This window comes from Trachypithecus francoisi, unplaced genomic scaffold (genome assembly GCF_009764315.1).
Source record: "Trachypithecus francoisi isolate TF-2019V2 unplaced genomic scaffold, Tfra_2.0 Lachesis_group8, whole genome shotgun sequence".
Classification (NCBI taxonomy): domain Eukaryota; kingdom Metazoa; phylum Chordata; class Mammalia; order Primates; family Cercopithecidae; genus Trachypithecus; species Trachypithecus francoisi.
The window spans coordinates 13391079-13535257 of record NW_022681473.1 but is presented as its reverse complement, the minus strand read 5'-3'; the positions used below and the strand labels follow the sequence as shown (position 1 = coordinate 13535257).

Below are 144179 nucleotides of genomic sequence, written 5' to 3'. Positions count from 1 at the left end.
TGTCCCTGTTAGTTTGCTAAGGGTGATGGCCTCTCAATGATGAGAACATATGGACACGTAGAAGGGGACAATGCGCACTGGGGCTTTTCGGGGGTGGATGATGGGAAGAGGGAGAGGATCAGGAAAAATAACTAATGGTACTAGGCTTAATACCTGGGTGATGAAAGAATCTGTACAACAAACCCCCATGGCGCAAGTTTACTTATGTCACAAACCTGCACTTTTACCCTTGAACTTAAAATAAAAGTAAAAAATGAAAGAGCTTCCAGAACTTCAGCTTTTGGTTTATGAACTGCAGTTTCCAAGGAGGTGACCAGAGGGGCAAACTCCATGTCCAGTGGAGTCTGGGAGATGAGGGGAGGGACTTCTGCACCGTCAATCCTCCAGAGAAAGTGAGGGCTTCCAGATGCCCCCTGTTCTCAGAGAGGTAGAAAGAGAGTTACTAGTCATGGACTCAGAAGTCCTGAGAGATGGGAAAACAAATCCCAGCACTTGCTGTGAGCTGGAAGCAGGAGCCGTGAGCACACCAGGGCCTGAGAGGCAGAAATGCAGAAGCCTTCCTGAGCACCTGCCAGACACCTGAGACTGTGGCTTCTGTGGCAGAGCCGCACACCCTCCAGAGTGTCTTTTCTTGTTTCTCACTGCAGAGTTTCCACAGGGTTTGTATCCTCACTGGGATCTTGCACAAGGTGATAATGCTTTAGCGCCATGGGAGAGGCAAAAAAATCCTGTTTTGTTTGTTTGTTTTTCACACGGAGTCTCACTCTGTCACCCAGTCTGGAGTGCAATGCCACAATCTCAGCTCACTGCAACCTCCATCTCCTGGTTCAAGCGATTCTCCTGTCTCAGCCTCCAGAGTAGCTGAGATTATAGGTGCACACCGCCACGCCCGGCTGATTTTTGTATTTTTAGTAGAGATGGGGTTTCACTGTGTTGGCCAGGCTGGTCTCGAACTCCTGACCTCAGGTGATCCACCCACCTTGGCCTCCCAAAGTGCTGGGATTACAGGCATGAGCCACCGTGCCCAGCCTGGCCATGTCTTTACAAATGCTGGTTTTAATCCTCAATCTTCCTTTCTCTTCCCACAGATTATTCAGATCTTATGTGGTGTGAAGGTATTGAGCTTGGGAATCATTTTGGCATCTGCTTCCTTCTCTCCAAATTTTACCCAAGTGATTTCTATGCTGTTGAAGTCTGCTTACCCATTCATAGGACCCTTGTTGGTGAGTAGTTTCTGAGGAGGGAAGCATGGGGCGAAGAGGGGAGGGAGATGTCAATAGCTTAAACACTACACCTGCCACCTTGCTATGTTTGATCTGCTGGGAGCAAGGAGTCAATGGTGAAACTCTTGTGTGTGTAGTTCAGGGAGGATGGCAGGGGGTTCCTGATTTTAGATCAATTTCTCATCAGACTCAAATACGCATTTCTTTTGAAGATCATCTTATTTTTCACCTTATCATCTTGAGCTATGATGAAGTTGGTGACTTCTCTCTGGGTTTAGGCAAAACATTCATGAATTAGGATAAAGTTGGGAAGGAACTTTTTGTATTAAAAAACAAAGCATCAGTGGAAAACATCATACACTCACAGAGAAACCACACAGATAGATGCTTGTGGGACCATGGAGGAAGGGGAACTTACACCTCTGAGCATTTTGAAAATGCTTTTACTGCATTGACGGATTCCCAGGGAAGGCTGAGCAGATGTCTGTGTTCCAGTGGTGGGCTGGAAATCCCTCTGAAATAGCTGCAGCTCTGGGGTTTCAAAAGGACTTAGTAGTCCTTTTCTCAAAGAACTGCTTTCTCTTAGATTGAGGCTTTCTCATAATTAAGCTTCTCCTTAATAGATGTTTTTTCCTTCAACTGCCTGCACCTCAGTACCTGTTATTAGCTCTTGTTTTACATTTGTTTATTCGATGCATCAGGAAGTTCACCTGTTTATCTATCATATCCATTTGTCTTCTTTTATTAACAGAAGTTTCATTTGGATTTGGATCTCACCAGTTTTCCACAAATGATATTTTTCTATGTCAAGATCCATGCAAGGCTACTACATTACACTGCATTACATTTGGTCATGATGTCTCAGGCTCCTCTAGACTTTCTCAGATTTTCCTTTTGCTTGAGGACTTTGGTAGTTTGAAGTAGTACTGGCTGAGATTTTTACAGAATGTTCCTAAATTGGGGTTTGTCTGATATTTTTCTGATGTTCAGAAAATGGTGCTTTACCTCTGCTATCATCAGCCAAAAATACACCCAAGTCTAAACATCAGAAAAATATCAGCATGTTGTCACTGACACAATTTACCTTGATCATGGAGCTTACTGAAGCCAAAATGGGGAAAAAAGGAAGGTCGTGGGAGGAAAGACAGTCAACAGACCACTGTTGGTTTCTCCTCTGTAAAGGTTTCTCCTCTGTAAAGTTACTACTACTAACTACTAAAGTTACTATTGCTTTCTCCTCTGTAAAGTTACTACTTTTTTCCCTCCTCTTTCTATAACCTATTCTTTAAGAGCAAGTCACTAAGCACAGTCCACCTTTGAAGAGGCATCTAGTCCATATTTTATAGACTTGGCATTTGTCTATATAGACAAGTAACTAAATGCCTGGGTTACAGGAATCACAATATTACTTTGGTGTTTGTCCCCCTTTCTTCTGTTCCTTAATGGCTCTAAATCTGTAGATCATGAATACTCTAGAGGATGAAAAAAAATTTCTTTCATTTTGTAAACACAACCTTGAAAGTTTCTGCCATCCATTCTTGTCTTCCCTTCTGTTCTCCTTGACCATTTTACCTCAGCCTGGGGAGCCAGCAATGTAAGATCCATGTCTCTGACCTATATCTGTTAGCTTTTCCCATCTTTTATTTTCTTTTAAAGAAGACTAGTAACAACACTTTTCTGCTCTTCCAAAAAATTGAAGAGGAGGGAATGTTTCCAAACTCATTTTATAAGGCCAGCATTATCTTGATATCAAAGCCAGACAAAAACATTACAAGAAATCTGCAGGTTAATATCCCTAATGAACATTGATGCAAAAATCTTCAACAAGATCCTAGCAAACTGAATTCAACCACATATTAAAAGGATCATTCACCATGATCAAGTCAGATTTATTTCAGAAATACAAGCATGGTTCAACATATATAATCAAATGTGATGCATCACATCAATATAACGATGGACATAAACTACATGATTCTCTCCAATTCTTTTCTCTTTCCATACCATTGTTTTCATGTCCTTCTCTAAAGAACATCTTAAACCAAAATTTTCTCATTTCATTAAGAAAACGAATATTATTTCCTGGCTGTTAAGATACTCACTTTGTGTATTTGGATATATTTCTGCTATCTTTTGTTTTCTGTTGCTATCTGAAAACTATAGGGGCAAACAGGATAAATCTATGTCTTTAAATGGATATTACCTCATCGATCAACTTGTTCCCCAGGGTCTTTCCCATGAGAGTTTTCTATAAATATTGTGGTAGTAACATCGCAATTACTCTCTACATGGAAACTGACCTCATCATTTTCTCTTTTATCTTAGTTTGTCATCTCTGGCTTTCTATCAATTATCACAGAGAAAAGGTTAACTAACCAAGCTTTTGGTGAGTATAATAACTATAACCCACAACCCAATGGATCGAAATGAAACTTAGACAGAACTCGTTAAGGTCAGTCTTTCTACTTTGAAAAGTTGAAAACTCAGTTCCAGAGCAGTCAGTTGCTAGAGTTAGGAGCCAGGCCTGGAACCTCTGTATCCTTGTTCAGAGCACATTTCTCCAATTATTGCACCCTACATCAAAGTCTGCATTCAAGGAATTATAATATCCTTTTAGCCAGTATCCAAGAATCTATCACAGAAAAATTGTGCTTATTTATGATGCTCTTTTGGTGACAACTGGCCTTCAAATTTAGGTTTTCAATGGCAAGGGAGCTGACAGTGTTACAAAGAGGCCTATTTGTTGGGGTTCACTGTTTAAGCCCAAGTGTTACCACCCTTGAAAAAAATGAGTCAATATGCTGTTTATGTGCAGTACTATCTCTCATTGTTTCATCTATCTCACTAGAAAGATAATACTTTTATTTTGTTTGAGTATAAATTCTTGCACCCTAAAAGTTGTCCTTAGTCATTTGTATTGGCTAAGAAAAAAAAATGCTTTACCTGCCTTTATCCCTTATTCCAGCAAAAACTAGAGTTGGAACTGGCAGGGAGAGAAAAGCTGGATTATAACAAGAAGTGTTTCTTGTCTGTAAAGTTTCATTAAGTCTTCACTTAATCCTATATCCCTCAAAGGATTGATGTTGGAGATTATATGAGTGAATGTCCTATCATTTAATTGCACAGAAACTCAATTTGGAAGCTCTGGCTACAAAAATCTCCCAAAGCCAACGAGGAAGTCAGAGAGAACGCCCAGAAAAATGCCAGTTCTTTCTTTCCCTCATTGGTATTTAATTATTATTTGGAACCCGCAGTTACAATCCAGACCACTAGATCTGTGCTGTGCAATATAACTGTCTATGATGGAAATGAAATGTAACTTTCTATGATGATGGAAATGCACTACAGCTGTACTGTACAACGTGGCAGTCACATGTGGCTATCGATGATGTGAAATATGGATAGTGCAACTGAATTTTAAATTTTAATTAATTTTACTTCAAATATAGGTTGCCCATGTGGCTACTGGCAACCATACTGAGTAGCCTCGTACCAGAGTAATGTTTTCAAACTTTTAGGGGGAAATATATGGGCCTCTTACTACAGAGAACAATCCCACAATGAACACGCAGGAAGCTCAAGGATGCAGGATGTAGTCTTGGGGTGGGCTCACACTCACCAGAAACATCGAGGCTTTAGTGAGTTCTACTCTTGTCACACATTGTACCAGCCCTTTTTGAGACTGAAGAGGAGTGCCATCTCAAGACAAATCTAGCTTATTCTAAGAAATATCTACTCTAGGCATCAAGACTACTACTGGCTACCAGGAGGCCCAGGAGTATAGAGTCAGTCATTATGTTGGGAAATTGGGGTCCCAGAGCATCAACTGGTGAGTTCCTAAAAGAAGTGCCTATATGGGATTAAATAACTCTCTACTGTACGGCTGTGGGGTGTGCCCTGGAGCCTGCCTACCTATAACTATAGCTTTCAGAATGCTCTTAGCTCAATTCTCTTTTCTGTGTGAGTTGGAGTCAAGGAAGTCACTTCTGACGTCAGTTTATTTACTCCCTTTGTTTCATAAACGTAGAAATGAGAACCAGAGTGGGAACTAAAACCAAGAAACTGAGTACCCAAGGGAACAAGCTGGGTCAGGTCTATACTGTGACCTCAATTTTCTGACATGCAATCTAGACCTTTTTCCTGTACTTCCCACTGCCTCCCACACATTACACCATCCTTGGGCCTGCACCTAGACCTCTGCCCACAGCCACCCCATACTGCACTCAATGTGGCCAATCATATGCCTGCCCAGGTTCCAGGGTCTGCCTGAGACTCAGAACCATCCCCTCACTCATCTTTAAGAGGTGTGCTTTTGAGAGAGGCAATGGGCACTCAAGAGTGAGCTATTAGGTTGGTGCAAATATAATTGCAGTTTTGCCATTGAAAGTAGTGGTGAAAACCGAAATTACTTTTGCACCATGCTAATACACCATCTACCTTTTCTGTATGGTTGATGCTCGCATGAGGGATTTCTGAGTTGGCCAAGAGAGAAACTGCATCTGGTACATTGTCATCTTTGCTTTTGGTCACACTCATAGTAATTTTCCAGGCAAGCCTAGTGGAGGCCCTGCTATCTGTGCCAGGGAAAGAGTTTAGGAGAGTAACATTCTCTACCACACCACTGAGGTCCTGTTTAAGGGGAACCAGTTCATATATTCATTCATTCAGCCAAGTTTTACGTTGCAGATTCTGAGATTTTTGCTGGACAATGGAGAGGCATACAGCAAAAAATGATCCTTCCCAGCCTTCCTGAGGGAGACACATAAGGAAATAACTTGCAATGTAATGGCAAAAAGGGGTAAGAGAAATTCGCAGCTCATTGGGAATGATCTTTACCCAGCATGTCTCTTTCAGGTGCATAGCAGCCTGGCTGGAAGCATTCTGAGTGCTCTGTCTGCCCTGGTGGGTTTCATTCTCCTGTCTGTCAACCTGGCTGCATTAAATCCTGCCTCACTGCAGTGTGAGTTGGACAAAAGGAATATACCAACCAGACTTCTTTCTTATGATGACTATAATTCGCCTTACACCACGGACTGCTATAAAGCCAAAGCCAGTCTGGCTGTAAGCATTTTTTAGATGGGGTGTTCTAATTTTATGAGGTTTCTGAAAGTCTTGATTTCTTATTATTCCTTCCTTTGAAAATCTCTCTGTTGATTCTGGTTTGGGCATATGGAGGAAGGCCAAGGTTATGTAAATCAAAGGGGGACTGTATGGATGAGATTAAGGGGATTACATACTAATAGAGTGGAATTGAAAATGTCAAATAAGGTTGATGATGAAAAACTAAAACTTATTGTTTGTAGAATTTCTTAAACTAATCTAATTTTGGAGGCATAAATTACAAGTTTGTCAAACTGAGAATGTTGGTACATAGAGTGGTGAATTCAGATTGGCAAACAGAGCAGAAAGACCCGGGTGATCAGAAAATGCCAACAAGGAAACGTGGTATGTGTGTGCGGTAGGGGGTCAGTTTGGTCTAAAAAGACATCAGACTAAAAACAAAGAAACAGAATAGGAAATAGGGAGGTTAGATGGTAAGGGCTTCTCCTTCTAATGATTACAATAATGAATAACAGTGATCAGGTGAGACGGTAACATTATTATTGCTTTTTGTTATAGCTGAAAGAAGTGTGATACATTAAATCAGGAGATAAGAAATACAGGGAGTCAAGGGGTCAGGAGATGCAGACCATCCTGGCTAACACGGTGAAACCCCGTCTCTACTAAAAATACAAAAAATTAGCAGGGCGAAGTGGCGGGCACCTGTGGTCCCAGCTACTCGGGAGGCTGAGGCAGGAGAATGGCGTGAACTCGGGAGGCGGAGCTTGCAGTGAGCCGAGATCGCGCCACCACACTCCTGCCTGGGCGACAGAGCGAGACTCCATTTCAAAAAAAAAAAAAAAAGAAATACAGGGAGATGGAGAATGTAACTGATAATTATTGCAGGAAAATTCTCTGTTTGGAAGAAGAAAAATAATTAAGTTTGGCTAACAGAAATAGTATGTCTGAAGTTGAAAGATTAAGGGGTATGTGCATGGTCAGCAACATACTGAGAGGAAAACAGGCAACATAAAAGTAAAAAAGTTGCAGAATATTTATTGTCCTGCAATCATAAAAATGAGATCAGCCAAGAATTCAGCTGGAAGATGGACGCATAGAAAGGTCTGGTCAAAGTCATGCTTGTACAGCACCCATTATAAAGTAGGCCTTCCTCCCAAGGTAATGGTATAATGAGGAAAAAGCGCATGCAAATGAGGCTGACAGTAATCGGCACAAATTAACACCGGGCACAGCCAATTCCACCTTGGGAAAAATTCTGGAGAGAAATTTGAGAGAAATTTGGTAGTGATAAAGATGATGGGATGATTTTACATTGGAAATAAGAGAGCTTCTGTTGAGCTTGCTTGCTGGAACTATTTCTAAGGTAATGGACACAAGGTGTACCTTCTCTTTAACTGTGTGTAAATACCACAAAACAAAAGTTCATGTGATCAAATTATCTCCCTTTATTATCAGATGGCCAGTTCTACACAAAGAATGTCTCAGGACAGAAATGGTAGAACCCATCCTTGTGAGCTGATGTTGGTGATTAGCAACTCTGACAGTTTACTACCTTCACGGTTTCCAAGTCTTAAAGCCACCAAATAAATAAATAAACAACAATAAAAATAAAAAACATCCAAACGGGTTCAGAGACATAGACAGGGATGTCAATACTGAATTTTACAAAGGGCTTACACAGTCAAAACCTCCTTGATCCTCACAAATCTCTGAGAAATAAATGTTAGTATGCATGTCTGATACATGAGAAAACAGGAGCCAGAGAAAGAGAGAGACTTGCCCAGGCTTACACAGCTACTCAGCAGTAAAGGTGAGACTAGAACGGAGCTGCTGATTCTCAGTCCTGGTAGTTATCACACCACTCTGCTCTCTTACTGAGTGAATAATGTCATCAGAACTATCTACATCTCAAAGAAGTAAGAAACAAGAGGATGAAGTGGATTAGTTGATTTAGTTACTACTCATCTTCCCTTCTCAAGAAAATGAATGAGTGAAGGAGTTGAATTAAGACATTTGTGAGGAGGAGCAGTTTTGTTTTCCTGATGGTGTCGTTACTTCATTCTCTAACGGTTGAGGTGGTCTTCTTCTCTGTGGTCACCTCTCAACTAGGCATGAAAGCTTTGGCTGACCCAAGCGCCACCAATATTTTATTTCTTGACTTTCAGGGAACTCTGTCTCTGATGCTGATTTGCACTCTGCTGGAATTCTGCCTAGCTGTGCTCATTGCGGTGCTGCGGTGGAAACAGACTCTGTCTGACTTCCCTGGGTGAGTGCGCTGGCCAGCCTCGTTTAGTCTTGCCTAGTGTATCTTATCTCTGCACTGTGTTGAGTAGGTCACCAAGAGTGGCCGAAGGAACAATCAGTCAGTCATGAGATACACATGGGAGGTCGTTTAAATGGTGATGGAAGACAGAGAAGAAAAGCAGATGGCAATTGAGTAGCTGACAAGCTGAGAGTTCACTGGATATGAAAATAGTTAATCATGAGAAATCAACTGGTTCAATCTTCCCATTTTGTCAATGAAGGGAATGAGACTCTGGGAAGTTAAATGACTTGCCTGGCATTATGCTATGAGTTTGTGCCTGTGCTGAGGACACTAGAACCGGGCTTGCCTCCCTTCTAAGCAGAAACAGTTTCTGCCACAACCACTGATCTCTCTAATAGTATTGACTTGGTAAAGGGCCTTTACACATGTGACTGGATCCAGTGAATGTCTTATGCTCTGCTTTTCCTCCTGGTGATTTTAAAATTCTTTTTCCTTTTAAAAGACGTATTAAAAATGTACTGTTGAATCAAATTCCAAGGGATACCACCCCTACGGACTTACAGCTTTTTTTAACTGAATTTGAAAGCCTTGATTTATCCAGAATTTTATTACAGAGAATAGAATGAATACTAGACTGATAAATTGCAATTATTTGAAGAACCTAGTGATCTATTCTACTTATCTTGGATTAGCTAAGAATTCTATGTATACAGTTGGAAAAATGGCATATATACATCTATCTTGAACCTGAGTAAAGCCTGAAGACCTAACATACTTTGTTTCTTCTAGAGTGTGCTTTTCCTGCCTCACAGTTACTCCTGTCCCCAAAGATGACTCATGATGCTGGATATGAAGAGCTATTGACTTCTTGGGAAAAAAAGGGAGAAATATTAATTGGAAAGTTGATTTTTATGATAATATGGAAAACCTAACCATTATAAAAAAGTGAACTTGAGTTTCCTAAATGTAAGCATTTAAAGTAATGAATATTTGTTTTTTCTTTTTTTTTTTTTTTGAGACGGAGTCTCACTCTGTCGCCCAGGCTAGAGTGCAGTGGCCGGATCTCAGCTCACTGCAAGCTCCGCCTCCCGGGTTCACGCCATTCTCCTGCCTCAGCCTCCCGAGTAACTGGGACTACAGGCGCCCGCCACCTCGTCCAGCTAATTTTTTGTATTTTTTAGTAGAGACGGGGTTTCATCATGTTAGCCAGGATGGTCTCGATCTCCTGACCTCGTGATCTGCCCGTCTCGGCCTCCCAAAGTGCTGGAATTACAGGCTTGAGCCACCGTGCCCGGCCATGAATATTTGTTTTAAAAAAAGCATTTCACTGTCATTTATGATATGTGTTCATTGGGGATCTCTTGGTTTGCCTGATACTGACTTCAGCAAAAGCACGGGGCTGTAAATTACCATTTACTAGACTAGCCAAATAGTCTTAGACATGTCCCAGAAAACTAGACAGAATGATGACTCAATGGATCATGGTGAAGCAAAGGATACAGCTTTTTCTTATACCCCTCAATTGTCAACAGGAGTTCACTAATCTGCTCTGGTGCGCAGACTCTTTTGTCACAGGTGCTACTGATTTATCCCATGTATTTTACTCATTAGTGCATAAAGGCAAACCCCATAATGAAGTCTCAGGGTGTATGAAGGTAGCTGGCTTCAAAATAAAATCTTTGAGTGCATATTTTATTTTAATACTTATTTTGTTGTTTTTTCCTTTAAACACGGAATAAATCAACAATGACAGACATAAACCCAAATTTTAACTCAATGTTCTCCTCACCAATATTCAAACAAAACTAGTGAGTGAACAAATGCTAACCAGGAATACTTATCTGTTATGAAGAGACAACCAGTTCATACTTATTTCCTTATTTCAAAATAAGAAAGACTAATTGTTTGAGTATAAATGTTAAGCCTCACCTTGCTCATGCACGCACACACACACGTGTAAAAAAGTATTTCAGTTTTACATGAGCTCCATTTCTTTGAAAGATGTTGTCATATTTCCCTTGCTCTGACCCTCTGTAGCAGGGGTCATACTTCATGCTCACTATATCAGATATCCTGATACTCAGAGAGTTTCTCTGCTCTTTTTTTCCAGTCTCAAATGGAACTGTCAGTTTCTTTGATTTTAGCTTTATCTTTAAATTCTGTTTCATTATGTCTTCTCCCTGTCCTTTGCACCCCCTACTGACACACACCATTTCTTTCATTTATTTGCCTATTGTGGACATTCAAATTTTATTGATACTTATTGGATACCAGACACTATGCTTGATGCCAGGGCTACCAAAGTGAATAAGATACATGATTTGGCTTCAAGATATTTATAGGCAAATAAGGAAAACAGAGATGACAATGAAATTAAGGATATATACAGGACACTAACTGTTATATAAGCACAGAATGAAGAATATCATCTTCTGCCTAAAAGAATGTAAACAGGTGTGTGTGAGAGAGAGAAAGAGAGAGGGAGAGAAAGATAGAAAAGACAGAATGTCCTTCCTTTGAAAATCCACCTCCCCACTATTAATCACATGGTGCCATCTTCAGCCAAGGAGAGGACCACTGAAGCACTGTCATTTGTCTGGGATAATACCAGAGGTTCATTGTCTCATGCCAAGAAAATTGAAGACATGGACACACAAGGAGTGAGTTAAGAGCAGAAGTTTAATGGCTAAAAGAAAGAAGAGAGCTTCCTCTTGCAGAGGAAGGGGTCCTGAATGGGTTTCTGGGTTTGGGGCAAGATGAGGTTGGTTTTACAGATGAGTTTGAGGAAGTTGTGTCTGATTTACATCAGACAAAGTAGATTGGTTGGACCAGGTGTGCCATTTACATAGCATGGGAAGTGCTGGCCATCCCACCCTAATATTTTATTATGCAGATGGGGTCTCCACCTGGCCAGCATCATATTGCCTGCTTTTTTGTTGCACACATGGTAACAAAGAAAAGGAAAGAGGGAACCTCCATGTTTAATATACCTGGCTTCCAAGTATCCCCTTTCTATTGGCACAGCTGCTGGCATTCACCTTTGCAAGCTTCCAGCTTGCTTATCTATTCTTACAGCTTGATTTTTTAGGCTGCTTTTGCTAGACAAGAAATGATTTGGGAGCTGCTTTTTAATAGAAGGAAAATCTTACTGAGAACTCCCTTACCCTCACTAGGTGCTTAAATAATTTCTTTTTAGCTCCTGTATTATTTCTCCCCTCAGGAGTAGTAACCCTAATTGCTGTTAGAGGGTGTTGGATAATGGCTCTTTCTGGCTACTTCCTGCTGAAAAGGGGCATCGAGTGGGAACAGCAGCTAGGGCTCTTCCTGAGTTCAATCTAAGTGTCCTCAGAAGAAAGGCGTGTCCATGTATGGTTCTGCCTGCAGCACCATTTAAAGTTTGATTGCTTCTAGGCCAGAAGAGACAAATTTTACAAGAAGGTTTAGAATACAGGGTTTGAATATGAGTGTTAAGATTACCATTATTAGTAGGGGTACTATAGGCCATAACCATGCCAGTAGAGTTTGATACCTGTTAGCCATTTTAATGGATTATAATACTAGTCTGCCTCCACCAGGTATTGCTTACTTTACCAGAAGTGTTAATATAAAAGCAACATTTTTCTTTGCATAAATGTCATTGAATGGGTGGCTACAGTAACTTTAGTGTTAACTTTGGCAAAAGTTTTCCAGAAATTATTAATTCTATTATAAAGATGATAATTAGGTGGAATATTACAGCAATTGGAATTTTCTAACCGGAATTCCACATTGCAGGTGCCACAATGCATAGCTGTATTGCAAACAGTAGAGTGCATATAACAATTCCCGCAAAGGGGGTGTAGTAGATAATTGGCAAAAGTTTTCCAGTAACTATTAATTCTATTATAAAGATGATAATTAGGCAGAATATTAGAGTAATTGGAATTTTCCAACCGGAATTCCACATTGCAGGTGCCACAATGCATAGTTGTATTGCAAATAGTAGAGTGCGTATAACGATTCCCGCAAAGGTGGTATAGTAGAGAATTTCCATCTAAAACTTTTACTCGCCAAGACATAGAATTTCTCCTTGGGGTTCTATGAAGTTACAAATGTAATCCCATGCATAATTAAAATCTCCCTGCAAATGTGTGTTAAATAGAAGTTCTAATATCTGGTGGCGAATCTCGAAAGGAAATGTTGAAATGACAACAAGTATCTGGTGAGGTAAAGGTGGGAGTGAGTAAGATGGGTAGCCCTTGCTTGTTTACTTATCTTTTATGATTTTCAGCTTAAGACCTCTTATATTTTGTCATTGATATCCAGGCCGTTCCTCTGGGCTGTCGAGGATTGCTCTCTCCGCTTTCTAGGCTTTGACTGGAGTGTGATGTGTCCAGGAATTAATACCTGTAACTTTTGCTCCTGAGGGAGTTGAAAGAACAGTGTAGGGCCCTTCTCAGCTTGGGGTCAGGAAGAGAGAGAAGGGAGAGCTTTCACCAATACCAAATCTTCTGGGTTAAAGAAAGGTAATCCTATTTCTTGGAGTTGGACTTTTGCTAACTGTGTCAATTCCTGCTCAAAGGGAGCCAGAGATGTTACATGCTCAACCAACTCAGAGATTTCCTAATTTAATAGAAAATCATTGGTAAGGAAAGACCATCCATACAGCATCTTAAAAGGGCTCAGACCTAATTTTGAAGGTGTATTTCTTACCCACAGTAAGGCTATGGGGAGAGGAGTAACCCAAGGAAGGAGAGTTTCTTGGGACAGTTTTCTGAGGTGTCTTTTGATAATATCATTTGTTTTCTTTACCTTTCCTGAGGTCTGGGATCTCCAAGCACAATGCAGATGATACTGTATGCCTAGTGCCTTTGAGAATCCCTGTGTGACAGCTGCCTTAAACAAGGGGCCATTGTCACTTGGGAGGTACTTAGGTAGACCAAAGTGGGAAGTTATTTCATGAACTAACACTTTTATTACCTCAGATGCCTTTTCTGTTTGGCATGAAAATGCTTCTCCCCAGTTGGTGAAAGTATCTCCCCATACCAGGAGGTATTGGGTGCCCTTCATCTTTGGCATGTGGGTGAAGTCTGTCTGCCAGTCCTCCCCTGGATAGCTTCCTATTCTTTGGGTTTGAGGAGGAAGGAGCCACCTGTTGAAGGGATTATTTTTAAGACAGACTTCACAAGCATTAACAACCTGTTTGGCTGTTTTGGGTAAGTTATCTCCTGAAAACAATCTCTCGGCACACTGATAAGTTTTATCCTTTCCCAAGTGAAAAGCTTGATGAAAGATTTTAAGGACTTTCCATTGACTGGAGGCTGGCAACTGGAGTTTGCCATCCTGACTGTAGCCATCCCGAGGGCTGGAAAGTATACACTCGAGAAGTGGCCCATTCTATTTCTGCAGGGAAGTACTGAGGTTTAACTTCTCTGTGGAGCCTTCCCAGATTAGAGGGGCTTGAAGTCCATAGTTGTCTTGAGGCTTCCTTGCTGCTGACTTAGCTGCCTGATCAGCCAACCTATTTCCTTTGGCTACTTCATCTTTTCTCTTTTGATGTCCCTTACAATGCATCACTGTTATCTTTCATGGAAGGAAAACTGAGAATAAGAACCCGCTGATTTCCTGGTGGTATTTTATAGGAGATCCATTAGCAGCAAGAAAGTCTCTTTCCTTCCAAATGGCAACATGAGCATGGAGAACTAAGAAAGTATACTTGGAGCCAGTGTAAATGTTACCTACCTTTATTTTGCTTAATTCAAGAGCTATCAGTTCAGCTAATTGAGTGCTTGTGGCTGGAGAGAGACACACACTTTCAAAGACGTCATTTACAGTGACTACTGCATATCCTGCCTTGTGGATTCCTTGCTCTACAAAAGGACTCCCATCCGTGAAGAGGGTCTGGTCGGGATTTTCTAGGAGAGTTTCCCTGAGATACTCTCTGGCTGCATAGGTTTGTATTATAACTTGTTCACAGTCATGTTCAGTTTCCCCAGCTTCCTCTGGAAGGAAAGTGGATGGGTTTAGGTGAGAACAAGTGTTTAACTCAACCGTGGAAATCTCTAACAGCAGAAGCTGATAGTTAAGGAGCCAGCTGTCTGTTAGCCAAAGGCTCCCCCTAGAGGACAGTAATTCTGCCAACGTTATGTGGGGTGTGAATCATTCCCCAGGGTTCCTCTTTCCCAGGGACTTCCATATCTTAACTGTTTCTCTTGCAGTACTCTTGGAGCTTTTCTCCACCAACCACTTGGTTTTTTTTTATTTTGTTTTGTTTTTTGTTTTCTTGGGTTTTTTTTTTTTTTTTTTTTTTGCATTTCAAGACACATCACTTTTTGTTTATTTCATTATGCAAATTATTTGCTTTCAAATACATTTTTTTCATGCATAAATGCATGGCCATGTCTATTTCTTTTAGTTAAATTGTCTGGTCATGCACTTCATCCATTCATATTTTTTTCTGTATTTCTTTCTCTTGTGGCTTGTTATAGATGCTACATTTATCCCTTGTTATAATTTGGCTTTGCCCTTTGAATTATCAGATTTTTATGTTAATTAAAAAATGCTGAAATTTTTGGATAATTAAACTATTTTATATGTGTAGCAATTGCTTCCAAACTCTAAGTGACAAGGAAACAGACACTTTTCTTTTTTTTTTTTTAAATCATTTGGCATTTTATTATTTATTCCAACTCTTATCTTTTATGTATTTGGGGTTATAGTATAAGTAATATGAGGCAGGACCTATGTATATATTTTAAGCCAGAAATAAAATTCTAAGTTCCCCAATCAAGTGATGGACTCTCTTCTTGGCCAAGGGCATTCCAAAATTAACCTGAAAAACTAGTTCAGGCCATGATGGAAAGTGGGGGTTAGACATGCCTCTTTATACCATCCTTTCGTTGGAATTCAGGCACAGCTGACCAGTATTAACATTAAAACAGAGACCTCAAGACTGATGGAACGGTCTCTTTAAGTCCAATAGGAAACATTTACAATCTGTTTACTCTGAAGCCTGCTACCAGGAGTCTTCAATAAGAACTTTGGTCTCCACAATTCCTTATCTTAAGCCAGACACCCTCTTCTATTGATTCCAGGTCTTTAGATAAACTCTTTCAGTCAATTGCCAGCCAGAAAATGTTTCAATCTACCTATGACCTGGAACCCCTATCTCCAGCCCCCACTTTGGGGCATAGCTTGGTTTTATACATTTTAGAAAGACATGAGACATTAATCAATATGTGTAAGATGTACATTGATTCTGCCCAGAAAGGCAGGACAACTCAAAGCCCGAGAAGTCTTCCTGGTTATAGGTAGGTAAGAGACAAATGGCTGCATTATTTTGCGTTTCTGATTAGACTTTCCATAGGAGGCAGTCACTTCTGCATTTATCTCAGTGAGCAGAGGCATGACTTTGAATTCTGTCTGCCCTTGTCCACAAGGAAATTGCTTGTGAGGGAGGTATGTAGCTTATCTTAGTAGGTATTTTTATTTTAGGAATAGAATGGGAGGAAGGTTTGCCATAAGAAATTCCCTGCTTGACTTTTCTTTTTGGCTTAGTGACTTGGGGGTACCAATATATTTTCCTTTCACATTTCTCTCAGATACTTTTGAGTTTACAATACACACACACACACACACACACACATTTAACCACTTGTTGGATTACTTATTAACTGTATTTCTGTCTATGATTTAAAATATATTTTAAAAAATACACTCAACATTTATTTACATTGGTTGTAGTACTATATTTGTATATAGACATAATTATTTTCTGGGCTTTCTAGTCTCATTTTCTTGTCATTCAGTCTATTTCAACACAAGTAACACATCACTTGTATTAGTACACTGCATTTTAATTTCACACAGTACTATCCTTACTTCAACACTACTCTTTATTAAAATGGTTTTGGGCCTGGTGTGGTGGCTCATGCATGTAATTCCAGCACTTTGGGAGGCCAAGGTGGGCAGATCACCTGAGATCAGGAGTTCAAGACCAGCCTGGGCAACACGGTGAAACCCCATCTCTGATAAAAATACAAACGTTAGTTGGGCATGGTGGTGCATGTCTGTAATCCCAGCTAATTGGGAGGCTGAGGCAAGAGAATCACTTGAATCTGGGAGGTGGAGCTGAGATCACACCACTGCACTCTAGCCCGGGTGGCAGAGTGAGATGCCATCTCAAAAAAATCAATAAATAAAATAAAATAAAATGCTTTTGGCTAGTTAAGACTCATTCCGTATGAACATAAAAATCATTAAGTCAAGTTCCACAAGGGATTTATTTGGAAGTACATTATATTACATCTGAAAAAAATTTGGAATAACCCACAACCAGAAATATGTCAGTTCAATCAAGTGTCCATTGATGTTCCTAAATAAAAAATGTGTACATTTTATCATATAAATTCTTCATGTTTTCAGTTAGGTGAATTACCAAATATTTTATATTTTCATTTTAATATGAACAAAATATATTCACTTTAGATGTTTAACCTGGTTATTAACAGTTAAAAATCTATAAGTATTCATTGGGCTTGAAATTAATCTTATTTTGGTTACAAATATTTGTATTATTTACTTCTAGTTTTATTGCAATTGACTAGTTAACACGGCCTGTATTTTTTGTTTTAATTATTTGGGATGGATACATGGCCAATTGTTGCCAATGTACCAAGGATTCTTAAAAAGCATGCTTTCTTTAGTGTTGATTCATTCAAGTATTTTATAATTCAAATCATCTTTTTTGGCTTACATTCCTCAAAACTTACATTTGTTAAAAATTTTCATGATTACTATGTTTTTGTTAGTTTCTCATACTCTTAGGCAAATTTTTTATTAGTAGTATATCATTTGATCATAAGATTTTAAACAACATGTTATTATAAATGAATTCCTTTGTCATATTTAAGAATTTTCCTTAGACATTTTATTTGCCTAATAGTCCATCCTTTGTCTTATTATTTTGCATTTTCTGACCTTTATTTGCCTTTCCTTATCCTTACATTCACCACTATAATAGGAACCTTTGGAACAGAAATGGGATTTTGTCACTGTGCTGCTTAAATCCTTCTCTGGCTACACATTGTCTCTATGACAAAGCCCAGTGTCTCCAGGAAGCATTCAAAGCCCTGTAGATCTCTCGTTTTGCACATCCAGGATCTTATCTCTCTCCCAACTGAATCTCTCCCTCTGTGATAGAATAACAACAAAGTGTTTCCAGGTCTGCTAGTAAGCCAAACCGTTTCAGAACTCTAGTCTCTGCACACTGATCTCCCTACCTAGAATGCATATGGCTACAAGCACCTGCTCTTCTTTGAAAGCATGATTTCAATGTTAATTTTCAATGGAGCCTCCTCTTCCGAGAGAATTTTAACCACCGTGTCTTACCTTTGTGCTCCCATGATGCTCCCTGTGTACCGTGTTCAAGGGCAGGGACATTATCTTCCGCAGGTATTGCTAGTCTCTAGCATAGTGCTGCATGCGCCAGATACTTAATAAATACTGACTGAATAAAATAATTCTGAATGGCAGCTCATTTGGAATAGAAACCCAGGATAACTCTAGAAAGGTGGGACAAAAACGGCAGCCTTGTTCACATATACAGTGGCTGTCACTTAGGAGTCCCTCCTGTGTGAAGCAGAGAATTGTTGCAAATCTGTTTTCAAACACATCTTCATGGAAAGACAGTCATAGCAACACGGAAAAATACGTGAGTTTGGAACAAGAGCAAAATAAGATGACAGAGTAATTACTTGATATCAATGCTACGCAGTGTATTAACATATTTCTTTTGCACAATCAGTTGCACAATAGCAGCATTAAATGCCACAGCAAGATTCCGCAACTCAGTATCAATTTCCTACAGCCTAGAAAAACTCTTTGTCTAAGTATTCATTAGGAAGAGCCAAAATTCTTAGTGGGAGGTGAGCTAAACTTTTTACTTGGTTGTGTCAGTGTTTTTCATATATTAGTCCAGATAAAGAGTTTTATTGCCCCTCTCCAAATCATTTTTCCATTATTTTTCCAAAGAACAGCCTGCTTTCTTAATTTTTCCCTTCTCATTTTCCATCCTTCATTTCCAGAGCCAAGAGTAAAGGATTTTGATCGTTTACTGATATTGTTTGTCTGTGTCCCCACCCAAATCTCATCTCAAATTGTAACTGCCACAATTCCCGAGTTTCATGGGAGGAAGCCAGTGGGAGGTGATTGAATTATGGGGGTGGGTCTTTCCTGCACTGTTCTCCTGGTAGTGAATGAGTCTCATGAGATCTGATGGTTTTAAAAATGGGAGTTTCCCTGCACAAGCTCTCTTCTTTTATCTGACTCCTTGTGAGATGTGCCTTCCACCTTCTGCCATGTTTGTGAGGCCTCTCCAGACACGTGGAACTGTAAGTCCAATAAACTTTTTTCTTTTGTAAATTACCAGTCTCAGGTATGTTTTTAACAGCAGTGTAAAAATGGACTAATACATTTACCTATCTAAATTGCAATCTGAACTGGAGAAACAGTGGTCTTTGTGACGTTAAATAAATTTTTTGTGTGTGTTTCTAAATGCAAATAAATGGAGGAAGAAAAGGGAGAAGTATATTATCATACAAAGAAAATCTAAACAGAATATGTAGGCTAATGTATCTGAATACTACAGAGTTGAAGCAAACTTCAAAAAGATAGGAACTACTGGTTTAGATGTTTAGACATCATGGAGACTCCAGCCCACACTCTTGTGTACACTTGTGCAGTGTATTAGCTCTACCCTCTACTGTGTGTTGGCTTCATGCTTAGGCCCATTTCCTACCTCTTAGCAAAAATGTCCACATCAAGTAATGGGCCTTACATCCATTTATCATCCTGCAGTTTGGAAGAATAGTGTTTTTGTCTGAAGTTTCAAAACAAGACTATTGAGAATCATTCTGATGAGACTATATAAGGTTATATGTCCACACTGGTTCAATCATTGCAGTGGAAATGGGAGTGAAAAACAGTGATTGACTTAGCCTAGAGCCAGAGCACAGTGGATGGAGGAACGGAGTCAGTCCTCCGAATTACACAGATCCCCAGTCAGAATTCACACACCATTGGAAAGAGGAAAGTGGAAGATGGATTCTGGGCAGGCAACAAGTGCATGCTACAGGTCATTCCTTTGTCTGCCCTATGCCCAAGGACACTTTCTTCTGATCCATACTTCCAACAATGAGAACAGCTACATGATAGGCATTCAGCTTTTCCCAAGAGGACGTCAAGCCAAAAATCTCATGTACTTAACACTGCACTGGAATATAAAGGGAGCTCTGTCTAAACAGGGAACTCTGTCTAAATAGTAACATGTGTTTCTTGGCCAGACAGTTGAGCCACCTCCAGGTCTGTTCTCCAGGAAGATTGCCTTTGTGCATTGTTCTCTACAACCACATCCAGCATGAGAACTAAACAATTGCAGCTTCTAGGAGCCCACTTAATATTTAGTACTAATTTGAGCGCCTAGATGCCAATCGTCTATAATTGTTGAATCCATAGGGCAATTCTTGGGTCTTCCACCAACGAATAAGAAGGAAATTAAACAAAATTTTGTCAGTCTAATAGAATAAAAGATATTAGAAAAAATTAAAAAATTAAAGCATGGTGAGTAGAAAGAAAAATATACCATAAAACATTTAAACTTTGATATGTTAGTAATCAAAATAAAATTGAATACAGAATACTTACTATTTAAAATAAATATTAAATATATTAATAATTAGAAGAAATATTTAAAATATACATATAAAATTAAATAATGACTAAATAAATAAAACACTATGCCCTGAGAAGTGAGTTATGTGATACTAATAGACAATTGAAATATTCAAAATATTCAGAAGATTGTTTAAAAAAGGGAATGTTCACAAATTTATTTTAAAAGATTTTGATCTAAACCAAACCAGAGCAATAAGAAATGGGAAATTTTTCAGATATTCTTCGGTCTCCGAAAAATCATATTTAAAACACAAGGAAATATGATCTCACAGTATAACATATATCATTACCAAGGTGTAATTATACTGAGAATGTATGGGTGTTTTAATAATATTTCACTGCAGACTTCAGAGGTAAGCATGATAAAGAAGGCAATCCTGTAGAACTTAGTGAGAGAGAGGGGCACCACATGGCCACATTACTGCAGACCCTGTCCCTCACAGTGACCTGAGAATAGCCACCACCAATACAGCAGAGCACACGCACAGGCAAAGCCACCTAAGCTCCCAGCTGTCTGCCATGCAGAGATGGGCCTGGTTTACAGACAGTCCCACTACTGAAGAGAGCTCTGTCCTTCTGCTATATTGATGGTATCTTGGTGGGCTCAGACAGAGGCACTGCCCAACAAGGACTAGATACCCTGTTGATCCACATGCAGCAACACAGCTAGGCCTTTAACACAGGCCAAATACAAGGACCTAATGATACCCAAGCGAAACTAACAAAACTCCTGGGCATAATTCAGAAAGGAGCAAAGCCTCTCATTACAAAGATGATTGTCTAGATTTTAACCTTTTCTTTTCTCTCTCCACTCCCTCAAAAAAAAACACACAAAAAAGCAGCAATTTGTAGACCTATTTGGCTACTGGCAGCAGTCACAAATACCCCATGTAGATATCCTGAAAGTATTCATCTACTGGCTTACCATAAAGACCACTACTGTACAGTTGGACCTCAACCAACAGGTCATTCTGGAGGACCTCACTGCAGCATCCACATTCTGGGTTAAAGCAATTCTCCTGCCTCAGCCTCCCGAGTAGCTGCAACTACAGGTGCACGCCATCACACCTGGCTAATTTTCAGTAGAGACAGGGTTTCACCGTGTTGGCCAGGCTATGGCCATTGTTTCTTCCAATGGACTCACTAGGTTGGTCCTGCTGCTGCTTCCTGTTGCATGGGGTGGCTGTCCTGCACTGGCAAAGGGGAGCAGGCCACAGTGTTACAGCCTTAGTACTCACATTAAATGGGTCCTGAGTTATTGTCCCACGTTCAAGAAGAATGAGGTTATGTTGACAATTGAAGGGCGAGGAGGGTGGAGAAGAATTTTATTAAGCGACAGAACAGCTCTCAGCATAGAGGGGGTTACAAGGATGGTCCCCCACCCAAAGTCAGGTGGTCTCTCTCACCCAGAGGTGGGCAGTTCCTATGTGGCTGAGTCCCTGCCTTTTATGGGCTCAGAATGGAGGAGTACAGGCTGATTAGTTTGTGAGTATGGGGAAAAGGCTACAACAAAGACACCACTCAAAAGTGGGCATGACAACGTAAAAGGCCAATTATGGAAGTGTAGGTACATGTAAAATAGGTGAAGGGTGGGGACCAATCAGAGGAAAGCATGCCAAATGGGAAGAGAGGTTCTCAATCCAGCCTCAGATTTATCTGAGACTTGTAGCTTGGCTTTCAGGCTTTAAACTCTCTTTGGATTAAAGGTGGTGTACTTGCCCCTGTCTGCCTAGGATTGTCTACCTCCTGGCACTGTCAGATGCATCAATCTCCCCAAGTGCCTGTTTTATTTTTCAAAGTTCCTAGTCTTTGAACACATGTTTTTAGGAGAACTAAGGGACTAGGACTATAAATAATACCCCTTTCTTCTAGTCCCATGTTTACAGTGACTTGCAAAATAAGATACAGCAAATGCTCAGGTGAAAAACTAAAATACTACTTTATTTCTGATATGCTGAAGGAAAAGCATTTCTTCAGTTCAAGGCCAAATGAAATTCAATTTATATGTGCAACGAGTCACTGGCAGAGCTGGATCACCCCAGGCCTCTCCCATAAGAGGAGGTCTTCCAAACCCTAGCGAGGGAAGGGAAGAGCAGATGATAGTGGTTTCTAGTAGGCAGACTGTCTCCAAAACAAATGAAGAAACCCAAAGGGGCTGAGCCATACAAGCCCAAGCCCTCCTTCCAAACTCTGCAACTTTGTGCAGCATTCCTCCTTCCCTGAAGGAGAATGTTAAGGAGAGGAAAGAAACAGGTGTGTTTCTCTATGGGAAGTTCTGCTGGAAGGAAATGTGAGGCTAGAGACAGAGGAGGTTCCTTCCTAACTGGATACCTCTGGACAAAGAGGCAGAGGGAGGAGGAGACAGGGAGAGCTTTGAGGGCTACCTGCAGCATTTTACTTCTGTAGGGAGGAAAAAAGTGAAACTAAATAATCACATAAAATGATAATGTCACTTGAATCACTGGGGAAATATGTAGATATCTGTTTTATTATTATCTGTACTTTTATCTATGTTTATAAATTTTTGGAATTAGCATATAAACATTATAAATTATTTTGAATCATTTATCATCTCATCTTTCTATAAATCTGATCCTTTAAGAAGGAATACAGGAAAGAAAAAGAAGAAAACATAAGTCTCCTATGAAACTCAAAGTTATTTTGTTATTATTTAATGTACCATTTTTATACAGCTCTGCAATGTATAAAAGTCCCTGAGTGGCAAATATATATAGTTGTTTTTCCTCGTTTGATCTTCTGCCTTCTTGCTTTTTTGTGTGTTTCACTGTAACCCCCTCAAACAACAGTGAGTACTCTTTTCAGTACAAAATGTCATGTATGAGTCATAAAGTGCAAAGGAACTATAACCTCCAGAATGATGGGAAGGAAAACTTTCTGCCTAAGAGATACTTCATATTAACCATGCAGTAGATTTCCTCTCAAATGGAAAGCAGTTGAAGAGAAACCTCAGGAAAACATAGCACATTTTTGTTTCCCAACAGTTATAAACAACCCAGTTTTCCTTTCCCTTCTCACCCCATGTTCAGACACTATGAGTGTTTCCCAAACTTTGGAAACAAAGACCTAAGTTTCAGGATCCTGCAATGACCTGTCGGTGACATTCTACTGCAGTCTTCAGGGCTAGTATGATGGCAGAGTTGCAGCTGGCTTGGAAGATTTATTTTTATTTTTAAGGGCAGAAGCAAAGGAAGACCCTGCGTTCACTCACTGAAAATAACAATTGCCCACCTGCATTTGTTTCTGCCACAGCTTCAAAAGCCAAGGGAGAGAGGCTGCTGATGTGGGCAAGTCTGGTCTTGGAGCTTAGGGCCACTTACGAATCCTGAAACTCAGAGTCAGCCTAGGCTCAGAAAGGTCACTGATATCCAACCCAGCAGACCAGATGTATGAGTACTCTGCCCAGAAGCCTATTTACTTCTTCAAACACACAAAAAATTATCTAGAGCAACTTCCTTAACATTTTGGGGTCTTCCTCTCTGTTTTCAGAATGGAGATAGTTAAACATAATGGTACCCCCTGGTGACAGGATGAGAAAATATATACATCCAGCACTTAGAACAACGTCTGACAGTGTAATCTCGTCAAGACTTATGAGCTTCCTTTCCTTCCTCTTCCATCGTTCCCTGGCTTGCTTTCCTAGGTGATAGAGCTAGACTACCCTTCCACAGCCGGACACCCTGCTCACTTCCTCCCTCCAACACTTACCCACAGGCACACCTAGAATCCTCAAGACCACTCGAGTGACTTTCTGGTACCACTCTTCCTAGACCAAAGAAAAAGGTAAGATGTGGAGGGAATTATGCATCTCAATTCTTCATATCTTCAATAGTGCTAAATGGTCCATATGTTTTCTTATAGTTGGGGGTGCATGCATTTACACAAACACATCCACACACAAAACACCCTCACACAAGAGTGTGCTGGTGGAAAGTTATGCAAATCTGAGGCTCCAACTACTTTTTGTGTACTTTTCACAATTGCCCAGCAGATGGCAGCAAAGTGTCCTGAGGAACTACTTTTTCTATCTAATTCAGCCCTATGTGGCAGTGTCAAGTCAGAGGCTGAATTGTCCCTCCAGATATATAACAGGGCATAGGCAGGACAGGCGTTCTGTTCAGTTTCATCTGCAGCCCAAAGACAAGAGATGACACAGAATTGTGCCAAGGGCAGGGCAAAAGGAGGAGTCTGCCCCTGGAGCAGGTAATTATTCAGGCAGAATTTAGATCTTTTTTTGTTGTTGTTGTTCCTGAGAGCAGTATTCTGTTACCAATACTGTTTAGAATTGTTTACAAATGGATGCTAAAAAGCATATGGCAGTTTGTTATTGTTGTAAAATTTTCTACGGACCATGCTTCTTCTCATTGCCTGCACCTGAAGAGAACACGCCCACCACCCCGTTCTTGTTTTGCCAGAGAGATGACAATCGCTGCCAGTTTACACATAACCCCATTCACCCGAGTAGAAATTTAAAAAAAAGAGCCAAACATGGTTTTCTCAACCAGATTATAAAACTTTAAAGATTGAGTAAAAGAGTAAGAAATTGAGTAAGATTGAAGGAAGAGAATTTCATTAGAAACAGAATGTCATTTGGAAACTGTACTGGAGAATTTCATTAGAAGGACATTGTTGATGTTTTGTGTGGTTTCCTCTGTCCTGTCACTATAGGAGAAGGAAGGAGGAACCCCCCCTCATCTCCAGCTCAGAGAGAGAGGCTGGAATGGGACCACATGGGGATCACGATGCAGATCCTCTGCAGTTTAGGGAAAATGAGAAACTTGAGTCCAACACACCAGGAGAAACCAAAAAATGCTAAGACTAGGCCTGTCTACTCCATGGCCAGTGTTTTTATCTATTGCTAAATAGCAAATCACCAAAACGTAGAGATTTAATACAGCACACCTGTTACCTCACAGGTCAGGACTCTGGGTATGACTTAACTGTGTTCTTTGCTTCAGGATCTCACCAGGTTCCAATTAAGGTATTGGCAGGGGTGAGGTCTCAACTGAGGTTTGACTAGAGAAGGATCCACTTCCAAGCTTACAATGTTGTTGCCAGAATTCAGTTCCTTGCAGTTGCAGGATAAATGGTCTAATTTCTTGCCAGGTGTTGGCTGGAGGTCTTTGCAGGATATTGACTAGAGACCGCTCTCAATTCCTAAGGGCTGCCTACACTCTCTTACAGTATCAAGACTGCAACATGACAGATTGGTTTCTCAAGGACAGCAATGGTGAGAATGAGACACCAGTAAGACAGAGTTTGTGGTCTTCTGTTACATGATCATGTAATCACACACCCAAAATCACATACATCCTGTCACCTTTGCAGGATTCTGGTTATTCAAAGCAAGTCACAGATCCTGCCTATATTTACAGGGAAATAACCACAAAAGAGCATGAAGACCAGGAGGCAGGAATCATCTAGCCACCCAAGAGTAGCTCTCATGGTTGCACAATTAAGCAAGAGGAGTATGTTGCGTGGGGGTGGTCTGCACTTCCACCTGTGGGTCGTGTGAAAGAGATTCTACCTGGTGGTCTTAGAGCTGGCTCTGAAAAGAAACCAGGAGGGAGCAAGGAGATCTTGAAGAGAATGAGGCTGGAGATTTTCTGATGGACATCCAGGGGCAGGACACAGGATGGATCGTCAGCCGCCAGCTAAATCCATGAGGATACTAAGGGTGGAGCAGGACGGGCCACAGACAAAACCTCTCAGACACCAAGTTGTAGAAGGAAGGGCTTTATTCACCTGGGAGCGTCGGCAAGCTACCATCTTAAAATCCGAGCTCCCCAAGTGCACAATTTCTGTACCTTTTAAGGGATCACAACACTAAAGATTTCACATGAAAGGGTCGTGACTGATTGAGCAATCTAGGGGATATGTGACAAGGGCTTCATGCACTGATAGTCAGACAGAAACAGAACAGGGCAGGGAGTTTCACAGTGTTCTTCTATACAATATCTGGAATCTATGAATAACATCAGTTTCTAAGTTATGAGTTGATTTTTAACTACTGGGTTTAGGCCAGGCAGACCCAGACCAGGTGTCGGGCCTGGTGCTGGGCTGCCTGTCTTTGGTTTTACTTCCTTTTTTCTTAAAACAGGTACTGAGTATAAAACAATATAAAACAATGTGAGAGGGTCTTTTTCTATCCTCATTTCCCCCCTTTGAGACTTTCACTCATTAGTGGGAGCTCTCACTTTCATTTTCATTATTTATGTTTTCCTGTGCAATAGATTGATAGTGATTTATATAGTATGCTTGTGCTGAAGCATTTTGCTGAACTAAGGTAGCGACAAAGCTTTTTATCATTTGGAGAAATACAGGTATCAGACAAGGAAGCAGTAAGTAGGTTCCTATTACTATTATTACTCCTATTATAAGAGTTTTAAATCCTCCTATTGCTGGGAACCAATTTCCAAACATGGCTCCCGGATTAAATCCGCGCCACACTTGCACGGGTACATGTGCCAGTTTTGTTATGTCTTTATATCCTCAACTACTTGCTCCGATCATCTATGTGTAGACAATAATTAGTAAGGTTGAATTTTCCACAAACTCCTCCTTCAGCCGCTAGCAAGTAGTCGAGAGCTAGTCTATTTTGATAGATAGCATTTCTCATCAGTCTCTTTTCCGGGGAAGAACAGTCAAGGCTTGACTGGTTTTATTAGTAATAATTTCTAAAACAGCTTGTAACCGTATGATCCGGTTGAGCATGTAGATGGGGGTCCGATATCCCCATGAGCCATCTTTTGCCCAAGTGGCGGGTCCATAGTGTTGTATAATTTTTTCAGGGGGCCATTATCTTTCCAATTACCTATGGCTATGCTTCGTTTTTCACAGGAAGCATAGTCAGGGAAGCCCAGAAGTTCACCTGTTTTTATGGGCAATAAGAAGAAAGATGGCTTAATGGTGCCAATTACACAGCTACCTGTCCACTGATCAGGCAGCTTAGCATAGGCTCTATGTCCACATATCCAGTATAACCCAGTGGGGGCCGTCCAGTCCCGGTGGAATTCTGGGTGGGCCCAAACAGTCTGCAACTTTGGAAATTTACTGAATGGATTTCTTTCTGGGTAATTGGAACTCCACCATGTAACTGTTTTTGCGGTACCATTATACAGCTTTTGCCCAAGACAACTAAGCTGCCCTACAGGATGAGTGGATCCCTTTCCTTCTCTAGCTATGCAATACTGTCCAATAATTGAGGCTTTTAGAACCCAAAGATTGTCAGGGTGGTTCTTTTGGGCCAGGAATTCATCAGGAACTGGGTCTGTAGGAACTAACTCTCGGGCTTCCCATGGCCAGAGATCTCCTGTTACAGTTCCTCCACAAACATAACATGAAGTGACTTTTAGAGACTGGGCTACATGTTCAGCTAGTTGTAAAAACAAATTTTTAGTTTTTCCTGGAATCTCAGGTACTGGCACATTTAGTTCATCATAGAAAGTCTGAAATACTGGTTCTGGAGAGCGTCTTTGAACCTCTCCTTTTATTAGGATGCCTACTCTAGGATCTAGTCCTTTTCTATCAATGCCTAATGTTACATATTTACCTTTATTCCATTTTGGGTCTGAGGGGTTTGTGATGACCAATTCTAAAGGGTTGCGGTTCCCACTCGTGCAGGAGGGGCTGGATTTTCCTTTTTGGAGCCAAACAGGATCTTTTTTATCTTCTTTCCAAGTAGCCCAAATGACACAAGACCAGTATTGACACATCTCACATACATATGACTCTTGATAGATATACTTATTTTCGGCTGTGTAACTTTTTTCTCAGTCTAGAGAACCGCATCCTATCCCATGCTGCTTACTATTAATAGTGGCACAGGCATCAAATGTTAAGGTTACATTTTGGGGGACCCCCCCCTTTCTTCTGTTCCAGCTATTACTTTACTTGTGTCCCTTAGGAAAGGACCAGTCCTTGGTCTTACTTCAAAGACTGTGATCATGGAAAGTTCAGAGGGGTCATAGCACACATCGGGCTGGTCACTTCCTGGATTATATACTTTGTACTGAGTGTTATTATACAAGCAGGTTCCCTTTGGAGTTCCTAGGCATTCATAATAACTATAAAATAAAAAGATTGTCTTAATTTGTCCTACCTCAGTGACCTGAGGTGTGCACTGAAAATAGTCCTCTGTGTGGGAAGAAGCAGTGGAAGCTTTTACCACACAGGTCCACGTTATAAGGAAAACAAGTCCCACGATGATTTTCCTCATGCTTTGGCCATGCGTAGACCAGTCAGCTTCCGGGTGTGACTGAAGCAGGGCTTGTCGTTTTCCTCAGGGTCACTTTGAAGGGATTGTCCAGGATTGGTTTGGCCTCCCAGGTCTCAGCAGCCGCAGGCTTCATGTGGCTGTGGTGAATCCAGGCTGGGATTCCTTCTACCTTTACAGCTGTGGGAGTGATCAGGATAACGGTCTGGGGCCCCCCCTCCACCGCGGCCGCAATGGAGCCATGTTTCAGTCCTTGATCCACACACAGTCACCTTCATGGAGTTCCAGAGCCCGAGTTAGAGCAATGAGTTCTGTTTTTGGGGCCGAAGTGCCCTGAGGCAATGGCTCAGCTTCAACATCATCCAAGGTTACTACCGCATGTCCTGCACACCTTTCTCCTTGCGAGTTGATGAAGCTGCTCCCGTCCACGTGTAACTCCCAATCTACCGATGCCCATGGCTGGTCTCGAAGATCGGGTCTGCTAGAATAGACAGAGTCCAACACCTCTACACAGTTATGTTCAACAGGGCTGTCGGATACTGGGAGCAAGGTGGCAGGATTTAAAGTGTTACAGACTTCAATGGTTATGCGGGGGTTTTCACATAACAAGCCCTGGTACTTAGTTAATCTAGCATTTGTTAGCCAATGGTGTCCTTTGGTTTATCAGAGTTACCACCGCATGGGGGGCTTTTATATTTAGGTTTTGTCCAAGGATTAGCTTATCTGCTTCTTGTGCCAACAGGACCGTTGCCACCGAGGCTCGTAGACACGGAGGCCAGCCTTTAGAAACCCCATCTAGTTGTTCTGAGAGGTAGGCCACTGGTCTTGGCCGGGGCCCCACAGTTTGAGTTAAAACTCCTACTGCCATTTTTTCTCTTTCTGACACATAGAGCGTGAAGGGCTTTGTCAAATCTGGTAGTCCTAGAACTGGGGCTGACATAAGTTTTTCTTTTAACTTATAAAAGGCTTGCTGTTGTAGAAGCCCCCATTCAAATGGCTCTTTGTTGCGCCTCTTTGTAACCCCATACAGTGGTTTGGCTAGCATCACAAAGTTTGAAATCTATAATCTGCAAAACCTCACAGCTCCTAAAAATTCCCTTACTTGCCTTCTGGTTTTAGGTTCTGGTAGGCTCCAGATGACCTGCTTTCTTTCTGACCCTAGGCTGCACTCCCCTTTTGGAATAGTGAATCCCAGGTAGCGTACCTGCTGTCTGCAGATCTGAGCTTTCTTCTTGGACACCTTATACCCACAGTCCTCCAGGTGCCGAAGCAGGGCATCCATCCCTTCTGCACTCCCAACTGCCATGGAGTGTCCTAGCAGAAGGTCGTCCATGTACTGGAGCGGGATGCAGCCTAGGTCTTTAGCAGAACACTTCTGGAGGTCTCGAGCCAACACCTCCCCCAAGATGGTGGGGGAATTTTTGAACCCTTGGGTAAGCCCAGTGAGTCCAAGTGTACTGAGTGGTGACACCTGACCCCAGATCTTCCCACTGAAAGGCAAATAGCTTTTGGCTCTCAGGAGCTGGCCTGATGCTAAAGAAGACATCTTTCAAGTCCAGGCAAGTAAACCAGCCGTCCTCAGCTGGCAGCAATCCTAGCAGTGTGTAAGGGTTAGGAACTGTTGGGTGCAGAGTCACTGTAACTTGGTTTACCAAGAGTCATTATAACTTGGTTTACCAAGTGTAAGTCCTGTACGGGTCAATAGTCTTTGGTACCTGGTTTGGGGACAGGTAGGAAGGGGGTGTTCCATGGAGAGTGGCAAGGAACTATAATTCCAAAGGCCTTTAAGCATTTAAGATGAGTCTGTATTCCTTTAAGGGCTTCCCTAGGAACTGGATACTGCTTTTGTCTCATTGGCTGGGCCCCAGGCTTAACTCCTATGAGTATGGGGGCTTGATTGATTGCCAGCCCTGGAGGATTGTCCTCCGCCCATACTCAGGGCCATTGCTTAGCTAGAGCCGGTTTTATTTCCTGACCTGGCTCGGTTAGAGAAAGTCTCCATTTTTCTTCCCAGGGGACTGTAAGGGCCATGATGACTCCTGTTTCCGGTAACTTCAGCTGTAAAGAGCCCTGTTTTATAAAGGAAATGGTGGCTCTCAGCTTGCTAAGCAAGTCTTTTCCCAACAAAGGCAAGGGGCAGTCAGGCATATACAGAAATTGATGAGTCACTTTATGTCCTCCCACCGAGCAGGTCCGCGGTAGGCAGAAAGCCTGCTTGGCAGAGACTCCTGTTGCTCCAATTATACCAATGGCCTTTTTAGATAAGGGGGCCACCAGGGTGGTTACCACTGAGTGTTCGGCTCTGTTATCGACCAAAAACTTAATGTCCTTACCCCCTATTGTCATCCTGACCATGGGCTCCTTGGGGGCGTTTGAGCCTGGTCCCCTTCAGTCTAGCAGTCCTTCAGCTAGATTGAACAAAGTCCTTTCATCTTTGTCTGAGGTCTTTTGCTCTGCATGACCCTGCTTCTCCTTTAGTTGGGGACATTTATCTTTCCAATGTCCTATTTCTTTACAGTAGGCACATGGGTTACGCTGCAGACGTGAGTGATTGGACCAGGCATTCCTCCCGGAACCCCCTTTCCCTACCCTTTCACGGGATTGCTCTAATTGCCGCAGCCAGCAAATCAGCATTTCACCTGGCCTGGCGTTCGCCCTCCTTACGGCTTTCTCGGTGGCTTGTTGCATCTCTATTTACAAATACTTGATTAGCTATCTCCAGCAACTGCGAGGTATTCATTCCTACAAATCAGCCTGTTTTTGCATTTTCTCCGGGTATCTTCTGAGCTCTAACTAGGCCATATTAATCATATGCTGATTTTCAGGTCTATCCAGATCAAAAGGAGTGTACATAGGATAGGACTCACACAGTCTTTTATAGAACTGGGCTGGGCTTTCCTCCTTTCCTTGGATGACTTCAGAAACTTTATTTACATCGGTGGCCTTTTGAGCCCTCTTTTTTAACCCTTCAATTAATGCATCTCGGTACCCTCTTAGCCTTCCATATCTGGTCCCTCATTTGGGTCCCATTGAGGGTCCGCTCCTGGCAACTGAATTCTTATGTATTCCTGGAGATTTTGATAATGGCTGGGATGTGCTCCTCTAGCCATTTAGTTGCCGCCTGCAGCACCCTTTGCCTTTCATCTGTGTTAAAGAGGTACATGAGTAGGTGGCAGTCAGCCCAAGTAGGATTATGAGTCTGGATAATTGTTTGGAGCAAGTCTATTAGAGCTTGAGGCTTTTCAGTGTAAGATGGAGCGTTATTTTTCCAATTGAGGAGGTCAGCCGAGGTGAAAGGGTGATACACAAAGGCACGCCTTTCCACCATGTGTCCATCCTCATCTATCCCAGTATATGGCTGCTCTCAGGGGCATTTGGATTCCAGTCTTGGGCCGTAAGCGGGCCACCAAGGGAGGAGTTTTTCTTGCAGTTTCTCTTTCTTGTCTACTCTGGGTGGTCTAGGGGCTGTGAGCTCAGGAGAAGAGGGCCTCCCCGCTTGATAAAGGGGGGTCACTGTTGGTGCCATCCCCTGCCATGAGTCCTTGGGCTCTGGGTCAGACAGGACTTTAGGTGCTGGCTTCCCTTGTTTGGTGGAGCAAGAACCTTCCTTAACTAACTGTCCCTTTGCTATTAGTACCGCTGCTCCTGTCCCCTTAACCACTACGGGGGATCGAAAGCTAGCTGTAACCAGGAATCTACATATGCAAATTGATCTGGGTGTCTTGGCTTGCGAGTTACTTTGTGCCATACCTTTGAAACTAAAGACCTGTCTAAGCTTACTTTTGATGGCCAAGCTACATCTGATGCTGGCCCATCTATTTCACGCAAAGTTCTAAGTTTTCCTGGAGTCCTAGTGACTCCATAGTCTCCATTGAATGCTTTCTTAAAATTCTTTAACATAGTTCCCAATGGGGTGGGCTTACTTTGCGCCTGACCCATGTTTTTTCCAGACAAAATACCACACTCACCACAAAACAAAGAAAAGGTAAAGAGGGCACACACCTACGGTTTTATCGTTTATACCAAACCAAAATCAGAATACCATGAAATTCAAAATCCGAGTATCAAGAAACTTAAGCCAAGTCAAAACCAAAACCAAACTATCTAGCAATTCAAGTCAAGTCAAAACCACAACAAAAGTGCTGATACAGGCACACCGTGGGTCATCAGGCCACGCTTCCACACAAATGGAGTGGGGAAAGTTCCAACGACTAGTCTTACCAAGTCAAGTCAAAACCAGAACAAAAGTGCCAATACAAACACACCGTGGGTGATCAGGCCACGCTTCCACTCAGATGGAATGGGACAAGTTCCAAAGACTGGTCTTACCAAGTTTCAGATGTCCGGACCCCAAGTGCGAGTTCCTTCCCGGTGTTCAGCCATTGTGTTAACCCTCCACGGGGCCTGCTACGTGCTGCTCTGGTGAGGCGTTCCACCGGAACAATTGCCTACCCTGAGCACTCTTTGGATTGCCGACACTCACGCTGGCCGGAGTCCCCGGAAGGGATGTTCCACAGGGCAGGCCTAAGCCGCCTAAGGGGCTGCCTCAGCCGTCCGTCAGTTACCTCGCTTCCGGTCAGGGAACCAATAAATGTAGCAGGAGGGACTGCAGACAAAACCTCTCAGACACCAAGTTGTAGAAGGAAGGATTTCATTCAGCTGGGAGCATCAGCAAGCTACAGTCTCAAAATCTGAGCTCCCCGGGTACACAATTTCTGTCCCTTTTAAGGGCTCCCAACACTAAAGGTTTCCTATGAAAGGGTCGTGACTGATGGGGCAATGTAGGGGGTACGTGACAGGGGTTTCATGCACTGATACAGAGAAACAGAACAGGGCAGGGAGTTACACAGTGTTCTTCTATACAATGTCTGGAATCTATGAATAACACCGGTTTCTAAGTTATGAGTTGATTTTTAACTACTGGGTTTAGGCCAGGCAGACCCAGGCCAGGTTTCGGGCCTGGTGCCGGGCGCCTGTCTGTGGTTTTACTGCCTTGTTTTTTTCTTAAAACAGGTGCTGAGTATAAAACAATATAAAACAATGTGAGAGGGTCTTTTTCTTTCCTCAAGGGGAAGCCCAGCCAAGGAATCTCAGTGATCGCAACGCAGATGCATTCAACACCCACCATTCTGCATAGCACTGACATGGAGTTAGGAAAAAGAGCCAATCGAGAAAGACTTTTTCTGTTCCTGTCTCCTCATTCCTGCCCCTGACTCTGAGGATCAGGAATCCCTCTTAGCAATCCTTAGGGAGGGAGTTAGAGAAGAAATAGCACTGGCCCCCACTTTACATGTCAGATCCCCTGTCTAAAGCAGGCCAAACTGAGGGAAAGAAGAAAGTTTAATATGAATGACAGTTGGATTTTGATTTTTGCATAAATCTGTATTTTAATTACTAAAGTGACCGAGGACCGCTTCATTAGCTGACAGTAGTAACACCTGAGATTTCAAACAAGCAACAGGGGAGAGCTAGCCCTACTGAGGATGCTTACAAAGAACTGTTGTGGGGCCGGGCACGGTGACTCATGCCTGTAATCCCAGCACTTCGGGAGGCCGAAGCGGACGGGTCACCTGAGGTCAGGAGTACATGACCAGTCTAGCCAACATGGTGAAACCCCGTCTCTACTAAAAATACAAAAATTAACTGAACATGGTGGTGCCTGTACTTCCAGCTACTCAGAAGCCTGAGGCACAATCACCAGGCTGGTCTCGAACTCCTGACCTCAGGTGATCTAACCACCTCAGCCTGCCAAAGTGCTAGGATTATAAATGTGAGCCACCTCACCCGCCCTGAAGCTGCTTTTTTTTGTGCTGAGTCAGTTCCTAGGTGGGGGCCACAAGATCAGATGAGCCAGTTTATTGATCTGGGTGCTGCCAGCTAATCCCTCAGGGTCTGCAAACTATCTCAAGCACTGCTCTTAGGAGCAGTTTGGGGAGGGTCAGAATTTTGTAGCCTCCAGCTGCATGACCCCTAAACCATAATTTCTAATTTTGTGTCTAATGTTAGTCCTACAAAGGCAATCTAGTCCCCAGGCAAGAAAGAGTTCTGCTTTGGGAAAAAGCTGTTACTGTTTTTGTTTAAACAGTAAACTATAAACTAAGTTTCTCCCAAAGTTAGTTCAGCCTACTCCCAGGAGTGAACAAGGACAGCTTGGAGGTTAGAAGCAAAATGGAATCTGTTAAGTTAAATGTCTTTCACTGTCTCAGTCATAATTTTGCAAAGGCGGTTTAATACTGGGTTCAGTGATGAAAAGATTTTATTTGAACACCACTTAAAGATGAAAGTATTTTATATCAATAAAATAATTTAAAAAATTTTAACCAACATTAATAATCTAAATACTCTGACTTGATCATTACACATTCTATGCATGTAACAAAATATTATATATACCCCATAAATACGTACGAATATCATGTATCAATTAAAAAGAATCTCAAATCACATGTGTATTGGGTCAGAGGTTGGTAAAATCTGAATCCCATTTTCTGACAAGATCTTACACTTGTGTTAAAGGACAAATTAAAGATCACTAGAGCTTAAAAATAAAATATAAATGAAAAGCCAAGTTTATGCGTTTGTATACGTGCCCAGTAAGGAAAGAGCCCTGTGGGGAAATTCATTAAGTATTCACCAAGTGGGGGAAATTCAGGGGTTTTTTCAAACTGAATAGAAAGAGGTTTCATAATAGTTATGCAAATTGAAGACCGAGGATCAGCAGTCTTCAGTCTTTAGGCTGGGAAAAGTGAGCTGTTTCAAACAAGTCCTGTTGTTTATAATCACTTACCAGTTTCAGTCAATTGAATCAGCTGCAGTGAGATAAAACATTCAGTTTTGATTTGTTTCCTAAACATAGTTCTTTTTATACTCAAAATTAGTTGCTAACCAAAAATTAAAGAAAAAACCTGATCAATAAATTTTGTTTTCTAAATGCCACTAAAATTTTATATGATACAGGAGTGTGTGTATGTGTAAAAATGAAAAATAAAATGTTTCCAAATGTGTTTTAGTAATATCAGCAAAAAGATGGTAAAATTGTTTCATTCCCATTCTCTGCTACCATCTGGTTTAAGAAAATACTTAGGAAGAAATTTGTTCAAGTCATAAAGGTATCATTTTGAGAGACAGGACAAGTTGGATTTCCTAGACCAACTAAGAATTCCTAAGCCTAGCTGGGGAAGGTGACTGCACCTGTTATGCCCAGACCGTTTATTCCCTGAAGAAGAGCACCAGAGTCCAGAGTCAAAGCCAAGCGGCAAGGATCTTTACTGCAAGTTCGAACTTGGTCCCTCTGCTCCACAGCATACAAGAGGGCCCTGAACGATGCATGTGCTCGCTTTTTATAGCCCGATGTAAACAGGATATGTAAGGTTACAGAGAAACAAGGGAATTCTTTGGGTTACAGCATTACAATTGGTTAACATTTTAAGTTATACATTTAGCAGTTTTTTTATTGGTTCCCGCGCTTTCAGTAAAACCACTCCACAAACGGTTGTGACCTTATCGGGGACTCTCCAGGTGGTGTTTGCACTGGGCCCAGGAAGTTGAGACAAATGGAGGAATGTTTGTACTGGGCCCAGGAAGTTGAGACAAATGGAGGAATGTTTGTACTGGGCCCAGGAAGTTGAGACAAATGGAGGAATGTTTGTACTGGGCCCAGGAAGTTGAGACAAATGGAGGAATGTTTGTACTGGGCCCAGGAAGTTGAGACAAATGGAGGAATGTTTGTACTGGGCCCAGGAAGTTGAGACAAATGGAGGAATGTTTGTACTGGGCCCAGGACTGAGATATATGGAGGAATGTGTTTGTACTGGGCCCAGGACTGAGATATATGTTTGATTTCTTACAAGAGAACCCACTGGGCGGTTACAATATTGTAGGTCTTGTTAGTTAGCTCTAGACAGTTTCCCTAGACTTCTTGAAAAAGCCTGCTTTTCTACCTGGTGAAGTAATGGTATTAAGGAATACAATCTCAAATTGATATACTAATATAGGCATTTCTAGAAAGAATATAGTTTGTACAAATGAGAAAATAAACTTCAAGTTATTCTAACATTAAAAGTGAGGTTAAAATTGTTTTCACTCTTAATTACCTCAGTCACCTTTCCTCACCATTTAGAATGGACCATTGTTTAATGTTATAGCTGGGATTACCTTAAAAATCTCCTGGTTTTATTGATTTCTAGTATTTAATGGGTGAAGAAATTAATCTACAGAAAGCCACAGTGACTCACTCAGAGTTATGATTCAGACTCAGAGTTTATAAGTCCAAGACCAACATTGTTTCTTACATGCTGCGTTGCCTACAGGGGTCCATAGTACCTGTTCTCTACATTTATTGTCAATACTCAGTAGAACTATTAATACCTCAGCGAAGCAAGATTAGTTAATAATGGAATGTGTATTAGCATTGCAAACATGAGCTATTTCATGAAGGCCAGGGTGAGAGCATTTCATCAGCCTGGATTCTCAAGGTCTTATCAATGCTTGAATCTGTAACTGTATCAATATGTCTTATGGTGATGCTGGACATCAGTGGAACACAGATGTAGACAATTATCTTCAAACCCAATTATCGGGGAAGCCAAAGGTTTACCTAGGAAATATTACCTTTGCTAGGACTAGGAACATCTCAGTTTGTTTTTGTGAAGCCTTCGTGACTGGCACAATATGAGTTTAAAGTATGGAGAACCGGATTCAGTTTCTAGCTTGTACAATTAACAGCTGTGTAAATAATGACTCACCCAAGAATTTTGTCAGCAGAGTATTATTTGTGTTGGGTTTCATTTGTGGGGATTGTTTTGTTTGCATATATATTTGTGCATTTTATGTGGTTTGGGGGAGCATGGGGGTTCTGCTCATCTCTGTGTGTCTACCCAGGTCTCTAGTAGTCACATTAGCCCAGGTAGACGCTTTAGCCATTAACTAAATATTGGCTTCCTAGTTTTTCACTGCACATACAATAATGTACGGTAATCAGATGTGTGATTTTGTCATGTGTACACACTTCCAGAACTCCCAGTTCAAAATAAACAGACCTGGCTTGACATGGAGAATCCACATAATGTCACAGGAATGACTCACATACCTTCCAGAAAGATGTGTGAGTAAAAGAAGCTGCCCTATGCTATGGATAGTGAGCAGAGCTACAAAGAATTAAGGATATAGAATCTATAATTTAATAAGGTATTTTTTTCTGAGTTACCCCTGGTGGAATAAACAAAGGGAAAATGCATTTTTGTCTACCTTGGGAGGGAAAATAACATGACTGTGAAGTCTCTTAGATTTAATGGAGTTTTCTTTGATTTCCAGATATTTCTAAGAGTTTGTTAACATTTATTACAGCAGGCACCAGAAACTTTTAGGGGAAAATGTGAACAAAAAAAGGAACTATGGCATTTTCACTAAGGAAATAAAGAGTGACCTCAAGAAAAAAGAGACAAACACATCTTGGTCCCAGGCCAGTTTTAAGAAACCCTTTTATACTAAGCCCTTTTCAACAGAAAGTGTTAATAGTATTCAATTAAAAAAAAAAGAAAGAAAGAGAACGCATAAAATTCACTTAGCTCTCCTAATTATGGCAAATTATGGGAACACATTGTTTTCTTAAATTCAATCAGTCCTAGGTCTTAGAGAAGTCACAAATGGGATTATCTTATGGACAAATGTGACAGAAATAGGATGGGAACTTGAAGAATATAATCAATTTCTGAGGATCAGGAAAGTGGAATTAAGTCCTTCTGATTTCGAGAAATTACTGGGCAGTAGTGCAGATCAGCTACTGTTGGGAGACAGAAATAATTGTAATTTTAACAGGCTTAGATCAGTGGTAGTGCAAAGGAGGGCATAGGATGAAGCAAACTTTATAGTCATAAAATGCAAACCTGTACAATAGCCAGGATGTCAAATTGGAGATAAAGACACCTTTGGGAAACTGTACTAGAGAGGATTAGCAAGGCATATGTTGTGGTTACACAAAGCCCCAGTGTCTTTTAAACCCCAGTTTAAAAGACAGTTATCTGACCTCTCTCCAAGTTTATTACAGACTAAAGAATCATAGTTGCCTGTACATATTTCTATGTTTGAGGAATTAAATGACTATTGCTAAGAGACGGGATTCAAATTTATTGGAGCTTCCAAGAGTCTTTACAAGAATGACAAGGATATTGCAGGGGCCAAGGGCCGGGCATGGTGGCTCACGCCTGTAATCCCAGCACTTTGGGAGGCTGAGGCAGGCGGATCATGAGGTCAAGAGATCGAGACCATCCTGGCCAACATGGTGAAACCCCGTCTCTACTAAAAATACAAAAAAAAAAAAATTAGCTGGGCCTGGTGGCATGCACCTGTGTAGTCCCAGCTACTCAGGAGGCTGGAGCAGGAGAATCACTTGAACTTGAGAGGCAGAGGTTGCAGTGAGCCGAGGAGCCGAGATCGTACCACTGCACTCCAGCCTAGCAACAGAGTGAGATTCCGTCTCAAAATAAATAATAAATAAATAAATAAATAAATAAATAAATAAAAAAGTATATTGTGGGGGCTAAGGGGATAGCTTCCCCTTGGCCCTCTGAAGGTTCCCTGAAAAGGCAACTTGCAAGAGGCAGATTAATTTGAGAAAAGGCTACAAATTATTCAACACATAGACACAAGGGCCTTCAGAATGAAGACACAAAAAATACAGCAGAAATTGTCCATTTGTATGTTTAGGTTCAACAAAGGAAGAACAGCCCTGTAGAAATATGACTGGATATAATCTAATGCTAAGAGACTGAGTGGGAAACCCAGCAAGGCCTGTCTGTCTAGGTTTTTCTTGGCCTCTCTGTGCTGCATACCTTCCTTTTTTGTTGTAGGATAGGCCCATCTCTGGAATGGGCATCTTATGGCCTACAGTCAAACAAGGCAGCTCAGATGATTTCTTTATGACCAGTTTTACACTGATAGAATGGAAGGAGAGTTATAGTAATACTTGTAGGTTTCATGGCTGACTTTGGGAAGAGGGGTTTCTGGTTTCTATGACCCACGTTGGGGAGAGCTTCTTGTTTCTACAGCTAGCCTCAAAGAAAGATAGGACTGAGAGACAGGAGGGTCCAAGAAAGTCAGAGAAAAACTTTTGCTTCTGAGGTATTGTTTTCTGAGCCCCTAAATACATAATAGGTTCTTTGTCTTTGCCCTTTTTTATGTTCTTTTCCTCCTGTTTTCTCTCATGTGCCACTGTCACCATTTTCAGGTGGGCTTTCGAGAATGAATGTGCAAAATTCATGATTAGGGTCAACCATGCCTCCATAGCTATGGGCCTTACAAGCATTAACTGTCTATCATTTGTATCTTCAGATTGATATTCAGAACGGTTTCAGGATTCTCACACTAGGCTAGAGAACAAATTTTTAAATAAATCCATCAACATATTGATATGGGAGAGGGGCGGGGAAGCACTGAGTTGAGAAGGGCGGGGTCCCTGGCGAGGGTCCACCCTCGGCCTGTGCCCACGAACCTAGGTGAGGTCAGGCACTCCTGTTTTCATGCCCAAATGTTGCATTTCCAAGCTAGCCATGCCCCTCCTCCTGTGCCTATAAAAACCCTAATACCTCAGTGGGTATACACACACAAGTGGCTGGACGTTGAGAGGAACACACTGGCAGAAGAACACACCAACAGATGCTGGCAGACTATCGGTGGCAGAACAAAGCAGATGCCAAAGGAAATTTAGCTGAGGATGGTTGGAGGAGAGGCAGGCTGCTGAGTGGCCCTACTCCAGGGGAATAACACCTTCCCACTCCATCCCCCTTCTGGCTCCCCATCCATCTGTTGATAACTACTCTCACTACTCCATAAAACCTTGCACTCGCTCTCCAAGCCCACATATGATCTGATTTTTCTGGTACACTAGGGCAAGAACCCGGGGGCACAGAAAGCCCTCTGTCCGTGTGCTAAGACAGAGGGTCTAATTAAGCTGTTTAAAACAAGGTGCCTGCGGACGGCTAAGCTGAAAGAGCACATTGTAACACACACCCGTTTGGGTTTTGGGAGCTGTAAACACTCAACTCTAGATGCGGCCATGGAGTGGGAGCCCACGCTCCCCACGACCTGCCCATCTGCATGCTTCCCTTAGGGGTTGGAGCTGCGGGGCACCAAAGAAGTGAGTCCCACCCCCATCACGTGCCCTGCAAGGGGGATAAGTCTGTGAACGCTTCTCCAAGGAATCTCTCTCTGGATAACCAGACTTTGTACCCTAGTCCTAGCCCATCATCTCCATTACTAGAGAAAAAAAAAAAATACAGTTAGTCTGTCCAAGGCTGGCAGAGTCTTCCGACATATAAGACGCATTTCCATTTTACTAGCTTCATGGTCTGCTTGGGGTGGAGATGGCAGGGAGATCGTATCCTTGAAGGAAGCACTAGGACTGTGAGTCACTTGGCTGTCTAGAGCACCAGGACTGTTTGCAAAGGGCTGAGGAGATTCCTATCAATGGACAGGAGCATGAATTTAGAGTAAACATAGATTATACTTAGAGATCAGAGATCAATCTAGAGTTAAAATACACTTTTCTCTGAAGGGGATGGGAGAAGGTGTTGGACAAGAGATACCAGATTTTTCTTTTCTTTTTTTTTTTTTTCTTGAGATGGAGTCTCGCTCTGTTGCCCAGGCTGGAGTGCAGTGGTGCGATCTCAGCTCACTGCAAGCTCCACCTCCCAGGTTCACGCCATTCTCCTGCCTCAGCCTCCCAAGTAGCTGGGATTACAGGCGCTCACCACCACACCCAGCTGATTTTTTGTATTTTTAGTAGAGTCCGGGTTTCACCGTGTTAGCCAGGATGGTCTCGATCTCCTGACTTTGTGACCTGCCCGCCTCGGCCTCCCAACGTGCTGGGATAACAGGCGTGAGCCACCGTGCCCAGCTGAAATACCAGATTTTTCTTAATGGTTCATATATGTCAGGCTCAATCGTGGGGACTTTTATGTTATTTGACTTAATCCACAAAACAACTCTGAAAAACCTTTTTTCAAATTTTATTTATGAAAAAACAAACTGGATATTTAACTGATTTTCTCACGAATTCCTTCTCAGGGTCTCAGAAGAAGTGTGAGAGAAGCCCAAATGACCAAGGTTCTTTGACAATTTGGTCAAAGCAGGTCATAGACCCAGAGGAAGGTCTGGATCATGGAAGTTTTCTTAAGCAAAGACAATGCTGGTTGTGGGTATTAAGATGTTGACTAAGCTGGGCACAGTGGCTCATGCCTGTAATCCCAGCACTTTGGGAGGCTGAGGTGGGTGGATCACCTGAGGTCAGGAGTTTGAGACCAACCTGACAAACATGACGAAATCCTGTCTCTAGTAAAAACACAAAAATTAGCTGGGTGTGGTGGTGGGCACCTGTAGTCCCAGCTACTGGGGAGGTTGAGGCAGGAGAACTGCTTGAACCTGGCAGTTGGAGGTTACAATGAGCTGAGATTGCACCATTGCACTCTAGCCTGAGCAACAAGAACAAAACTCAATCTCAAAATAAATAAATACATAAAAATAAATGTTGTTGACCAAATGGCAGACTCTTGCCATGAAGTAAGCCCAGACCTCAGTACCAAGAGATGTGAATTAGATTCCTGCCTCTTCCACAGACTAGACATGTGACTGGGGGCAGATTCCTTCAGCAATATCACCTCATTTGGGGAAGAGAAGAACTGGACTAAACTACCCTCCAAGTACTTTATGAGTTATTTAAACCTCCCAGGCTTAGGTTTACTTCTCTCTTAGGACGCAGCCTTGCCACCCTTTAGGAAATGGAGATTGTATATGGAGCATGTTGTGCCACCAGCTGCTGCACATCCCAGAGCCATCTTAAACCCTCTCCTTCTGAACAATGACTAGGCTGCAAGAAGCCTTAAAAGGGATGTGAAAGTGGCAACAGTGTCCCCTCAACAACAAATACTTCCCCAAATATGAGCTTGTGTGGAGCTTGATGGCTCTGCCTCTGACTCCAATCCACTGGCAACTTTCCCAAGATATGCCTGGACTTCCCTAAGCATGAGGCCAAAGATGGAGAATGGAGACACCCAAAAGAAGTAACGAGGAGACACGGAATTTTCCACAGGTTGCTTTCAGCTTACCAAGAGCCTGGAAAGTGAGAAAATAGATTCTCCAAAATTCAAAATTAACATTACTATTATCAATGTTTATTGAGTGTCTACTTTTTGTAAACTCTTGGCATCTTTTTTCTTGAATTCTTCCAACAGCCACAGATTGGAATTATTATTATCCATCCACCATTTAATAGACAAGAAAACTCAGGCTAAGCGAAACTACATGACTTACATAACTTTATGTAGGAGTAGGGAAAATGAATTTTAACTGGGACCGTACAAATCACTAGTCTTCACAAAGGTCTTTTACTCATGTGTCACTTCTATCTTGTGTCATTTTTCCAGACCTCAGAATTTAGAAAGAGGAAGCAGAGGCACTTTTTATGTATCAACTGTCTGTAACTACAGCAAAATTCACATCCTGTGTAATCATAAATACTGCTCTGAGAAAGGGACAGGAAGTCTCAGAGGCTGGAGAGCAGACCACCAAGATCGTTCTGGCAGGAACAGCCAGTGGGAGGTTCCAGCTGAGCGCTCCCCAGAGGGGAGCTGACGCACCAGCCACAGCACACAGGACCAGGCTGCGAGAATAGGTAGGCACCTTGGTTTAGATCATGACTTTTGGGGAAGATTGTGTGCTTTTGGAAAGACAGCCAGGGAATTGGATTATCATTCTGTCTCTGATTCTGACCACCTGTGTGAGATGGAACGTCAGCTCGGTCCCCTTTTTGGGTCTCAGTTTACTCACTTGCCAAATAAGAAAATTGGGTAAAACCATTCTTAGGTTTCCCTCAAGATTTGAGGTGATTTTCCGCAATGCTCTGAATTCTCCTGGTGTGTCACTCAGTCTTACACAGAATCTACTCTCAACAAATACTGTGCACTTAGACTGAATCTTGCATTAGAACCCCATCATCCTACTTTAATTCTGTAATACAGAAAATTGCTGGGCACAGCTGTTGACTTCCATGTCATGATTTATCTTCAAAGCAAGGATTTTAGAGCCATCTTGAAAGGTGTGGGTCCTTCTAGTCTATCTCCACAAGGCGAATGTGGAAGGACAAAGCATCCTGTCAGACTGTGGTGTTTGGAGATGATAGCATCAGTCTGGAGACTTTTGTGAAACATAAAGAATCTTGGTTATAGAGAATTCCTCCTAAAAGTAGCAACGTGTGTCAAAATTTAAGTATCATAGCTTTAAATGTAATAAATTCACTTCCATACATCACTCTGAGATAATTAAATGCAGGAGGCATCACAAAAGTGCAAAGATGCTCATTATTGCATTGTTCATAGTGGCAAAAAGAAAAAATAGAAACCACCTAAATGATCATGAACATGCGACTGATTAAATGAATCTGAAGACCTCCATTTATTTAAATATACCATTTGACTTTTTTGTTGTAGTAAAATATACTTAACATAATTGTAGCCTTTTACCATTTTTTTCTTTTTCTTTTTTTTTTTTTTTGAGACATAGTCTCGCTCAGACACCCAGGCTAGAGTGCAGTGGCATGATCTTGGCTCACTGCAACCACCGTCTCCTGGGTTCAAGTGATTCCCCCATCTTAGCCTCCTGAGTAGCTGGGATTACAGGCACTCACCATCATGCCCAGCTAATTTTTGTATTTTTTTAGTAGAGACGGGGGTCTCACCATGTTGGCCACGTTGGTCTTGAACTCCTGACCTCAGGTGGATCTGCCCACCTCGGCCTCCCAAAGTGCTCATTACAGGCATGAGTCACTGCACCCAGCCTCAACCATTTTTAGGTTTACAGTTCAGTGGCATTAGGTACATTTACACCGTTGTGCAACCATCACCACCACCCAACTCCAGAACTTCCTTGTCTTCCCAAACGAACTACATGCCCAGTAAACAATAGCTTTCCATTCCCCTCTCCCCCCAGCCCCTGGCAACCACCATTCTACTTTCTGTGAATTTGACTCTTCTAGGGACCTCCCGTAAGTAGAATCATACAATATTTGTCCTTTTGTGACTGGATTATTTTACTTGCCATATTGTGTTTAAGGTTCATCCATGTTGTGGCATGTATCAGAATCTATCATTTGCTTTTAAATTTAGGATTTTTATTATTTCTATTCATTGGTCAAAGATGTCTACAGAATAATGGTGAGTGCCAAAAGAACAGTTATAAAATGGCACAGATAGAATGATTATTTCTGTAGAGTTGTGAACGTCTGTGAACATATATAAAGAGGAGAGAGACAAAGTGGCAGAGGGGAAGAGAGAATGTAAAAAATATGTGCGTAGGAAACAAGAGTGACCGGGTGACAGTTGAAAGTTAAGGAGCTAATTTGTTTTCTTGTTCAAACTGTATTCCCTTGTAATGGTGGTACTTTATGCATTCGTTCAAACAGAACAAACAGTTAAGAAATAACAAAGGAAAATAAATGTTCATGGTATCATGGTTTCAGGCTATAGCCTGAACGTATCAATTAAACTTTCGAGTCCTAGCTTCAGGCTGAGAATCAAGCATTTTCTGCGGTCCTTGGGTATAAGATTCAAAAAATAAAGAAAGGAATCCAGAACTCAGGAGGCTGGTTACGAAGACTAGTAGGAAGGAGTCTAGTTGGTATATTTCGGCTATTGAGCCACACGGAGCAAGGTAAAAGCCAAGTTTCTACAACATGAAAACAATTTGGGAAATAGAAATCTTCAACCTATATTCCCTAAGATTAGCAATGTCCCTGGGGGAGGGTATGGAACTGATGAGTGGCAGCCAATGCTTCAACAATAGGGGAGGAAGAATAAAGAGGATGAGAATCAGGTGTAGCTCGCCGGGCAAACACAAACCTACAAGGATATAGAAGAGCTCTGGTGTTAGACGGCCTGTGCCCAAATCTTGCCTCAACGACCTGCTAGATAAGCAATCTTGTGCAAGCTACTTCACCTCTCCAGGCCTCATTTTCCTTATCTTCAGAGTTTAGCACCCATCTCTGAGAGTGCAGATTAAATGAGACTGTCACAAAGCTCTTAATAGAATGCTACATTCATAGTACATGCCCAATCAATGTTAGCAATGATTATCATTTTATCGTGAACTACTGTTTGATTCTGAAACCTAGAATTTCTCTAAGCCTGAGACTTTTTCTCCTTCTCTGGTTTTAAAGATGTGCTGGAAGGCTCACCCTGGCTCCACTGCAGGGATTCAGCTTCAACATTATTCCCCTCATAGGACATGTAACCTTACCCATACTTCTACCCAGATTTCAATATTTCAAGAAATGAAAACTATCTCCTTAAACAAACAGAACTTTAGGTTTAATATTTCTTCAGATAAAGTACTTGATTCCCGGAGAGCATGAGAAACTAGACTAAGGCACAGATCTAGGAGTAGAAATAAAACGGAGGTCCAAACATGGATTGACTATTATGGAACACCTAATAAAACTCAGAGAGTTACAACAAAAGGCATTCATGTATGTCATTCACATCCTCAGAAAAGTCCTTCAGGATGGTGTCATTATCCCTATTTTACAGATAAGGAAACTGGGGATGAATGAGGGGAAGTATCCTGTCTATGGCCAGCTCATCAATATCAGAACTGAGCTTCCAATGAGTATTAGATAAAACTGATACGTTTTGCGAGTTTATCACATGCCTCACTCTATGTTGAGTCCATTATATGTGTCATCTTATCTAATCTGTATCACAAACCTATGAAGTGGTGAAAATACCTTGCCCAGGGTGAGTTTAGCAGTAATTGGTGGATGTAGGAACTGAACATAGGACTGGACTTCAAGACATAGGCTCTGATGTGCAACTAGATGCCTAGGCACTGGACTCCCATCCCAGTGCAGTCTTCCATCTCCCTCACTAGGAAGAGATTCTAGGTGTCATTTCCAAGCTTTATCTGTTACTCGCTCCACCCAAGAGAGCCCGGAACCATTCCTAAAGCACCAACACGTTGAGGCAAAATGGCAGGCAGCAGAGCTGTAGCACCTTTCAAGGATCACAAGCCTTTAACTAAACTCTGGACTTCAGTAGGGAGAATGCTGAGCTGACCACAAATCTGGGCAACATTTCAGGAGCTGAGCCTTGTTACTGACACCACAGAGGCCCAGCAATGCTGCTGAGTTGGTGGTGGCAGACAACTTGCTCCTGGAACCTACAAGGGAACTGGAAACGTTAGGAAGGAAGAGAAAGAGGAGAATTAACATAGCATAGAGAAAAAAAATACCACACGCCTCCGAGCCAGATAAGCCTCAATCCAGTCATGTAAATGCAGGCTGTTAATATTAGCTACCATATATTAAACACGTTCTGTGTACCGAGATAAGTGCTTTACGTGACTATTTCATTCAATGAAAGTCACTTGAGCTTATTAGCCCCAGGTTTCTAATGTATCAAACTGATTTAATAACATGTAAGTGACAGGGTTGTTATCAGGATTAGAGTTGCAATGGTCTAATGCTAGGAATTCGGCAGGAGTTAAGTAAACGTTTACATTACTAATTACTAAGCCAATATAAGCAAGGAGGAAGATTCTGGATGAGACACGCCATCTCGCTATAGGAAAGGAAAGTGGAACGGCATTCATCCCCAACATTTTTAGGAAGATAAAATGAAGACTAGAGTAGAAGACTGATCAGTGCAGGTGTAGCACAAAAGTATAATCCTGGAAGATGTGGTGTGGGAAGGTAGCACAGGTGAAGCAGAGACACAGGAGATAAGGAAGGGAAGCTGGAAGCAGAGGTCATTGGAGGGAGAGTGAGATGGACACATTTAGGGCTACAAAGCAAATTATATGTGATTTGCTCACCTCTCAATTGTAGGATCCCTCAAAATGTGTACAGTTCTCTCGCAGTGACATGCTTCTTGACCACAATGGATGAACTGTGCCCAGCATGCCCGCTTTCCAGTGCTCCACTGATCCCCATGTTTTGTTTCTGAAGGACAACCAGCCTTGGAATAATGGCAAATACTTTACGTTCCTACAAGGTATGGTCCCTGGAAGCTTATGTCTGTAAGTCAAACCTTAGGAAGTAACTGAGTTTGATGCCTCTTCCAGCATCATCAGCATCATGCTATTACAATCCCAAACCGCGGGGATTTTTGACAGCTTTACACCAAAGGGCATCACTATCCCTCAAAGAGAGAAACCTGGACATGAGTACCAAAAAGAAGATTACCTTCAGAGCGGGCTGCCAACAGAAGCCACCGTTCTTGGGGTAAGTCCACCTCATCATAGGGAAATATTGAGAAAATACTTTGTAAATGTATCTGGACTACAGATCTACAGTGAGTCTGGGAAACTCTTTCACTCTTTTCTGGCTGACTCCAGGCTAACGAGGACATGAAATGGAGCTTTAGGGGAAGACTATATCCTCTGCAGCAGTTTCTAGAAACTAAAACCACTAGATCTTTTTCACTAGCATGCTTCACAATTAACAAGTTAGTCTTTCTTATTTTATTTATTTATATATTTATTTACTTTGAGATGGAATCTCCTTCTGTCGCCCAGACTGGAGTGCAGTGGCATGATCGTGGTTCACTGCAACCTCCGCCTCCCGGGTTCAAGTGATCCTTCTGCCTCAGCCTCCTGAGTAGCTGGGACTATAGGTGCACACCACCACACCCGGCTAATTTTTGTATTCTTAGTAGAGATGGGGTTTCACCATATTGGCCAGGCTTGTCTCTAACTTCTGACCTCGTGATCCACCCGCCTTGGTCTCCCAAAGTGCTGGGATTACAGGCATGAGCCACTGCGCCTGGCCACAAATTTGTCTTTCTTATTTTGTCTTTAGTACAGTAAAAATTTTCCATTTAACCATATGGATTTTACTCAGTATGATTAAATTAGATATTCTTAACTTTGAGCTCATTTTTCAAATATTTTGAGATGAGACAATCAAGACTAATCTCATGATCCATTTTTCCCCATTCATATGAGTAACTATAAGACATCTAAGTGTCCCAGATTATCATCCCTCATATCCAGAACTTTAATCTCCATATGGTTTTGAATACCGTCTTGTAATACCCAGCTCCTATTCACTCCCAGTTTTAGATGGATCTCCCTGCCCTGTTTCTTCACAATCTATTCTTAGTACAGCAGGTAGGGTGATCTTTTAAAAATGAAAGTTAGGTCATGTATCCTGCTGGTTCAAAATTATCCAACGGGATTCCTTTTTTGCTCAAAATGAAAAGCAAAGTTGGTAAAACATAGCCTAAAAATCCCTACATAGTTTGCACCATGCCTCCAGTCCTCCACAGGTCTCATGTTCTACTACTTTGCTCTTAACTCTATTCTGCCTTCCACGGAACTTGTCTGTATCCTTACAGACAAGACACACAGTATACATATAAGCTCTCCAATGGTAGTGATTTTCATTTGCTTCATTCCCTGGTACCTGGCACACAACAGGTATTCAATAACTATTAATGATATGAATGGTTGACTTCTTTTTTTATTTCTCCTATGTTTGCATCATCTTTCAATTGCACGTGCATTTGAGCAAAAACATGGGCTTTAGAGCAAGCTAATGGCAAAACTTCAGTTCTTCCACTTGTGAAATAATTATTATGAAAATTCAATGATGAACAAAATAAGATGAATTACAGCAGAAGAGATGACCTGCTCTATCTAATTTCAACTGAAAAAACTCTTCATTAACACTCCTGTGAAAAGTTTCCACCTCACTGAACAACTTTTTTATCTACTTTTCAAGGAAATAAACTTAAAAACTGTCAAGTATCTTTTTCAAAAATAGTTAAAATGTGCATATGATCACTTCCCTATCTGCTAGTTTAGTAATCCTATCAGAAAAGAAGAGGTTAGCTATACATGACTTCCTCTAGCAACATATCGATCGGCTCCTTGTAACATTTGTTCCTCTTTAATACAACAAATTATAATGTATTTTATACTCTTTATGCTTTACAGTGTGCATTCAAATAATCACTTTCATCCGTTTGAAGTGCAGTCTAGATTTCCTGTCTTCTCTCTTGCAGACTGTCCAGATCCTGTGTTGCCTGATGATTTCAAGTTTGGGGGCCATCTTGGTTTTTGCTCCCTACCCCTCCCACTTCAGTCCAGCAATTTCCACCACTCTGATGTCTGGGTACCCATTTTTAGGAGCTCTGTGTGTGAGTAGAATGGGGACTGTAAGAGGGGACATGCTTTATAAACGCTAACCGGGTGCATAGTCGTGGAGTGACTCAGACTCCAAGAGGCCAGGAGGCAAAAGAAGGCAAGGCCTCAACTTTCCTTCTATCATTGCCCCACATCACATTTCCCCTATTCAAGAAGAGCAGCAGAGAGACTTAATCTGTCTTCCTGCAAAGCAGGGGGCAAGCGGGAATGGTGGTAATACAATGGGTATACCAGCACAGCATTTCTTACCTGGCATTACAGCATACCTCTAGAAAAGTGGATGTTTTTCCATATCCCTCTTTGGGGCTTTGATGAGGCCATTGGATTATCTCCATTGTAAGAATAATTAACTTTTGAGGTAGAGAGTGAGAAGGCCATTTTTAAACAATAAAACGATCACCACTGGGAGGTGCCACAGGTTTGCAGAGATTTGGGTTTGCATGGTAAGATTCATGGGAGGCAGGGCCATGCTTGCTGTGTGTTCAGAGGTAACCCTGAGCACTTGAGAAACTCTCTTTGCTGCCTTCCACCTAATGGCTCATGAAAAGGGGTCTAGTAGATCTGTTTTTCAGAGAGTGGCCAGGGCACACTCGCACGTCCCACAAAGGGTTATTTCTTCTCCACGTAGTATTTTGTACAAAGGATAAAAAGCAAACATTCTGGGCAGATGAACTATACTAAGGTACTACTTCTGTGTGGATACAGTCCCTGTGTGAACACAAACTGTGCAGTCATGTAAGGAGGCCCTGCTCCTGCCCCAGAGCACAATTTGTCCTTGACTTCTCCTATAACCAGTGGTTGTGGGCCCCACATCTCCTTAGAGAAGCTAGCATTCGCTTATACTGGAAAGCTTATAGCCTTTTTGCCTGTGACTATTCAATAGCCAAGCCACACACTTAAGCAACTTTTCAGCTTCTCAGAATACCCTTCCTCTGCCAGCTGGATCTTTAATACCACTGGGATTAAATACTGATTTCTGGGGCTTTATGATAAAGACTTCATGTCTGAGCCTGCTCTTCCCACTTTCCTCAACTCCCATTCTGACTCAAGCAACATACACCAATAACTTCCAGTTCATGTGTTTCTGCACCTTGTCCCATCAGAGCCTCTTTCCTGAGTGCTTCTGTTGGCTGTTCCAATCTCTAGATCCATTCAAGTCCTTGGTCCATCTCAACCTCCTCTCTTTCAACCTTGTAATTTAGTAACACTCTTCTCCTTCTCATGAACACCTTTTCTCCAGGCCTCCTCAGTTGCTAGTGATTTCCACTAAAACAAATCCAACCCCTCTGTACATCTGCATGTCATTTAAAGTCAATATAGACATTCTTATGTCAGGTGGGAATTAGGCCTTTCTAGCAATATGGATTCACCCGATTTCTGCAGTGTTCTCTCCCTAAAAGTTTTCCAACATCACTTTTTGATTGAGTGATTGACAGTGACATCGTGGGCACATTTCCACAAGACAACTGAACTAATTATTTCTCTCTTTTCTGAGCAGTTTGGTATTACTGGATCCCTCTCAATTATCTCTGGAAAACAATCAACTAAGCCCTCTGTAAGTATAAGGACCATTAAATCTCAGCTGGTTGGAATTGAAGAAACGTCAGAGTTAAGTCTTCTAGTTGAAAATCCCTATTTTACAGTTTAGAGAGATAAAGCTTAGAACAGGCTAGGAATCCCAGGTTTTCCTGGCTGTCCCATTGGTAGAACCAAGAGTAGAACCCAAATTTCTTGCCTTCTAGACCAGTGCTCTTTCTTCTACAAAATGGTGCTCCTGGATTATATTCCAAGCTTGGAGGAGGTTTACCTCAGTTATTTAAAAAGTGTAAATTTTTAAATGTACCATGGACTCTTTACAGCTTGTTACCTTGACCTTGAATAAAGTAGCCAACCATCCCAGAGACAGCCTACAGATCCTTTTCTATAAAACCTGCCTCCTGGGGTTCTTTTTGATGCCAAATGTCCCCATTCATAGAGTTGGGACTTCACACAAATTCTAACCCTTCAGTGTCAGGGTGACCAATTGTCTTGGTTTTCCCAGGACTGTCTCAGTTTTAGCCCAGAAAGCCTATATCCTGGGAAACCCTTTACTCCCCAGGCAAACCAGGATAACTGGTTTACCCTACTCAGTGGCCATGGTAACAACTTGAAAGAAGTCCATGATATATTCTCAAATTTCTACTTTTTAGGCAACTGAAATAAACCTCATTCAGTCAAATAACAGGTGGGGAGGCATTCATTCTTCTGTCAGAAGAGGGTGTTGCCATCTTTTTCCAGGCTGGAGGAGACTATTTCCATCCAAAGACTCATTCTTGATAATTGGATGTTTGAGAAAAAAAATCAGTTTAAAGTAAGGTGGGAGAAAATGAGGGTGATGGAGTAGAGGTAAGGGGGATGTCTGCAATGTCAGCACTGATTGCCGCACCAAACTCAAAGACAATACCACTCATGCCACTGCCAACATCCCCCTGGCTTCCTCAACAACTTTAGAATTATTATATTGCCCTAAGTGCATCTAGAATATGACCTTTGGTCCCTCCCTAGAAACCCAATTTATATCTTCTTACTTAAATGAGCAGCTTTAGAGAAAAGACAGAAGCAAACTGGAGAGGTTGGAATACCTACCTACAGGTGGATCAGGCCTATGAGAACCACATTCACCATGCCATTTCCCAACTCTTCTTCTACATTTTTGGAGAAAGGATTCTCCCATAGCATGACAATTCATTAGCAAAGACACTGATGTGCCAGGCTCCGTGCAAGGTTTCCAGCACATGCTCCTCTCTGTTTAAGCATCATTGGAAGACAATGTATGTTGGGGAGGATGGTTGTTCTGCCCTTTTCTACTCCAGCTCTGTAGCTACACGGATTCATGTGCTGAGTCTTTGAAGGAAAACTAGTCCCAATGGACAGTCACTTTGCCCAAAGCTACCATATGAGCAATGGAGCCCACATGTTGTTCTTTGTCCCACATGTGGAGCCCACATTGTTGTCAAGTCCAAGCATAGATTTCCCTTTCTGTGTATTCACTGCATTTGGGAAGCCACTTCTGAGATCAGAAGATTCATATTCCACATTTTATAAAAGAAATAACTGAAGCCCAGAGTAAGAAAGATCTGCTCAAGCACACAGATGGATCGGTGACAGATGGGTTGGTGACAGAGCTAGGATAGGCGGAGAGGTTTTCGGATTCTAAGTCTAGAACTATGACTCCAACCAATGAATGCTGTGAACTCTTCAAAATCCTCTTCCATACTCCTGGGTTCTAGACTGCAGCTTCAATCAGCAGGAGCATATACCAGCTTCATGTACCATCCATGTGTGCTCTTCTATGCCTAGCCAGACCCTGTATCTTCTTGAGTCGGGATATGGGTTTTCCCTAAATCACCTCTGTGGGTGTGTGGCAGGGAAGAGAGAAAATTGCTACGGAGAGAAGTAAAGGCTTTATAGCTGCTTCTTCCCTTTCTCCCTCCAAGGTTTGTGGGAAAAGTGGCTACAGTCTGATAATATTTCTGTTTGTGAATGGGTGGAGAGGGAAGCACAGGGTCTAAGCCTATGTGCCTCTGTCTCATGTCCTGTCACTTTGGAAAATTGAAGGCATATGCTTGTCATATTGAACAAATATTGATTGTCAATTCAAGATCAATTGCTTGTTAATTGAAAATCTGTCTTATGTTCCCATAGACCTACAGATAGGTTTTCCAACTTTTCCAGTTTGCCTCCACCTTTTCTCTGAAGCTGCTCTTTTATGTAAATCAAAGTCATAGATTCAGGTTACCAGAGGGGGCCAAAGTCCATATTCTAGAAGCCCTTAAGGCAACAGAATGATTCTAAGGCTATTAAGGAGGTCACGGGAGATGTTGGCAGTGACCTGAGCAGCACTGACTCTATCTTGAGTGCTACAGAGAGTCAAGGGGCCAGAATCTCTCTCCCTAAGGAGGAATTATCCATGCATTTTCTTATTCAATAAGCATTTACTAATTATATCACATGCTTAACTAAATAGTGACAAGAGATACAAAGATGAATAAAACACAGTTTGTGCCCGCACAAGGAAACAGGAAGGAAACAGACCCAAGGAAGCACCACTGCAGTACAATGGACAGAGGACTAATAGTGTCACCTGCTGATTCTGTGATGAGAACCCAACGCAGAGTTTCTCTTCCAGGACCTGAGCAGCCTGACCTCAAATGCAGTGAGTTCTGTTACTGCAGGGGCAGGCCTCTTCCTCCTTGCTGACAGCGTGGTAGCCCTGAGGACTGCCTCTCAACATTGTGGCTCAGAAACGGATTATCTATCCTCATTGCCTTATTCGGAGTACTATTATCCAATATATGAAATCAAAGATTGTCTCCTGACCAGTGTCAGTTTAACAGTGAGTAGTTTCAGACTGAACATTCTGTCATGTGAAATCTCTGTGTCTCCCCTTTGCATAATCTCTGCTTTTCTGGCAGTCTCTGGTCCTGTCAGTCTGAATGCCTGGAGACAGACAGAAATAAACAAAAACTTGTGGTTGGAAGAGGCCTGTCTGCCGACTGCGTGGTGTGGGGGATGTACTACATAAAGTCAAAAGGGGAAATCAAGAAGGACAGTAGGGAGTCTGTCCCTCCACTGTCTTTCTTATCACAAACATTCCAACCTCAATGGGTTTAACTCTTAAAGTACATCCTTTGTTGAACAGGCTTCTCCCTAATCATCACAGGCAGAAATATTCTTCATTTGAATTATATTTTAATTTGGGATTATCTCTTTTGGGTTCTTTTCCAGGGGTTGGATGCGCCTGCCCCTTAAAGATGCTTGTCTTCTGATCATCAGTGAATTGAGGACTAGGAGAGGCTGTATGGTGTTTAATCTAATCTTCAAATGCAAGCCTGTATGCTACATTATGTTAGGCACAGAACTTGAACCTTAAGTCCAAATACATAGTTATTTTGTACTTTGGTCCAACAGGGCTGACAGAGAGTGGTGGGAAGGGAGACAGCCTATCACAGATTTGACTTCTAGAAAAAATGTCAACCTCTCTGGGCAGCATTTTGTTGGCACCTTTCTCCCAAACTTGATGATCACTTCCTGTTCGTGGTGACAAGCCTTGCTTGTTCAATCCTATAAATATAGGATCATGGTGTTAAAACCATAAACCAGTGGCCTTTTAAGAAGAAAGACTTCTTCCTCTACGAATCCTCCTAGTAGGAGCACAGGGAGCCCAAGGTAGTATCTCTCATTCTCTTGGATCCATTTGTCTCACAAACCTCACAAAACGTGTGCAAGCTTTTGCACTCCTGTGGGTCTGCTCATGTGATGCAGAGATTGTCAAAAGCAACCCTTTTGGTTCAGGAGCTTGAGGAAGTAGAAGAGCACAGAGACCAGGAGGAAACCTGGTAGACAGTGTCATCCTGGTGCAGGACAGACATCTGGTAAAGCAATGGGGGTGGGAGAGGCATATTGGGGATTAAATTTTAAAAAAATGAATTTCATTACCTCAAACTGCCTCCCATTCTGAGACAACTGGAGTCCAAAAGACCTTCCTACAATATCAGAGAAGTTCCAATATAGCAGACTAAGCCGACTCCAAAGGCCTACTCTTTGTTAATTAACACAGCAATTACCTGAACAAAAGTAACGAAATTTTAAAAATTAAAAAATATACAGCCAAAGTTGGAAGAAGGGAGGGCAGAAGGAAAAACAAATCAAAGAAGAAAGATGTCTTAGGTTCCAGAAGCTAAGAAGGAAAATCAAAGCCAAATCATCAAACAAGAGCTGAAGCCAAAAAAACCAAGGAAGTCTGGATAGGAATATGGGTGTTAGAGGCTAGGATCACACAGTTTTAACATCCGTGACAAGATTTGGCATTGCACGGGACCATAAAGCTCATTTTGAGTACCCTGCAAAAATGTTGAAAGCTGAGACTGAATATTTACTCAATTTGTGAAAATAATATAAAGAAAATTCTGCCCAACATCCCAAGAAGTTTCAAGAAAACCTTCCATCAGCTCACTAAGCTTTGTGCAAGTGTGCCATCCGAATTCATAATTACATGTAAAATAGGGGAACCTCAAATAAAGGGATTAAGTTAAAAACTGCTACAAGATATGTGAAACTTCTAAGGTTCTCGCAGAATCAAATCTAAAACTACTATCTAAGAAGATGTCCATAAACCTAACTTATAAGATGCCTCCCTATCAAAGAACCCTACCACTACCACCATCTACACACTGAAGTTACCTAATAACCAAAATATTATGAGAAACATAACAGCAACACGAAAAAATGAGAAGCGGCAGCAAATGGGGAAACATGAAAGTCAGAAGCTCAAAAACAGTAGATAATATAATAATTTGAAAAAGGCTATTATGAAAATACATTTTAAATCATTAAAAATGTTTAAAAAGTAATAGAAACCAGGCCAGGCGCGGTCGCTCACACCTGTAATCCCAGCACATTGGGAGGCTGAGGCGGGCGGATCACCTGAGGTCAGGAGTTTGAGACCAGTCTGGCCAACATGGTGAAACCCCGACTCTACTAAAAATACAAAAATTGGCCGGGCGCGGTGGCTCAAGCCTGTAATCCCAGCACTTCGGGAGGCCGAGACGGGCGGATCACGAGGTCAGGAGATCGAGACCATCCTGGCTAACACGGTGAAACCCCGTCTCTACTAAAAAATACAAAAAACTAGCCGGGCGAGGTGGCGGGCGCCTGTAGTCCCAGCTACTCGGGAGGCTGAGGCAGGAGAATGGCGTGAACCCGGGAGGCGGAGCTTGCAGTGAGCCGAGATCCGGCCACTGCACTCCAGTCTGGGCGACAGAGCGAGACTCTGCCTCAAAAAAAAAAAAAATTAGCCAGGGATGGTGGTGCATGCCTGTAATCCCAGCTACTTGGGAGGCTGAGGCAGGGGAATCGCTTGAACTGGGGAGGCACAGGTTACAGTAAGCCAAGATCGCACCATTACACTCTAGACTGGGTGACAGAATGAGACCCTGTCTTAAAAAAAAAAAAAAAAAAGGTAATAGAAACCAAAATGGAAAAAAAGGACAGTAAAGGGAAAAAAGATATGTGCATTTGAGAAAACAAATGAAATCACATAATTGGAAATGAAAATTGTCTTTGAAATTAAAAACCGAGCAGATCAGTTAAACAGCAGGTTCAATATATCCAAGGAAACAAAGAGTGAAGTGGAATTTAGATTTGATTAAATCACACAGAACACAACACATTATGTGTGTTTGGAAAAGACGAATGAAAGCCTAAAAGGCATGTGGATGCAGGGAAGTGGAGAGGTTCAATACATATCTGAAATGAGTCCCAGTAAGAGATTATAAAAGAGAGAGCATATGCAAAAGTAAATAACTAGAAATCTCTTAGCGTTTAATAAAACCATGAGATTTCAGATTGAAGAAATGCATTGAGACCACTGCAGGATACACAGAATCAAATACACACCTAGAAATATCATCATGACAATAAAAAGCACCATAGTCAAAAAGAAAATAATAAAGGCAACCAGAGGTAAGTGGCAGATTACTCTGTCATTAGGTAGGATACCAAAGTTCTGAGATGATGCAGTCGCTGCTTATTTCCCTTCATCTATTCAGAAATCTGAAAGGGAAAGCAGAAAAGAGGATTAAGCAATTTTCCCTGTTCCCTTTTCTCTGCATTGCTGGAGCCTCATCATCCTGTCTCCTCTTAGTTAGGCATAACGGCTAGCTTGTATTGGGTACCAGCCATTCATGTCCTGATTTGCAGGGTGTCCTAGTGGTGATGCTCGTCTTCACTGTGCTGGAGCTCTTATTAGCTGCATACAGTTCTGTCTTTTGGTGGAAACAGCTCTACTCCAACAACCCTGGGGTGAGTATGCTGACTTGTTGCATGATACCTGCTCTGTCCCAGGTCCAGGCTACAATAATCCAGGCTCAAAAAGTGACAAAAAGAAGAATCAATTACTGTTCGTGAGGTGCACGTGGAAGGCCACTTTTATAATAAAAAAATGAGTTTAACAGTGAAACCCCGTCTCTACTAAAAATACAAAAAATTAGCCAGGCATGGTGGCACATGCCTGTAGTCCCACCTACTTGGGAGTCTGAGGCAGAAGAATTGCTTGAACTCAGGAGGTGGAGGTTGCAGTGAGCTGAGATCCCACCACTGCACTGCAGCCTGGTGACAGAGTGAGACTCAGCCTCGAAAAAAAAAAAAAAAAAGTTTAAATAAATGGGCTCCTTCCTGAGGACACTCTGGTCATCTGGGATCAGTTGGTGTCTACTGGGAAGTAGACCAGTTAGAGAATTGCTTAATATGAAGCTAATTGGCTTTAGAAATCACATAGCCCAACCCCTCATGAAAGAACCAAGGCTTGGATAAAATTACATAGAAAATGAATGATACAGACTATTGGGCTGAAAATGAGAATGTGTATCCCCTCACTATTATTATGAACACAGCCACCCGCCTCCCGAGAGTCTCCCTAGCTAAGTTTCCTTGTTAATGTAATGAGACTTTACTAGAACGTCTGTGTCCTGTTTATGCTTCCTTGTGCTCTTCCTTACATCCCCTTAGCTCTTGATGTTATAATTTTAAAACATTTTCATTTCCCCTAAAGGCTACAACAAAAAAAATAAGTGCTTATAAAATTTGGATGAAGTATGATTTAACGATGATCCTATTTAAACATAGCAAAATAATTAGCAGACTGGAGAACGGCATTATTTTTAACTAATATTGCTGCAATTACATGTTATGGCAAAGCTGGAAGAACTAGTACTACACAAAACTTGGGGAAAATGTATTATGAGTTATTTTTTTTAGTCTCCAAAATCAAAAGTTTAAAAATTCTAACCAATTATATATTTTCTAGAGTTCATTTTCCTTGGCCCAGTCACAAGATCATATCCAACAGGTCAAAAAGAGTTCTTCACAGTCTTGGATATAAGCAACTCTTGGCCTCAAAGGAAGGAAAAGCAACCCAACGCTCATGGTCAAGTGTGATTAGACTTTCCTGAAATCTCAGCCATTTTTAGATACCGTGAAATAAACTTAAAAAAAAAAAAAACTTTTGTTTAGTGTTTGTTTACTATGATTCGTCATTTACATGAGTCGTTTACTACGACTCATTTACTGTGAGTTGTAATTTCTCTTGAAAATTTCCTCAAATTTCCTCAAAGCCCAAGCCAGTAAAATGTTATTAGCCAGTCTTCCAAAATGGTCATCAACTTTATAAACTGCTTTGGGTAAACTGAGCAGAAGGTGATATAATGAAGGGAAAATGTGCACTCATACTAGTATTTATTTGGTAAGTCGTGTGACTCTGCAGGCTGTTTCTGTATTATTTTCACGCTCTTATTGCTTAAATATTACATATTAGGGATTGTAAGAACACTTTAATTAAAAATGAAAGACTATATATAATTAAACTACTCTGCTCTGGCCACTCTCTGAGAAACAGGTCTGCTGGGCCCTTTTTCATGAGCCATTAGGTGGAAGGCAGCAAAGAGATCTTCTCAAGTGCTCAGGGTTACCTCTGAACACACAGCAAGCATGGCCCTGCCTCCCATGAATCGTACCATGTAAACCCAAATCTCTGCAAACCTGTGGCACCAACCAGGGGTGCTCATTTTATTGTTTTAAAACGGCCTTCTTGGCCTGGCACAGTGGCTCATGCCTGTAATCCCAGCACTTTGGGAGGCCGAAGTGGGCAGATCACCTGAGGTCAGGAGTTCGAGACCAGCCTGGTCAACAAGGTGAAACCCCATCTCTATTAAAAATACAAAAAATTAGCCGGGCACGGCGGTGAGTGCCTGTAGTTCCAGCTACCCGAGAGGCTGAGGCAGAAGAATCGCTTGAACCTGGGAGGCAGAGGTTGCAGTGAGCAGAGACTGCACCATTGCACTCCAGCCTGGTCTACAAGAACAAAACTCCATCTCAAAATAAATAAAATAAATAAATAAAAATAAAAATGGACTATATATAGTCTTTGAATTCATTTGTTTTAAATAAATAAATAAAATAAATATTTAGTCGGCACATAAACTATGTTCTTTTCTATTATTTCAGGGAAGGAGTCAATGAAGGCATCTTAGTCTTCTTAACAAGTTACAGATAATCTGTCTCTGAGTGGCATGTTTTCTGTTTCTAACTTGGAGCCAAATATTGCTCACACTGAAAATGATAATGTCTGTTTGTTTGTTTGTTTGGGTATTACCTCTATTTTGATCTATAGCACAATTTTGTAATTCAGATCATCACCCCTGCACTTTGTACCACATGGGCATATTCTTTCTTCCCAGTCATTGCTGCAATTATCTTGTCTGTTCTTTGTGTAATATGTTCTATGTGGACCGCTGCATTAAACTCAATTTCTTGGGCAATTATGGAAATTCTAGTGTGGCTGCAGTTTAACTTTGCATTCTCTATGCATATGAGGTTTCCTAAATAAACTTGAAGAGTAGCATAGTTTAAAAAATATATATCTTATAACTTTCTACAACAAAGAATTATTGAGTCCACATGCCATCAGTGCTAATTTTGAGACACCCTGCTATCCATGGTCCCTACAAACCAGGAAATAAGTTATTATGTGTATACACTGGTTTTAGTTTTATGAAACAATTTGCCTTCATGATCTCATAGTTAAAATTGTAACAAATTTAGGAATAAAAAGGATCAATATGGGAAGCAAAATTTCTAAAGGCAGTTTCTGTTGTTTTAATTAGTATTTGTGTAGTTCCAACCAGGAAAGATTTGACTATCATTAGTTTTACTTAACTTTATGAAAGCTAAAATATTATCTATTATAAAGGGGCAACTCCATCTGGTCCTATAGCATCTTTACTACTGATTTTTTTTTTAATTTGAAAATGCAAAGAATTGTTCAATGTTCTTAAATGTTCTCACTACAGAAAAAGAAAAAAGATAACTACGTGAGATGACAGATATGTTAATTAGCTGGATTGTGGTAATCATTTTGGAATGTCGATGTATATCAAAACATGTAGCACACCCTAAATATATATAATTTTTGTCAAATATAGCTCAATAAAGATGGAAAAAAATTGAGATTCAAAGTTAACTACTGATTTTTATAATACAGAGGAATATAGTTAAACAGTAAGTTAGAAAATTCATCAAGTAAAAGTGAGAAACTCCTTTGGAAGGAGGGCAGAATCATAGTTGAGTTTAAAAACCATAGATTTTGGAGACAGGGCAAGTTGAGTTTACCCCTTCCCCATCCCATATGCCTTTGGGTGACATAACCTTGCTGTTCCTCAGTCTCAGCATTGTAGCACTGTTAAGAGAATAAATGTTCGTGCATGTCAACACAAACAAAAACACCTTCTACACAGTTCCTGGAACATAAGAAATATTCCATAAGTTTTAGTTCCTTTATAACTCATGAACCTATGTGTAAGGACTTGTTTTGTATATACCATCTTATTCTGTGTTTACCATATGTTTGTAAGCAAATTGACAAGAGAGTAAGTCTTCTGGATACAGTACTTTTCACCAGGAAGATGGGGGGCTGGGCATGCTCTAGAATTCTAAAACTCTGTGACTCAACTGTGACTCTGAGGTTCTACTACTGACTAGAGTCATTACTAAGGGCTCATCTCTAAAGGCTCCACGTGACTCTGGTGGAGAGGTAGACCATGATCTGGGCAGCAATGTTTGCTCACTCTTTCTCTTACTAGAGTTCTGCCATTGAATCATGGAGTCACCATCCCAGGACAAAAGGCCAACTCACGTCATCACTATAAAACCAAATGAAACTGTATGGACTGCATTTCCCTACAGACCTCATAGCTCTCTGCTGGATTTTCTGAAGGGAGAGCCAAGAGTCTTGGGGGTAAGTCCTCTCCAATCAATAGATCTTCCCAAAGGGGAGGAAAGAAGCTCATTGATTCATGTATGGCTGCAGAGATACCTCTGTGCTATTATTTTCAGGGAGGGAGTTAATTCTACTTTTCCCCCTTCACATTTCATGAGAAATTAGTACTGATCTTTGAATCCCAGCAGAGGGGGAAGCAAGAAACTAGTATAACTTTTTAAAATATCTCATTGAGGAAGTGACTTCAGGGTGTGGTGGAACCTCCCTTGAAGCTAAGAAACCTTAAGTGTAGAGGTTTGACTTCCCCTTCGTACTCTTAAAGGAACTGGGAGTGCTTCAAAATCCATATTCAAAGCTCCACAGTGAACCAAATGATAAGGCATACAAAACGTTTTTCATCACAAATGCACCCGGGGAGAGCTGTATGCACAGCCTCCATCCTTTGTACAAACAGCAAAAATCGTTACTTGGGGTGCCATAGCCCAGAGATGTGGCCTGGGGACAAAATCTAGACTGCTAGAGAAGTTGCGCCCTGAGAACCACTGCTGCTATTCTTTTCCCTGCAGACTCCTGCAAGCTGATAGGCCCACTGGGCTATTCTCCTCCCTAGTCAGGTCCTTGGATGAATGGAGGTGAAATGCAAGCTCACCCTAGGTTCTCCACTCATCAAACTTTTAAAACTTTTAGACAACTGGGATGAGCCCCAATTCCAAAAGCCTATACTGAATGCTGGAAAATGTGGAGGTGAGGGCTGTTAGGATAACAATAGGAAACAGGTGAGACAGAAGAAAAAAAAAATGTAAAGGTGAATAGTTTGTAGTCCCTGTGCTCAAGAAGCTTATAATCTGGGGGTAGTCAGACATGTACTCAAATCTGTCTGATATAAGATTAATTGGTAACACCAGGGAGGAGAGAAAATAATAAAGAATAAAAGTGAAGGATTTGAAGTTGAAGGATCCAGGCAAGCAAAGTGGGAAGGAAACACATTGAACTGAGTCTCTTAACAATCTGAGAATGATTGACAAATGAGAGAGGAAGGCATTTGGATGGAGGGAAAAGTGTGCCATGGAGGCACACCCTGAGGGACCTGGGGTAGCCCACAGGGGCTTGGATATTTGTAACCTCATGTACCCATTTTTCTCCTCACAGGCTACCCAGATCCTGCTTGCTCTAATCATTGTGGGCCTTGGAACTATGTTTGTACTTAATTACATCCGTTTCTCCCAAAGATTTCCCCTTGTTGTCCTCACGGGATATCCATTTTGGGGAGCACTTATTGTGAGTACTTCAGAAGCTTTGGAGAAATTGCTATAAAGATAGATTTGAACTGCTTCACGTGCTAGGGTAATGAATTCCATAGATATGGCCCTCCAGGAGACCAAAAAAGGCAGTTCCCTTCATGGCAAAAGAAGCGACTCCATTTGGTCATTGCACTACCATCATCATTGTAATAACTACTCTCAGGTGCTTAAAAATTTCCAAAGCCTTTGTGTGTATAGTAAGACATTTGCTCCTCACTACTAACCCGGGAGACTAGATGCACAAATATCCTACTTTCTCCTTTGCAAATAAGGAAACTGAGCTCAAAAGTAGAGAATAACTAAACATATCTAGCTAGCATTCATGAAATCACAGACTCTGAAAGCTTTCAAAGAATTTTAAGATTATCATTGCTCATCCTCCTTCTTAGCCCCAGAGACAATTTTATGAGTGGCACTCATCTAGATAATCATATAGCCATAAATATTATTCTTAGTACAGTGCTATTTCTATCCATTCCCCACAGCCTGGATTCCTAATTTTGTGCCATAATAGTTAAGGACAGACTCATTAGAGCTTCTCCTATTGTAACATACACTCCTGAGAAGACAGCAATATTACCATCTGTTTTAGTTGTATTCTGAGAATCTAGAATCATGCTTGAGGCATAGTGTGCATGAACAAATGAATGAATCAATCAATCAATCAATGAACAAATAGGTAAAATAATGAATAAATTAGGCCACTATCTCTATTAAAAATCCATAGTCTCTTTTGATAAACAGAAATATTCCATGCCTTTTCTATAATGTGCATTTCAGAAACAACCAGCAGTTTTCATTTTCCCAATATACATAATGTAATATTCAATATGATTTTCAAACTGTACATGCCATACTGTAGAAAATCAAACAGACCAACCCCTCACTTTCTCATTTCACAACAGAATTGTCCCAGTGTGACTCTGTATAATCTGCATGTGTGAGTTAAAATGAGGTTCTGGTCTGCTGCTTTTGAAAACTCTACTTTTCACTTAAAGGATATTTACTGAGCACATACCGTGTCTTCGATAGCATCCTAGGTGCTGAGACTGAGAATACTGGAAAACAGCTCCTCTCTGAGAGAAGTGGTGAATTGTTCTTAGATTTAGACAGTTTTTCATCTAACTGGGAGACTAGACATGAAAAAGTCAAAAGTAACCCCAAATATTTGTTCCTACATTTGTGCCAAGTGCTCTAAGAGAAGAGTTCCAGGTGCCATGTGAGGGTTTAATAGAGGACTCACCTGACCATGGAGGTCAGGGAAGTGCTTTCTGCATAGCTGCTCACTAGGTGAAGTGGGAGAAAAGCATCCCTGGCAAAGATAATGAGCCAAGGGCTTGATGTGGGAAAGAATAACCAAAAGAAGACCAACGAATCTATCGTGATGGCACCAAATGAGGCTATAAAGGTAGGGTGTAACCAGGTTGTGCCAACCCTTTAGTCATGTTAAGAACGTGGAACTTCAATGTGAAAGCATGGGAAATCCACTGAAAACTTTTAAAGAGGATAGAGACATTTGAAGACTTGTTGAAGTATCATTGTGTTTTTCGAGTGAGAAATTAATTCAATTATAACAGTAAACTTAGGAGAATCCAATGAGAGGAGGCTGCAATCACGTGGATGAGGAAGGAGTTTCCCTGAACTAGCTTGGCGGCAATGCAGCTAGAGATGGAAAGCCTTGAGAGTGACTTGGAGGTAGAAGTGATAGGACTTGGCAATCCAATGTGGGGAGTGAAGTGGAGGGAGGTATCAAAGGTAACTTTCTGATCTCTGCAAGTCAGCTGCAGATCCTTGGACTCTTTAAGACCCAGATGTCCCCAAGGTCCAAGTCAGTTCCCACAGGGAAGGTTCCCATCCCTAGAACATTAAAAAAGTAAGGGGCTCCACATGGAGTGACAGAGTTCTCATTTTCCTGAGGTGGCACTAGGCTCTACACTCATGGGAAATGAGGGACTCTGATAACTACATTAGATATCAGTCCCCGTATCAGCCTTTAGAGGGGTCTTCCTTGAGAAAGTCTCCCTTCACCTGCTCAGAACAGGCATAGTTCCTCCTCTTTTCTTCAAGACCCAGAGCTCAGGAATCTTTTTTTGGAGCCCCAGTTGGACCAAACATCTGGGTGCTGTCTTCTGGATCTTAGAGGAGCCTGCTTGTCCCAGCTGACCCTGGCGGAGAGTGCTTGTTCAGTGCTGAGTGAATTCAGCAGAGTTTCTTCCTACCCTACCTATGCCTACCTTCCCTACTCCCTGATGCTCAGGTGGAAAAATTGGATGGTCTTGGAGATTCACAAACAGATATTTTGTGAATCCAAGAGAAATTATCTTGCAAGGTGGTCAAACACATCACCTGTTAACTTTTGTCTCTTGTCTTCTTAACAGTTTATTCTTACAGGATATTACACAGTAACCAATAAGAAGTCAAAAATTCTGGTAAGTCACTTAAACTACATAAATTTTAAAATCTTCTATTTTTTCTATCATCTTTATGTATAAAGCCTTTAGTAAAGTTAACTGTCAGGAAAATCTGTATGCGTCAAAGTTGCGGTTCAGATCATCCCTACTTGCCAGTGCCACTCTTTGCCCCATAGACATTCTTACACTGGTTCCCATTTCCTTGGTCAAGTAAACTAAAAGAGTTGTTTATTGGAAACCATTCTGCATCCCTGTAGTTCATTGTTTGTAATTAGGGGTAATTCCCTGCCCTGCACTCCCAGGACCCAGAAATATTGGACAACATCTGAAGACATTTTTGGTCATTACAAGTGGTGTTATTGGCAACAAGTGAGTAGAGGCCAGGGACATTTCTAAGCATCTAAAATGCACAGGGCAGCCTCCCCACAACACAAAAATTAGACAACAAAAAATGTTTATAGTACCAAGGTTGAGAAACCTTGCTCTAACCAAACCCAATCCTAAGATCTCAGTAATTCTTCCTCCCAATCCTAGCCCTATCTCCAATACCAACCGGGCTTTTCTTTAGAGCCTGTCCAAGGTCTGGAAAAAAGAGTTTGGGCATCGATGCTGGATTGTTCTAGGATTGAACCAAGGCTACCACTCACTTCTGTGTTAACCTGAAGGGAAAAGTACCTACTTCCAAGGGTTATTTTGAGGGTTTAATGAGACATTACTTATAAAAGGCATGATGATGCTTAAATGTTCATACTCCTTTCTAACCACTCTGATCTTGTTTAAGGTCCTGGGGATGTGGGCCTCTCTGAAAGTCAGTTTAACTCTGTTCTTATGGTCCTCTGCCAATTTCCTCTAGGGATAGTTACAAGCCATAGAGACATTCTGAGGGGAGGGGGAATAAATGTTTCCACCCCTGCTTATGGAAATACATGCAGACAATGCGGATGAAGCCCCAAATGGTGTTCTCCCTGTATTGACTTCCTTCCAGAGCTGAGAAATAGACTATGGGTAAGGAAAACCTACTCCTGACTCACTGAGAGCTATGCAGATGGAGATGGGCAGGAATTATGGGGGCAGGATGCTGATCCAGGCATCAGAAGACCTGACTTTTCATCACAGCCCTTTCACAAACCGTGAAAGTGATTGCTCACAGTCACTTACTTCCTGAAGTCCATTTATCTGTAAAATGGGGATAACAACAAGTGTCCTTCCTACATCACAAAAGTATAATGAGAATCAGAAGAGACTAGGCTGGGCATGTTCTTTGTCAAGCCCAATACACATGAGGGATTGATTATCTAGAGATCTTAGTCTGTAAAATGTCCTATGGGAGCCAAAATAGAGCCTTGAGAAAACAAGGGGACTAAAGACCAAGAGAGAGATGGCCTATCTATATGTTCCTGTGCATTTTTCTGCCAAAGTGCCTATTTGCAATTAAAAACCTGGGACTGAGGTAAACATTAAGTCATAAGTACACTTTCGAGGTTTGTCACATCAAGCCACAAACTGTTCCAGAAAGGACTGGCTGTGTAAATGCATCATTGTATTTTCCACCACAGTAGTCATAAGACAATCAGTGAAGGTACAGCAAATACCTGATGAGTTGAAAGGGGAAGCTTTTCTTTACTTTTCCTTTAAAAGAGTGATATCAGTCCTGGGAGTGGGTAGGAAGGAACAAATCGGATGATCTCTTTCCTTTAAAGGAACTCAGATATACATACCCCACCCACCCGCCCCTCCCTCCCCCCCCCCAAAAATAGGAATGAATAAAAGAAATTGGGTGGGGCAATGTGAAATATTCTTATTGGAACACTGAGTTCAAGAAAGAACACCTTTAAACTCCAGTCCAAATAGGTTAACATCTTTAAATGCTCATGATTATGTTGATTATTGCTTGAATTCTCCCAGGGAATGACTGTAAACTGTGTGATTGCAGGATGTCACCTCTTTTGTTCATTTTTGTGTCTCCAGGGCCTAATGTAGCACTCACATGTATCTGGTGCACATTAAATATTTATGAAATAAATGAATAAATGGGTACTACCCTAAAAGGTGACACATTCACATTTTTAAAGGCAGAAATTGAGATTCCAAGAGATTCGGTTGCTTGCATAAGGTCCTAGTGAAACTTGGACTTGAAATGAGGTTTCATTTCCAAACAAATATATTTGCTAACACATTGTACTGCTTCCAGATTATGAAAGATGGTGGGGATAAAATGAGATAAAATGGGATGAAATGAACATTTTCTTTAGCATTAGCCATAGAGCATCCTTGGCCTATTCTAAAACTTAGTTTGTCTTGACTTTAATGAGTCAGAATTTAGTTTATTAAGCCTTCCAATCATACTGACCTGATGGAACAACTCTTCCCTGAGAAGTATCTGGAAAGATAAAAGCATTAAGAATTTCTTACAAGGTATTTTTGCTTTGGTTTCGATTTTATTTTATTATTTTTTAACTATCTTTCAGGGTCAAGGTGTCATGAGCATGAATGTTATCAGTTCCTTGGTTGCGATAACTGGGATTACTTTAATCATTTTCAGCTATAGACATCAAGACAAGTACTGCCAGACGTCTTCCGTTGAAGAAATATGTGCTTTAGGTAGAACTCTTTTCACTGTAAGTGGTCTTATTTTGCATGATGAATCTCTAAAATCTTATGTGAACTGTGTCCATGATGTAATGATTCATTGATTTTTATTTTATTAACTGAAGTTGTGTGAGTATTTGAACTGACGGTTGAGAAGGGTACTGTGGGGTTATTGTTGCAATGATTAAGGAGCGATATTTTCTGGACTTGAATCCTGTTCGCATAAGTTTGTCACCTTGGCCTACTATTGTATTCCCTCAAAGACTTGGTTTTCCTCAAGTGGAAAATGAACATAATAAGAATGCTTTACCTCATGGGTTGTTGTGAGGACTGCTTAAATTAAAACAGTACCTTGCACGGTTAAATAGTTAATAGGTTTAGCTAATACAATTATTATGGACACAGATTGAATTAAATTTTACTGTTTCAGCATTAATGAACAAAATGATCTAAAAGTTTGCTCAATAACACTAAGATCAAAATACAGTGGGGGAAGGTATTTAGAAGTCGTTTAATAAAGTAAGGATTTTTATAAGCTTAAGACATACATTATTTCACATAATTGTAGCAATTTTGTTCATTAAAGCAGATGAGAGATCTTTTACCAGGAAATGTAATTGTCTGCACAATTTAAAGTATTTATCTAACAAGTAATCAATGACATTATTTTTAAGCATGTCAGTGACTCCAATAGGCCTTTCTCTCTAGTTCCCTAAGCAAGTCCTGGGGTTTTATTTTATTCCTATCAGCTATATCTTGAGGCTTGGGTTCTATAATTTGAAGAATATTTGAATCTGCTGAAGGGAAATAAAGTGGAATCACAGAAATTCTCAGTAAATAAGAAATGAGAAGCTAGCTCCTGAATACAAGAGTTTATTTAATCCTCACAATCACTCAGTGAAATGGTCCTAGGGACCCTCTCATGTGTTCTGAGATAAATTCTAAAATTAGACTTATGAGAGATTACTAAAGAAAGCCAGAAAACAACATAAGCAATAAAACCCTTTTCTAACTGGGCCAAGAACATGATACAACATTGTAATTCTTGGCCATTGCCGAATGGACAGGAGCCTACTACTGTTTGTTATGTTGGTATATACAAGGAAGAACTTGTATATACAGAAAGGGTTAAATCTCCAGATATAGGAAATTCTGCTATTTCCTACTCTCCATGGATGGATATTGCAAGATTAGTTACCTGCATACAGAACCATGAACAATCTCTTCCTAGTTCTCACTTATATAACTTAACAATTTCTTGCTGTAACCCAAACACCATAAGCTAAAAGAGCCAAAACAGTGGGCTTTAGATGTCTCTTGGGCTGACCCCTGTCCTTAAGACCAATCTATTGTCTATACTGTGGCCAGAGTAATCATTTAAAAATGTAAATCTGAGCAATACTTAATGGCTTCCTGTAAAACATCTGATGGTTAAGATCCATATCTTAAGGGCCTTACCAAACCCTGTAACACCTATCCTACCTACCTTTCTGACATTATTCCAGGACTTCATTCTTCTCACTCCACACTCTGGCCACTTCCTAGAATCCCTTAATGTGTCAAGTATCCACGACCTCAAGATGATCATAGGATCAGCTTCTTCCTGCTCTGAAGGGTCACCAGGCCAGTTATACAATTAACTCATCCTCATACTTAAATCTCAACTGAAATATCACTTCTTTAAGGAAGTTCTTCCTGACCACACCTCTACGCTCATATCTGCATAGATCCCCATTAAAGTAGCGCATAGCTCGCAATCCTTCTTCACAGCATTTATCACAATTTAGTTAAGTAAATAATTATCTAATTACTTCTTATTGTCTGCCTCCCTTACCATGATGTAAGTTCCACAAAATCCAAGACCAGGTATATCTTGTTCAATGGAGAAAGTGAGTACATTGCATACAATGGGGTCTTCATACATTTCAGTTTTACCAACACATATTGAATATCTAAGATTTTTGGTGTACTACAGGGAAACCAAGATTCAGAAACACACTGGGTTCAGGCAATTCTCCTGCCTTGGCCTCTCGAGTAGCTGGGATCACAGGCATGCACCAAGAGGTCCAGCTACTTTTGTATTTTTAGTAGAGACGGGGTTTCTCCATGTTTGTCAGGCTGGTCACAAACTCCCAACCTCAGTTCATCCGCCTGCCTTGGCCTCCCAAAGTGCTGGGATTCCAGGCATGAGCCACCACGCCCGGCCGACCTTGGATCCACTTTAACCCAGGTCTTTCTGTCTTCATAGTTTAAACTTTTGAGGCACCATAAGGTACCATGTTACTTCTCAATCTAAACATTACCTTAAAGCAAAATGGGCAAAATGGCCATCTGTGGGCTACATCCAGCCTGTATGTATGTTCTATGTGGCTCTTTAGGGAAAAACAAACAAAATAGGCATTATGGTATCCATGTTCCTACATGACAACAATTGGCTGGAATTGATGCCTCCTACAAATGCTATTACTCTCTACTCTCTCCTTGTTTAGTTCACAATGGTTGCCCAGCTCCCATGGACATTGGAGTTTGTTATCCCTGCCTTATCAGAAAGATGTAAGATGAAACTTGTGCAATGTCTGATGGCTACAGAACCATCCAAAATATGGTTTTCCCATACTTGGTGATACAGTGTAAGGGATTCTCAGCTTACATATTTAAAATAACCACTCTCATTTCAAATGCCATTTATTTCTCCTCATTATTTGCAGGGAATTTTGTCAGTCTTACTGATCATCAGCATAGCAGAGCTCAGCATCTCTGTGACTATTGCATCCTTTAGAAGCAAGTGCTGGACACAGTCAGATGAGGTATGTTCTGATGTCTCTTAATATTATTAAGAGAACAGGTTCCTGTTCCTGTTGGGATACTGCACACAATGATGTCTGGTTTATTAGCAGGAAGAGCAGCAAGCTCAGATGCTGAAGTAAAACATCTAAACTTAGGAAGGTCAGAGAGGGGCAAGCTTAAGATTGAAGCTCACCCCACCATCTGAAACAACTATGCTTTCACTTCTTGTACTATCTGCTTTATACTCAGTCATCTTTGTTCACACATAGCTCTTTACGTCCCTGCCAAAAATATGTAGTATCAGACTTAATGGGATCGCAAGTTACTGTGACATGGGGTGTGTATTCTTGGATCATAAGATGTGTGACACAGTTCCACCACCAGAAAAGAGGTAGGGAAAAAAACTATTAATACTGATACTACATAGTATTTATAATAATTGTTATAGTTTATATTTACAGAATTCTGACTATGTCAGTCACTGTTTTAATCACTGAGCACCAACTTAATCTTAACAAAACTATAACATCTTTATTTTACATATGAAGGAAGTAAGGCACAAAGAGGCTAAATAACCTCTCCAGTATCACATAACATCAGGATTCTGACCCTCGTGGTGTGTCTCCAGAGCCTGCCTGCTAAGTCCCAAATACCAGTACAGGCCTTGTGATTCATGGAGTTTTCATTTCTCTTTTTGTTTACATCAACTTTATAGAAGTATCATTTATAAACAACAAAATGTACCTATGTTGAGCTACCATCACAATCAAGGTATAGTGCATTCCTATCATCCCAAAAGGTTCACTGAACCCCTTTGCAGTCAATGTCCTCATCACCTAGATTGGTTTTGACTTTCCAAAATTTCATACTCACGGAATCATAAGTAAGTACTCTCTGTATATGGCTTCTATGGCTTCTTCCACACAGAAATATGTTTTTGAGAGTCATCCATGGTGTTGCCTCTATCAAGAATCCATTCCCTTTATGTACGGGTACATCACAATTTGTTTATCAATTTACCTTTTTTTTTTTTTGAGTCGAGATCTCACTCTATCACCCAGGCTGGAATGCAGTGGCACTATCTCGGCTCACTGCAGCCTTAATCTCCTGGACTCAAGCAACACTTCCACCTCAGCCTCCCAAATAGCTGGGACTGCAAGCATGCGCCACCACCCCCAGCTAAATTTGTTTTGTATTTTTTTGTAGAAATAGGGTTTTGTCATGTTGCCCAGGCTGGTCTCAAACTCCTTGGCTCAAGTGCTACACCCACCATGACCTTCCAAAGTTCCGGGATTACAGGTGTGTGGCACTGCTCCCGGTCCATTTACCTTTTGATGGGTATTTAGATTGTTTAAAGTTCTGAACTATTATCAATAAGTTACTGAGAATATTTGAGTTCATATGTTTATGTGGACATATTTTAGTTTCTCCTGGAGTGTTGCATGTAGGATTTGATTGCGAGATCGTATGGTAACCAGATGTTTAACTTTATAAGAAAATATCAAACAGTTCGTCAAAGTGGCTGTATTGCTTTCCATTGTCATCAACAATGTGTGAGAGGGACAGTTGCTCCATGTCATCATGAACACTTGAAACTGTCAGTTTTATCAATAATTTAGCTATTTTAGTGCGTATGTAGTGGTACCTCACTGTAGTTTTAATTTACATTTCCCTAATGACTAATGATGATGACACTCTTGCTATATGTTTATTATTCATTTGTGTATCCTCTTTTGCGATGTCTGTTCAAATATTTAGCTGAATTTTATTGGAATATCTTCTTCTTACTGGCCTTAGAGCAGCCTAATTAATTCTTAATACAAATCCCTTACACATATTTGTTTCACTCTGTGATTTGCCTTTTCATTTCAATAGCTTCTTTCAAAAAAATAAATTTGATGAAGTTCCATTTATCATTTTTGCTTTTATGGTTTTTTTTTGTGTGTGTGTGTTCTGTTTAACAAAGTTTTCCCTACCCCCAAGTCATGAAGGTTTTCTTCTATCTTTTCCTACAGAAGTTTTATCATTTCAGCTTTTGTGTTTACATGTATGGTCCATTTTAACTTAACTTTTGCGTACAGTTGTACAGTAAGGTTAGAAGTTAATGCACATTCCCCCTCATGGAGATATCCAGTTGTTATAACACCATTTGTTGAAAATGCAATGCTTTCCTCCGGCACCTTGGTATTTTTGTTGAAAATCAATTTACTTATTACTTATTTTAGGTCTCTTCTGGATACTTTGTCTGTCTCTGGCCAATATGTCTATCCTTCCACGTATTCTACACTATCTTAATTTCTGTATCTTTAGAGTAATTCTTCTGCATTGTGGTGAAATATATATGACATAATATTTATCATTTTAGCCATTTGTTCAAATCATTGAATACATTAATAATGTTGTGTAACTCTCACCACTATCTATGCCCCAAAATTTTTCATCATCCCCAACACAAACTCTGTACTACAAAATAATCACTCCCTGATTCTCCTCCCGATTGCCCCTGGTATCCTCTATCCTACTTTCTATATTATGAATTTGCCTTTTCTAGAGACCTCATATAAGTGGAATCTTACAATATTTGTCCTTCTCTAACTGGCTTATTTGAATAAGCATAATATTTTCAAGATTAATTCATGTTGTAGCATACATCAAAATTTCATTCCATGACTAAATAAAATTCCATTTTGTGTATATACCACATTTTGCTTAACCATTAATTTGCTGATGGACACAGAAATTCCTGCCTTTTGCATATTGTGAATAACACCGTTATGAACATAGGTGTAAAAATATCTCCTCAAGTCCCTGTTTTCAATTCTTAGGATATTGAATATATATCCTAAGAGAGGATATATATCTAAGAGTGAAATTGCTGGGTCATATGGAAGTTCTATGTTTAATGTTTTGAGAAAATGCCAAACTGTTTTTCACATTGATTGCACCATCTTACATTTCCGCCAGCAGTGTACAAGGATTCCAATTTCTCCACGTCTCCATCAATACCAACCAACAGGGGAAAAAGGAGAGCAATTATTTTCAATTTTCAATTTATGATTGACACATGGTAATTGTACTATACATGGGGTACAGTGCGATGCTTCAATGCATGTTACATTTTCTAATGATCAAATCATGGTAATTACCACATTCATCACTTTAAACATTGATCATTTCTTTGTAGTGACAACATTCAAAATTTTCTCTTCTAGCCTCCTGGAAATATACACTACATTGTTATATATCCTGGAAATATACACTACATTGTTACCTGCTATAGTCACGCTGCTATGCATAGAGCTTATTCTTACTATCTATAGTAAGTGGGAACTTATTCTTCCTGTTTATAATTTTATACCCATTGACCAATCTTTCCTGGTCCTCCCAACCTCCCTACCTTCCCTAGCCTCTGCTAACCACTATTCTAGTCTTCACTTCTACGAAATCAACTTTTTTAGATTCCAAATCTGAGTGAGATCATGCAGTGTTTGTCTTTCTCAGCTTGGCTTATTTCACTTAATATAATGTCCTCCAGGTTAATTCATGTTGCCACAAATGACAGACTTACATTCTGGTTTATGGCTGAATAGTATTCTACTGTTTGTGTGTGTCTGTGCATTATATATGTAATATATAATGTATGTATAATATATATATATATTACATTTTCTTTATTCATTTATCTGTAGATAAGCATTTAGGTGGATTCCTTATCTTGGCTCTTGTGAATAGCACTGCAATAAATATGGGAGCACAGATGTTTCTCCAACTGTCTTCATTTCCTTTGAATATATACCCTGTAATGGGATTGCTGGATCATATTTGTTTTTATCATGGCCATCTTTCTTTTCTTTTCTTTTCTTTTCTTTTTTCTTTCTTTCTTTCTCTTTCTTTTCTTTTCTTTTCTTTTTTCTCTTTCTCTTTCTTTCTTTTTTCTCTTTCTCTTTCTTTCTTTCTTCCTTTCTTTCTTTTTCTTTCTTTCTTATACAAAGACTCTGTCACTTAGGCTAGAGTGGCACAAGATCACAGCTCACCACAGCCTCAAACTCCTGGGCTCAAGTGATCCTCCTGTCTCAGTCTCCTAAGTAGCTGGGACAAAAGGCATGTGCCACCACAGCCAGATAAATTTTTATTTTTGTAGAGACAAGGTCTTGCTATGTTGTCAGGGCTGGTCTTGAACTCCTGCCTTTAAGCCATCCTTCCACCTTGGCCTTCCGAACTGCTGGGATTAAAGGCATGAGTCACCGCACCCAGCCCTACATAACGGCCATCTTAGCGGGTATGAAGTGGTATCTTATGCTTTTGATTTGCTTTTACCTAACGATTTCATGTTGAGCATCCATGTATACATCTTCTTTGGAGAAATATTTTTTATGGTATTGCTTGTTTCTTAATTGGGCTGTTTTGTTGTTGTTGTTGTTGAATTGTAGAGTTCTTTATATATTCTGGATATTAGTCCTTTAGTAGATAAATGATTTGCAAATATTTTCTCCTATTCTGCAGGTTGTCTTTGCACTTTCTTGATGACCTTTTGATGCACAAAAGTTCTTTATTTTTATGAACTATAATTAATCTATTATTTTGTTGTTTTCTGTGCTTTTCTTGTCACATCCATGAAATTATTCCCAAATTGTCATGAAGATTTCTTCCAATTTTTTTCCATGACATGTATAGTTTTAGCTCTTAGGCTCAGTGTTTGACTGATTTTGAATTAATGTTTGTATATGGTATAAGGTAAGGGTTCAACTTTATTCTTTTGCATGTGGCTGCCCAGATATTCCAGCATCATATATTGAAAAGATTCCTTTCCCCACTGAATATTCTTGGTGTCTATGTTGAAAACTGATTTACTATATAATGTGATATATGTGAGCATTTATTTCTGAATGATTCCATTGGTCTATATATCTTCCCTTATGCCAGGTACCATATTGATTTTTTTGTTTTGTTTTGTTTTGTTTTTAAGATGGAGTCTTGCTCTGTCGCTCAGGCTGGAGTGCAGTGGTGAGATCTCAGCTCACTGCAAACTCTGCCTCCTGGGTTCAAGCAATTCTTCTGCCTCAGCCTCCCGAGTAGCTGGGACTATAGGCGCATGCCACCATGCCAGGCTACTTTTTGTACTTTTAGTAGAGACAAGGTTCACCATATTGGCCAGGCTGGTCTCGAGCTCCTGACCTCAGGTGATCCACCTGTCTCGGCCTCCCAAAGTGCTAGGATTACAGGCATGAGCCATCATGCCTGGCCCCATATTGTTTTAATTAGTGTAGCTTCATAGTATGTTTCAAAGTTGGAAAGTATAATCACTCAAAGTTTATTATTCTTTTTCACTGTTGTTTGGCTCTTCAGGGCCTCTTAAAATTCCATATGAACTTGGGGATTCATTTTTCCATTTCTGGGAAAAAGACTGTTGGAATTTTGATAGAAATTGTATTGAATCTGTATATTTCTTTGAGCGGCACTGACATCTTAACAATTTTAAATCTTCTTATACATGAACACAAGATGTCTCTTCATTTATTTAGGTCTTTAATTACTTTCAGCAATGTTTTGTATTTTTTAGCATAGAGGTCTTTCATCTCCTTGGTTAGATTTATTCTAAGGTATATAATTATTTTAGGTGGCATTATAAATGAAATTGCTTTTTAAATGTTCTTTTTATATTGTTTATTGCTGTTATACAGAAACAACAATTTTTTTTTGGGTTGCTGTTATATCTTGAACCTTGTTGAATTCCTTTATTAGGTCTAGTAGCTTTCTTGTGGATTTGGGAGGATTTTTTATATAGGAAGATCATGTCATCTGAAAATAGAGATGTCCTTAATCTCTTCTTTTCTAATTTGGATGAATTTTATTTCCTTTTATTTTCTAATAGCTCTAGCTAGAGCTTTTAGTACAATATTGAATAGCAGCACTGAAAGAAAGCATTCTTATACAGTTCCTAATCTTAGGGGGAAAGCTTTTAATCTTTCACCACTGAATATGATATGAGCTGTGTGTGTTTTATAAAAAAACTTTACATATTGAGGAATTTTCCACCTCTTCCTACTTTTTTTTTTTTTTTTTTTTTTTTTTGAGACGGAGTCTCACTCTGTCGCCCGGGCTGGAGTGCAGTGGCCGGATCTCAGCTCACTGCAAGCTCCGCCTCCCGGGTTTACACCATTCTCCTGCCTCAGCCTCCCGAGTAGCTGGGACTACAGGCGCCCGCCACCTCGCCCGGCTAGATTTTTGTGTTTTTTTTTTTTTAGTAGAGACGGGGTTTCACCATGTTAGCCAGGATGGTCTCGATCTCCTGACCTCATGATCCGCCCGTCTCGGCCTCCCAAAGTGCTGGGATTACAGGCTTGAGCCACCGCGCCCGGCCCCTTCCTACTTTTATGAGAGGTTTTCTCATGAAAGGCATTTCATCAAATGCCTTTTCTACTCCAAGTGAGATGATTGTGTGTGGGTTTTCCAACATTTTATTAATGTGATGTGTTACATTTGTTGATTTTCTTATTGTACTATCCTTGCATTTTGCTTAGAAATTTCACTTCATCATAGAATAATCCTTTTCTAATATTTTGTTGGCAATTTTTATATCTACACTTATAAAGGATATTAATCTGTAATTTTCTTTTCTTGTGACATAATTATCTGGTTTTGGTGTCAAGGTAATGGTGGCCTCATAGAATGAGTTAGGCAATTTTCCCTTCTCTTCAAGTTTTCAGAAGAGTTTGAGAATAATTTTTTTTTTTCTTTACATTTTGGTGGAATTCACTGGTGAAGCCATCTGATCCAGAAGTTTCCTTTGTTGGGAAGTTTTAGATTACAAATCTTTTTACTTGTTATGGATCTGTCAAGATTTTCTATTTCTTCTTGAATCATTTTAGGCAATTTGTGTGTTGCAAGGAATTTGCCCATTTCTTATACAGTATCTGATTTTTTTGGGATATAATTTTTTACAGTATTCTTTTACAATACTTTTTCTCTCTATAAGGTCAGTAATAATGTCCTCACTTTTATGTCTTGTTTTAGTTGTGTTATGGTCTTTTTGCTTTTCAGTACAGGTAAGAGTTTATCAATTTTGTTGATCTTTTAAAAGAATCAACATTTGGGTTCATTGATTTTCTCTATTGTTTTTCAATTCTCTATGGAGATTTCTCTTCTGCCCCACTAAAATGGTGGTAGAGTAATTCTCGAAATCAGATAGTGTAAATCTTCCAACTTTGTTCTTTTTCAAAATCGTTTTGGCTGTTCTAGGTCATGTGAATTTCCATATAAGTTTTAGAATTAGTTCATTGATTCCTACAAAAATCTTGCTGGGATTTTGGTTGGAATTGTACTGAACCTATAGATAATTTATAAACAATTTACTTCCTAGTAATATGTAGTCTTCTGATCCATGTCCATGAAACATGTCAATATTTTCTTACAGCTCATTTCATTTCTCTCAGCATTATTTTATTATTTTCAACGTACAAGTCTTATGCATACTTTGTTAAATCTATCTGTAATTATTTCATTTTTTCTTGATATTGTACATGGTATTTTTAATTTACTTTTAAATGTTCATTCCTACATATAGAAATGCAATTTATTTTTATATACTGGTCTACTATGACCTTTCTAAACTAACTTATTAGTTCCCATAGCTTTTTTTAATAGAGTTCCTAGAATTTCTAAGTAGATAACTATTTTAAATATTAATAAAGACATTTTTACTCCCAAACTTTATGCCTCATTCTTCTTGCCCTATTACACTGTGTAGCCTCCAATACAATGTTTAAAATAAGTGATGAAAATAGTCTATCTTTCCTTGTTCTTGATCTTAGGATGAAAATGTTCAATATATCACTCTTAAATATGATGTTATTTGTAGGTTTTTTACAGAGCAAATTTACTCTGTTATGTAGATTTTTAAAAATCATGAATGGGTATTGGCTTTTGTCATTTTTCATCTTATGCTTTCACCTTTATTGTATTATTTGTATATTATACAACTAGAGGAGAGTACAAATCCTGTTTTAAGCCCTTTAGAAACAATATTAAAGTAAGTTACTCACACTAAATTACTCTTCAATTGAATTCAGTGAATACAGATCTTTAATCCACTAATGGCATAGTAACGTGCAAAGTACAACAGGGGATTCAAAAATAATGAAATATGTACCTTGATCTCAAGAAAAGGAAAGGAAAAGTGAACTCTACATTTACAGAGAAATTTCTCTGTGCCAGTTTCTGTGCTTGAAAGTATTATTTCATATGGTCTTTAGTCATAGCCAACCTGAAGTAGGAAGTAGGTGAAGTTATTAATACAAGAAGCATAGATCAGAGAGGAAAGCACAAGACCTTGGATTCAACTACAATGTTTAAATCCTTCCTAGGTAAACAGCTCTACGATACTGGTCTGGTTATTTAACATCTCTGAACCTCAGTTGCCTCAATTCTAAAAGAAGGATAATAACTTCATAGAGATGTCATACCAATTCTTTGGGATGACTTTGGAACTTTGTCTAGCATCTGGTAATCACTGAGTTCTCATTAATGATGAGGAAATTTAAAATCATAGCACTTAAGAGCTTGAATAAACAGAGAAACTATAATTCATTCTTTCAAACCTCTTTTTAAATGAAAGAATAAATTAAAATTCACATGAAACAAAAGTTTGAGGATTCTTAGAAATATAGAAATCTCTTCCAAAGTACCATTTATACTCACATAAATAGTCCTTCAATAGAGATGAAATATAGGTGTGAAAAACTAATTAGGAGAGTGGGAAATACAATGTATTATGTAAGAGAATGTGTAGATTCTCAGTCTAGGCCTGCTATTAGCCAATGAGGTAAGATAATTAATTCATTTAATCACTGAGTTCTGATCCACTTCATCAAATAGAACAAGTAGTCTATTCTGACTCTATGAATTACCTCAGAAAGGTGTAATTCATGGAGTCCGAATAAAAAGCAGCAGGTTGTGCTGCAGTAACAACCTCCTAAAAATTATAATAATAACATGAGAACTAATGGAAAGCATTGCAGGTTGTATAAGATGCTGTCACTTAGCTGTTTAAAAAACTCCAATAGCTTTCTCTTATTTGTAAAGGAAAGTCCAAATTTCCTAGCCTAGCATACCATCTAATAATATCAGCAATATCTAACTGTCTACCCTCTGCCATCACACCATGCTGTATCACAATCTTGTGTTTTTGTACCCGCTATTCCACTGCTGCTTCTACCTGGATTCTGACTCCTGTCTTATTTCACCTTACCATCTATGCCTGAGTAATTCCTACTCAGCTGTTAAGACATAGATTAAATATTGCCTCTTCTGTAAAGCATTTCCAGGTTGTCTCAGAATCAGGTCATCTTCTATGTTTCCATAAAGCACTAAGTATCTATTTATATAATTGCATTTGCTGAATTGTATTACTATTATCTATCTATATGTTGATATACAGATAATTGTGAGCACCTTAAGGGAAAAACCCACATATAATTGTCTTTGATTCCCAGCATTTAGTTCATCTAGGTGATCAACAAACCATTACAGATTAAGCATGAATATATGAATATTGACTAGATGATATAAAATGTCTCAGAAGCTTTATAATGTTAAGTATGGGAGGAATTTTTGAGGCAATCTTAATCAAATTCCTCTGTTCAATATTTGAAAAACTAAAAGGTGATGACTTTTCTAAAATAAGACCAATAAGTTGATGGTAAAGGTAGGGCTGGCATTTGTTTTCTGCCTTCTCATTTAGATGTTATTTCCTATCTACTGTCTTAAGTCAGAGATGAAAAGTAACTTGGAAAAAAAAATCAGACATGATTCTGTCATATTAATTACCCTCATCCTTGGTTTTATAGGTCCTGTTTTTCTTGCCTTCTGATGTTACTCAAAATAGTGAACAACCTGCCCCAGAAGAAAATGCTCAATTACAATTTGAGCTTCAAGAAGAGTTTTCCAGTGATGATTCCACAACAAATGCACACTCTGTTTTCTTTGGAGGCTATGCTTTCTTCAAGTTAAGACTCTCTAGAAGTCCTTTGGTCTCCCAACCAGGTAATAAAGGTACGGAATTTGTGCCAGATGAACAAAAGCAAAGTATCCTTCCATCTCCTAAATTTTCAGAGGAAGAAATTGAACTAAATCCTTTGCCTCCTACATTAGAGGAAAAGCCCTCAGAAAATATGCCCATTCAGCTCGACTCTACATTTAAACAAATGAAAGATGAAGATCTACAATCTGCTATTGTACAACCTTCCCAAATGCAAACTCAGTTTCCGCAGGACCAAGCTGTGTCACTCCAAGTTTTTCCATCCCATTCTATACTAAAACTCGAAGATCTGTCACCTGAAGACTTGCCATCCCAAGCTCTACCAGTAGAAGGCCTGTCAGAACAATCCATGCCATCGAGGTCTACAACATCCCATGACAAACAGTCTTATAATCTGACAGCTAATGACCTGCCCCCTCAAGGCATACTATCCCAAGACACACCATCTCAAGATATGCTGTTTCCTGACATGACATCCCAAGACATGAAATCCCTAGATATGCTATCTCAAGACACATCACCCCACAACATGCCACCCCAAGACACACCTTCCCAAGATATGCTATCCCAAGCTCTCTCAGCGCACGCCATATTACCTGAAACCTCAACACCCCATATTGTGCAGTTCCCTAAAATACAACAGCTACTTCAGCAGCCCCCAGATCTTCAACCAGAAAACACTGAACCTCAAAACCGGCAAATTTTACAAATGTCATATCAAGATATTAGATCAGAAGTTATGGAAGAGACCAAAGAATGGAAATCTGAGGAGGAACTCCATAGAAGAAAATCCTCAAGACGGCATTCCTTAAACCAGCAAACCAAAGCCTTGCAATACTTAAGGAGATATTCTTTAGACATGCAAACCAAAGGCCATAAATCCTCAAAGAGGCGTTCCTTAGATCAGCAAAGCAAAGGCTGGCAATCTCCAATGCGGAAATCCTTAGACCAGCAAATCAAAGACTGGCTATCCCCAAAGAGGCACTCCATAGATAAGCAAGTTCAACTTAATCAAACTACAGAGCAACTCCCAGATCAACAAGTTGAAGATCAGCAAGCCAAAGGGGAACGACACCCAGAAGGACAATCTAAAGATGGACAAGTTAAAGACCAGCAGACTGATGAGGAGCAACCCTCAAAGAAGCAAATCCAGGATCAGCAAACCGAAGACCAGCAGACCCAAGAGAAGAAATCCCCGAAAGGACAATCCCAAAATGTTCGAGCCGAAGGACAGCAAGCTCAGGTGGAGAAAGTGCCAAAACTGTTATGCCAAGATTCAGAATTCCAAATACAGCAATACCAATTCTGGCAATACCCACAAAAGCAGTCTCCAGACTGGACAACCCAAGACTGTAAATCTTTTGGCCAAGAATCCCCTGAATGGATAACTCAAGGCTGGAGAAACAAAGATTATAAAGCAAGAGAATGGCAATTTGAAATGCAGCACTGGCAAACACAGGATCTATTAGAGAAAGAAGCCCTAAAGCAGATAGCTCTATACCGCGAAGTCCACACCCAGCACACAACAGCCCAACACAACCTAGAATATCAAGCCAGTCAAGATAAAGACCAAGAAGACCTTCCATCCAGAGTTACACAGAAAGGAGATATGTATACTAGAGACATCAAACCAGGGGACATGAAATGTACAGGGCAAGCCTCAGGAGACCTGCAATCAGAAAACGTGAAGCCAGATTTTCATTCTTCTTCTGGCCAAAGCTCAGTACAAGACACGTGTGTAGGCCATTTGTCCCATTTAGATTCAGAACAAGATGTGCAGCCAAGCACTTCAGCTTCCTCAAATTCATATAAAGAAGATGTGAATTTAAATTCTACTTCATGTGATCCAAAAGAGCAACAGCAATCTGAAGACTCTGACTAACATGCAGAACCTACTCAAGTGCCTCACTGCCCCCGTTAATGGAATTAAATTAGGAAAAAACAATATTGTCTCCTCCAACCTGCATACTCAATTGTGGTTGCTACCTAATTAGCTTACAAAAAAATGAAGGGCATGCTGAGCACTCAATTTGTTCTTACTGAAAATAAAATGACAACAAACCAAATGTTAACACTGTATCATCACTTTCTGTATGTGAAGAAATAATTCACATGTATACTCCTTGTCATCAAAGGTAGTGCTTCAGTTTATAATCACAACTTCATCTTATAACTTAATATCTAATGGCCCTACTTTGGTGTGATGATAGCATTTTTCATCTCCCCCTTTTGGCATTATAGGAGTCCAGAAAATCAACCACAGGGAAGTCTGTGAAGGCTCTCTAAGGGTTCATGAACCAAAAGAGTCAGCAAGAAACAACAATTTCTCCCATTTCCCTGTCTTGCTGTTTCCAATCCTCTTATTTACTGTCCCTCCTCATATCTATGTTGAGGATATATGGACTGAGTTTGTTCAACTGTTAATGAGGTAGAATGTGGCAATGAATACAGAATGTGACAGATGGAGTGGGAGGGATTAAGAGATATCTAGAGATAGGAAAGTAGAAATTAGGGAAGAACAGAGATGCAGATGTCATAATAGAAAATATGACATAATGTATTGAGTGAAGCGTCAGCTCCCTTCTTTATGCCTGCATTTACTGATTCTAATTTCTCAACCCTTATGATACATAATTTAATCCTCTGTCATCAAAGGAAATTGTGTTATCAAAAGCTATCAGTTACCTCAATCTTCCAAGCCTAATCATGTTTTTTTTTTTTTCAATCCTCTTTCCCTTTATCTCTTTGATACATTTGGATACTATCCCTTTTTTTTCTTTCAATTTTTATCACTCCCATTAACTTCTGTGTTTTGTGCTTCCTGTTTCAAAAATTCTATAATAGGTATTTCTAGGGATCTCTCCCCAACTTTATTCATTTTTTTGTAATGACAATGCACTATTACAGTTCTCTCACCATCTTGTGAATAATCCAGACTGTGTCATATTTGTGTCTTCTATAGAATTTCAGCACAGAGTCTTGATTCAAGAATACATTCAATAAAACATTTTTAAGGGCATAAATGGGAGCTTGGAGTCTCTACTGACAGGTGAACGGAGAAGTTATATGTAGTAGTATAATAAGATACAGAGCTCCTTATGACTGGCTATATGTTCCTTGCTGCCTGTGCCTTTGTAGTAAAATGTTAGCTTCCTGAGCTTCACATGATTGCTTGACCTTGATAGAGCCCTTATCTGAGTTAGCCTTTAGTTCCTGAATGACCACCACCTTGTATTTAACTTACTCTGAAAAATACTAATAATTTCTACCTTTTGCTTTAGCTAGATTAGCATGTGCTTCTGTAGTGCCTATGTAAAGAGTTTAACTTTCAGTCTACAAACTCAGGTGTTTAGGAACAATATATAAACACACACACACACACAATTTTATATCAAATTCTTTGAGAATCTAACCCATACGGTTACTCTGGCCAATTCATCCCTATATCTACCCAACACACACACATACACATTTCTGCAGAAATGTACAAGGATCCTGGAATCTTAAATAGTGCCAAGTCACTGGAGAGACAATTTCCATCATCAGTGACCAGTCCACACCAGTTACCACTGAGAAACTTATAGGCCCAGTTCAAATATCCCTTATGTGTCCTGTGAACTTGTTGCTTCTATGCTACATTTGGAACACAGGAATTTTTCCAAAATTGCAAGAATACAATGCCTATGGGTTAGACTTACAATGTGAGAATGGAAGAATGTAAAAAGCACTTCTGAGGTCTTTCCATCCCACTGAGGGAGATGCTAAGGGGCAAGTCAGAAGCTCCCAAAGCACCCAGAACCCATAGTTAACCTTTCTAATCTACAGAAGTCTCTCTTTTCTCTCTGTTTCTCAAAGGCATTTTCCCTTGACCTCTCCTTTCTGAGACACCTAATACTGTCCTGTCAATGAGTTTGGGTCTAAAGTTGACAAAATCAAATGTGTTTAAGATCCATAAGGAGGCCGGGCGCGGTGGCTCAAGCCTGTAATCCCAGCACTGTGGGAGGCCGAGACGGGCGGATCACGAGGTCAGGAGATCGAGACCATCCTGGCTAACACGGTGAAACCCCGTCTCTACTAAAAATACAAAAAACTAGCTGGGCGAGGTGGCGGGCGCCTGTAGTCCCAGCTACTCCGGAGGCTGAGGCAGGAGAATGGTGTAAACCCGGGAGGCGGAGCTTGCAGTGAGCTGAGATCCGGCCACTGCACTCCAGCCTGGGAGACAGAGCCAGACTCCATCTCAAAAAAAAAAAAAAAAAAAAAAAAAGATCCATAAGGAAATATAATGTTTGAAGTAACTGTTTAAAAGACAAAATGCAAAAGGCTGTGGGAAACTACAAAATTTATGATTTGCTTAAAGGCAACCTAATTTTTTTATTAAAAACTGTCTTATTCCAAATATAATATGTCTTTCTTAGAATAGGTCAGGCTTATTTGTAGTAAAATTGGGAAAAGTTGATTTAAGATACTACTGTCTTATACACTCAGTTCCCAAGAACTGTGGAAAAAAATAAGTTGGCTGCTTACAATTGCATTTTCATTTACTAGAATCAATATCCTACAGCTAACTTACACTTCCCAGCCACCTTGCATCTAGGTAGGTGAGAAGGTAATGATTGCCAATGGAATGTAAAGTTTGATTCCTAAAATCGCCAGCATTATTTCTATAATATTTTTTTCCCATGTGCACTGGCCAGATGTAGAGAATCTAGGATCCACAAGATCTTGAGTCTCTAGAGAATGGAGCCTGGTCCATAAATCATGGTGTAGATTACTTCCAATTTGAATATTCAACTGGATTGTGATCTAAAAGAAAAACCCATATTAGGGCAAAGAATGCATGGAGCTGTTTGGCTAGAAGGTAGTCTAAGCTGAGTAACAGAGTCTTTAAGGCACAAAAAAAGTCAAATCTTGCTCAAAATGGCAGAAATCTTACTCGTATCTCCTTGTGTTAGTTACCTACTGCTACATAACAAATTGCCACAAAGGTAGCTGCTTAAAACAACAAGCTTATTATCTCTCAGTTCAGAAGGCCAGGAAAGTTTGGTTAAATTATTTGTTCAGAATATCACATGGCTAAAATCAGAGGACCGGCCAGGGGTTCTGGGGTTGGGCTCCTCTTCAAAGTTCATCCATTGTTAGAAGAATCCAGTCCTTGTGGCTGCAGGACTGAGGTTCCCATTTCCTTGCTGGCTGTCAGCTGAGAACTGCTCCTGCGTTCCTTCTCATGTGATCCCTTCCATCTTCAACCTCGTAACAGTGTGTCAAGTCTTCTCAAACCCAAATCTGACTCCCTCTCCTGCATCTGGTTTTAAGGAGTCATTTAATTACACTGGACTTACTTGAATAATCCAAGATAACCTATTTTAAGATAAATTGATTAATAACCTTAAATTTCTGTGCTCCTTTTCTCATTGAAGATAACCACAATCAGGAAAGACTGTGGGCTCCCATAAACAGGACACATGGAAAAATACACATAATTTTAAAAATTAATGTTTTCCTAATTTCTTAGAAACACGTTTGACTTTTAAAGTGGGAACTAACTGAGTGGTGTTTTAAAGAGATTACTGTGGCCGCAGCGTGGAGGATGAACTGGAGAAAGAAAGATGGAGGCAGGGAGTCAATTAGGTCTTGAAATAGTGAAGAAAGAGATACTAAGTGATCTAGGGATGTATAGAAGAGTAGAGACTAAAATGATAACTCAAGAGTAAAATTGTCATGATTGGACAGGAACTAGAGGTGTAGAATTGAGGAAAATGAAGAGTAAACCATCTTCTCTAGCTTAAAAGATTAGTTGGCTGAGACATCATTACCATCAACAAAACAGAGGAAGAGGCACAGGTTGGAGCAAGAGTAAGGGGCATAGTCAGTTCTTTCTAGTGTGGTGTATTAATCAGGGTCCTCCAGAGAAATGGAACCAAGAGGGTTAGATAGATAGACAGACAGATACAGATAGACATATAGAAGATAGATAGAAGATAGATAGAAGATAGATAGATAGATAGATAGAAGATAGATAGAGATAGATAGATAGATAGAAGATAGATAGATAGAGATAGATAGATAGATAGATAGATAGATAGATAGATGAGGAAGTGGCTCACATGATTATAAGGCTGAGAAGTCCCAAGATCTGAAAGCTGGAGACCCAGGAGAGCTGATGGTATGTTCCAGTCGAAGTCCAAAGGCCTCAGAACCAAGAGTTTAAATTCCAGTTCAAGTCTTAGTCTGAAGATAGGAAAAGTCCAGTGTCCCAGCTCAAAGACAGGCAGAGAAAGCAAATTTTCTCTTGCTCAGGCTTTGCTTTTACTTATGCCCTCATTGGAGACATTGAAAGTGACACTGGGTTTTACCACCATTCATGGAATAAGATTTAAAGACACTATTATTATTCATAATTAAAAAAAAAAAGAAAACTAGAGGATCTGGAGACTCCTAAGCAGGTGACATCTGGCCACAACAGTTGACTGCACTAACTCTGCTCCCAGAATTGTTCTCTCCAGAGGACGGATATGGATTTTTTTAGAGAGCTTTAAGAAAACAGAAAAATAAGAGAAACTTAAAAACAAAGAAAATTGACTTTCAGTTGCAGTAACAGAAGAATGAGAGATTAAATGAAGCCATCCATTCAGTCTACCAATGTAAATGTTAACCTCATCCAGACACATCCTCATAGACACACTCAGAATAAAGTTTAACCAAAAATCTGGGCACCTATGGTTCAATCAAGATGTGCATACAATTAACCGTCAAAAGGCCATCCTTTGTCAACCTCACACTCATATGCATCTCCTTAAGCCATACTTAATCTCCAAATAAAGACTAAAAGGTCATAATTCTTCATTATATGTTACAACTGTCATGCATACAACTGGAAATGTACCAACTTCTTCTCAGAAGAAGGGTAAAGTCTGTGAATGTTTACTCTTCTCCTTACTGTCTAGCAACTTCTATGATTTAAATCGTATGATGTAAAGTTAACAATACTTAATACTATAATATAAACATGCCTTAGGTTACATGATTAGAGAATGAGAGGGAAAAGAGTGTGTGTGTGTGTGGTTTCTATAACTGGATATGTGGTCATAACTGGTATTTATAACTATCTTATTCTACTACCCATTCTGTAGTCCCTTTGCCTTCAGCAAGCACCTTAGCTGGACACGGGTTTTCATGTGATAGAATGACCCAAACCTTCATTCCTGAAAAGCCTGGACAATTCGTGGTCCTGCCTGGATTGAGATGTTGCAGTTTTCTTAATTGACCTTAATCACAGGTCACGATAATACTAAGAGATGCATGAAGGGATGTCCTATATTCCAAGCATACTCTTCCTTATCTCCATTGTAGAGTGGTGGTCTAATTTCCCCTTAGTCATCAGAAACAATCACCCCACCAGCACAGTAACCCCTTTCAGTTATCTGAAGAGGATGGAAGGGCTTTGCTCCAACATTTAGCAATAAACCTATAGGAGCCTACCTTACCAGAGTCTCTACATAGCATCCCTATCTGCCATTGATACTTCAAGCACCATTGGATCTGTTGGATGGTATGGTTCAAGCAGAAGACAGCTTACATGCAAGCCTAGGCCTGTTGTAAAGGCTTTTCTTTTGGTCCTACTCAAAAGTAGCAGCTTTGTAAGTCACTTGGCAAATTGGCCAAAGCAACACACCCAAGTGAGGAATATGTTGCCTCCAAAATCCAAAGAAACTCATTAGATGCTGTGCCTCCTTTTGATTGTGGAAGCCAGATGCGACAACTTATCCTCATGCTGGAAGAGATTCTCGATATTCCCCACACCATTTGATCCCTAGAAATTTCACTGAGGTACAAGACCCTGAGGTTTTATCAGATTTATTTCCCACACTCTGGCATGTAAATATCTTACAAATACACCTAGAGTAGTTACTATGTCTTATTCGCTAGGTCCAGTCAGCATAATGTTGTCAATCTAATGGACCAGTGTGATATCTTGTGAAAGAAAAGGGCAATTAAGATCCCTGTGAACTAAATTATGACATAGAGCTAGAAAGTTGATATAGAAAGGTATGACGGTGAATGTGTATTGCTGGCCTTGTCATCTGAAAGCAAACTGTTCCTGGTGGTTTTTAGTAATAGCTATCCAGAAAAAGCATTTCTCAGATCAATAACATTATACTGGGTACTAGAGGATGTGTTAATTTGCTCAAGTAATGAAACCACATTTGGTATGGCAGCTGCAATTGGAGTCCCCTCCAATTGGTAATCCACCGTCATCTTCCAAGATCCATCTGTCTTCTGCACATGCCAAACATACAAGTTGAATAGGAATGTGGTGGGAATCACCACCTCTGCATCTTTCAAGTTACTGATGGTGCCATTAATCTCTGTAACCCCTCAAGGAATGTGTTGGGATTCACCAACCTGGCATCTTTTAAGTTACTGATGGATTTATTAATTTCTGTGGTCCCATCAGGAATGTGGTGATGCTTTTGCTTTACTATTTTCCCAGGCAGAGGCAGTACTAGAGGCTTCCACTTGGTATTCCCCACCATAATGGTCCTTACTCCACAGGGTAAGAAAATAATATGGAGATTCTACCACCTACTGAGTATATTTATTTTAATTATGCATTCTGGAATTGGGGGAATAACCGCAGGATGGTTTTGGGAGCCCACTGCACCCACTGTGAGATTAACCCGAGATAAAACTCCATGGATCATCAGACCTCCACAAGCACTTACTCTGAGTGGTAAGCCACAGTGATGTTTTGAGTCTCCTGAAATTAGTATCAGTTCAGAGTCAGTGTCTACTAGTCCCTGAGAGGTCTGGTTATTTCCTTTTCCCCAGTGCTCAGTACCCTGGAAAAAGGCTGCAGGTCCCTTTGAGGAAGGCTGTGAGAAAGATTAACAGTACAAATTCTTGGTAATGCACCAGGTCCTTCCTCAAGGAGACCTGGTCTCCCCTTTAATTCAAGGAGTTCTTTCTGGGTTTGTAAATTTTATTGAAGGTCTGTAAACTGGCTCAGGTCTGGGAATTGATTGAGGGGCTATGAGTTTCTATTTTTATGATTCAGGTTAGGCTTTCATTCACATGACCTAGAACTTTTCTGCTTATATAGATCAAGGAATAATTTAAAAGTATTTCTGTCTATTTTACCTCTAGGGACACCGTAATCAACTAGCCCACACCCACACCATAGGTCTGATTCAAATATTAATCTTATCCATACACACCCTCACAGACACAGCCAAAATAATGTTTTAATTAAATGTTTGGGCAGTCTATGACCCGGCTGAATTGACACATAAAGTTAACCATCATATCTCGTGTATACTCACAGTCTTGGGGCCACAATCGGGAATGAGTCTTAGTTGAAATCACCTGCATAGATCAGAGGAGTTGCTGGGATGCAAATGTATATCAAGCAAGTCCTCATTGAGATATGGCATTAGCAGGAACAAAAATGTATTACTTTAAAACATGGATCCAGAGATCTTCTCTGGAAAATAATCTACATTTATGCAACCTCTCACTTGTGGTTACAATGCCTAGAAAGGCATGTAGATCCATCACATTTCTAAAAGGCTAATGTTACTGTTAGTGAACCACACAGACACAAAGTCCTGAGGAATGTGCAGATCTCCTTTTCAGCCATAATATCCTCCATCAGTTCACAAGGTACTCTTTGGACATTTGGAAATTCTCATCTCTCACTCTGCTTCCCCCACTAACACATACACACATCCACCTTTCTTTCCCTGTGGTCCCTGTGATTTTTTTTTTCTTCTCTGAACCTACCCTAGGATTCATATGTGGAACTTCTGGTCAGAGACTTAAAGTTTTAGGCATCATTGGAGAAAGCTTTAGTTCTCAAGGCAAAGTTCTGAAGCATCAAACTGAGTACATGGAATGTAAATCTAAAGCAACTGGATCATAATTTTGACCCAGCACCATTACTAGCTGGGATACTTTGGGAAAGTTTCTTAAAATTTCTGTGCCTAAGTTTCCTCATCTATAAAATATGAATAGGAGTAGTACTCAGCACAGGGTTGTCAAGGAGATTGGATAATTAATGGATGTACAGTGTTTAAAATATCTGTCACAGAGTAGATGCTCAAATTTGTTCCATAATAAAACATCTCTAAAACGAATTCTCTTACTAGTCGGTATTACTTCTTATGGCATAAACTTGATCTAGTTTATGCCGCCAAAGTACCTCTCTTTATTCTGAATTATACAAATTATCTCCCTGCTATTGAGTGAACTGTGTCCCACTCTAAATGCATTTGTTGAAGCTCTAGCTCACAGTGTGATGATATTTGCAGCTGGGCTTTTGAAGCTGTTGGGTTTAGATGAAGATATGAGAGTGAATCTCAGATGGGATTAGTGTCCTTATATGAAAAGACGCCAGGCCTCTGTCTCCTGCTCGTTTTCTGTGTGTGCATGCTCACATGCCTGTGTACGCACAGAGGAAAGATAATGTGAGGACAGAAATAATGCAGTCATCTGCAATCCAGGAACAGAGATCCCACAAGGAATCAAATTAGCTGACACTTTGATCTTGGAATTCACAGCCTCCAAAAGTATGAGAAATAAATCTGTGCTGTTTAAATGAAGCAGTCATAGTAATTTACCATAGTAGCCTAAGCAGACTAATATACACATTTTCTTCTTGCACATTGGGAAAGGGAGTGAGGGCATAAAAATCCCATCTGACCACAATGAAACAAAGAATCTTTTTGTTCTTTAAACATAAAATTCCTAGGTAGTCACAAAGGGAATATCTATTACCTATGTGTAAGTCCGAAATTAGTAATTAGAGTGTGTATGTCAGAAGATACCGTAGGAAATCCCTGGTGCTGCCTTTGTAGGTTCTGTAGAATAGTCTTCTAATCTTATTTTTAAAGTATGCTATACATGCAAGATTGCACTAGTACTACTTCAGAGTAGTGAAGAAGCAGGATGACAACCAACAGGACAGTGCAGTGAGAAAAACAGTCAACACAGACAGAAGCCCAGACATGCAGAGAAAACTAAGAATTCAACAGATGCAGAAAATCAGGGCTTGAGACCACTCCACATGATAGAAGTCCCAGTGGCTCCCCTTCCCTCGTATTCACTTGCACCTTCCAAGAAATGTCTGGAGACACTGAGAGTGACACTGGGTTTTACCATCATTCATGGAATAAGATTTAAAGACACTATTATTGTTTATAACTTTAAAAACAAAAATAAAATTATTGCTGATAATTTTAAAAAACAAAAAAAACTTTGGGGACTCCTAAGCAGGTGACATCTGGCCACAACAGTTGACTGCTCTAATTCTGCTCCCAGAGCTGCTCTCTCCGGAGTATGGATATGGATCTTTTTAAAGGAGGGCTTTTGCAACAGAGGAAAATAAGAGAAACTTCAAAACAAAGAAAATTGACTTTCAGCTGCAGTAACAGAAGAATAAGAGAAACAATATAGAGTGTTTTTCTTGGAACTTTCCAGCAAGGGAATCAGATGAGAGGCTGTGAGGAAAGGCTTAATCCCATTGACTGTGAATCACAGAACTTGGATTCCTTGGATCATCATAACTTCTCTGGAACACTTAGCAATAAGAAGCTTGACATTAAGGCTGAATTTCAGAGCATTAATGAATACAAACATATTATATTTTATTCCATAAACCACCTTAAGACTACAGTAATTTGCATTCAAAGAGTACATTTTGGCAGATTGGAAAAGAAGAAGAAATCTGAGGATATGGAAAATTGTTGAAGTAGTGAACAGATACATGTCATCAATGTATAAAGGGGCCTAGGGCATTTATTAGCAGGAGGCCATGGAGTTCCACAGCCACCCTGAAATGGAGAAATTGTAAAATAACGTCTGCACTGGGGCCAGGCACGGTGGCTCACGCCTGTAATCCTAGCACTTTGAGAGGCCGAGGTGGGTGGATCACGAGGTCAGGAGATCAAGACCAACCTGGCCTACACGGTGAAACCACGTCTCTACTAGAAATATAAAAAATTAGCCAGGCATGGTAGTGGGCACCTGTAATCCCAGCTACTCGGGAGGCTGAGGCAGGAGAATGACGTGAACCTAGGAGGCAGAACTTGCAGTGAGCTGAGATCACGCCACTGCACTCCAGCCTGGGTGACAAGCAAGACTCCATCAAAAAATAAATGAATAAAAAAATAACGTCTGCACTGATTCAGTGTGACATTTCCAGTGTTATGGCTAAGCTCATAGAAATACAATTAACCTATAAAGAATCAACCAAAATGAGCTTTTGGAAATAATGCAAACATAAAGCAACACAAAGTATCTGCTCACCATGCTAAAAATGGCAACAATAAGAGAAATAATACTTATTACTCTTATTTCTATTACTAATACAATTTACTTAGCATCTACTGCATTCCAGGTACTTTAAATTCACTCACGATAACTGTATAACAATTTTTATTCTCATCAAAGAAATGTAATGTTTTAATAAATATGTAAATTAATAGATAACTTGGCTTAGACCCCATAACTAGTAAATAAAAGAGCTTGGGGTTCATTCTAGGTTTCTCTTCTCCAAAGAGTAAGTCTTCCACTGCATTGCCAGAACTAGCTTGCATGAATTAAAGAATAATAAAAATTAAAGTTATAATTCTGCCATTTGTCAGATAGCTATTAGAACACTGTGCTAGTCATAATGCTTAGAGGGAGAAAAAACAAAAACTGGGGAAGGTCTAGAGCAAAGCTAAAACCTGAGTAATTAGGGTGAAATGGTGTTTTATAAAAGTATGTTGCAACATAGTGTGCTTAACTTAGAGAATGCTGACACAACATCAGATGATGTTCATGAAGGATAATCACCATTATGATTCAACGTCCATAGAAAATTGAACAAGAGATGGATACGTTCAGAGAAAAATTGTGAGGGAGGGGTGGCCTTTTAAAATATTCTAACTGGCAAGTGTCTAGAGGCTGTCACATCATGAGGTTCAATTAAGGAAGACCTGATCTCAATAGGAAACACCAGAAAACGACAAGGTACAGTTAAAAATAGACACAAATTGTTCCCCTCCCTTCATTCTTGTCCTTTCAAGATGGAAGTACACATCTTCCCATGAAGACATCAGGGGGCCTATTTTCTTATCCCTCCAACCTGGGTTGTCTAGGAAATTTGCTTGGCCAATACAACATTAGCACACATGACTCAGCAGAGGTCTGAAAAGTATTTGTGAATTGGAAGAGAACCAAGAGTCTGCCAACTGCCAGAGACACGACTGAGGCCATCCTAACTCACGGAATTGAACACCCCACCAGGTGACCACAGTTGCATGAGACAGCCTAGTTGAGAAGTGCTGAGCAGGCTCAGATAAGAGACCACACACAGGACCCATGGTGTGTAAACAAAAGCCGATGGTGGTTGCCGGAAGTAACTACATTTTGAGGGATTTATTACACAGCTAAAGCTACTTAAATCAGGTGGCAAAACCACAAAGTGACAGGAAAAATGGATGTTATCTGTACTTTAAGAAGTGGTTAATTTGTTCCGTGGCCTGAGAGGTTTTGCGTTCTACCTGCGTCTGAAGATACGGAACTGGAATAAATGTGTATCTAGTTGCTATTTGGTAACCAAAATGTCCTGTTTTTTTGTTTTTTGTTTTTTTTTTTGAGACAGAGTCTCGCTCTATCGCCCAGGCTGGAGTGCAGTGGTGCAATTTCGGCTCAAGGAAACCTCCGCCTCCTGGGTTCAAGCGATTCTCATGCCTCAGCCTCCCGAGTAGCTCGGACTACAGGCAGGCGCCACCACACCCGGCTAATTTTTTATATTTTTAGTAGAGACGGGGTTTGGCCAGGCTGGTCTCTAACTCCTGACCTCAGGCGATCCGCCCGCTTCAGCCTCCGAAAGTGCTGGGATTACAGGCGTGAGCCACCGAACGCGGTCCCTAAAATGTCTTTATATGTAGATCATCTAGTCCGATTTGGTCAATGTACGTATGAGGAATCAGAAACCAGGAAAGGGGGATGCGACTTGCCAAAATTTACAGTAAACCCCTAACTAAACCAGGACTACTTGTCAGGTTGTCCGATCCCCAGTCCCAGGCATTTTATTTAGAGCTGTCTTGGGATCTCGAGCCGTCCTGAGATTCTATGACTCTGTGACTCTATGGTTCTATAATTCCAAGACAAAGCAAACAATTCCAGTGCTCCAGGCAGCCTCAGCACAAGACAAGAACATGGTCGAGGCTGAAGTACCAACTAAATAATCTCCTTTCAAATTTTCACGGACATCATCATGGATTCAAGCACCGCACACAGTCCAGTGTTTCTGGTATTTCCTCCAGAAATCATTGCTCCAGACTATGAATCCACAGAACTTTCAACCACGACCTTTTCGACTCAAAGCCCCTTGCAAAAATTATTTGCTACAAAAATGAAAATCATAGGGGTAAGTAAGACTTGCCCCATGTATATTCTACTGAGGCAGGGGAAAGGCCAGGAAAATTATCTCTTGGCACATGTTTGAAGGTAGGAGCCCATTCCAATTCTTCTTTAAGAATATGTGAATATAGAGTGTTAGTGGGACATTTGAGAGAGGATGTTTGACAAGAACGAATCACATAGGTCTGGACTTGACAAAAACATGCTATCATTTAGGACTCACCTACTTAAAAAGTGATAGTTGCTATGGCAGTAAATGAGACTCCTCAGACTGAGAAGGTGGGCTGAGAAGAAGAGAGCAGAGCATAGACTCACACGTTGTACGCCTTCCATTTTTGTATGTTGTCCTCATTAGTCTTCCCCAGCACTCGTCAAACCACTGCCTGGTGTCACAGTGCATCATAAGAGTGACTCAGAGAGGGAGAGAGAGAAAAAAAAAAACCCCGAAAAACCCAAAGAGATGGGGAGTCCTCTGGACCTGAGAGTGTGACAATGCCTCCACAGGCTCAGAGAATTGGCCATCTCCAGGTCAATTCTGCTTGAGGCCAGCCTGGTATACTCATTTAGAATTCAGTGTTTCTCAAACATTCATATTTACGGGCTAAAGAGCTGAGGAGCTTATGAAGACACAGATTTCCCAGCCTCACCTGGAGACTGTTCGGTAAGTATGGGATAGGGCCTGATAGTTCACATTTCAGGCTCCCAAGTGATCCTGATGTTGCCAATCCATGGATCACATTTTCACGAGCACTGATTTAGATCATTTTACCCCTCACCAAATACCATATAGAGGAATTCAGAAAGTACCCAGGAGCATCACAAAGGGACTTCTATTATTCTTCCCCTAATTATCAAAGAGAGTAATTGCCAAATCCTTTTAACCAAAAGAAAATCTTCTAACAGAAGGGAAACTATCACTTGGCTTTTCCTCACCATGGCTTTTTCCTCTATTTGCAGACTATCCAGATCCTGTTTGGAATTATGACCTTTTCTTTCGGAGTTATCTTCCTTTTCACCTTGTTAAAACCATATCCAAGGTTTCCCTTTATATTTCTTTCAGGATATCCATTCTGGGGCTCTGTTTTGGTGAGTATAGTCAATCAAGTTCAATTTGAAGCCATGCCAACCAGGATGTTAGGGAATTATTTGCAATTAAATAAGCTAGATCTAGTTGTATGATATGCTTTCAAAAGTGCAAAAAACTAACCTTGTTGAAATGATTTCCCCATTTGTTCATCACAGTCACTGATATTTTATCATTAGGTCTTGAAGTTCCTTTGGGAATATTTCTTTTGAGGCTTGAAGTTGTTTATTTGGCTATTCATTCATTCGAAATTAGTTACCATCTATTATAAGCCAGATACACAGAGAAAGGCAATGAGCCTCTCCCCCAAAGACCTCTCAGTCTAGCAAGAAAGCATGTAAACAGATCACTTCAAGGCAGTGTGATAAATATTATCACAGAGGTGCAGGAAGTGCTTATGTAGGCAGAGATGAAGGAGCAATTTATTCTTTACAGAAGTGCAGTGGGAAGGGTTTCTCAGATATACCTTTTAAGCTGCAGAGAGGTATTTATTAAACCCAACTTAGTAACAATCAATAAACATTAACTTAGGACCTAATTTAGTGCCAGAGCATGGGCAGGGCACTGGGTTCAGGGAAAAGACAGCAGACCCTGAGCTCAAGGCCTCAGTTGAGTGAGGAGTCAGACAAGTAACACAGGGTGTGATGAGGGAGGATAGACGCAGGGGCTGCCTCCATAGCAAAGGCACCAACAAAACAGACGGGACAACGCCCAGAGACGCTTCCAGCTTGAACGAGTTTTAAAGGGTGAATAGTTAATCAGGTGAGGACACACACAGAAGATGGGAGTTGGGATGCCTGAGTGTAAGGATTAGAGATGTCTTGTTGCATGCCAAGAGAGAAAAATGAGCAAAGGCTGAAGGTATGGGAGAGCATTTTCTATTATGGGAACTATAAGAGCTCAGCACGGGGAGTGAGGGTGGAGGGATGAGGCTGGAAAATGCCCATGAAGGGGCTAGAAATGTAAACATGGATGTGCTGTAATCAGATTTGAAATTTCCACCAGACAACAATGCTACCACGTGTGACCCACTTCCAGGAAAGATCTTGGAGATTTTTAAGAACTACCAGCACATTCACCGCAACCCCACCTTATGTTCCCATCCAAGAGAATACACTGGATTATAGTAAGATGGAATCTGATCTTAATGATTGTAAACTGACTTGACATCCCTTTGTCATGAGATCAAAGCTGAGTTCACAATAGCTATAAAAGGAACATGGATGAGCAAACCAAAGCCCTGTATGGTTAAAAAAAAAAGTTCATGTTCAAATAAATAGGGCTAAAGCGGATTTCCAGACCAGTGTTTCGTCCACTATTCCATTTGCGGAAAGTCATATAAAGCAACTTACCCTTCTCACTGCCCTGAGGAGTGTGCAAACTTAGAAGGCAGGCATGTAAAAGAATTGCATAGAGGTCTATTCTGTAAGAACTCGACATCAGCTAAACATGGCCATCATCATTAACATATTTATTCCTCTTAACAGTTCATTAATTCTGGAGCCTTCCTAATTGCACTGAAAAGAAAAACCACAGAAACTCTGGTGAGTTATATTTCTACTTTATTAAAAATATATTTTGTAGCCAGGCATGGTGGCTCACGCCTGTAATCCCAGCACTTTGGGAGGCCGAGGCGGGTGGATCACGAGGTCAGGAGTTCAAGACCAGCCTGGCCAACATGGTGAAACCCCATCTCTACTAAAAATACAAAATTAGCCAGGTGTGGTGGCACACACCTGTAGTCCAGCCACTCGGAAAGCTGAGGCAGGAGAATTGCTTGTACCCGAGAGGCGGAGGTTGCAGTGAGTTGAGATCGTGCCACTGCACTCCAGCCCGGGCAATGGAACAAGACTCTACCACACACACACACCACACACACACACACACAAAAGAGTAATGAGTTACATTTTCACTATTTCCACTTTATTAAAAATATATAACTTTCAAATAATTTATCCTGGCCTTGAAAAAAGTTTGTAAAATCATTAAGTCACCATAATTCCACAAACTATCAAGTATTGATACCAATAAACAGCATTTGCTTCCTGTTTTCCTAGAATTATAACCCAGTACGCCAGAGGAGAAAGTTTCTCTGGTCATCTAGTTTAGCTCTTATTTTGTGTATGAAGACACTGAGGTTTACAATCGTTAAATAACTTGTCCAAACTCCCAGTCAATTAATGGTAGAATTATTTCAATATTCCAGTTACTTATTCATTCTTTTTTGTTTTCTGGGTATTTACAACATTCCAGGCACTTTGACAGGCACTACTTTGACTCATATGAAAGGCAAACTGTAGACAATCTAATTAAACCATACACAGAATCTCAAAATAAAGAATATGGTGCTAGTGAATGTAAAGGTATAGATAAATTGTAAGTAGAATATTTTTACTTTACTCAAAGAATTGAAGACATAAAATATTACTATGCCAATACACGATTTTAGAAAAGGACTGAGAATCCTTAGTTTGTCATTTTAGGGAGAAATTAAAAACGGCAAAGAAGTGCAGCATTTAATTAAATATAGGAGTCTGAAAACAAAAATGTAAATAGACCATGACTTTCACCAGAGAATCAAAATGCAATCGTTATAGGCACACCTTTCCTCCCAACTGAATGAGAGTTAATTGAGGCATAGAATATGGGGAATGGGAAGGTTATTAAAAGTTCACAGGATCCCTTCATTGTGTAGATGAGGGCCTGAAGCCCAAAGATGTGAAGCAATTCGCATAGGATCACAGAGCTGCCTCGTGCCATTAAGATGCTGTGACTAAAATCCTGCTCTCCATTCTCTGCACTCATTGCTTTGTTTGTGGTACGGGCTGGGCCCGAGTCACACTGTTATGTTCTTATTCTATTTCAGATAATACTGACCCGAATAATGAATCTCCTTAGTGCCCTGGGAGCAATAGCTGGAATCATTCTCCTCACATTTGGTTTCATGCTAGATCAAAACTACATCTGTGGTTATTCTCACCAAAATAGTCATTGTAATGCTGTTACTGTCCTGTTCATGGTAAGTATGTTGCATTTATAAAGTGAGAAGTAAAGGGCTTAATAGAAAATATTTATTAGCACTCAATCAGCACCATTCAGATCATGTTGTGGACACCCATGTCTTGTCTTTTATTGACAAACATTTATGAAATCCATAATATTTGATAGATATTATACCAGGCATTGTGGAAGAGAAAAAATAAACTCATTATAACTCCCACCTTTAGGAATTCACAGGAGCACAAGAGATAAAACATATACACAAATCAGTATAATACAAATATAAAATGATACACTAAAAAAAAAAGGTACAGCGGTATGGCTGTAGTTTATAGTCCTATATGTACATTAGAATCACAGTGGCGTGCTTTTACAGTTCTTGATTTGGTTTTAACGGGCTGAACTTCTGATAAAGCATGATAAGACTGAAAAGGGGCATTTATTTTAGCTGCTTCCAAAATACCACTAAGATTACTGTAAAAGAATGTAAAAGGTTTGATCCACATGGAGAGAAACAGAGAGTTACCAAATCCATCAAAAATTGCTGAGGAAATTGAAAACCCACCATCTAAGGCAAAGGGGGGGTCATATTAGAAGATATTTCTTAAGGCAAAGCCCAAGAAATACTTAACATTTGAATACACCAGGTCCACAGAAAGCAGGACCAAAGTGCAGAAAACAGGGAGACTGATTTAGGTAATGGTTAAGTATGGCTACGTGAATCAACTCTTCTCTGAAAACAGAAGTTTTTTATTTAAAAAAAAAAAAAAAAAAAAACCTTTTTTTTTTTTGAGACAGAGTCTCGCTCTGTCGCCCGGGCTGGAGTGCAGTGGCCGGATCTCAGCTCACTGCAAGCTCCGCCTCCCGGGTTCACGCCATTCTCCTGCCTCAGCCTCCAGAGTAGCTGGGACTACAGGCGCCCGCATCTCAGCTCACTGCAAGCTCCGCCTCCCGGGTTCACACCATTCTCCTGCCTCAGCCTCCAGAGTAGCTGGGACTACAGGCGCCCGCCACCTCGCCCGGCTAGTTTTTTTGTATTTTTTTAGTAGAGACGGGGGTTTCACCATGTTAGCCAGGATGGTCTTGATCTCCTGACCTCGTGATCCGCCCGTCTCGGCCTCCCAAAGTGCTGGGATTACAGGCTTGAGCCACCGCGCCCGGCCCAAAACAACCTTAAAGGCGTTAAAAAGCTGAAAGGTCAGCTGGAACTACTAAACCAATTTGTAGAGGAAAGCCTGCAACCTGAAATTTACAAGTGGAATTCTGAAGAGCATGAAAGCTGCTCATGTCTTCAGACCCACTTGCCAGTGATGCTGATTTGCAATCCAATCCCTGGCCCACGTGGACTGAAAGAGAAAGAAGTCAAGGTTTCACGTCCATTCAAGGTATAAAGACTTAAAAGAGATTTTCTCCATATGAAACTAGGTCTTTGAGAGGCTACGACGCTCTTCAGGTAAGGACAAAAAGATATACAAAGTACCCTGCCCCCAAACAGCAAAGGAGAGTTGCTAAACAGTTTAAAAAGAAGAAGTATTTGAGAAGTGTGGTCACAGGCCAAACCCCTTGAGAACCTCCTTGCACACCCCGATCCCCACTGACCTTTGCTAGGCATAAACTGGGTGAGGCAAGAATACCTGAATTCGGTCTTGGTATGTGGTGCCCCTGGTACGTGGCAGAAGCAAAACCGAAGTCTATCTAGGGGAAAAACGTTCATTAATCTCAGTAAATTCCCATCAAATTTTCCATTGAAAATTAACAGTACGCACTCAAAAGAGGCATAAAAAGAAATAAGACAACGCAAATGACAACTAATAGAAACAGAATATAGCAAAAACAATAGCACCCATAAACTTCTGATACTAAGTATATTAGAAGAGATTTTTAAACCACAGTATTTATCATGTTTTAAGAAATAAATGATAAACTTTAAAATACCTCAGGGAATATAAAATCATAGAAAGTGAAATTGAAGATTTTCTATGTAAAACTATTATGTACCCATAAAAATAGAAAATTTAAAAATTTAAATTTTTTAAAAAGATGGTCCTAGTAAATAAAAGTTAAAAAAACAAAACAAAACACGACTGCATTCTGTTTACAAGAAACAGCTACACTAGTAGCAAACAAACAGATTTAAGGCAAGAAGCATTTACTAAACGTATAATAGAGGACTTTCTGTAATAAAAGGGTCAATCGACAAGAGAAATATTACATTTCTAGGTTTGAATGCTCCTCATAACAACTCAAAGCCAAAAGGAAAAGCTAATTCAGCTGAAAAACATGACTAGAGAGAACTAAAATCATCATAAGAAATTTTAGCACACATTTCTCAGCAACTGAAAGAATGTAGACAGACTACAAAATTATAAGATTTTGAACACAATTGATAAAATTGACCTAAATGTCATATATAGAACAAACACTACACCCAATAACTACATAATACTGTCAACTGACATTTTTAATTGACAGATAAAAATCATATGTATTTATCACATATAACATATTTTGAAGTACGTATATACATTGTGGAATGTTTAAATCTAATTGACAAAGGCATTACCTCCCATAGTTATCACTTTTGCAGTGAGAACACTTAACATTCACTATCTTTGCACTTTTAAGAATACAATAGCCATCATTCTCAGCAAACTAACACAGGAACAGAAAACCAAATACCACATGTTCTCACTCATAAGTGGGAGTTGAACAATGAGAAGACATGGACACAGGGAGGGGAACATCACACACCAGGGCCTGTTGGGGGTTAGTGCGACAAGAGGAGGGAGAGCATTAGAACAAATACCTAATGCATGTGGGGCTTAAAACCTAGATGACAGGTTGATAAGTGCAGCAAACCACCATGGCACATGTATACCTGTGTAACAAACCTGCATGTCCTGCACATGTATCCCAGAACGTAAAGTAAAATAAAATAAATAAAAGAATACAGTAGACTGTCATTAACTATGGGCACCCCGCTGTATAATGGATCTCTTGAACTTATTCCTCCTATCTAACTAACTGATGGAAGTGAGAAGTGAGAAGACAATAGAATTGTATCTTTAAAGTGCTAAAACAAAATAATGCCAATCCAAAATTCTAGGCCTGGTGAAAATGTTCTTCAGAAATGAAAGTGAAATAGCCAGGCACGATGGCTCAGGCCTGTAATCCCAGGACTTTGGGAGGCCAACAGGGGGCAGATCACTTGAGGTCAGGAGTTCGAGACCAGGCTGGCCAACGTGGTGAAACATCGTCTCTACTAAAAATACAAAAATTAGCAGGGCGTGGTGGCAGGTGGCTTTAATCCCAGCTTCCTTACTCAGGAAGCTAAGGCAGGAGAATCATTTGAATCTGGCGAGCCGAGACTGCGCCACTGCACTCTAGCCTGGGCAACAGAGAAAGACTCTGTCTCAAAAAAACAAACAAAACAAAACAAAACAAAAAAAACCACAATGAAAGTGAAAAACAGCTGACAAATTTGAGAGATTTCATGATTTCACTTAGCGCATTTTCAACAATTAGCCATATGCTGAGCCTGCAAGCCTCAACAAAATTCAAAGGATTAAAATCATACACAATATATTCTCTGAAAACAATGGAACTGAATTAAATGTCAATTTTAAAAAGGAAAAAAAGGCCCAAAACTGTTTTGAAATTCTAAGTTATACAAGGCTCAAAGAATTTACAATAGAAATAAAAAATATATCGAAAACAAAATAATAGAAATATTTATATAAATTGATACAACTAAAGCATGCTTAGAGGAAACTTTATAACCTCAAATGCAAGTATTGGGAAAGAAAATAGACTAAAAATAAATTATCTAAATATTCATACCAAGAAGTTAGATTAAAAAATTAAACATAAAGAAAATGAAAGAATTGAGATATAGTATTCTATAATAGAGATAACAAAGAATAGAGATAAAAACTAATGAAATACAACACAAACAATAGACAAGATAAAATAAAGCTAAATATGGATGTTTGAAAAACCAATAAAATTGGTAAACTCCTAGATATTTAAAAAGAAAAAAGAGAAAACACAAACTATCATTATCAGAAGTGAAGGTGTATCACTATAAATACAATAGCCAAGAATATATGAGGAAATTATTAACATAAAAATTACTTGATGCTTTAGATGAAATTGACAAATTCCTTATAAACTATGCAAAACCACCTGCCATGACTGACACAGGAAAAAATGTATATATCCAACTGGTCTTATATCTAATAAAAAATCAAATACATAATTGAAAACTTTCTCTCTAAAAAGAAAACGCAAAGCCCTGTAGGAGTAGACTAATTCTTCCAAACATTTAGGAAAGAAACACCACCAAACGGAATACTTTCAGTTGACTTCTCAACTCACAAACATTTGTGTGAGGCTGTCACAAGTTTGACATGAAAACATGATAATGACATTATAAAATATTTTAAAATTACAGGTAATTCTATCTTGTAAACTTTGTGAAGAAATCTGAAATAAAATATTAAAAAATCAAATTCAGCATTATATATGATAATAAACCATGGCCAAGTCAGTGGATACCAGAAGTACACAATTGATTTCACATTCAAACATCAATCAGTGATACACCTAAATGTGAAATCCTAAACTATAAAGCTTGAGGGTATGGGCTGCAGGGAACTTAGGAGAATATCTTCATGACCATGGGAGTAGATAAAGCTTTCTTAGATAGAACATAAAATGGACTAACCATAGGGGAAAAATAAAATAAATAAAATGGACTACCAAAGCACAGAAAGGGAGAAAATTTCCTCTTTCTCTCTCTCTATATCTCTCTCACAAAAGACCCACATCCAGAATATATTAAGCACTCCTGAAAATCAGTAATAAAAAGGCCAAAAAAAGAGTAAGACTTGAGCAAGTACTTCACAAAGATAGATAAATGGCTAGTGAGCATGTGGGAACGTGGTCAACATTATTAATCATCACATAAATGCAAATTAAAATCACAATAAGACACTACTCCACACACACCAGAATCATTTTAATTAAAAGGACCGGCAATACCGGGTGTTGGAAGGAATGTGAAGCAACTGGAACTCTTAGACCCTTTTGGTGGAAATGGAAAGTGGAAAGTGGTTCAACCACCTCGGGAAACTATTTGGTGGTTTTTAACAAAGTTAATCATACACCTACTTGATGTCTCATGATACATACAAAAATGTTTATAGCAGTCCTATTCATTATAGTCAATCTGGTAAGGAATTCAAATTTCTATCAACAACAGAATGGCTAAACAAGTTAACTATTCAAATAGTAGAATACTTCTCAGCAATATAAAAGAACAACCTACTGACACACAGAGGAGCATGAACGAATTTCAATTTGTTATATTGAGGCAAACAATTTCAGATAAAAACTAAACAGGTAAATTTACATGATACTAGAAATCAGAAGTGTGGCTGACTGTCAGTGGGGTGGGAGGATTGATTGGGAAGGGACACAAGAGGATTGATTGGGAAGGGACACATTTTATCACTGGGGTGATAAAAATGTGATATATCTTGACGTGGAAAGAAAAAGAGATAAAATACACTTCTTCATTTTTTTTTTTTTTTTTTTTTGAGATGGAGTCTCGCTCTGTTGCCCAGGTTGGAGTGCAGTGACGTGATCTCGGCCTACTGCAACCTCTGTCTCCCAGGTTCCAGCGATTCTCCTGTCTTGGCCTCCCGAGTCGCTGGGATTATAGGCACATGCCGCCATGCCCAGCTAATTTTTTGTATTTTGGTAGAGACAGAGTTTCACCATGATGCCCAGGCTGGTCTCGAACTCCTGAACTCAGGCAATCCACCCGCCTCGGCCTCCCAAAGTGCTAGGATTACAGGCATGAGCTGCCACAACCAGCTAAAATATACTTCTTTATATATAAACTTTGCTATAGTTAAAATGGAAAATATAGTTTTAAAGCAGATAACAGCAACATTTTCATGTTTTTATATACAGAGTGCATATAACTGACAAGAAAAGTCAAGAACAAAATTTTTAAAAGATAAAGAATATGAGGAAGGAATTTACAAAAAGGAAACTATGATGGCCAAACCTACGATAATGCTCCAATTCACTAACAGTCAGGGAAAGGTCAATTAATTTAACCATGAATGGCAATGTCACTGCCATTTTGGGAAGCAAGAGACATTTACTTACCTGAATGATAAACAGACCCAGATGTCTAGCTCTACAGCACTTAAACCACCTATATAAGGGTACATGTACAAGAATGCTATTGCAGCATTGTTCAGAGCGGTAAAACAAAACAAAAAAAAAAAAAAAAGAAAGAAAGGAAAAAAGAGGAAATCAGTCAGTTCCTGTCACAAAAGAATAAATGAATGGTGACAAACTACACCATGAACTATTATGTGGCCATTAAAAACCATGTGGCTCTAAAACAGCTACTCAACCTACAGTTAAAATATAGTAGACAAATAAGGCTTTAGGAGAGGATGTTAACCATATTAACCTTTGCAACCTGAGTAGAAAGTAAAGCTCTCAGAAGACTGCAAACTTGAACTGGTAAGTGCAGGTGTGCAGCCTCTGGGCGACTAGCAAGATGTGCATCTCTATTTATGCTCATAGTGCCAAAATACAAAACATTTTGAAGGTCTTTTGCCATGATTGAAAAAAGCATAGCTGGGGTCAGGCCATGGTGGCTCATGCCTGTAATCAGAGCACTTTGGGAGGCCAAGGCGGGCAGATCACCTGAGGTCAGGAGTTCAGCCTGACCAATATGGTGAAACCCCGTCTCTACTAAAAATACAAATACTAGCGCGGTGTGGTGGTGGGCATCTGTAATCCCAGCTACTCGGAAGGCTGAGGCAGGAGAATCATTTGAACCTGGGAGTTGGAGGCTGCAGTGAGCCGAGATCCTGCCATTGTACTCCAGCCTGGGTGATAAGAGTCAAACTCCATCTCAAAAAAAAAAGACAAAACAAAACAAAAAAAAAAAAAAGAAAGAAAGGAAAAAAGAGGAAATCAGTCAGTTCCTGTCACAAAAGAATAAATGAATGGTGACAAACTACACCATGAACTATTATGTGGCCATTAAAAACCATGTGGCTCTAAAACAGCTACTCAACCTACAGTTAAAATATAGTAGACAAATAAGGCTTTAGGAGAGGATGTTAACCATATTAACCTTTGCAACCTGAGTAGAAAGTAAAGCTCTCAGAAGACTGCAAACTTGAACTGGTAAGTGCAGGTGTGCAGCCTCTGGGCGACTAGCAAGATGTGCATCTCTATTTATGCTCATAGTGCCAAAATACAAAACATTTTGAAGGTCTTTTGCCATGATTGAAAAAAGCATAGCTGGGGTCAGGCCATGGTGGCTCATGCCTGTAATCAGAGCACTTTGGGAGGCCAAGGCGGGCAGATCACCTGAGGTCAGGAGTTCAGCCTGACCAATATGGTGAAACCCCGTCTCTACTAAAAATACAAATACTAGCGCGGTGTGGTGGTGGGCATCTGTAATCCCAGCTACTCGGAAGGCTGAGGCAGGAGAATCATTTGAACCTGGGAGTTGGAGGCTGCAGTGAGCCGAGATCCTGCCATTGTACTCCAGCCTGGGTGATAAGAGTCAAACTCCATCTCAAAAAAAAAAAGACAAAACAAACAAAAAAACGGTGGAAGTACTAGCCTATGCTTCTTATGTCTCTTTTGCTTTCTCTTCTTCTGAGCCAATAGTTTTCTTTTTTCCCTCTTTTTCTTCTCTATTTTTAATTCTTTTTCCTGTTTCTTCACCTTCTTTCTTTCCCCTTCATTAGATCACCTTTTATATATGCATTTCTTTGCATTTTATGCATTTATAAAATGGACTATTTCCTACATACATAAATCGAAAGTGTATTATTTTATATGCCTTTCTCTAAAAAGATAATATGTCCTGCTATGCTATGCTATTCTATGCTATGCTATGCTACGCTATGCTATCCTACGCTACACTATGCTATGCTATGCTATCCCATGCTATGCTATGCTATCCCATGCTATGCTATGCTATGCTATGCTATGCTATCCTAGCTATACTATGCTATGCTATGCTATCTTATGCTATGCTATGCTATGCTACACTATGCTATGCTATGCTACGCTATCCTATGCTATGCTATGCTATCCTATGCTATGCTATGCTATGCTATGCTATGCTAGCTATCCTATGCTATGCTATCCTATGCTATGTTATCCTATGCTATGCTATGCTATCCCATGTTATGCTATGCTGTGCTATGCTATGCTATCCTAGCTATACTATGCTATGCTATGCTATCTTATGCTATGCTATGCTATGCTATGCTATGCTATGCTATCCTATGCTATGCTATGCTATGCTAGCTATCCTATGCTATCCTATCCTATGCTATGCTATGCTATGCTATGCTAGCTATCCTATGCTATCCTATGCTATGCTATGCTATGCTATGCTATGCTATCCTATGCTATGCTATCCTATGCTATCCTATCCTATGCTATGCTATGCTATGCTATGCTATGCTATGCTATGCTATCCTATACTAAAATAGATGTATACTCTCATAATCCTTCACTGATTTGATTCCTAAGCATCAGATACACTTGAGATATGTGGGGAAGCTTTTATTATCTGGACATTGCTATGTTACTATAATCAGAAAAACCATTACCCTGCTAACATCATGACTCTTCGTTTTTTTTTCTTCTTCTGTTACAGGGAATTTTGATTGCATTGATGACTTTCAGCATTATTGAATTATTCATTTCTCTGCCCTTCTCAATTGTGGGGTGCCACTCAGAGGACTGTGATTGTGAACAATGTTGTTGACTAGCACTGTGGGAATAAAGATGTGTTAAAATATTATTTAGCAATGACTTCTGCTTGTAAGGAAAAGCCAAAGGACACATAGAATCTTAAGGCTGGAAACTATCTGAAGCAAAGGGGAGTGGCTCAAATGAGGGGGTTCTGGGGACATTTTGACTGATAAAGCACATTGTGCCTCTTGGCAATGCCATATGTCCCTCTCCTCAAATCAAATGGTCACCTTGGTGTTGTCACCTCTGTTAGTCATGCCTTCTTTCAGCTAAAGGACAGCAATGTGGTGTTGCAAAGATAGGAACCAAAGCCCAAGGCCTGGGGTGACCCAGTCATCTAACTTCTCTGGTTGATGACATCTCCTGCTGATTTCACTAAGAGACTCCACCTAGTGGCTCCTACTCCAATGGTGTGTGGAAAGATGAGTTGGTTGGTGGAATGGTTTGGCCCACAAATTCTACATTAATGCTGCAAGATCTTCAATGTTGAAGAGCTGATCAACTAGAATAGTAACAATAGTAAAAATAATGAGGGCAAATATTGGTGGAACCACTACTATATTCCAGGCATCATTCTAAGTATTATATAGGTGTTACTCATTTAATCTCACAAAAATCCTAGGAGGTGAATTGTATCATTATACGGATTTTACAGAAAAGGAAACTGAAGCACAGAGCGGGTAAATAATTCGCTCAAGGTCATGAAGTTTGCAATGGCAGAGCCATAATATCAACAGGCAGTTGGATCCAGAATCCAAGGTCTTAATTCCAATGCCAAGAAAAGTTCAGAAGGGACTATTTTCCTCTGGGTTCTCTTAACAGCTTTTGCATTCAATCTGTTATGATATCTCATGTTCTGTAGCCTATGGAGTATATCACTATAAACTTGTGAAAAGAGAAATAAGGTCTTAGTGTCATTATAAAAATAGTTTTGAAGTTAGAGAGCACCTACAAATGTCTCAGGGACCCCAGGAAATTCCAGACCACACTTTGAGGACCACTACATTATACAGTATTGCCTCTCCCTGGCTGAATATCTCCTAAGCATTAGAGGTCTTACCTGTATCATCTCACTTGTCCTGACAGCCCTCAGGGTAGGTATGTCTTTTGTCATAGTCATAAAAATTGAAGCTCAAAGTGGTCAGTTTTTCTGAAACACAAAAGGAGTGTGATTTAGAAAGAGGATTTGAGTCAAGGTCCCTAACTTCAAATCCCATAATCCTATGTTGTTTATGGTATAGAAAAAAACTCAGCAGACTCAAAAAACTAAGTAACGGGCTTTCATTTCTGCTATTTGCTGGAAGCAGCTTAGGTTATAGGTGCATGTGTGAAGGTGAGGGATCCAACACGGCAGGAAAAATAAGTAAGTTTTTTTACTTCCAGTGAAGTTAGGTTCTGATGAAAAATACTTGGCAACTGAATGATGTACAGATGTGTGAGGCTTGAGATATATTTAAGGGTGCAAAGTCTTGGGCTTGTAAGTCAGAACTAGGTTTATATGTTGTCTTGAAGTCAAAAAATAGTAGATGCAAGTTGTGGAGAAAAGAGAATGCTTATACACTGCGGCGGGGGGGATGTAAATTAGTTCTGCCACTGTAAAAAAAAAAAAGCAGTTTGGCAATTTCTTAAAGAACTCACAGCAGAATTACTATTCAACCCAGCAACCCCATTATTGGGTACATACCCAAAGGAATATAAATCGTTCTACCATAAACACATATGCACCTGTATGTTCACTGCAGCACTGTTTGCAATAGCAAAAATATGGAATCAACCTAAATGCCCATCAACAGTAGACTCAATAAGGAAAATGTAGTACATATACATCATGGAATACTGCATAGCCATAGAAAAGAATGAGATCATGTCCTTTGCAGCAACATAGATGAAGCTGGAGGCCATCATCCTAAGCAAACTAACACAGGAACTGAAAAGAAAATACTGCATGTCTTCTCACTTATGAATGGGAGCTAAACATTGAGTACATATGGACACAAAGAAGGGAACAACAGGCACTGGGGCCTACTTGAGGGTGGAGGATGGGAGGAGGGCGAGAATCAAAAAACTACTATTGGGTACTATGCTTATTACCTGGGTGACAAAGTAACCTGTATATCAAACCCCCGTGACATGCCACTTACCTGTATAACACATCTGCACATGTACTCCTGAACCTAAAATAAAATTTAAAAAACAAAAGAAAGAAGAAACGTTAAAATTATTAGAAATAAAGATAGAAGACTTTTTTACAACATCAAGTAGTAAAGAATTTCTTAAACAGATCCCGGAACATGAATAGTACCAGTAGGAACTGATACAACCCACTTAGTCATTATTAAGAATGTTACACAAGTGTGACAAGAGCAGCTACAAATCAAAGCCTTTTAGCAACAGAAATAACCAACAAAATTAATGATATAGAATATATAAAATCCTCCTATACATTAATAGAAAAATACAACTTGATGAGAACTTAGTCCAAAGCCATGCACAGCCATTTCACAGGAGAAGAAAACAAAGGTTAATATATGAAAAGCATTCAATTTCTTAAGTAATTGTGGAATGAAAGGAGCTCTCCTACCACGATGGTATGAGTGTAAATGAAGACAACCACTTTAAAAACTAATTCCCTAGTAAAGGTAAAGATACACATGCTTTATCACCCGACAATTCCACTGCTAGTTAATATACACAAGAGAAATTCTTATACGTGTGCAACATATGACATGAACAAATGTTTCCAGAGCAGGATTGTCTGCAATACCTCAAATGTCCATGGACAGAGAACAGATCAATTGTACCACATTCCCTACAGGAGGACCACATATTGCTAAAAATAAATTACTTGAAGCAAATCAACAAAGATGAATTTTACACATTTAATGTTGAGCAAAAAAAGCAAGTCACAAAAGAGCATCTTATTAATTCTACCTAAATAATGATTAGAAAACACTAAAACTAAGCAATATGTCGTGTGAAATATAAACATATGTGGAAAGACAAAATATAATGAAAAGGAAGAGAGTGATAAACACTAAATTCAGCATAATGACGAGCTCTGATAAAGAGGGTGACTTGGGGAAAGATAACAGGAGAGCCTTCAAAGGTATCAGCGACATTCTTGTATCTCTAATCGTGGCTGTGGGTACATGGTTTTTTGTCCCACTGTTACAAGTACTTTTTCATACATATTATTTAATTTTTTGAGAAATACAATTGAGAAAGCAAAACATCTTGTTTTCATTAAATTTTTTATTACATAATGATATTTTTGTAGTCAACACCTGCAGAAAAATGTTACTGTTACATATCAGTCTCCAATGACAGCATATTTACTGGTACAAAAGAGGAAAAAACTCTTTTCAATAACTATGAGGTCATATAATTGCATTTTTTTCTTCAGCTATATTCCCACATCACAAAAGCAAAGGGAGTGATTCAGTAATCTGCACATGGGAGTATATCAGACATTTTTATATCTTAAAACGAATAATAATAAATGTTTTGCCATTTAAAGCTGTGTCACTTGAACAAATTAATCTTTGTGGGCTTAAAATTTTTAGATTTTAAAAATTTTTAGATATTAAAATAATTCAATAATAATAATACCTACCTAATGGGTTTACTGTGAACCTTCAATGAAACGTGGAAAGTGAGTTTATCAGTGCCTGGAACTTAAAAATCACTTAGTAAATGGTAGCTTTTAAAATTTATAATTGAGATTTTCTTGCTCTAAACATCACTTATTTTACCATTTACCAGCTTTGCAACTCGGGAATGGCTTCCTCCATTTCCTGAACTTTAGTTTCCACAATTATAAAACAGAATCAATATTATATGTGGGGTAAGGTTTTTATGTGGACAATTCTTGACATAAAAGTAATTATTTAATTAATAATACCATCCTAGCTGTTCCAAATGTAAAGTAGTCCCTTAGAATAGAAAGAAGACCCTGTAAACTATAAAGTTCTTAAGTACTTCAATTTACATTTTCCTTAGTATGAATTATTTATAAGTGCAGCAATGGGATTTTCTGACCTGTAACCAAGTCCTATTTGCAATTAGATCTTTAGCCTCACCTCTGACGAGCCCTGTGTCTCCTTTACCAATTCTCTGACACCAAAACTCTCCAACAGCAGATAATTCTGGGTGCCAGAGCCTTGCAGAACAGTTGGGAACATGGCATAATGTTACTTCTTAGTATTGGAGAGCCTGGGGACAACCACCTGGGTGAAAGAAAGAGCCAAACAGAACCATTCTTTCTCAGCATTGCCAGGAACACGGCAATCACAAAAACTGACTCCGCTTTCAAGGGACAAAGAGACAACGGCTGATTAAGGCAAGGACACAAATAATTATGATGTAGTATACAGTTTTCATATAGAGGGCAATGATTAAAAAAATTGGAGTGCTAGGACGTACAGAGAGTAAAAAGGAAATTCACGTCAGGAAAATACGAACTGAATAAAAGTTGGCACACTTTTATGTAGACTTTAAGATTGTCTTTTGGAAGCAAGGTTACTAGATAATGAAAATAGGCTTAATTCAAAGAGAAATATTTTAAATATGTTATCAACCTAATAAAATATTCTCACGCCTTGGGGGAAGAGTGATGGTGATACACCAAAGGTGCTACTGACAAATCCAAATTGTAGTGAGAATTTCAACACACTCACGCACTAAAATGTTGATCATTCAAATCACCAAAGACAAGTAAATGTTTATGTATTCATACAAATTCAAATTCAAGTTTATGTGGGAAGAATCATACACAGAGCCACCTAAGTTATCTTGTTGGCCACAAAGCAGCAAATAACCTGAGACTGACTGGGGAAATACAGGGCTCAAACAGAGAAAAGGAGGCAAAAGACCAGGTTGTGCAGCCACAACTCAAGTCCCTTTGCTGCCATACATTTGCCAAGGCCTGACCCTGTTCCCACGCCAACTAAAATGAAGGCACATGCCTCTAATCACCCCACCCATCCAGGACTCAAACCTCAAATCATCCACAACTCAGACCCTAGGTAACTGTCCTCCCATCACCAACCACTCAAGCATTTCAGCAGATATGCATAGACCCTCAATTAGAATGTTAAATGGATGATGGATCTTCTGTTCCCACTCTCCTTCACTCTACAGCATTTCTGAGAGGTGACTGCACGGCTTTTACTTGAGTATTCTTGAAGAAGTAAATTCTCTATTCAAATGGTAGCCAGTTCCCCTAATGAACCGCTCCAGTGATTTTTTTTTTTAAGTGGCATCTTTTTAAATATCACACCACAATCAGCCTCCCCAGAACTACTTCTTCCCAGTGGATCTGATCCTATGGTTCCAAATTATTTTAAATTTAAAAAGAGAGGCAGAAAGAGAAAGAGAGAAGAGATGAAAGAGAGAGACAGGAATGAACCTCGAATTAGGCAACAGAGCTGCCTACCATATTTCATCCTTTTAGATTAAACGAACAAATAATTACCTAACTACAGCTCTGTGTCTCTAATAAAATGAAGCAATGAACAAGGAAATAAAAATGCAATTAAAAATCCCACATATGAACATAAAAGTTGAATACTGTAGGGGAAGAGAGAGGACAATATCTTTGGGCAAAACTCTGATTCACATCCCAAATATTTAGACTCTCCTGACACCACCAACTTCTTCCATTTCCCTACTTGATCTAGCACTGGGCTTGATGACCCTGCAGCTCCAGACTAGACTAAAAAGAGAGGCGACACAAGCGAACTTGACAGATGGAAGAAAAAGGTGGGTTCAGAGGTAAAAGCGCTATTTCAATTTACATCTCCAAATATGGAGGCTAATTCTTGCTTTGAGTGGCTGGGTACATGTACTACGGCACTGAAGTATACTTTTAGGCCCCATTTCTGCTAAATCTGACACAAGATATATACATGGTTCATTAGCAACCTAAGTGTGAGCAAATGAGGACAATATTTGAGGACCCCTAAGTATAGTGCTCCCAAGTGTACAGCCTCAGTGATTCTTGAATCTCTGCATGGATGCCTCCTCCCCACCTACTCAGCCCTAAAAGTGAAGCAGGAAGGTAAAATCCAGTGCTAACAGTCCATCTTTGGCCAACTTCTAGACTCTTTCTTGTCCTTAGGGACCCGCCATCCACACCTGCTTATAGGGTGGGGGCTGCAGAAGTTCTTCTAATTAAGGTCACATGAGCATGCCAGGCAGTCCCCTGGGGTCTTTTTCAAGAAGTGAAACCTGGTAAGGCAGAAACTTTTTCTGCACCTCCTTCAGCTATGGTAAGTGTTAAACCAAAGTAATTGGAGCGAAGCCCAAGGTAGCGGAAGCTACTGATTTCCTGTCACCTGGCATCTATCAGCGATTTCATCCTCAGGCCTGGACTACCTCACTCACCCTCCCAGTGTGCTTGAGAAACGAGCTGCACCCACTGAACTCTGCAGCTGGCATCCAAATCAGCCCTTGAGATTTGAGGCCTTGGAGACTCAGGTAAGGAATCAATTTGCTTTCTTTACATGACTTAAAGGAGGTGATGGATAAGGTATAGAATGGTTTTGAAAACTGGAGATTCTTGGTCTTAATTCTAGAGTTTCCCTACTCAGACTTCCTAAAAGTTCTATTACTTAAGGAGGGGTGATGATATCAAGGCTTGCTGCCCACTCACTCCTCTAACCACTCTCCCTTTCAACAATTACCCTACGCAGTCAACTGTGAAATCATTCCACAAAAGTAGTAGATTGCAGCATATAGATTAAATCATGGTTTCTAAACCATCGGGTTCAGACTGGAGCTCTACCACTTATAAGCCATATAACCTTGGGCAAATTGCTAAACCTCTAAAGGCTCAACTTCCTCATCTATAAAATGGGGTCAATGGTAATACCCACTGTATTGTGAAAATTTGAACTAAAATCCTGCATCCCTTAGGACTTCCCAATACCAAATGAGAAAATAATCAGTCATAGCCATAATGAAAAAAAACTTCATTCCTCTTCCTTTAAATGCTTTTGTCTACATTAAATGTAAATATACCTAGAAGTACAGGTGGCTTTACAGGCTAACATTTTCTGGAGGGGATTTGTGGACATCAAGTTGAGCACGAAATCCTGCCTCAAATCTATCACATGGAAAACCAAGAGTGAGAGGGGCCACTGCAGGTGGCTCTAATGAAGGAAAACAAGGATTAATTTTAATCATGCCATTACTGTTTTCTGAATCCAGTATATAAGTGACTCCCTGTTTCCCATAAAATGGCTTAGTCTCACTGAGAATCTGGTGGAAAGAAATGTTTAATCCAGCATTGTGAGCATTTGTGTGTGTGTGTTTTGTTTGTTTGTTCGTGTTTTAGTGGAGACAAGGTTTCTCCATGTTGGTCAGGCTGGTCTCTAGCTCCCGACCTCAGGGGATCCGCCTGCCTCAGCTTCCCAAAGTGCTGGGATTACAGGCGTGAGCCACTGCGCCTGGCCATTGTGAGCATTTGTAAAGCTTCCCTGAGGAAGTAGCTGAGTTTGATGTTCAGCTTAACATTACTGAGCTCATAGGACACAGAAAACAGGTTCCCTCTGCAAGTCTAGTAGGACACAGGATTCTCCGAAGAAAGTAGTTGGTGTCTAGTAAGGAAAGCAAAGAGCTAGGAGCTCTGAAGAATTCCTTGCAAACAGGCAAGGAGAGCAGGAACACTCTCAGGTGATGTACATATCTAATGCAGAGTTTGATTGAAAGCAAAGAGGGAGGGAGAAGGAACACTTCAAAGTTGAGAAGGTTCAGGAAAGAAGGTAGAGGACATGTGTAGACCAGTGGCTCTGGTGGCGATAGTGGGCTATGAGCTTGGGAAGTCATACACGGCTGAATTCTAAAGGCCTGGAGGGGTCAGATGAAGGGTTTTGCCAGCAGGTAATGACAGGCCAGCAAAGGAGTTCAGGCTCAGGAAGAGCATCACTCAAAGCAGTGACTGGGAGCTTGATGTAGTGGCCTTGTGGACAATGGATTGGAAAACAGAAAGACTGAAGGCAGAAAAGCATGAATGGAAATGAGAAACTCACAGGTTACTCTGGATATAGAAAACAGACCCACATGCAAAATGTGTTGCATAGGTAGAAATGGTATGACTTGGCCACTGACTGACCAATAGCCAAGATGAAGATGGACTGAGAGATGATGGAGCTAAAGTGAAATGTGGTCCCAACTATCTAAACCTCGGTGGCAGGAGAAAACCTCAGATTTACAGCACAGTCCTCAAAGATAAGTTTCAGTTTCAGTCACCGGCGGAAACTAGTTGCGAAGCATTGAGAAGTGAGTGGGTGGAGAGGAGGTAGGGGAAGACAGTGGGTAGCAAAGCTTTGAAGAAGCTGCCCTGAAGAAAAAGGGAGCCTGGGCAGTGGCCAAGAACATTGCTAGATTAAAAGAAGAAGGCTTTGGGATTCAGGGGCACCGCAGTATATTTTAGTCATTAAAGGAGTATTTAGCACTTTAGCAAATGCAAATTATCTCATTTTCTCAAAATGATACTTTGAAATGGGGAAGGCAATTATTACACTAAACTTATGGAGACCACAAGAGGAGCAAGCAAGAGAGCTGGGATTAACTCTGTCTGCTACATATTGCCAGAAATTGGGAGAGTGAAGGTGCAAAGCAGAAATAATTTCTTGGAAGGGCTAACAGCTTGGTTGGACTGAGATGGGCTGAAAAGCACCGAGGGAAGGGAAGCAAGAGCATTCTTCCTCGGAGATAAGTGCACAGGAGGCCAGAAGGAATAAAATGCAAAGCAATTTTGAGTGGAAAAGAATGAAGGTGAGGTAACAAAAGTGAGGTAGTTTTAGGCCGGGTGTGGTGGCTCACACCTGTAATCCCAGCACTTTGGGAGGCTGAGGTGGGTGGATCCCGAGGTCAGGAGATCGAGATCATCCTGACTAACATGGTGAAACCCTGTCTCTACTAAAAATACAAAAAATTAGCCAGGCGTGGTGGTGGCCGCCTGTAGTCCTAGCTACTTGGGAGACTGAGGCAGGAGAATGACGTGAACCTGGGAGGCGGAGCTTGCAGTGAGCCAAGATCGTCTCACTGCACTCCAGTCTGGGCAACAGAGCTAGACTCCGTCTCTAAAAAAAAAAAAGTGAGGCAGTTTTAAATTTCTCAGTATGTGATGGTATGAGTGGACGTAAAAGTCTATTCAAACCAAAACTCATAAAGGCTGTGAGATCTTCTTCAGTGGATGGACATGAAAACAGGGGTGCCTTTAAAAATAAAAACACAGGCCTGGCGCAGTGGCTCACGCTTGTAATCTCAGCACTTTGGGAAGCCGAAGTAGGCAGATCACGAGGTCAGGAGATCAAGACCATCCTGGCTAACACGGTGAAACTCCATCTCTATTAAAAATACAAAACATTAGCCAGGCATGGTGGTGGACACCTGTAGTCCCAGCCACTCGGGAGGCTGAGGCAGGAGAATGGCGTGAACCTAGGAGGCGGAGGTTGCAGTGAGACCAGATTGCACCACTGCACTCCAGCCTGGGCGACAAAGCAAGACTTCATCTCAAAAATAAATAAATAAAATAAAATAAAAATAAAAAAATATTTGCAGGAGTTAGTGTGAGTAATTAAATGGGGTACTGACTGATCACCTGAGTCTTGATTTTAACATTCATGCTGATTTGGACATCAGCAAATGTAAAATTTTATTATTATCCTATTTTGGCTAATGTGGTCCATAACCCCTACTAATCTACCAACTAGTCTTTGAGCATAGCTGTGCATTGGGCACTAAGTCATTGTGAACAATTTATTTTAATGATAAGGCAAAACTGCGAGAATCTACAATCTCCATAGGAATGTGTGGGCTAGTTTTATGTATTTATGAATTCTCATGGAACGAAAGTTTTTCATTACAGAGTCAGCCCACAATGCCATAAATCAATTAATATATTTACCTCTCATATATGTGAGATATATATATATCTCATCTCACATATATGAGATATATATATCTCATCTCATATATATGAGAGATATATCTCTCTCATATATACATGACAGAGAGATAGTTTCCATAAAAGACAAAAAACAGAGAAAGAACTCATGTGTTTGTTTATAAACTACTATTTTATACAAATATTTGTTTAAGGCTTGTAGAAATATAGTTGCCATCGTAAGATACCATTTTAACAGAGAAATAAAATATCACACACACACACACACACACACACAACAGCCCTCATGGTCATTATTGCCATTAGTCACAACAGGCACAGCCCAAGTAGAATTGGCTTACAAAAAAGGTTTATCTCACCAACAATACAGACACAGCTTTAATCAAGCAGTTGATTAATAAAATGAAATGAAAACAACGGGAGTCCAATCATCTCCTTCAGTTCAAACAATTGATGACCTTTGCACTTTAAGTAATCTTCATTAAAGTTACCCCTCTAGGGCAGAGTGTAGTGACTCCCAGCTCATTCTATACTTGCCATACGACCTTCAGAGGTCTGAACCTCCATTTCCTCGTCTGCAGAAAGTAGTCAAAATGCCTACTTATGAAGGTGTTGAGTTGGCAATACCATATACAGTATCCCTAGTATGCAGTAGGTGCTCAGTAAACAACTATAATTATCTGGACTAGCCTATGGTACAGCAGAAAAAGCATCAGCGTCAGAGCCATGGTGACTGCCTTCTAGCTTGGCTCTGATGCTAACTGTGAGGTCTTCACCAAGGCACATTCTATACCCAGACTGCAGTTTCCTCATTTGTGAAATGAACAGAATGGTTTCTGAGGTTTGGACGAGCTCTAGAAATCCCACCTAGTGACCAGTATGCAAACTCTTTAGTGGGCTATATTGAAATATTCCTTTTTGTTAGAGGTCAAAGCGGATCCCCAGGATCATGTGGCATCTGGCTATCTAGGGCAGGGGCAAAATTAAGTGAGAAACAACCAAAGTTTCTTCTCTTCCCTCTAGGCCATGCGCCAGACAGATAATAATTTTCAATTGATTTATAGTCATTCAAATAGTGCATATACTGGAAGGAGAAAAGAGGGGTTCATAAGGGAAAGGCTGAATTCCTATTTCCCACAGAAGACAAAGCAGCCTGGTACCCTGGACGCCTCATTTGAGAGATCCAAGTCTTCATTTTAAATCTTTGCTGGCTAGGCATGGTGGCTCACGGTTGTAATCCTAGCACTTTGGGAGGTGGAGGTGGGCAGATTGCTTGAGTCCAGGAGTTCAAGACCAGCCTGGGCAACATGGAAAGACCCCATCTCTAAAAGAAATATAAAAATTAGCTGAGTATGGTGGTGGTTACCTGTGGTCCCAGCTACTCCAGAGGCTGAGGCAGAAGGATCCCCTAAGCCCAGGAGATAGAGGCTGCAGTGAGCTGTGATCATGCCACTGCACTGCAGCCTGGGCAACAGAGAGAGGCCCTGTCATGAAAACAAACAAACAAACAAACAAATATTTACTAATTTTGTAACTTGAAACAAGTAACCTAACTTCTCCGTGCCCTTGTTTCCTCTTCTATAAAACGCAGGTGATGATTCACTCCTTGCCTATTCTATAAGACTGAGTCTATAAGACTCAGATGAGATACCATGAGTCAAATCTGCTTCTAGCTGTAAAGTAGGTATAAATGTGAGTGACAGTAGTCAGCTGCCTGTTTTACATCACACCTGCAGCTACTCAGCTCTGATTGACTTCAGTAAGATATACTTCAGCCTGTGGTCTAATGGCTGGAATGTGGCACTGGCTTCAGTAAGATATGTGATCTGAATAGACAGTCTTGATTTCCAACACATCTTATGTGACTTACAATCAGTAAAGACAAGAGCAACGATGTGTCCTCAAAAGAGGGATTTTCAGATTCCAGGAAAGACCCAATCGAGTCCACATAAGCACTTAACATAAATAACTGAATACTAAGGAAACCCAAGATGAAGATTGAACAGAATCTTAAAATATCTGAGCTGGAAAGGGCCTGATTAATTGCCTTCTCACTTCAGAAATGAATAAATCATGAAAACTGATAAATAGCATTTACTACGCTCTTCGTTTGTCCTAGGCACAATTACATATGTTAACTTATTTATGTCTTATCTCTCAGAGAGGGGTACTGTTCTCACTTTACAGAAGGATAAAATAGAAACTAATGCTCAGTAAAGTACAAAGAAGAACAAGAATAGCAACAAAAATAACTCTTTATTCCAGCATGGGTTCTTTGCATACATTTATTTCTTCAATAATATTTATTAAGAAGTAACTAAATCCAAGAATTATTTTAGATACTGAACAAGAGAGAACAAAATCTCAACTTTGATGGAACTTCCATTCTGTGGGGGAAGAGATAGATAATAAGCAAATAAATAAATAAGGTAATTGCCTACAGTGATCAATGCCGTAAAGCAAACAAGATAGGATTTTGTAAAAGACAGCAAATAGGAGCACGTGTTATAGGTTGAGGGTTCAAGGTAGGCTCCTCTAGGAGCTGACATTTGAGCTACACCTGAACAAAAAGACACTGGCCATGCACAGACCATGAGCCCAGTTAAGTGTTATAGCAGCCCATGGGATAAGAATTATTATTATTTCCATTTTACAGTTGAACCTGAGGCCCAGAGAATTTAAAGAACTTGCCCAACATATCAGAACAAATAGAGGAATCACTATTGAAACCTAGGCAATCTGACTCAGGAGGCCACAGTCTTACATACCGCATTAGAAAGCCCTATAGAGCTTTTTTTTTTTTTTTTCTTTGAGATGGAGTCTCACTCTGTTGCCCGGGCTGTAATGCAGTGGCATGATTTCAGCTAACTGCAACCTCTGCCTCCTGGGTTCAAGCAAGTCTCCCGAGTAGCTAGGATTACAGGTGCACACCACCAACACACCTGGCTAATTTTTGTATTTGTAGTAGAGACAGGGTTTTGCCATGTTAGCCAGGTTGGTCTCAAACTCCTGACCTCAGGTGATCTGCCTGCCTTGGCCTCCCAAAGTGCTGGGATTACAGGCGCGAGCCACCATGCCCAACCTAGAGAGCATTCTTGATGTGACTTGCACAAGGTGGCAGAGTTAGAGACAGAAGGAGGCCTGGAATCGACCCCTCCTGCTTCTACAGATAGTCCTCACCGCACTCTGCAATGTTGCCTCTGGCCCATCATAATGCACAAAGGCAGATAAGCAAAAGGACAAGGACAAGTCCATTGAAAAAACATTTTTCAATATTAAAGCACAAGAAAAGCATCCAGGAATAAGAAACAAAGAGGACATGCAGTCATATATGCAAGGTGTTCTCTACAAAGATAAAGTATGCCCCAAACCCAGTTGCCAAGATCACTGGCAGGGACTCCTGGGCCCACACGCTCTTCCTAAACAACCCCTCCATCTCCTTTCTCAGAACTCAGTAGTAGGCCTTGCCTCAGATCTAAGGTCACTGGGAAGAGGCCATGTCCACCCTCAATGACACTCATGGAGGAAATGCTGAGAGAAGCATTCAGATGCATGACACAAGGTAAGATTGCCAAAAATCTTGTTCTTGCTCTCCTCACTTTGTTATTTGTTTCATTTTTAGGAGTTTTGAGAGCAAAATGACAACACCCAGAAATTCAATAAATGGTACTTTCCCAGCAGAGCCAATGAAAGGCCCTATTGCTATGCAACCTGGTCCAAAACCACTCCTCAGGAGGATGTCTTCACTGGTGGGTCCCACGCAAAGCTTCTTCATGAGGGAATCTAAAGCTTTGGGGGTAAGTCCGTTGCCTTCCATCCCAAGTCGTAGGGATTCTCTGGCCAACAGAAGCTGATGCTGTAGGCCACATACAGAATTCAATCCAACTTGAAGAACTGGGATCCAACCTGATGTGCTCTTTATGTCCAACACAGCGGGCCAAATCAGGGGTGCATCAGAGAAGTCACCGCCTAGATAACCTCTGGGTGATCTTATGTCACCTTTTGGTTTTGGGGTTTGTATATTCAGGGGTCCCCCATCCCAGTCCATTGCCATAATCCCAGGCATACCTGCTCCCTGGAAATGCCCCGTGTGGTTGAGGAAACAGATTCGAACAAGAAAAAGACAAAATTCTTGGCACCTCCACTGCTTCCTTTAGGCATTCTTCACAGCCCCAAGTCAGGACCCAGGGCTTCCAACCTTGTCTTTGCCTGCTAGCAGGGATGATTTCAGCTCATCCATTGCTGCCTCTGTTCTCTCCCCAGGCTGTCCAGATTATGAATGGGCTCTTCCACATTGCCCTGGGGGGTCTTCTGATGATCCCAGCAGGGATCTATGCACCCATCTGTGTGACTGTGTGGTACCCTCTCTGGGGAGGCATTATGGTGAGTAAAAGAAGAGCAGTCATTTGGGAAATGATGCAGACAAAAATGTGAAAAGGCTCCACAGGGATATGCTGGATTATTTCTGTGTTGAGGGAAATATTATTGGGTTAAACTAATTAAGAAGACAGGTTGACCAAATTGAGTATAAATCCCATGGTTGAGAGTCAGTGTTCCTGTTTCATGTGAATTCAGAGAAGGGGGCCCTGCATGGATCTCACAGGGACTGTCCAAAGCAAGAACACTCCAAAGTCAGTTCTGGTGGGGAGGGCGGCCCTAGACTTTCAGACTAGATAGCAAGATGTTTTGGAAAGCAAGAGGGAGCAGGAGCATCCACTTCCTCCCATCTACTCCTTCTTGCTTACAATTCTGTTTAGTTACTATGGTACCTGATGAAATTTGTCCCATCACAAATCAGTCTTATTTTGCTTATCAACAGAGCAGCACTCTTTTGGCTGTTTTATGTACATGTTTTCCAAATCGGTAACCCTGTCCGGGTGTGGCACATAGGACAGTGATGTTTATTTCCCCATGACACTTTTCATAGTTGCCACTATAAGTCCAGGATTAAAATTTTCCAAACAAGAGATGGGTTAGAACAAGAGTTTCCTCCATTCTACAGCCTGAATGTGAGAAAAGGAAGACGAAAAATAGTCATCATCATTTCCTGTAACAGCCAGTGTTTTAATGGAGTGCCTGTGCCGTTCAGGTCAAGTATTTCCTTCTGCATCAATTCACTCTTCAGAGGCCATCAGAGTCATTTATGTCACTGTGAACCCCCAAAGGGCAGTTCTACAAGTTAAAAACAAAGAAAAACTAAAAATAAAACTTTTAAATTCATGGTATGAGTATTAATTGATGAGGAAATATGAGTTCTGTCTCTTTGGTCTTATTATATTTCTAGTCACAGATCCTCAGATGATTGAGTAAAAGGCATGAATTTAGTGTCACTGAGCCTGCATAAAGGAGAACTATGACGGCTGAAAAATGAATAAAACTGATAAAAATGGGTGGATGGTTGTGTGAAAGTTGCTGAAAGTGTAGGCTTCTTTCTGACCAGTTATCAATGTTAAAAAGTGATCTCCCTCTCTCCTTTTTCTCCTGCCTTGCCCACCCCTCTCCATCTCCCCCACCTCTCTTTTTTACAGTATATTATTTCCGGATCACTCCTGGCAGCAACGGAGAAAAACTCCAGGAAGTGTTTGGCAAGTAACCATATGTCCTTCTTTCCCACGTGTCAGAGAAGTACCTATTTTTTCGGTTAAAAACTGAGGCCCTTAAAAAGCCAAGGTATCACAGCCTCTCAGCCCTAAAAAGCAAAGACCCTCCACAATGTTCTTGTGATTTTATTTATGAAACACTTAGAAGTGAGGTCTATCTGAAGTATGTTCATGGGAACAGAACTAAAAGCAGATCCATGAAAACCATACCTATAGTCTTATGAATGTTAAATGCTTTGTGAAAATAATAGACCTTTCTGAAAGTCCTATCATTTCTCCCAGATCACCCTTTAGGAAAATTATCTGATCAATGTCATGATTGACTCAAATTCTAGCTCAGCTATTTTTTGGCCGTGACACTGAACAAGTCAGTTTACCTCTATGTACCTCTGAGTTTTCACCTAGAAAGGAAGGGTAACAGTCCTTGCTACCATGTGACGTCACAAGGGGGATGAAAGGCAGTAGAGTGTGTGATGGTGCTTCAGAGGCTATACGGTGCTACACTGTAGTCTTACCCATAAAACCCCTAGCGACTCATCCACATCCAGAGGAAACTGGCCTGTAGAGATGCTGATGCTGTACAGATGAAAAAAGTTTACTAGCAAGTTTGCTCCCAAAAAATTCCACCCCCAACACTGTCTCTTACTAAACTGAGTCGCTTTCATAGTCAATGAAGGAATGGGGGGATTGAGATGGTTCCTCTCTTCAAGTGGCCTGACAAACTCAGTTTTGGGGGAAAAACATTTTACGACATCAAATTATTCTCCAGATACAGCCAGACCCACTGACTTGCCATGTGTAAGTCGTAGAGCCAGGAATGAAATATGTGCAGCATAAAATAATAATCAATAATCCCATATCATTATGGTACTTCTTACTTATATTTTCCTGTTTCAACCTTTTATCATCTTTGCAAGGTAAAACGTTCACACTGATATTCTCGCACCTTGCTACCCAGAGACATCAGCCTTAATTGTATTTTGGAAGATGGCTAACTGGGGCTGATCGCAGCCTATGGCAGCAGGGATAGGTGTTGTTACTGTTGTTGCTTCTGCTTCTTAAATTTCCATTTATTTGATAGTACAGATCTAGAGGGTTCTAGCTGAACCTTCCCAACCTAGACTTCACAATACCATCCCACTAAAGTGTGATACAAGAACCGTCTTCTCTCTCTTCCCTCTACCTATTTATGAAGGCATATAATCAACTGGATAATATTTATCTTCACTTATTCAACAAATATTTATTGAATGCGTATTAGGATGGTGGCAGTGGCAGTGAAGGAAGTGCAAGGATACAAGATATAGAATCAAGGGTTACTCTTAGAATTTTTGCTTTGTAAAACAGATGGATGGTGAATGAGATAGGGAAGACTGAGAAAAGAACAGGATAGAGACATGATTTTATTTTATAGAGACAAAGAGGTTAAAAACAACCGAGAGAACTTCAGTATATTTAGTTGTAGTTGCTTTGTGAGTCAAGGGAGTGGCATTTGGAATTCCCTCCCAGACTATGTTTTCCAAAGGGAAATCAAACCCAATTAATAATCTGTGTCTCCATTTCAGGTCAAAGGAAAAATGATAATGAATTCATTGAGCCTCTTTGCTGCCATTTCTGGAATGATTCTTTCAATCATGGACATACTTAATATTAAAATTTCCCATTTTTTAAAAATGGAGAGTCTGAATTTTATTAGAGTTCACACACCATATATTAACATATACAACTGTGAACCAGCTAATCCCTCTGAGCAAAGCTCTCCATCTACTCAATACTGTTACAGCATACAATCTCTGTTCCTGGTAAGTGTGAAACTGGATTGCTCTCCAGGGTGGAAGGATGACTTGTTTATTAAGATCATGAATTCTGGATTCATCCAGACCACCTGAGTTTGCTAGTTATTGTCTATGTAGCTGTGGGCAAGAATTTTAACCACACTGTGTCTCAACTTCTTCACCTGTAAAATGGGGATGGTAACACTATTTATCTAATAGGGTTGTTCTGAGTAATAAGTAAGTTAATATATACAAAACATTTAGAACAGTGTTTGGTACCTAGAAGTGCTACATAAGCATTGGCTTTAACATTAATTATTGTAAACATCATTAGTGGCATTAATATTTATCATTATATTGACTAAGATGAGCATAGACGAAATACCTAAGATGTTATGAATATCTTTTGCCCAAGGACTTTTAAACGTAGAGTTTGAAAGAGATTTTTAAAAAATGCATATCCCAAGGATGAAGAGGTCTCCTCAGCATGATGCCACACCAACTAAGACTGAACACAATTTAATTTCAGACTCATTACTTAGTCTTTTCTATATAGAATTGATTCTTCAACTGATTATTCATACCTTACTTTCTATCAGCAATACACATTAACCATCTGTTGTGTGCTGAAAGATGTGTTTAGAGTTAGGGTTAGAGTTAGAGCTGTCTCCTGTACTAGCAGTTCTCACAGCTAGTCATTACTTGTCTAAAGAATTGACCTCTTGATCATTCAATTATAGTCAACAATAACTTATTGAACATCAACAATGTTCTTTGTGCCATTATTACATTTTCACCTTCATTCTTCCATTGTTTTTCAGGGCATTTTGTCAGTGATGCTGATCTTTGCCTTCTTCCAGGAACTTGTAATAGCTGGCATCGTTGAGAATGAATGGAAAAGAACATGCTCCAGACCCAAATCTGTAAGTAGTAGGCCCTCTGGCCACAAACTCCCTCTAGAAAATCCATATCCACAAAGGATCATTTATGGAGAATGTAATCTGATGAGTCGTTGAAACTAGGAGCTTGATTTGAAAGAAAAAAAAAAAGGTCATGGCATATTTCTAGAAAGCAAATAATATCAATAGTAAGGAAAGATGTCTTGAAATTTGAAATCAGTCTGTAGTTAGAGCCCACAGTTCTACATTCTGTGTGTTTTTTGTTTGTTTCTTTTGTTTTGTTTTGTTTTGTTTTGTTTTGTCTTTTGAGACAGAGTCTCACTTTGTCGCCCAGGTTGGAGTGCAATGGTGCGATCTTGGCTCACTGCAACCTCCGCCTCCTGGGTTCAGGCGATTCTCCTGCCTCACCCTTTCAAGTAGCTGGGATTACAGGAACCCGCCAACACGCCAGGCCAATTTTTGTATTTTTGTAGAGAAAGGGGTTTCACCATGTTGGCCAGGCCGGTCTTGAACTCCCGACCTCAGGTGATCCTCCTGCCTCAGCCTCCCAAAGTCCTGGGATTGCAGGCATGAGCCACCATGTCCCGCCTCTGTGCATCATCTTCTTAACCTTCCCTGCTGCTTGACTTCAGCCTTCCATCCTGATTTTGTGATTCCACATTCAGTGTGTAAAAGCAAGATGGTTGAAGGTTGAAGGCTGACTAAAGTCACTAGCTCTTTGGTTTCATTTTTCAGTATTCCCCTCCTCCCTCCTTTTCATCTAGTTCCTCTTCCAAGACAATAGGTTAAAGGGCTCCACAAATGGAAATAAAAAGAGACCAATAATAGATATATTACTAACCGCTTCAGAACCAGACTGTTAGATTAAGAATAGAATTTAGAAATCATCACTAATTACTTCATTTTGCATTTAAAGAAAAATAGTATCAAAGAGTGAAAATTCTTCTCCCAGAGTTATATTCACTAAAAGCAAATCAGAACAACAATCTAAACTCCTCTCTTACTGCAACGTTCTTTTCCCAATACCACGTGGTCATTCCAGGCACTGTGGTAAATGTCTGCTGCCCTTGAAGATTTACTCAGACTTGAGTTTTAATAAGTGATTTGATAAGAATTTAAGCACCTGCGAAATAAATCCTAGTATTTAAAAGCATATAATACTAAGTAGCATAAAAACCAGGAGCTATTTGATAAATGTTTGTAGAGATTGTTGACAAAGGTGTCAATGGTAAAAGTAAAGAATAGTTTGTTTAATATTGTGTTGTAGAGCGTAGTTCTCCTGTCAGCTGAAGAAAAAAAAGAACAAGCCATTGAAATAAAAGAAGTGGTTGGGCTAACTGAAACACCTTCCCAACCAAAGAATGAAGAAGACATTGAAATTATTCCAATCCAAGAAGAGGAAGAAGAGGAAACAGAGACAAACTTTCCAGAACCTCCCCAAGATCAGGAATCCTCACCAATAGAAAATGACAGCACTCCTTAAATGATTTCTTCTATTTTCTGTTTCCTTTTTTAGACATTAGTGTTCATAGCTTCCAAGAGACACGCTGACTTTCATTTCTTGAGGTACTCTGCACATACCCACCACATCTCCATCTGGCGTTTGCATGGAGTGGCCATAGCCCCTTCTCTCTTACACTGAAAGTAGAGAATGTAGCCATTGTAGCAGCTTGTATTGTCATGATTCTTCTTTTGAGCAACTTTCTTACATTGAAGAAAGGCAGAATGAGTGCTTCAGAATGTGATTTCCTACTAACCTGTTCCTTGGATAGGCTTTTTAGTATGTTTTTTGTTTGTTTGTTTTTGTTTTTTCATTTTCTCCATCAGCAACCAGGGAGACTGCACCTGATGGTAAAGATATATGACTACTTCACGACATTCCTAAACTATCTTTTTTTTTTTTTTTCCACATCTATGCTTTTGGTGGAGTCCCTTTTGCATCACTGTTTTAAAGACAATTAAAAAAATAACTAGGGACAACACAGAACCTATTCCATTTATCTTTCTACAGGGCTGACATTGTGGCACGTTCTTAGAGTTACCACACCCCATGAGGGAAGCTCTAAATGGCCAACACCCATCTGTTTTTGTAAAAACAGCATAGCTTATACATAGACATGTCTCTGCCTTAACTCTTCCTGACTCCCACTCTAGGCTATTGTTTGCATGTCTACCTACTTTTAGCCTTTATGCAAGAAAAGAAAAAAATGACCATAGAAAATGCCACAATGAGGTGCCCAAATTTCAAATAATAATCAACATTTCATTGTGTTTATAATTTCCAGATGACAAAGTATTTCATCAAATAACTTCATCTGATGTTCCATGATCAAGAAAACATCCCTATCTCTATTTTACAAGTAATTCAAAGAGGTCAAATAACTTGTAAACAAGAAAAGGTAACTTATCAACAGTCATAACTAGTAATTACGAGAGCCTTGTTTCATAACCAGGTCTTCTTACTCAAATCCTGTGATGTTTGAAATAACCAAATTGTCTCTCCAATGTCTGCATAAACTGTGAGAGCCAAGTCAACAGCTTTTATCAAGAACTTACCCTCTGATCAGCACTAAACAAGCACTGAGAGACACAGAGAGTCAGAGTCAGATTTTACCCACGGGGATAAAAAGACTCAGACTTCTACCACATTTGGAAAATGACTTGCATCATAAATATATAATTAACTGGTAGTTTATATAAAGCAGACACTAAGTGCTATAGACATTCTCAGAATATCCTACTCAGAAACAATGTAATTAAAATGCCAAATCTGAGTCAATAGCTGCCTTACTTTTCAATTCAGATATACTAGTACCTTACTTTGAAATAATGTTAACCTAGGGTGAGGTCACTATAATCTGTAGTCTATTATTTGGGCATTTGCTACATGATGAGTGCTGCCCGATTGTGGCAGGTAAAGAGACAATGTAATTTGCACTCCCTGTGATATTTCTACATTTTTAGAGACCACTAGTGGAAGACATTCCCCAAAATTAGAAAAAAAAAAGGACATAGAACATTTCTGTTGACGTAAAGTTCTCAAAATTCGTTCTAAATTAATAAAACTATCTTTGTGCTCTTTTCTGCAACAGTTGATTCCAACATGGGTGTTTGTCTATTCTTCTTTACTCTTGAAACATTAGACCATGGGAGGTTCTTACAGCCTTGAGTTCATATTTACAAAACCCCAATCTAGGTTTGAACTGTGAGGTGTCAGGTCATCAAATATTCATGTCTATATAGTCTTACACAGGTTCCCAAAGAAAATGTTCATGGGATAGGTCATTGATAATGGATTTCTTACTCCCAGAACTCCAGATGACTGAAATATATGAGAGAAGTAGGAAAGGGCATGGTAGGGGCAGGCCTGAGGAAAAAAAATGAAAGTCAGAAATCTTTAAAAAAAATACAAGATGTTATTTCTATCTTATTTTTTTCCCCATTTCTGAAATATATATGAGGATTCCTCTCCAAACCCATGGTTTCTCTAAGAATTTTGAGTCATTTGACCTCAAATAGTTTTGGCTGACCTCACATAAGTTATTAAAATAGGGGACATCTTTAATGTCTGCTATTAAAGAAGAATGAAAATTCCTATGACCTTCTCTCCGATGATCCCTTTGGCAATATAGAGTCAAATAATAACATTGGCCAATAGTAAACATGCTTTGCCAAGAAGTGGAAGATATATTCTCCAGCCTTAGTTTTTCCTCTCAATTTGTATTTTCGTAAAAATAATGTTATATCCACAAAGGAAATAAGCTTTGAGAACCCAATTGCACTCATTGACTAGCAGGCTCACATAACTTCTTTTCATTTTCTTCTGATTGTCTTATAATCTTTGTTTATAATAAGGTGATAAACCATCCCAGTTTGTCTGAATCTGAGGGATTTTTCTGGGATACAAGATTTTCAATGTTAAAACCAAGATAGTCCCAGGCAAACAGGATGGTTGATTATCCTACTTCATAGTAATAGATAAGTTTACCCAGTTACAATCACAGCATATTATTTGCTTTTTACATGTAACAGCATATCATAGATTTTTCCTTATTGATATATAATTTCATAAGCATCACTTAATTTCAATTTAGGATTTCATGAATCAATATAAATTTACCATTCCTCTATTATTGGATATGTAGGGTATTTTCTTTCTTTTTACAAATGACTTTTGGAGCACAGAAACGATGAGCAAGATACATGTTTCCTCTTATTATTCAAAATGTAGCTTTACATTTAAAGTCTTGTCAATGCCGACCAGTAGGAAGTACTAGCACCTGTTAAAACCCAGAAAATTTATTTTTAATTTCACTTCGACAAGAGAATAGTCAAAGATTCAACACACAGAAATAGTTACTTCAGATTCATTTACTATGAGTTCATTCAAGAAATTTGATTTGTTTTAAATTCTTGGTGTGTAACATAAACACTGATGGAGGGGTTCAAATCTGAAATTTTCATAGGTTAAGTCTTCAATACTTCAGTGAGTTTCCTTTTATGGAATACTTGGTTGTGTGTTCTGAGCTAAAAAGTACCAAGTAACAAATGAACACGACAGAATCATGTGGTGGCAAAATCAAAGCAAAGTTACAATTATCCTCTATTGACCCCAGCCTACTTAGCAGTGCAAAATGCTGAGGCAAGAATAAATAAGTTGTCTCCTCTTAGGGCTGGAGAAAGAGAAATTAGTTAATCAGGTACCTGTTATGGGTAAAGCATTTTGTTAAGTATGGAGGGGTACAGATAAAGATAGGAGAAGCTCCCTGATCTCAAAAATCTTAGTGCCTAATTGAGAATGATATAAGCATATGTATTAAAAGATAACCAATAAAGGTCCAAGAAAACTCAATGGGAAAAGAACAATCTTTTCAACAAACTGTGGTGGGACAACTGGATAGCCATATGCAAAAGAATAAAATTGGGGCCGGGCGCGGTGGCTCAAGCCTGTAATCCCAGCACTTTGGGAGGCCGAGACGGGCGGATCACGAGGTCAGGAGATCGAGACCATCCTGGCTAACACGGTGAAACCCCGTCTCTACTAAAAAAAATACAAAAAATTAGCCGGGCGAGATGGCGGGCGCCTGTAGTCCCAGCTACTCGGGAGGCTGAGGCGAGAGAATGGCGTAAACCCGGGAGGCGGAGCTTGCAGTGAGCTGAGATCCGGCCACTGCACTCCAGCCTGGGCGACAGAGCGAGACTCCGTCTCAACAAAAAAAAAAAAAAAAAAAAAAAAGAATAAAATTGGACACCTACCTCACACCATACACAAAAATTAAAATGGAGGCCTAAATGTAGGAGGTAACACTATAAACCTCTTAGGAGAAAACACGGGTATACATTTTGTTACCCTGAAAAGGCAATGAGTTCTTTTTTTTTTTTTTTTTTTGAGACGGAGTCTTGCTCTTTCGCCCGGGCTGGAGTGCAGTGGCCGGATCTCAGCTCACTGCAAGCTCCGCCTCCCGGGTTTACGCCATTCTCCTGCCTCAGCCTCCCGAGTAGCTGGGACTACGGGCGCCCGCCACCTCGCCCGGCTAGTTTTTTGTATTTTTAGTAGAGACGGGGTTTCACCGTGTTAGCCAGGATGGTCTCGATCTCCTGACCTCGTGATCCGCCCGTCTCGGCCTCCCAAAGTGCTGGGATTACAGGCTTGAGCCACCGCGCCCGGCCGGCAATGAGTTCTTAAACATGACACCAGAGGCACAAGCAACCAATGAAAAAATAGATAACTTTGTTCTTAAAAAATTAAAAAAAAAAATAAGGAAAAATAGGAAGGAAGAGAAAAAGAGAAAGAAAGGAAGTAAAGGAAAGAAAGAAGGACACAACCTTACTCCACACTGTTTGGGTTTTGAGGTTTGGTATACTTTGGACTCCCCAGAAGGAACTTAGAATAGGGGTTACCAAATGGATGCACATTAGCACGAAGTGAGAGTTTTCCAAAGCCCTGCTGCCTAAACTGAGCCCAGATGTAATTATTAGAATCTCTGGGCTAGCATTAGGCATTGGGATTTTTAAAAGGTCCCCAGATAATTCCAATTAAATCAAGTCTACCCTAAAGCTGCCTCCTTACATTTTTTTTTTTTTTTTTTTTTTGAGACAGAGTCTCACTCTGTCACCCAGGCTGGAGTGCAGTGGCACGACCTTGGCTCACTGCAAGCTCCGCCTCCCGGGTTCAGGCCATTCTCTTGCCTTAGCCTCCTGAATAGCTGGGACTACAGGTGCCCACCACCACACCCAGCTATTTTTTTGTATTTTTAATAGAGACGGGGTTTCAGCATGTCGGCCAGGATAGTCTCAGTCTCCTGACCTTGTGATCCGCCTACCTCAGCCTCCCAAAGTGCTGGGATTACAGGCATGAGCCACCGTGCCCAGCTCGCCTCCTTACATATTTTAAGGTTGGCCTAAAGGTTTTTCTTTACATCATGAACTATAACAAGTGGAGATGTAAACAGACGGTCACCTATACTTGTGCCAGCCACTAAGTTTTGATCAATCAAATGTAGTCAACTGTTCGAACAGTGATCAAATAAGGTAAATGCCAACCTATAATCAATCCAGCTGTTTCTCTACCTTATTTCCATTTTCTGTACGTCACTTTTCTTTTCCCGTACATCATCTTTCTTTTTCTGTTCATAATCTTCTTCCATCACGTGACTGTGCTGGAGTCTCTGAGCCTTTGGCTCGAGGAGGTGGCCCAATTTGCGCATGGTTCATTGCTCAATTAAACTCCTTTAAATTTAATTTGGTTGAAGTTTTTCTTTTATCAGTACAGCTGCCTTGAAAATTAGTGATTTAAAAAATAGCATGCACCCTAGGTTAGAACGCTAAACGCCTGCAGAAAACTCAATTCTGCTGAACTGTACTTCGTTTTGTCCCATTCAATGAGAGCCTTTTTTTGAATTTGTCTTTCTCAGAGTTTTCGTAATTAAACATTTTCAAGAGAACTCAGGAAAGAAAAAGTCTTTAAGAGAATCTCTTGCAGTTCCACATTGGCAAACAAAAGACCTGAAAAATCCTAGATGGATCTTAGGTTTTTTTTTTTTTTGACAAACACCTAATTCAAGTTTATTTAAAAGAAGAAAACTTGTGTGTCTCATTTCATGTCTTAAAGTTTTCTGTCATCTTGTGATGCCTTGTTCCTGTCATCAACTCTGATTCACTGCAGCTGTTTCCTGCAAAATGCAAAAGCGTGACTTCAACAAGTTTCATTTCCTATAAAGATAAAAGTACAAAAAGTTGTGGATAAATCTCTGGGCAACTCTGTTACTGCAGAAGATGATGAAAAATGGTGCCAGAGCTATTTACGCAATGAGAGCTTTCTGATGCTTTAGGGCTGCGGACTTCTCTTTTCCTTGATCTCACCTGGTTCATGGAGTAATATCGCTCTTGTCATTGATGCTGCACCTCACAGATTTGTTGCTACTGTATTGGCTGTTGTGGTTGTTTCCATCAAAGATGGGCAAGAATTGCTTTGAAGAACATTTTACAACACCCAATTGTCAAGGAGTTATTATAAGTGACATGACTGAACCTTAGCTCTAAGTGAACAGAAACGTCTAAACTGCACCATCCTCTTGACTGCTCACTAGTGAGATGGAGACTAATGCATCTAAATTCTGTACACTTCACAAAGGCAGGAATTCTTGTCTATGTTGTTTACTCCTATATACACAGCACTTAGTACCAAGCACATGGAAAGCTGAATTTGTTGCATTTGCTGAATGAATGTAACCCTTTTATCTAGCTGTGCCTGTAGGCTTTAGACCTCCCACCATTCTGAGGTAGTTGCTTGCCTAGATGCTCCTGCAAACCATTGAATTCTCTCTCTCCTCTCCTTTACAACCAAACATCTCAAAAACAGTCTGCTTTCAAGTTTGAATGCTTTCATATGGCGTTCATTTTTCAGTGAATTACAGTCTGTCTTTTCTCTCTAACACTTCTCTAAAATTGTTTCCCCCAAATTCTGCCAATGACTTCTTAATTGTTGAAACCAGCGGATTCTATTCAATTCTAATTCTGTGAAATTTGTTTTTAACAACACTTCCCTGTTGCTTCCTTGCCTTTTGAGACACATGCCCTTCCTTAGCTTCCAAGATGGGACACTCTTAACTCTCTCTCCTACTTTCTTAGACATACACAATTTCATCTTCACTAGTTTCATTTTTTCTGACAACCAAATGTGCACATTCCTTACAAAGTGTCACCTTCCCTGCAAAACTCTCATCCATTCCTATAACTCAGTCTATCAATTTTAGGTAACTAATTCATGTAATTGCATTTTCAATCCTGCTTACTCATCTGATTTCCAAGCCTGTATGTCTATGTATTTACAAATTATTTCATAATGATCTCCTATCTGCAATGTGAAACTATAGAGCTGGTCTAATCTGAGCCCGTGGTCCAATTCCCATACACCTCCTTTTCAGCTTCCTGTCTATCTCCCTTTGCATCCTCCCCCATTCTCCATACTCACAGCTGAGAGATGTATTTGATTTCTTCTTTTTTCACTTTTTGTGTCTAATGAAGTTCCTCATGTACTTTAAGTTTTGTCTACTCTAAAATGTCTCTAAAATCCAACTCTCCTCTTCTTTCTGGTCTTCAATTTAGGTCTAGTTTCTCATTTACTCCTGCTGTTTCACTTGTTTTAGAAACGATTAATTGGGATTGTTACATCCCTACTTAGATACCTTGAATGATTCTCCAGAGCTTACCAATTAAAGTCCAGATTCCATGGACATTTAAGATCCTGCATGGTATTGTTTTAACTTTTCTCTACTGCCTTCTCATTACACCCCAATTTAGCCACAGTCCAGCCTGGTTATTCAATTATTGCTCCTGAACACAAATAGAATGTCTCTGTTTTCATCCTGTTTAGATATTGTTCCCCTACATGGAATATGCTTCTCTTTTTTCTCTCTTACTAATTTCTGCCTATTCTCTAAGATTCATCTCAAATCCTTCTTATTCCAAGAGGTTTTCTTCTAATACTCCAAATTTATTGAGCTTCCACCTGTGCTATATTATTGAGCAATTATTTTGTCCTATGTACTGGGACATTATACTATTATTTAGCTCTTGTGGGCTGACTTATATCACTGGTTATCTTGTAAAATTATTTGTACTGAGATTTGTTTCACACACCATAAAATTTACTCTTTTAATTTTTTAAAGAGATTTTTGAAGAAGCTCCCATACTGTTTTCCATGGTGGCTGTACCCATTTACATTCCCGCCAACAGTCAGCAAGTGTTTCCTGCTCTCCACATCCTCTCCAGCATTTAGTTTCTTTCTTTGATAACAGCTATTTTAATTGGGGTGAGATGATATCTCATTATAGTTTTGATTTGCATTTCTCTGATGACTAGTGATGTTGAAAATTTTTTCATATGCCTGTTGCCATTTGTATGCCTTCTTTTGAGAAATGTCTATTTTGTCTATTTTTAAATCAGATTTTTTTTGTATTGAGTTGTTTATTGAGTTGTTTGGGTTCCTTATACATTGTTAATTAATCCTCTGTCAGTTGAATGGTTTGCAAATACTTTCTCCATGCCGTAGGTCTCTTTCTTTTATTTTATTGATTATCTTCTTTGTTGCCGAAAGCTTTAATCCAGCAATTTGACTGCTGGGTATATATCCAAAAGAAAGGAAATCAGAATATTGAAAAGAGACCTGCACTGTCATGTTTATTGCGGCACTATTCACAATAACCAAGATATAGTATCAACTCAAGTGTCCATGAACAGATGAATGGATAAAGAAAATGGGATATATATAGTATATATAGGAATATTATTCCACCATCAAAATTAATGAAATCATGCCATTTGCTACAATATGGATGGAACTGGAAGACATTATGTTAAATGGAATAAGCCATACACAGAAAGACAAATGTCACATGTTCTCACCAATATGGGGGAGCTAAAAAAAAAAAATTATCTCATGGAGGTAGTGAATAGAATGGTGGTTAACAGAGGCTGGGAAGGGTAGTGAGTAGGGAGGGATAAAGAGGAGCTGGTCAGTGGGTACAAAAATATAGTTATATAGAAGAAGTAAGTGCTAGTGTTCAATAGGGTGACTAGAGCTAATAACTTACTGTATATTATAAAATAGTTAGAAGAGATTTGGAACATTCCTAACATAAAGAAATGATAAATATTTAAGATGATGAATATCCTAATTACCCAGATTTAACCATTACACATTGTATGCTTGTATTAAAATATCATATATATGCCATAAACATGTACAACTATTAGGTATTCATAAAATTTGAGAAATTACCCCTTTAAGTTGTTTTAAAATATATTAGGAAGTTGTACAACCATCACCACTATATAATTCTAGAATATTTTCACTACCCCCAAATGAAACCTAGACTCATTAGCAGTCACTCCCCATTTTCTCCTTCTCCCAGTCTCTGGCAACCACTAATCTACTTTCCATTCCTATGAATTTATCTATTCTGGACATTTCGTACAAATGGAGTAACACATATATATGGCCTTTTCTATCTGGATTTTTGCACTTAACATGATATTTTCAAGGTTCATCCATGTCGTGGCATGTACTTCATTATTTTTGATGAATGAATAATGTTTCAGTGTATGCATATACCACATTTTCTTTATCCATTCATCAGTTAATAGACATTTGAGTTGTTCCCACTGTTTGGTTATTATGGCTATGAATATTTGTACATAAGTTTCCGTGTGAGCATATATTTTCAGTTCTCTTGGGTATATACCTAGTAGTCGACTTGCAAGGTCATATGGCAACTTTATACTTAGCTTTTTGAGGAATTGCAAAACAATTTTTCAAAGTAACCACACCATTTTATGTCCCCACCAGCAAATTCTGAGGACTCTAATTCTCTTAAATCCCCACCAACACTTGTTACTTTCTTTTTGATGATAGCAGTCTTTGCGAATGTGAAGTAGTATCTCATTGCGGTGATTTGCATTTCGCTAGTGTCTAATGACATTGAACATATTTTCAGATGCCTGTCATGCACATACTAATTGGCCATGTGTGTATTTTCTTTGGAGAAATACATATGCAAATCCTTTGCCAAATTTTCATTGGATTATCTTTTCATTGTTGAGTTGCAAGCTTTCTTTCTGTATTCTAAATACTAAACCCTTATCAGATATATGATTTGCAAATATTTCTTCCCTTCTGTGGGTTGTATTTGCATTTTATTTATAGTATCCTTTGATGCCCAAAAGTTTTAAACTGAAAAAAATGAATTGAAAGAATCCTTTTGAGGAGATAATTTAATAAACAAGGCAGTTTGTGACAGAAGAGATCCAATGAGTTAAAGACTATATGATTAAAATCTTAGAAAAATTGGAGAGGCAATATTTAACAACATTCTGTAGCATTATCTAGGAGGAAGGCACTTTCCATAATAGGTGAAAATGAGAATTGCTTCTTTTGGTGATCATATCTGCCTGTTCAGTAAGCATGGAATGTTTGTGTCTATGTGCAAAGCAATACAGGGAATTAATCATTGAAGTCTACATTTCAACCAGCAAGAAAGAAAGGAGGACAAAGTAAGGAGACAGAGATGACAAGAAAGAGCAATTCTCTTCTATGACGAAGACTCCTCCTTATGAGGCATCTCAATTTAGAACTATGCCTATGCTTTAGAGGACTGAAACAGGAGGAGCTTGACTTAAATTAATACAAGAACTATATTGGTTTAAAGTAAGGAGAAGGGAAACTAATTTTCTTTTAAATGTACACCATGGGACAGGGATTAGGGTAGAAGCATTACATCCAGTAAATCATTTATTCCTCACCTCAACCCAACAAAGGTGGGTATAATCCCATTTTATAGAGGAATAAATAGAGTTTAAAGAAATGTCACTTCCCAAGGTCACACAATAGAGGAAATGGAATTCAAACTTCAGCCTAATTATAAAATTTTCATTATTTCTCCTACTGTCTTAGGACTAAAAAGGAAAATCTCTCTATCTTCTATCTGAAGACATAACATATTACATTAATTCTTTACTTTTTTCCACTGTTTAACATTTTTGAGATCATACGGTGTCATAGGTTACATGGCTGAATTTTCTTTCTTGGTTAGTATAAAATAATGGCATATCTTAACAACAATTACGTAATAGATTCAATGAACTACTCAGATATATGACTGACTTTTGATGGAAATTCTGGCAGAGATATTTAAAGAATAATATTAATAAAATAGTTTAGATGTGAATATTCACTCTCAGATGAAAAGCAGAGGCCTAGAATAGAACATCTCTAAGAGGCAGCTTCTTTTTTAGCTCTATGTTCTTCACACTTAGATGATGGCACTTCCTTCTGAAATATTTTACCTTCTAACACTTGGCAAACATCATTGTTTACAGATCTTTTGCTTTGCTTTCTGAAAAACAAAAACATTTTATGACAGCACCCACCAACAGGACCTTCCATTCATAATGCAAAAGCTAAGGTGTGTTTGGAGGTTTCCAGTAAAATCAGAGAAGGATCAGGGAGGAGCAAACTTGGCCCCCAAGAGGCGAGGCCCAGACTGTACCTCCTTCACCTTTTACTCCAGAAAGCAGAAACTCATGACGGGAAGAGGAAGTGAACAGGATGTGCATCTGATGATGGAGATCAGGGCTGGCCAGTCCTGCCTTCCCCAAACACCCTCCCCTCTATTCCCTAATATGAGGATGGAGGAACTCCATTTCTTCACCCTATCCTCTCAACTCCAGGGGATACCACGAAAGGGGACCATTAAATAAGGGATCAGGACTCTCACCCTTTCCAATGCATGGAAATTTCCAGATCTGAGGAAGAGTCTATGAGTGAGTATGATGAGACCACAATTAGCCCCCTGTATTGGCCAAAATTAAATTATCATGCTGCTACTTTTAAATCAAAGATTGCTTCTTAGCCCCAGAGACCCCACAGACCCTCCCAACTCAGAGAAAGACTTGCTCAAAGGCAGGTTCAAGGATGACTTCTTTTGCAAAGCCTTTCCTCACCAACCACTGTAAATCCTTCTCTCCTGGCCTGATTGGATTTCATAATAACTGTGTATTTCACTGGGTCTGACTCTGTCATTAGGAAATAAATTTTTTGAAAGCAATAACCATTTTTACTCACCTCAGCATCCCCAGTCCCTGCTCATTCAATTCTCTTTGAATAACTATGTTAGACTTTGTTCTTTAAGAACTTAGTGAAATCATCAACACAATTTCCATTAGCAGCACCACCTCTGTAAAGCACTCAAATTAGAATAAAAGTAAATATGTGCCTTATCTTCTACACAACTTTACTTTCCTTTAAATGATAAGTATGTGTGGTGATGGATGTGTTAATTAGCTGGATGTAATCATTCCACAAGGCGTACATATATCAAAACAGCGTGTTGTACACCATAAATATATACAATTTTTCATTTGTCAATATTCGAGAGATCAGCTCTAAGCACTTCAGTTTTTATTCTCTTGGTTCAAATGTTTTGAGAAGGAGGAGGTACTGCAATTCACTATTTTTAGTTAATTCTCTTTTCTATAAGTTGCTAATACCCTGTCCCCAAAAGCCAACAGGTGAGCCCATTTGTGTATTCCACACAAAAGGCGACTCTCCTTCTCCAAACAGCTACCTGCACCAAGTCTACCCGTGACGATTCTGTCCTCTCCTCCACGATCCTGCACTTGCCTCTGGTCCCCACATTGACTTAACCTAAGTCTTGATGATTCTTTCTCCATAGAGATAACAAAACAATGACATGTTTTTGAGTCCTCCCTATGTATCAAACATTAATAAAAGTGTTCTATACACATATCTCACTTCAGCTTCACAATAACCCTTTGGCATAGATACTGTTATTTCTCAAATTCAAAGACAAGTTGACTAAAGCACAGAGAGGTTAACTAATTTGCCCGAGGTCACAAATAGGAAGACAGAGAACAGGCTTCTGAACCTAGGGTGTCTGTATTAGATTCTATCATATTCTTAACCTCCATGGGTTTTACCTTCCCCGTTTGTCTTTTTAGACACTATCTTTAATCCTTATTACATTGGCACTTTAACATAGGCTTGTTATTGTTGATTTCTTTTTTTTTTTTTTTTACTTTTTATTTTGAAATAATTTTACATTCACACACAAGTTGCTAAAATACTACAAGGAGCTCCTAGGTATCTGCCAGCTTCCCTTGTGTGTACCTTGGATATAACCATAGTATAACTGCCTAAACCAGGAAACTGACATTTATATAACACCACTAACTGAACCTCAGAACTTATTTGAATGTCACTAGTTTTCGAATGCACTCACTATGCTTTGCGTGTGTATATATAGTTTATTCATCAAATGTAGAGATTTATGTAACCACCATAACTGGATTTTAGAACAGTTCCACCATCCCCAAACACTTGAGAATATAGATCATTTCCATCACCAAAAAGAAACTCCCTTGTGTCACCCCTTTACAGTCCAACCCCATGCCTAATCCCTGGCAACCACTGGTCTGTTCATCATCATATACTCTGTCATCTTAAGAATATTCTATAGATGGAATCATACAGAATGTAATCTTTTCAGGTCACCTTTTTTCACTTAACGCAATGCCCTTCAGATACTTCAGTTCCTGTATCAGTAGTTTATTGCTTTTTGTTTTTGAGTAGCCCGTTGAATGGGTATATAGTTGGCTTAGCTACAACCGTTCATTTTCTTCTAGCTTCCTACAGTTCTTCTACCAGAATAATCCAGTGATTCTGAAAACACAGAGGGAGGTCCTCCTTCAGTTGGTCACGAATGTTAAAAAGCAGAATTCTGGATCCCGTTTGAGGTCCATTGAATCGGAATAACTGAGGGTAAGGACTAGTGTTACAATATCTGCAGTTCACATACTTCAATGTAGATGGTGCAGGATTGATTGCTTTTTAGTTGCATTAAGCTATAGGAGAAACCTATGTTGCTTCCACTTTAATTAGGAATGGTGATGATTAACTGACACTCTGATCACCAAATCCATTCTTCAGAGGCAATCAGTGGTATTGATATCAGACCCTTTTCTAATTAGAATAGTACATGTCCAGTTTTTTAAAATAAAAGTAGCTTATGACATAGCATTATTAGAAATGGATTCTCACCTGTGAAATTAAAGACATTAATATTTTAGAGACACCCTAAACCCTAACATGAACACGATATAAGAATCTAACAATGTCTGTAGCCTTTAACCTTCCACCCCAAATTTATGTCAGATCTTTGGTTCATCCATGAACTTGGAAGACACTGATGATAGCAGTCTATTCTTAGGAAACCTGACTTGCACACCCAATTGAAACCTGCAGGTAGAATAGTACTAAGCAGAGTACCTAAAGGATACAGAAGCTAGGAATGTGATAAGCATTTTGTACCATATTCACTTATTAGATCCTAGAATAGTGTCTGGCACAGAGCTGGCCCTCAGTATGTATTTGGTGAATTTCAACATGTGCTCTGTTCTTTTATAGCTTTCTAATTTAAATCAGAGTCACAGAACCAAGTAATCCCTAATTAGTGAAATTCAAGGTATTTAGTGGATAAATACTTTCTCTAGATTCAAAATACTTGACCCAAGTGGGCATACTGTACAAGTATTGTTGTAAAATTTCCAACCACTTGTCATTTTCTGAGGTTGCACAGTGTTAGGGGAGAAGCAGAGAGATATGTTTTCTTGCCCTTCCAAGGTTCTGAGTCAACTTCTTGTTATATCAGAAAAAGGAGAATAAAAGAATAACTGTTCAAAACAAGCAAGAAATTTTTTAAGCAAAGATTAACCATGGAGGACACCTGGTGGTAAAATCCATCACCATCATGTCACAATTGTTCCTCTGTACCGTACCACACTTGCCACTTGAGGCCACTACTGAAGCTCAGATACTGCACAAATGTGGAGTTTCAAGTCTTGTGAAGAGCCATGCTGTGGAAGTCCCAGGCATTAATTCATGAGTGCACTCTGCCTCCCTCTCACTCCACTCTTCCTGATTGACTCAAGTTTACCTAGAGACTCAGTCAGGCTCCCAGTCACTGAAAGTGCCCTGCTTTAGTAGAAAAAGTAAAGAGTTTGGACTCAGACACACCTGGACAGACTCTGCCACTTTCTAACTATATGATCTTAATCATATTGCTCACCATGCTACGACTTAGTTTCCCGTGTGTAAAATGGCAGTTAAATCTATTATGGCATTGTTGGAAGAATTAAATAAAGGTTTATGCAAAGCCAAACAGTATCCATTAAATGGCACATGATATTATGTCTAAATCAATCCTAACCTGATACTGAATATACCACCATTCTTTACCCACCAGTGACTGAGGTTTAGAATTTATTCCTACACATTTTCTAGGAGCCCTAAGCATGCTAACTCTCCTCTTCCTATCTTTATTCTGACCCTGTTTATACCACTGGGCCTCGGTTCCTTTACTGACCCCTTCAGCCTGAGTGACCTAGCTCTCACCATTCCCCTTCCCAGAAGACTAAACCTGACTCCCTGTACCTCTAGCTGCCAGATAGAGCCTGTCTGGCAAACATGGAGTCATAACGGTTGACAGGTTGGTGTTACCCAAACCGTCAACCACAGACCAATGCTGGAATCAATCAATCCCTCCCTCCCTCCCTCCCTCCCTCCCTCCCGCCCTTCCTTCCTTCCTTCCTTCTTTCCTTGCCATTTCATGAAAACATAAATACAGAAAATGAGAATAAAGCATGCATTGCTTCTTGGCCTTTTGCTGAGACCGAGTATGGAGATCAGTATGTAGTAGCATGTAGTGACTTCCGTCTCACTGAACAGGGTATAGACCATTATGCATGCAGCTTATACAACAAGTTGTAAGTGGTGTGAGCTTCATACTGGTCATGCTCTATAGGACTACATAACAACATGTAATATTCTAAGGTTGGTTTATCAACTCTAACTCAAGAAAATACATTTAAAAATTGAGAAAATTTAAACATTCTTTATAACTGATTATTCCACTGGGAAAGCTCTGCTGAAAATATTTGAAACAGGTAGTGAACTGTTTGTGTTTCATCAAGACAAGAACCATGTTTGATCTCAAATTTTCAAAGATGTGCCTATGACCACAATCACTTATTTGTATGATATCTTTAATAATTTAATGATTATAATACCTCTTTGCAAAGAAAAACTGCAACATGTTTTACAGTGGCAGATAAGATTAAAGGGTAAAAACAAACATTAAAAGCTTAGAAAAAGAGTATTTAACAACTAGCAAGAAAGTGGTTGATGATTCTGATATTTCACATCTGCAATAAGTTATTACCAATCACTATATGAATTTTATATTCCATTAAAAGGAATATAAAATTCAGAAGAGGTCCAAAAATTGAAAATTAATCTTTCTAGAATGCATTTTTTTCTTTTTCATAAATAAATTTTGTTCTATATATGTAAATACACAATATGATGTTATGAGAGACATATAGACAGCAAAAAGCCTCTGTAGTGAAGCAAATTAACAAACCCATCATCTCACTTAGTTACTCATTTTTTGGTTTTTGTTTTTGTGGCAAGAGAAGCAAAATCTACTCATTTCCCCCGAATCCCATATGCATTACAATTTTATTACTTACCGTCCTCATAGTGTACTTTAGATCTCTAGACTTGTTCATCCTACATATCTGCTACTTTGTATCCTCTCATCTACATCTCCCATTTCCTCCCCCAGCTACTCCTGCTAACCAACATTTTGTTCTCTATATCTGTATATTTGAAAATCTGTAGCAAAAATGTTATCAGAAGAACCAAGTTGGAGGACTGACACTACCCAACTTCAAGACTTACGGTAACGAAGACAGTGTGGTATTGGTGAAAGAACAGACAGATGGATCAATAGGTGAAATCAGCCAGACACAGAAAAAAATATATCACATTATCCCAAAATCCATTTTTTGATCAAAAGGAAAAAAATTATAGATAGGATAAATTGTTGGCAATGACTACCGATGGACTGAATATGTATTTTGAAAATGTGATATCACTTGTTTTGTTATACATAAGAATTTTAAATAAATATTCTGTGTTTCCGGC

The 144179-nt window shown here is 39.9% G+C and overlaps 5 protein-coding genes and 1 long non-coding RNA gene across 12 annotated transcripts in view; 5 read left to right on the top strand and 1 right to left on the bottom strand.

Annotated features, from left to right (window-relative positions):
- Positions 1 to 9523, top strand: part of LOC117081524 (membrane-spanning 4-domains subfamily A member 6A-like) — a 12518-nt gene extending 2995 nt beyond the window's left edge. Inside the window, exons 4-7 of one of the 2 annotated variants that reach the window (XM_033207590.1) lie at positions 1089 to 1223; positions 3549 to 3600; positions 6073 to 6284; positions 8450 to 8554. In XM_033207590.1, the coding sequence (XP_033063481.1) occupies positions 1089 to 1223; positions 3549 to 3600; positions 6073 to 6284; positions 8450 to 8554 (504 nt within the window). The other variant, XR_004436186.1, reaches the window with a different exon arrangement.
- A 33417-nt stretch (positions 9524 to 42940) lies between these two features.
- Positions 42941 to 60735, top strand: MS4A7 (membrane spanning 4-domains A7). 5 transcript variants are annotated; one of them, XM_033207588.1, is made up of 7 exons: positions 42947 to 43160; positions 47600 to 47759; positions 49543 to 49677; positions 51183 to 51239; positions 53853 to 54059; positions 57425 to 57526; positions 59726 to 60735. In XM_033207588.1, exons 2-7 carry the CDS (start codon positions 47613 to 47615, stop codon positions 59738 to 59740), a joined length of 663 nt encoding a protein of 220 aa, XP_033063479.1. In that variant the 5' UTR covers positions 42947 to 43160; positions 47600 to 47612; the 3' UTR covers positions 59741 to 60735. The 5 variants fall into 5 exon arrangements, with proteins under 5 accessions (XP_033063476.1, XP_033063478.1, XP_033063475.1 ...); XM_033207586.1 differs by lacking the exon at positions 59726 to 60735 and adding an exon at positions 58530 to 58736 and having other exon boundaries at positions 42949 to 43160; XM_033207585.1 differs by lacking the exons at positions 57425 to 57526; positions 59726 to 60735 and adding an exon at positions 44474 to 44528 and having other exon boundaries at positions 42941 to 43160; positions 53853 to 56214.
- Positions 60736 to 61098: 363 nt separating this feature from the next.
- Positions 61099 to 82215, top strand: MS4A14 (membrane spanning 4-domains A14). Its single transcript, XM_033207583.1, is given in 7 exon segments — positions 61099 to 61514; positions 62646 to 62774; positions 65176 to 65226; positions 67677 to 67826; positions 70506 to 70604; positions 80430 to 81935; positions 81937 to 82215. Coding segments are annotated over 7 exon segments (2145 nt in total). The 5' UTR covers positions 61099 to 61376; the 3' UTR covers positions 82009 to 82215.
- A 12550-nt stretch (positions 82216 to 94765) lies between these two features.
- On the top strand, positions 94766 to 107973 carry MS4A5 (membrane spanning 4-domains A5). Its single transcript, XM_033207589.1, has 5 exons — positions 94766 to 95036; positions 95987 to 96115; positions 97601 to 97657; positions 98980 to 99132; positions 107830 to 107973. Exons 1-5 carry the CDS (start codon positions 94884 to 94886, stop codon positions 107938 to 107940), a joined length of 603 nt encoding a protein of 200 aa, XP_033063480.1. The 5' UTR covers positions 94766 to 94883; the 3' UTR covers positions 107941 to 107973.
- Positions 105019 to 109080, bottom strand: LOC117081525. Its single transcript, XR_004436187.1, has 3 exons — positions 108988 to 109080; positions 107783 to 107946; positions 105019 to 105369 (listed from the first exon to the last, which is right to left on the bottom strand). It is a non-coding gene; the product is annotated as an uncharacterized LOC117081525 (long non-coding RNA).
- Positions 109081 to 114256: 5176 nt separating this feature from the next.
- Positions 114257 to 129895, top strand: MS4A1 (membrane spanning 4-domains A1). Of its 2 annotated transcripts, none has more exons than XM_033207581.1 (7): positions 114257 to 114404; positions 121289 to 121637; positions 122104 to 122223; positions 123369 to 123425; positions 125006 to 125242; positions 126037 to 126138; positions 127382 to 129216. In XM_033207581.1, the coding sequence occupies exons 2-7, from the start codon at positions 121479 to 121481 to the stop codon at positions 127595 to 127597; spliced, it is 891 nt and encodes a 296-aa protein (XP_033063472.1). In that variant the 5' UTR covers positions 114257 to 114404; positions 121289 to 121478; the 3' UTR covers positions 127598 to 129216. The 2 variants fall into 2 exon arrangements, with proteins under 2 accessions (XP_033063472.1, XP_033063471.1); XM_033207580.1 differs by having other exon boundaries at positions 114262 to 114404; positions 121463 to 121637; positions 127382 to 129895.
- Positions 129896 to 144179: the final 14284 nt, after the last annotated feature.

Bases quoted from the DNA above. Each gene is read 5' to 3' on its own strand.
- MS4A7 (XM_033207585.1), top strand. From the start codon at position 47,613: ATGCTATTACAATCCCAAACCGCGGGGATTTTTGACAGCTTTACACCA. The intron at 47,760-49,542 runs GTAAGTCCACCT...TCTCTCTTGCAG, and splicing joins CAGAAGCCACCGTTCTTGGG to ACTGTCCAGATCCTGTGTTG. The intron at 49,678-51,182 runs GTGAGTAGAATG...TTTTCTGAGCAG, and splicing joins CATTTTTAGGAGCTCTGTGT to TTTGGTATTACTGGATCCCT.
- MS4A5 (XM_033207589.1), top strand. From the start codon at position 94,884: ATGGATTCAAGCACCGCACACAGTCCAGTGTTTCTGGTATTTCCTCCA. The intron at 95,037-95,986 runs GTAAGTAAGACT...CTCTATTTGCAG, and splicing joins CAAAAATGAAAATCATAGGG to ACTATCCAGATCCTGTTTGG. The intron at 96,116-97,600 runs GTGAGTATAGTC...TCCTCTTAACAG, and splicing joins CATTCTGGGGCTCTGTTTTG to TTCATTAATTCTGGAGCCTT.
- MS4A1 (XM_033207580.1), top strand. From the start codon at position 121,479: ATGACAACACCCAGAAATTCAATAAATGGTACTTTCCCAGCAGAGCCA. The intron at 121,638-122,103 runs GTAAGTCCGTTG...TTCTCTCCCCAG, and splicing joins GGGAATCTAAAGCTTTGGGG to GCTGTCCAGATTATGAATGG. The intron at 125,243-126,036 runs GTAAGTGTGAAA...ATTGTTTTTCAG, and splicing joins GCATACAATCTCTGTTCCTG to GGCATTTTGTCAGTGATGCT.